We start from the raw sequence: 143,285 nt of genomic DNA on the forward strand, positions 1-143,285 counted from the left end.
CTTTACGATAATCGGTACAGAACCGAGTGCTTCCATTTTTTTTAACCTCCAAAAGACAAGGGGAGCTCCATGGACTAATATTTGGAATGGCTAAACCATGCTGCAAGAGGTACTCCACCTCTTTTCTCATCAGGTTTCTCTTTACCGGGATTATGCGATACGCGTTCTGTTTAATAGGAGAAGCAGTAGTTAGAACAATGTCGTGGATGGTGGTCCGGTCTACACGGTCAAAGCACTACTTGCTTCCAGACAAGTGGGCCGGGGCATACAATACCCTGTCGACTGGGAGGGTTACGGACTTGTGGATCGTCAATTGGTCCCAGACCGACACATCCTCGACCAGGAGCTTGTCGTGCGTTTCCATCGGGACCATCCTGGACAACCTCGTCGTCCGCCTGGTAGCCAGACTTAGGGGGAGGGTTTATGTCATAAAATGTCTGATTAGTCTGGCAGGCTGTGGCTCCTCCTGGAGGCCTCCTCCTCTCCTGAAGTCTCCTGTGAGAGTCACAGCTGCATTCAATCTTCATTAGGTTCCTATTTAAGGTCTGGCTTTTCTGTGCTCTGTGCCTGAGCGTCTTTGTACCAGTCCTGGTTTTTGGTTTGTCCTCTCGTGGCATTTAAACCTTGGCTAAATTGTCAATTCGTGTTGTGTCCTCTGTTCCTGGGTTTCTCCCCTGGTCATTCCGTCACAATGGGTAGGTAAATTCTGTCAACTGTGTTAGATATCAGTTTGTAAATTTTGGAAGTAAGCTTTGGATTCTTAAGGTCAAAGAAATGTGTTACTGTAGGAGGAAGTTCAAGGTCTTTTTGGGTCAAGCAGGTTTTAGTGCTTATAATTGATTTGAGTTGCTGGTAATCTAGAAATTTATTTTTACTAATCCCATAATGAGGATAATGTAGGGAGGGGCATAAATGTTCTATTATGAACTAGAAGGAGCTGCATTTCCAGAAGAAAATGCAGGGTTGAATGCTGTATTGCTGAAAGAAAGCTTAATTTGCTGAAGAAATGGCTGAACTGTGCTTGAAAATCTTGAAAAGTTAAAGGATCAAAAAGTCATAGAAGGAATAAGCTGAAAAAGTTGAACATTGTAATTGTAGAATGGCTAAAATAGGTCAAAATTTTTAGAAGAAGTTAAGCATGAAAGGTTAAGTTGATGAAAAAATGGCTGAACTGTTGAAAATTTGAAGATGTTGCTAAAATGGCTAAAAGTGCTAGCATTGGAATCAGTATCATCAACTGACTCCAAAAAACACATTGTTTGAGAGTATCATATCGGTAAAAGCTACATGTTCTAAGTTGATAAAAAAAAAAAATCCACTTTTTCAAAATGGCGGCTTTTCTACTGATTTTATCTCCATAGCAACCATTTTATGTTTGGGTCGCCTGGGGATGACGAACAAATCAACGTCAGTTTCAGACAAATCGATAAAAGTATACCTTTGGACGTCCTTAGCAACGAAGTTTGTTTGCTAACCACGCCCACATTCCTTATATGTCCAGATCCAGGGAATTTCAATATGTTCAGTTCCAGCCATCGAGGAAGTTTATTGCAATCTTTGCTTCAGATATTGTCATAAAATGGCCACCAAACAGTAGGTTGTGTCGACATCCCATAATGATTTTAATCTTATTTTATAGTCCAAAGCCTTGTGATCATTTTAATCTTTGAACGGTGTCTCTAGCTACAAGTATGTTGAAGTTACAATGGTCGAAAGAAACAAAGGTTTGCAAGGATTTTCAATGTATTTTAATGGAGCAGAAATCTTGGAAAATCCTGGAATATCTTGAAAGGTTCAAGGATTTGAAAGACCAAAAGTAATAGCTGAAAGGATTAAGCTGAAAGATCTTAACATTGCAACAGTAAAATGGTTAAAATAGGTAAAAACTGAAAATTAAAATCGCCTCACATTTAGGCACAAAATGGCCGCAAAACCGTAGTTGGTGTTGCCATCCCATAATAATTTCAAAACTTATATTGGAATACAAAGTCTTCTGAGCAGTTTAATGTTTGAATGGTGTTTCTAGCTAAAGGCATGTTGAAGTTACAATGGTTGAAAGAAACAAAGGTTCCAAGGATTCTCCATGTATTTTAATGGAGCAAAAATCTTGGAATATCTTTAAAAGTTAAAGGATTTCAAGGGCCAAAAGTCATAGATGGAATAAGTTGAAAGAGTTGAAAATTTTAATAGTTGAATGGATGAAAATTTTTTGAAGTGTCCGAACCGGGTCTCGAACCGGCAACCTCTTGTACCATAACTTCCCTATGTATTTTAATAGGGCAAAAATTCCCGGAAAACCTGGAATATCTTAAAAAGTCATCATGTAATTGGTTGAATGCTTTACAGCATTTAACCAATTATATGATGAGATCTCGATGGTATTTAGATCCAGAGAAATCCCTTTAGACGTGAGAAATGATACCACTTGGTATTTAAGAGTCTCACCCTCGTTCCCAGGTGCTGAAGAAATGCTGGCAATGCTAGCGTAATTAGGACTAGTAATGCCAGCTCCAGCTGCAGTTACTTTTGCCCGAGGTTTGATTTGTAATCCAGTGAGAATGTCATTATTCATCCTTGCTTGTTGTTCCACATCCTCCATTCTTTTCTCCAGAATGTTGACCCGGTTATCTCGTTACTCGTTTTGAGCCCGAAATCTTCGGAACTCTTCCACTAGCTCCATGGCAGAAGTTGGCTAAGCCTGGATGTCATTCACTTGCTCCATGAAAGGATACAACAAAGCTTGGATGTCGTCGAAGATTTTTTTTATGTCATCGTTGTCACTTGTTGCTTGGTTTTTCTCCGGGCCCATGGTCAGCTCTCTTTTTCGGAGAGTATCAACTTTTAAGTCGCTTGAAGATCGTTGTGAGAGCAGCAGACCGGCTCATGCATCTGCTCATTAACCTGGAACCGTACTTTAATGTGATATACCTACATTAGACTAGTTTTTGTAGCAGAGTCTGATGAACCCCATGGAATCCCATGAATTACAGGTAACCCTTTATCAAGTGGAAGAACTTGCACAATTGATTGCTGACTAAATACTTTTTTGCCCCACTGTATGTCTCTCTGCTCCAGGAATGTAGCAAACTAACGGTGTAAATTGAGTCCCATTATCACTAATTACGTCTGTAGGGTTTCCAAATTTGGAGAACACTGTAGACAGGAAGGTAGTGATGGCAGAGGTCGCGATTGAAGAAGTGAACGCGACCTCTGGCCGCTTGGTGTAACAGTCAAAAAATTACCAAGTTTTTTGTAATTTTCCTGATGGATTATCTTGAAATTTCCTGTTATTTTAAACCTGCTTTTCCTTAATTTTGATCTTTATCAATTTCCCAGGGAAAAATAAAATCCAAATTAAACTAATATGAACAATAGTTGTCAAATAAATTGAAAAAAGTAAGAAATGGTTATGGGTTTGTGAATTAGTTTGGAGTGGATTTAACAGTTAGAAAATCAGCTGTTTTTCAGCAAACAGAGAACGCAATTAAAACATGTGGATTAAAACCATTTAAACAACACTACAAGTGGAAATTAATCAATTTATTTTTCTTTGGCTGAAAGTTAATTTTTATAGACTTTAAGCTAGCTAAGCGTCACCATGAGGAACAGTGGTTGCATTTATTTTCACCAAAACAACTGCGGTATCTACATATACTTGAAGAGTTTATTTGGACATTTACTTATGTACTGTGCCGAGCAACCATACTGCCACATAAAGGTTTATTCTTCACGCCTTTCGAAACCAAAGATTTTGATGTATAAGTGCCACCTACTGTACATGTGTTATATCTTTACAATAAAACAGCAACAATTGCGTAAACAGAGCATACAGTTACTTTATGAAAGAAAATTTGACCACACTTTGAACTTTGAACTGATTGATCAACTCTTCTTGTTGGAACCAATCAAAGTCCTCATTTTAAGTAGAAAGAGAGATTAGAATCCTGATTCCTGATCCTCTCCAGTAGATGGCAGTAATGCACCTTTCCGTTGTTTTCTGCAGCTGCTGGAATAACATGGATTTAACCCTTGTGCTATCTTAGATGACCCCACCCTTCCATTGACGTGTTCTCGCTACTAAGACAAAGGTGGATAAAAGCAGGAAAGATTTCATGTAATCCATGGACACCAGTGAGGTTCACAAGAAAAAAGGCTCAGCACACTTTCTAGTGGGTCTAAATGACCCAACTCCCAATGTTAAAGTGAGGATAGCACAAGGGTTAAAGCCCACAGCCTGAAAACAGGACTCTCTGAAAAGAGGATCAGAATGATCAGAATCTAAAAACTGCTTTTGGCCTGTTCTGCTTGGAGCAAATTTTCAGGAAAACTTCTCATTTGACTGCACAAAGTCAAAAAAGTCAAAAGGACACAGACTGGCTGACTGACAAAGATGTTTCTACTGTAAACATGAACTCGGCACCCTTGCAGCTTCCTTCAGTTCACATGACAACAAAACAAAAACAGGAACAAAACATTTGTGAGAAATTTTATTTTAAACAGTCAAATCCCAAAGTTCAAAAAAGGAAGAAAACAGATTTTCCTCCAAACATTTTTTGATTCATGTCAAAAAATGTCTCAAATCCACATTCTAGAGATTTTCCGTTTCTCTTTATTTCTGACTACAAACATTACTCCACAGAATATTAACAGTTAAAATGTTTAGTTCAAAATGATCTAAAGCAGAGAAATCACTAAAAATAAACATTCATAAACTTCAGGAACTATTTGAGTTTATAGAACTCTGCTGTGGTTCCAACAACAAAACCCAACCTCAGTCCAGCATGGAGCGGCTGAGTGAATGTGGTCTGGACTCTGTGGAGGAGAGTCATGCTTTCAGAGACGCTGTAGAAGGACAGAACACCTGCTCTGTGATCCAGGTACACTCCTACTCTGGAGGAAACAGGAGCTGAGATGGAGGTTTTTATGCTGTTGTGGTGAAATGATAAATTGTGTGTTGAACAATCTAATGACCAAGATTTATCATTACAACCGAATCCACTTTCATCTCTAGATCTGCTGATGTTTTTGTATGCGACTGCTATATAAACGTGTTTTCCTCTCCTCTCCACCTCCCAGTAACAACGTCCAGTCAGACTCTCTCTACTCAGAACCTGAAGATAATCAGTAAACCTGTCTGAATAATCAGAATCAGACTGAGGTTTTTCCATGAATGTTATCTTTCGGTTTTCCTCTGACAGTAACAGTCGTCTGTGTGCTGTGTTTGGATCCAGTGTGATTTGACGTGAATATTTCAAGAAGTCAGCTCTGCTCTTTGGTTCTGGTTCTGGCAGTAAAACATCCACATGAGTGACTGTCAGTGAGATGTTTGTCCATTCCTCTCTCAGAATGTCCTGCAGTTTGTCTCTGAGCTCTGACACAGCTGCTGTCACATCCTCAAAGTATCTCAGAGGACGGAAATTGATGCTGGATGAGTGTGTGGACTCACTGAGTGGTGGCAGTGAGGGGTAGTTGAGCAGAAACTGGCTGTGATCCTCTGTGAGTGAGAGCTGCTTCAGCTCAGCGTCTCTCCTCTTCAGCTCAGTGATCTCCTGCTCCAGCTCCTCCTGGAGATCTTTGATTCGACTCACTTCAGTTTGCTGCTGGGATCTGATCTGCTGCTTCACATCACAGCTTCTTTTCTGGATGAGACGGATCACCTCAGTGAAGATCTTCTCACTGTCCTTCACTGTTTGATCAGCAGAGTGATTGATGGCCTCCACCTCCTGTTGAAGCAGCTTCATCTCCTTCTCTCTGTCCTGGATTCTCTGCTGGATTTGTTGTTGACTCTCCTCCAGCTCTCTCTGCCTCTCAGTCCTTTCTGCTGCAGCTGAGACTGTGTCGTGGCCTTTATGTTCTTCCACGGAGCAGAGATAACAGATACACTTCTGATCAGTGCGACAGAACATCTTCATCACCTCATCATGACGGGAGCAGATGTTCTCCTGCAGGTTCTTGGAGGGTTCCACCAGTTTGTGTTTCTTGAATGCAGCTGCATCCAAATGAGGCTGAAGGTGTTTCTCACAGTAAGAGGCCAGACAGATCAAACAGGACTTGATGGCTTTCAGTTTTCTTCCAGTGCAGACATCACAGACCACATCTTCAGGTCCAGCATAGCAGAGATCAGCAGGAGCAGCTTGGAGTCCAGTCTTCTTCAGCTGATCCACTAAATCTGCTAACATGTTGTTTTTCACCAGAACAGGCCTCGGTATGAAGATCTTCCTGCACTAAGGACAGCTGGGGATTTTCTCCTCTTCATCCCAGAATCCTTGAATACACTTCATGCAGTAGCTGTGTCCACAGGGAATAGTCACCGGATCCTTCAGCAGATCCAGACAGATGGAACAGCAGAAGGTTTATTTATCCAGATGAATTCCTTTCTGCGCCATTTCTCCTCTCAGACACAAAGACTATGAGACTTTCACTTCCTCAGAAACCAGTTTGACTCTGATCCGTTGATCAGGTGTTTTGTACTTTGAGTTCAGCCAATCAGCCTCTTTTTTTCTTTTCCTTTTGGTCACGCCCATCATGACAGAGGAGGAGCTCCAGATCAGGAAGAGGAGAACTTTAGAGAAAGTGGCTATTTAACTTTAAAAAAAATAAATAAAACAAGACATCAAAATTGTTCTTTTTCAGCAGATCTACTAATAAAACTCAAACATTTTGGGGTTTTACTGTCACTCAAAAATCATTAAAGAGACAAAGTACAAAGTTCGTCATTGTTATCAACAAATGTTGTGTTTACTAATTTGGAAATAGAAATAATTTATCTTCTAGTAAGATTTCATTTTAAATGACGCTGACACTTTATTAACATATTATGAAGTTTATTTTTTACTTTTGTTTTTTGATGCAGTTTATTTAAACAGTTTATATCTTATGGTTTAAATGGTCAAAAACATCATTTAATGAAGGTAAAGATTACAGATGAAGCAGAAACGCCAAAGAGTAACAGACATGTTATGAGATCCCCATCTTTATAAGATATTCAAATTTGTTGATCTTTTTATTCAACCAGTTACGGTTTGTTATATTACAGTTTAATGGAAAACTTGATCTCACTGTCGTCTTGTTTCTGTCCAAACAGATGAAAACATTCTATATTTTAGTTGGATCATTTAGATGAAAAGACAATTAGCGAAAAACTAACAAAACACTGTTTTAACAAAAGTCAGAAATATTTGATCAATTTAAAATAAATCAAATGTATCTTTAAAGCGTTTTTTCTGTCACGGTACCTCCAGGAGTCTTCTCCTCCCACTTCCCCTTTCTGCTATCTTCACAGATTGGACCCAGCTGTCGGCACTTACCTCATTTCCTGCTCCTGTATTTACGGTGGCCGCAGTCCAGTATTCATCGCCAGTTCGTTGCTCTCTATGGTGCAGTACATGGTCAAATGTTCTCTCAAGCCAAGAAAGTTTTGCATTTGTCTCATTCACGGTTTCACTCTGTCTATAGAACTTCATCTCCACAAGTGTCGATCTGGGTTCAGTCTCACGCTCCTCATCTTAAAGTCCACCTACCTGCTCAAGCCATCTGCCAAGCCTCGACACCAGCCTCCTCAACTCTATAAGCTCCACTTCAGCCTCATACTACGCCAAACCACGCTCACTCCAGCACCAAGCTCCACTACATTCCGCCTCATCAATATCTCCACTCAATATTACCACAGAAGAAAAATTTACCTTCATCTCGACGTCTTGCAGATCTTTCCTCCGGTGACGATTCCGCTGATTCCTCGCCCCTGGGTCTGCCGAGCATGACATTTTCTTTTGTTTAATGTGAACCACTTTAATGTGTAGGAAATCTGACAGCTATTCTTCAGTTGGAGATGAAGAGTTGGACGCCATCGTGCTGGAAATTCAGTGTTTTCATCCAAATGTTGGCTGCAGGATCATGATGGAACATCAACCATCCAGAAGCTACACATTCAAAGGAAGGCTGGACCTCCAGACAAAATAACATCATGGTAGAAAAACAGCAATGGCAGGACAGAGAAAAAAAGAAACTTAAGATTGGTCCTTGAGGACTGGGGTTAGAGACCTCAGTCCCCCATTCAGATTGCAAGACGCCATAAGTACAGTGAACCAGCACCCAATCACCTCTGACGTATTGATGGGAGTCAGAGATATTGAGTCAATTTTCTCTTTGACTTTGACAGAATTTCTTTTTTTAAATATATTTGGATTTATGTGAAAGTTTTAAATGATAAAAACAGGTTTATTCTTGACTAGTCTTTAAAACAGCTAAAGTTATTTTTTTGTTTTTTCCCTCTTAAAACACAAAATAAACTTTTCAATAAAAGATTAAAGGTACTCTGCTAGTCTACAGAGTTCTTCTGGGAAGCATTCTTCTTCTTTCTCCTCATCCTCACCAGTTCTCTAGCAGGCCCTAAAATCTTTTAATGGATAAACTGCAAACAACAGAGCAGCAAAGATAGTTTTGTTCAACTTATTGTCCAGTTTTTCTGCGGTTTAAATTTTGTTTTTATTCTTCTCTCACTGGACTAATACCCGACATGCACGCTCCACCATGAATCAATGAAAGACCAAACGTTCTTCCTTTATTAGAAAATAGAAAAATAATTTAGAAAAAGCTGAAAATAGTAAAAACAGATCACAAAAGCATCTTTATTTACAGTATACGCAGTTGGTCTGGGGGGTATTCCAGGAAGCATGTTTAAACTAGCCTGTCTTTAACCCTGAACTCTGGCTGAAATCCGCCTGAACTTGATTACTCTGGGTAAGTCTGTTCCAAAAGACCGATTATGAGTTGGCGTAATTACGCCCAACTTGGTAACCCTGGGTTAATGCACGTGCACGTACATAAGGACATTCTCAATGGATCGCCGATTTACAGAGTCATCATGGCAACGCGTGGAGAAAAGAAGAAAGCGCTATACTTCAGTGAGACGGAGTCTGAGATTTTAATGACGCCGTATGAAGATTATACGACCATCAAAAAAGTAACACGGCTGCATCAGCAAAAGAAAGAGTTTCTGCTTGTAGAAAAAGAACAGACAAAGTAAACGCACGAGTTTCTGATCTTATTTCCATTTTCCTTGTGTCGCATATATACATATATATATATATATATATATATATATTTATGTATATATATATATATATGCGTCACATTATGTATATATATATATATATATATATATATATATAACTTATCCAATTTTGCCAACTCAAAATTACTTCTATTGGTAACAAATAATTGAGTTAAATTTATTCAACCTAATTTCTTACGTCTATAAAACTCAATAATTGTTTATACAACTCAAATTTATGTATTTATCTAACTGTCATATTAATCCAATTCAATTAATATTTTTTCCATCTTAATTAATTATATTTCTTGATCTCTCATATGCTCTAAGTATGAGCCGGCAGATATGCTCATTTTTACAACAATAAAAAAGACGGGGAAAAAATAAACGTTCCGCTTAGATTCATTAAAGAATTTTCCTTTATTGTAATAACAGGAATTCATGGTAGGGGGGCTATATAAACTCATCATCCCCTCCTTCACTCTCACTCATGGTGCAGAGACATAATCACAAAAGGACAAAATAACTCGGTAAAACATGGCAAAACACAGTAAAACAGCTAAACAACTAAACACATTTGGTCAAAAACCCACACTTAAACCAAAATCCGTCCAGATAGGCAAAGGAAATGGTATCCCACAATCCCTTGCGGTGCAGATCTAACAGCAGCACCAAAGTTACACTTACTTAATTGAATTAATTTGAATGAAAGTAAAATAATTGTCTGAAACTACGTGTTATTTTTAAGGTGATTTAACAAAAAATGATTTATCTTAACTGAAGCAAATAATTAAGTTAGATCAAAGTAAAAAAGGTTTATCTTTCCAACATCCATATGTGGTCTTATCACCCTCTCATGGTGGAAAAAGTATTATCTGAGCTTCTTCATCCACTAAATCATCTTCAAATGGACACGCCATGCTGCTTCACCTCTCTGTAAACAAACTAAGCTTCAACTAAACCTTCTCCGGACCAGGTTATGTTCAGAGCATGAGTTGCCATGGCAACTTGACATACCCTGAAACATACCTCCATTTCTGGAACCGAAAACTGAGGTTATCAACTTCCTTAGCCTCAAACTTATCATGGGAGCTAGCATAACATGCTTCCTGGAATACCCCCCTGGGGCCTGTTTCAGAAAGGAAGTTAAGTGTAAACTCTGAGTGCGTTAACCCTGAAATCAGGGAAACCCTGGGTTTTCCGTTTCAGAATGGGAGGTTTGTTAAATCAGAGAAAGCAGAGTAAGTCAAACCGTTTCTGAAAGAGAGGTAACTTATACTCGGAGTCAGTGTCCATGGTTACTTACGCTGTGAACCTAACCTGGTCGGGAGCAGGGGCCTGTTTCACAAAGGAGGTTAAGTGTAAACTCTGAGTTCATAAACCCGGAAATCAGGGAAACCCTGGGTTTTCTGTTTCAGAATGGGAGGTTTGTTTAACCAGAGTAAACAGAGTAAGTCAAACCCGTTTCTGAAAGAGAGGTAACTTATACTCTGAGTCAGTGTCCATGGTTACTTATGCTGTGAACCTAACCTGGTCGGGAGCAGGTTTTATTCTCCAAACTCGAAGTTTCTGCCGGTCCCCTCCCCTTTTTAAAGACGAAGCACTATATTTCGCTTCAACCTTCATTGCCCACATTTCCGTCACACAGAGACAAGTGACAAGAATGGCTTGTCCTTTTTTGGAGGACCCAATAGACGAGGAGGCTGCATTAATTCGTAGAGAATTACATTTACGTCGTGCGAGAATTTTGAGACCTAGACTCGATTTTTTGTCATTTCCCATATGTTTTTGTTTGAGCGTTACCGTTTTTCGTTGCAGTCAATTACATATATACAATGAAAACAACATTAGATATGTATTGCTATGTAGATGTTTCTTATGTCAAATATTGTCAACAAAGCCTACATCCATGACATGCTCACATTTGACCTGATTGAATTATGTTTTTATACTTCATTTTTAGCTGCTGCCATGTTCTTTTAATTCCTGCAGGATTGCATCTACATGAAAATGAAATCAGGGACATCGAATTAGATTAATGTAACAATTACTTTTAGGAAACACAATTTGCTAGCACTGCTTACTTTCTTAATCCCATATAAACCTATACCACTTGATCAATACAAGGGTAGACAAAAGTTCACTTTTAAAAACACAATTGCATGTATTAATATTAAACTGACCAACGTTTGCAAGAGGGGAAGGCTAACAAAAAAGTCCTCTAAACATTACCGACGTCAAATGCATTCCCCCCCCCCCCCCCCCCCCCCCCGATTGGTTCTGTACACTATGCAGCATTTCATGCAATTACACCAGGAATGACACTTCAAAAGTACACCTAAATATCGCCATTTTTTATTTCACACCTTACGCTATTTAAAAAGATATTACAGCCAATATTTTATAACAATGATTTAAATGCAAACTTGCGCATTAACTTGAGCAGCTATGTTTTCCCACGCTAACTGTCTCTGTTTTGCAGATGCAGCGGTGTTGCTTTTCTTCTGGAATATGTGCTCATATTCACTGTAACTCTGCAGCAGCACGTCAAGTTCAGCTGGCGAAAAATACGCAGACCTCTTTTTTTCCACGGTTGCCATGGTGACTCGTAATATCTGCGCTCCATTGATAATGGCTTCTTATAGTTGCGGTGCTCACGCTCACCTCCGAATCAGTCCACTCAGAATTGATTGACCTAACTCCGATCAGCTTCTCTGAAACAGAAAACTCAGAGTTGTTAATCTCTCGATTGACCAACTCAGAGTTCAAGTTTAACCTCAGAGTTGGTTGTACCTCCTTTCTGAGACAGGCCCCCTGCTGGATCTCATCAACAATCATTCTAAACAATCATTTTAAATGGATGAATTTCCCACCTGGAAAAATAAGTGTCCATCTCTCAGTTATTCTGTTCAGGTGGAAGAACGTGACACCAATACTGTTGTCACCTGTCACAGTTTAAAAAATTCAAATTGGATATAGATTTTTTAACGTTGTTTTCCTCATTTTTGTTTTTGTTTAAACAATTATTGAATAATAAATTCATGTTGTTTTTGTGGATCTTACCCACCATCAGAAACATGTGGTTCTCTAACAAGGTTTGGGAAGTGGGAGGAGTCAAATGTTCTGTTCACCATCAAACAGTCTTGTAACATCTGTGTTTCCTAAACAGAGAAAAGCTGAATTACCATGAAAGGAAAATCTTTAATTCAAATTTTTCACTTTAACTCATTGATCTGTTACATCACTGATACTGAAAACAAGAATTTACATTTTGTAATGGTTGCAGCAGGTTTGTGATGTCATTGATGGTACTTTGCTACCACTATGTGGACAAAGATTGAATTACTGCTCCTGTTAAACAGGTGTGTTTGGATTGATCATTTGAATGTCAGAGTTTGATAAAAATTAATGAAGTAGATGGAAAATATCAAAGTATTGTTACTACTGAATCAGCACTCTGTGTCACTCAGGCAGACTGCAAAAAAAAAAAGGTTAAAGAAAAGAAAGGATGTTCTTTTAACCCTTGTGCTATCTTAGGCACTTTAACATTGGGAGTTGGGTCATCTAGACCCACTAGACAGTGCGCTGAACCTTTTTTCTTCAATGATTTGTGAACCTAACTGGTGTCCATGGATTACATGAAATCCTCTCCACCTTTATCCACCTTTGTCATGGTAGGGAGAACACGTCAATATAAGGGTGGGGTCATAGGATAGTGCAAGGGTTACGAAAACAGAAGATGGGAAATGGTAAAGGAGAAATAACTCAAAGCCTAACTGATAATTTAACTAAAAGATAGCTTAATCCATTAAACTAATATCACTTTGAACATTGTGCAATTTTACCACAAGTAGTAACCAAACTAAACAATAGCATTTAAATTGACTTTCAATATATTTAAAAGCATAATGTAAATAATTTAAAGCATGATAAGTGTGCTGTAAAAGAGTCCCTTTATTGCATGCTTTGTGTCGCGTTTGAGGAGCAAAGACAGGCAGATGATACTGACAAACCCAAAATTGAGGAGGGAGCAGGCAGAGCTGAATGTTGTGGTAAGTAAAAAGTTTGACTAAAATTATTTTTAGGACGGTTGAAGTTCATTGTTTTGGAAAATTTACATAACAAAAATTCTGTTTGTGTCATTCAACCACAGGTGAGTTTAATGATTCATTTAAGAGGTGTCCAGCACACAGGTGACTATAAAAGGGGATTTCGTGATGAAGAAAATGCCTTCCCATTTCATGTTGTCAGCAGTTTAAACTGCAAGCTATCAGCTACAAAGAGAAACATGGGAGCAGCTGCGAGAGAATTCCAGATGAATGAATCCATGGTTCAAAAGTTTATTAATTTATTAAATTTATTAATATGTCTAATTATCCTAAGTTTGATTAGTTACTGTATGAATGTATAACTGATGTTTATATTGCTGTTGTGTATTATTTCTACTGAATTGCTTGAAATAAACCATTTCAAACCAAAAAAATTACTGGCTTTCCGGTTCCGGGTTACACGGCAGGACGCGTGGCGTGCCTCTCTGCGAATACAACTATCTTCAAATTACTTAAAAGGTTGATTTTCAAAAAAGACAGCTGACCATGCCCCCGAAGAAACCCCAAGAATATGAAGACCTCAAAAAGACTCTTGACATTATTCAAGAAACGCTGAAAAGTTTTATGGAACAAGTGTCGGCTAAGCCTAATGTAGCATAATTTTGCACATGTTTTTAACTTTTGATACTTGATGAAATTTTGCTATGAAAATTCCTGAAACAGTGTTGTCTGCTTTACTGATATAGTATTATGTTTTATTCATATGAATGGCTTTTATAAGTAACATAATCTGCATATAGTTCAGATGACTGATCTGCATTTGCCATGTTGATTTCTAAAATAGTTATTTTTGACGTAATACTTAAGTAATTCATCTTTGTCATGTGCTTTTTCGATATTTTATGATTTTTATTCTGTCTGATAAAAACTGGGAACCGGATATTGATAAATCATGTAATAAAATGGTTATAGTATAATCGGGGTGGGATTATATAAGTTCGCTTCCTCCCACTCCCTTTCAAGCAATATTTATTAATATGTCTAATTATCCTAAGTTTGATTAGTTACTGTATGAATGTATAACTGATGTTTATATTGCTGTTGTGTATTATTTCTACTGAATTGCTTGAAATAAACCATTTCAAACCAAAAAGTGGAGGAAGCTGGAAAACGAACTCCAACAAGTCAAGAAGATGCAGCTGAGTTTCCGTGGAAGAAAGGCGACTCAAGTGATGCACACACGATCAGCGATCGGCTTGGAGAAGCTTCTCTGCAGTCACCATTCGACTGAGGGCAGTAACACTTACAGAGGAAGCTTTTTACTTCTGTTTATGGTGCTGCAGCGACTTTCAGCAGATTATAATGAAAAGCTGTTCATCTTCTGCTCATACTGCAGTAAAGAGACAGCCAAATGCTTAATAATTAAGTGACAAAATGAGCGGTGTTGAAGAAGAAAAAGAAAAAATGGTTTGGCGGATTGCTTTTTCTTTTTCATTTTGCGTCAACAAATTCAGCATCATCTTAATGAATTACATTTATCTGGGATTTATCTGCTCAACGCACTGACATTGTGTCCATTCTTCCTTCACTACTCATTCAGATTAAGTGACGGTAAGCTGCTGTTGTAGCCACAGCTGCCCTGGGGCAGACTGACAGAGGCGTGGCTGTCCCTCTGACCATCATACACATTTACACACCGGTGGAGCTGCACTGGAGGCAGGGAGGGTGGGGTGTCTTCCCCAAGGACACAACGACAGTTGGCTGGAGGGGATCGTACCGCCGACCCATCATTCTTTTTCTAGACTTTTATGAAGCATTTGATTCTTTAGAACACAATATTATTATTGCCGCTTTAAACAAATTTGGCTTTGGTCAATTCTTCTGCAATGCTGTTCAAACTTTACAATTCAATAGTAATAGTTCTATAAAACTCTGGCGGAACTTCTTCTAGATTTTTTTAAAACATGGGGTAAGGCAGGGATGCCCCTTATCGGTGTATCTGTTTCTTCTTTCGGTAAAACTCCTCATCTTACTTATCAAACTCAGTCCATTAAAGAGCGCCCCGCCCTAGCCACAATCCTTTTCCCAAGATCTGCAGAGCAAATTATGGACTTGCAGTTAATTGGCTTCAAATTAACAAAATATATATTTTCAGGTGGGGGTCCTTGAGAGAGGTTTCTTTTCAGGCAATATTGAAAAGGATCATCTGGCCAATGCCAGATAGTGAGGATGAGGATGATTACAGCAGCATGGAGGAGGCATGTCTTGTCACAGGCTAACTGAGAGAGTACATAGAAAATGCTCAGCTTGTAAATATTCAGATGTTCAGATCTGAACAATGTATAGTTCAGAACTGTTATTCACATGGACTCCATATTTATGTTAACACTTTCAAAAGATTGCTTTATTTCACTTGGACATCTTGTTTTTGACAATAGCTTCTCACCCGGCTCAACTGCTGGTTGGCTTGGAGAAAAGACAGAAGAACAGCATGGCTTTCAAAACTTTTATATTTTCAAGAGCGAGCAGTAAAAACAATGGTAACTTTATTTTAAACGTACATACATTTATGATGCAAAATCTGTTTACTAAGAAAAACAGCTACAAAAACAAGAATCAATATTGTGTTTCATTATGAGAGACATAGAGTGCATGTAGAGAGCCAATGCTGAATGAAGCATTGGTTTCACAAACAAGGAAATACTGTTAGTCTGCCCCAGGGCAGCTGTGGCAACAACAGTAGTTACCATCAACAGTACTATGAATGAGGAAATGAATGAATAATGGACACACTGCAACCGCTTTGAGCTTCTGGAAAAGCGCAGATAAATCCAATCCATTATTACTATTACTAAATCTTTTAGTCAGTCAACATCAGAACATTGAAAAAAATTTGCAGGTCACTGAAGAAGATTCTTGTCCCACTAGGACTGATTTTCCGGCGGCAGTAAAGTGAGGCCCAACTTCACTCTGGTACATTGATTCCTGAGATAAACTAAAGCCTTATGGCATCACTATTACTGGGTGCATCGATGGATTTAGTCGGCATGTAATGGGGATGGAGGTTTACACAACCAACTTCATATTTGACTGCAGGTTTTGAAAAAAGCACCGCTTTTTCCTTGTAAAAGTACAATTTTTTTCTTATTCGTGTACATGTTTTCTCATATATGTACAACTTTGGCTGTCAGAGTTCCCTCCCTAACCCTTAACTACTGAAAAACTATATAGTGCGACACCATCTAGTGCCCTGAATTTGAAAAGCTATTCAGACACCACGCTCACTACTTTTTTTAAAGGCAAATATGACATGACAGATTTCACGAAATAAAAACCAAACCAATACAAGAATTTTACAAAGACTATTTATGAATCCACTGAGTTCTGATGATGAAAACTTGGAGGGATTATAAAAAAACAAACAATTTTAGGTCATTTTCCACATAGATTACAAAGCAAAAGGCCCCTCCTCTTTGTGAATCCTCATGTGGTCCTTTAAAGATTTATTATGTTTGTAACATTTTCCACAGCTTTTACAGGTGAAAGGCTTCTCACCTGAGTGAGATCTCACATGTTCAGTTAATTTAGACAACGGTGTGAACGATTTTCCACAAATATCACAAGGGAAAGAATTCTTCCCCGTGTGAATCCTCACATGGTTCTTTAAAGTTTGAACATGCTTGTAACATTTTCCACAGGTTTTGCAGATAAAAGGCTTCTCACCTGTGTGAAGCCTCATGTGCACGTTTAGAGTGTGAGCGTGTTTGTAACGTTTTCCACACGTTTCACAAATAAAAGGCTTGTCGTCTGTGTGGGATCTCATATGATCAGATAAATTAGCCCTCCATGTGAAACATTTTCCACATTTGTCACAAGGGAAAATGTTCTCACCTGTGTGAATCCTCATGTGGTGCTTTAGATTTTTACTATGTTTGTAATATTTTCCACAGGTTTTACAGCTAAAAGTCTTCTCACCTGTGTGAGATCTCATATGATCAACTAAGTTGGCCCTCCAGGTGAAACATTTTCCACATGTGTCACAAGTGAAAGTCTTCTCGCCTGTGTGAATCCTCATGTGGTTCTTTAAAGTTTGAGCAAGTGTAAAAATTTTTCCACAGATTTTACAAGTATAAGGCTTCTCACCTGTGTGCGTTCTCACGTGATCAGCTAAATAAGTCCTGTGTGTGAAGCCTCTTCCACATATGTCACAGGTAAATGGCTTCTCACCTTTGTGAGATCTCATATGATCAGATAAATTAGCCCCCCATGTGAAACATTTTCCACATGTACCACAAATGAAAGGCTTCTCACCTGTGTGAATCCTCATGTGCCGCTTTAAAGAAGAATTTGGTTTTAAATTTTTTCCACATATTTTACAAGAATGTTGCCTCCTGGCTTCACAAATCTTTTTCTGTTTGGTCAAACTGTGAGTCTTGCTACAAGCTTTTTCAGATGGGAGTATTTTGACGTGATTTTCCAAGCTACTGTGTTTTTTGAAAACCTGGACAGTCCCAGAATAACTTTGATTTAATCTGGTTCTGCAGGATTCACAAAGGCCTAGTGTCACACCAGATTGGATTACACCCTGATGCTGCATTTGGGACAGATTCCCAAATGAACGACTGAAGGTTTTCCCACAAACACAACATTTGATCAAGATTTCATCTGTAAGACTGTGGTTTTCTAATGTGGGAGAGTGGTCTATATTCTCAGTGTGACTGCTGGTTCTGATATAACTGTTCACTTCCAGAACTTTGGTCTCACTTAGTTCTGCTTTGGTGTCAGTGATCATAAAAGCATCGTTCTCCTGCTTCAGTTCCAGCTGCTCTCCTTCCTCACTGATGCAGAGCTCCTTCTGCTCCTCCTTGATCTGTGGAGGCTCAGATTCCCTCCTGTTTCTGGTTGCAGCTCCTCTTCTCATCCCTCTTAAAGATGGGCAGCTGTGAAACATCTGTGAGGAAAAAGAAAGATTCTTATTGGACTAAAATTGACTTTTTTTTCTGTAACATTTAGGAAAAACTTTGTCAGGAAGTTCAAGTTCAAATACCTATTCTATGTAAGTTGATCACAGGAACCCTGATGATGTTCTGCAGGCTGCACTCATGGTCGGCCTCCTCCTTGATCTCAAACGTGGGATCTTCACAGACTATGGATGTTTTTTCACACTCAGACTCAAACTCCACCTTCATCTCCGTCTCCTGATTCTGAACAAGCTGCTCTCCCTCCTGATGAACACATGGTTCCTCCTGTTCCTCTTTGATCTGTGAAGGTTCTGGTTCCTCTTGGTCCAGACTGGAGTTCTTCTCCTGGTTACTGAACTGCCATTTAACCTCCATCCAGACAGACTGCTGTGGAACATCTGGGGTCTTAGAAACAAAAGAGGATAAAGAAAAACATGCAAACTGACTGTTCAGGCTGAAGAATCAACCGTTGAGCTTCTCATTTTTCTGAACAACTAAATCCTTTCTTTCACAAGAGCAACCAACTGGAGCTGCTCTTTGCAGCAAACCTTCACCAGAGGCTCCTGAGCAATGATGGTCAGAGACTCTGTTATCAGAAGCTTATCTCTGATGTCACTGTACAGAAAGGAGGGGATTTATTCACAATGACTTGTTCACTGCCCTGCGATGGATTGGCATACTGTCCAGGGTGTACCCCGCCTTTGCCCAACAGTGCTGAGGAGGTTCAAGCATCCCTGTGACCCCAAAGAATGGATGGAGTAGCACACAAAACAACAGACAGCCACTGCTTAATTGTATTAAGAAACAAAGACAATGGCAGATCCTCTACCTGGACTATCATTACAGCTGTTTCAATCCATCCATGCTAATGTTGAATAAAGTGGAGTACTTTAGCTCTTTTTTAGTTTGCTTTAAAATCCCTAAGTGCTTTAGAGTTAAACATCATAAACCAGTTTTATTAAAAAGTAACTTTTTAGTAAACAGATTTATGATGCAGTTATAAAACTATTTTCCCTGTTAATAAAAAAATACTATGAAAAATCAAATGGACAGAATAGATGCTGTAACTATACTCTTACTTTCACTTCTCCCATAATCTGGGTGAAGACTGATTCTGATTGGCTGCAGACTGTTAATAAAAAGTGATCATGTACATCTAAAAAGAAAAGGAAGCTCTGGCCACTTAACCTGAATGAATATGTGTTAATAAATTATTATGTTAATTCATGAAAGAAATTTTTTATTTGTCGCAATTAATGATTGCAACAAAAACAATCAAGGAGACTCCTTGTTTCTTTGAAACAAACTTTAGCTTTATAATCAGGAAAAAAAACAAGGTCAAATTTCTCTATGAAATGATGCTTTAAATCACTTAACACAACGTGCAGCATATATATATATATATATATATATATATATATATATATATATATATATATATATATATATATATATATATATATATATATATATATATATATATATATATATGCATACCTCTTTCCTATGCAGCAGCTGAGCTCTGCAACAGTTACCATGACAACGCGCCACACCGCCTATCACGTAGTCCGCTTCTTGTCAAAAACGATTTAAACGTTGATATATTTGATTTAATAGTTATTTATTTCGAAAGCGAGCATAGCATAAGAAGGATGATGCCCGAAGAAGCGTCTATTTTTTGGAATTTATGGACTTCGCAGAAGAGACCGTCCTCCGTTTCCCGATGGACGGACGGTTCAATTTACGTGTCCTCTATTAATTTCTGATACTGTATAGTATCAGAAATACTCGTATATTCGTTGTACATCATCACAAACATAAACTAAAGTATACCTTACACATAAAATACTAGAGAACTTACTTTACATTCGGCGTTTATCCTGCCAGACTGAATTCGGGGCGAGATGGGCCTGTCAGACAGCGTTCAGGAATAAAAATCGATTTTGCAGGTTAAAAGATGGTCCAAATAAGGCATTTCCATTACCTTCCCCTGCAGCTTCACTTCATATGTTACCAGGATTTTCTAAAGAATACCGAGCCGCTGACAACAGAGAACATACAGCAACAATGCAGTCGCGATGATCTCTGCTTGTCTTCAGATTGCACCTGAGGTGCTCATATAAAACCACCGTTATAGGAACATGCCACACACAATAGTTCCCGGTCTGATTGTTTCATATCAGTGCAGCTTACAATTCATTCCTTTTGCGTTCCCAAATGAATGCAAAATGTTCCCAATAAATCACATAAAATACTTTACTTAAAGTGGACGTCAATTAAATGTATTTGGTTTACTTTAGCTGATTAAATGTCTGAACTTCAACTGCTTTAGCCTAATCAATTACATTGTGTTCACCAGATTCATTATTATTCTTTACTGATGTGTGAAATCAAGCGGTGTTCTATGGAGTGATATTTATACCACCAAGTTCCACACAAAACTTTCTAAGTTGCAAAAGAAAACATTACATATTTTCTTCCAGATACTTCTTCTTTGCTTTCAATTTTTTTTCTTTTTTATCTTTCAAAAACCTTTTTTTCAATTTAAATTTAAATTTTCAATTAATTTTTAGCTTACTAATTTATTGTTTTTTGTTGCTTTAGAAAAATATTTTTGCGTTTGCAACACAAATGTTTTCGCATGCGTTGTTAGCTCCTTAGTCGGGTGGTTGTCTATGGAGTTATTTCAGTCTCAATAATCAGAAATGCACACAACCTGTTTTACAAATACACACGTCAGACAGCTCTTCATTAAGTTTCTATTTCGAAATGGGTACAGCACAAGCAAATTGGCGCAGCCAGCTCTTTTATTCAGCAAGGCGAGAACGTTCACCCAACGCATACACACACAGGTCAACCCTCCATTCCACCAGTCACCAGCCCACCACTGAATGACGTACACTGTGGACCAGCAACTGGCAGAAAGAGTGGCACGCAGGCCGCCTGCAGTTCTATTGTAACACACAGGTTGCCGGACCCACAACATTGCACACCAGGAATGCGTAAAGGAAAATATATTTACAAGAACATGCAAATAGTAAAAAGAAACCATAAGACTTGAACATCAGTCATCTTTAATTAACCCCTTTTTTTGGGGACGGATTGGGTAGACCACCAGACCTTACCGTGGGACCAGGGCGCAGTCTTGCCCTCTAAAACAGGTGGTCCCACCAATAACCACTTTCACTGCCAAACGGGAGCAACAAAGTCTCTGAATTGGCTCAGAACTTCCCTCTTTCGCAGTAGCCTACCCAGTTGAGGTGACAGGGTTAAAGGGGGTTGGTGTTGCTGTCGCTGAAAGGGGAGGCAGAGAAACAGGAGGGGCAGCAAGGGGAAGTGGTGCAGAAACCGGTGAGGAGGGGCCAGCTGATGCCATCTGTGTGGGCGCCGCAGTGGTCCCCCGATAGGGAGCCAGTCTGTCTCTATGGAGAGTCACCTTTCTCCCCTTGCACTGCACCCTGTAAACAATTCTCCTAGCCTCTCTAGGACCCTGCTAGGGTCAATCCACTGGCTGTCGAGCTTTGGACATCGTCCCTTGGCTGTAAACCCCTTACTGGCTCTCCTGCTACAAAATGTCTTCCTTGTGTTTTCACATCATAATGACGCTTTTGTCTCCAACCTGCACTCCGCTGTTGTTCTCGAGCAAAGGTATGTGGAGAGTCCAGAGGTTTCCAGGCACACTCGGTGCCTAGGCTCGTGTCTTCAGAATCAGGCCATGAGCACCAGGGGAAGGTGATCATCCCAGGTGATCATCCCAGTCCTATTGATGCTTTGCAGTTGCTGCCCCTAAGTGGGGTGAAATCTTTCCACCAACCACCACTCTACAGTTTCAGGGGGGTAGTGCGAGTCTTGCGTCGGCCAAGACGATGAGGGATAACACCCGGGACTCAAAGTTTCTGCCCTGGTCGGTGTTTATGGTCTCCAGAACACCAAAATGGCTAATCATGCCTTCCAGGAGGGTGTCCACAACCTTTCTTGCCTCTTGGTCAGGCAATGAGTATGCCTCTGGCTATTGAATAAAGTAATCTATGGCAGAGAGAACATACCGGTTACCTTAAGCAGAGCGTGGCAACGGGCCCATGATGTCCACTGCCACCCTCTCCATCGGCCCTCCCACCTGAAATTGTTGGAGAGAAGCATGTGACTGGCCTGAGGGACCCTTGTGGGCTAAGAAGGGGTCGCACTGACGACAAAAGTCCTCCATGCCCAAGCCCCGTGACCCCAAAAGGGACTAAACAGAATAGAAAATGAATGAATGAATGGCCCTTATCCCCTCCTGTAGTTCTCTTTCTCTAGCCTCCCTCTTCTCACAAAACCAACAATCATCTGCTGCACATGATCGGCGTGAGAGGGCATTCGCAATAGCATGCCGTGCCCCAGCCCTATGCTCCACCTTAAAGTTGAAAGCTTGGAGCTCTTCAGTCCACCTGGTTACCTGCCCTATGGGCTCTTTGAACATCTTGAGCCACTGCAGGGCAGAGTGATCAGTCCTCACTGTGAATCTCAATCCAAACAGGTGATATTTGAAATGTCTGATTAACAGCACCACTGCTAACAGTTCTCTACCGCCTGTCATCCATGTTAAACCCCTGGCTGAAATAAGCGACCTCCTGCTCACCGTCTGGCCCTGCCTGGGACAACAACCGCCCACCCCAATACCGCTAGCATCTGTGTCTACGATGAAGGGTAACGAGGGATCAGCCGGAGCCAACACTGGAGCTTCATTCAGAGCACGCTGCAGGCAACTGAAAGCCTCCTGGCATGCCTCAGTCCATACATAGTCTCTGTCATTTTGCATTAGCTGAAACAAGAGCGTGGCTGTGCAGGCAAAACCCTGTACAAACCTATGGTAGTATGACCCCAGGCCTGAAAAACTCTTAAGTTGTTTCTGAGTGGTTGGAGTGGGCCAGTCAGTAACAGCCTGCACCTTCTGCTTCCTTGTACCAATCCCTTCTCCTCCCACCTTATGTACCAGAAAGTACACCTCTCGCTGCATGAAGTGGCATTTGTCTGGATGCAACTTCAGACCAGCTGTCCTGATTCTTGACAGCACCAGCTGCAAGGAACCCAAAGCTGCTTCTAAGGAGCTGCCATTTAAAAGGATGTCATTCAGAAAAACTAGACATTGTTGGCTGGGTACACCGGCCAGAACCTTAGTCCATCAGTCTGGCAAAAGTGGCCTGAGCATTACAGAGTCCAAAGCAAAGGACCTTGAACTGCCACAAACCTCACATAAGTTCTGGCCTCAGGGGCAAGAGGCACCTGGTAATACCCACTGCGGAGGTCTAAGGATGAAAACCAGGAGGACCCTAAAACAATGTCCAGCAACTCATCAATGCGCAGAAGTGGGTGTGAGTCCTTCTTTGTCACAGAGTTCAGCAGCCTGTAGTCGGAGCAGAGCCGCCAACCTGACACCTTCTTTGGGACCATGACCACAGCTGCCGCCCATGGACTTTCTGAAGGTTCAATTAGGTCTGCCTGCAGCATTTAGGTCACAGCCTCATCACATGACTGCTGTCGAGCTAGCGGGAGTTGATGCGGGCGGCACTTATTAGGCCGTGCGACCCCTGTGTCAATCTCATGCTGCACAAGCTCAGTCCTCCCCACCTCTTCATCATTCATGGCAAAACAGTCCTGAAACTCCATCAGCAGTTCCCACAACCAATCTTTTTGTTGTGGCTCAAGACCCTTAGAGTTTTTTTTCCATATCTCTCTTATCACACTCACCACTACATACCTCTCTCCCCCTTGAGGTCTAGCAGGAGAGGTTGATGCGCAAATATGTCTGATTGGAGTGGCAGAAGCGCTGCCACTAATAGGATATGACTCTTGAGAGGAGAGTGACAGGAAGGGGGTGACAGCAACTGTGTCCGCGGCCATACCTGCTAGCCGGTCTGGGGGCCTAGGGTGTCTAGATGAATTTATCTGACATTCCTACTTTTCTTCATGAGATTTCACACAAACCCCGGGATGAAGACAAAAAAAACTGGATGTTTTTATTGTCAAATGATCAGACAAAACTTTTCTCTGAAGAGAATAAAAAAAAAGAAAGAAAAGAAATTAAGACCAAAATATTCAATCGGAAATCATCAAAATGTTAATGTTCAGTTCAAATGACAACACAAAAACATGAACAAAACATTTGTGTGAAATTTGAATTCAAACAGTCAAATCCCAAAGTTCAAAGAAACAACAAGAAAACAGATTTTACTCCAAAAACTTTGAGATTCTTGTTCAAAAATGTCTCAAATCCACATTCTAGAGATTTTTCATTTCTCTCTTTATTTCTGACTACAAACATTACTCCACAGAATTATAACAGTTAAAACGTTTAGTTCAAAATGATCCAAAGCAGAGAAATCACTAAAAACAAACATTTCACTTCTTCCAGGAACTATTTGAGTTTACAAAACTCTGCTGTGTCTCCATCATTACCAAACAGCCACAGTCCAGCATGGAGCGTCTGAGTGAATGTGGTCTGGACTCTGTGGAGGAGAGTCATGCTTTCAGAGACGCTGTAGAAGGACAGAACACCTGCTCTGTGATCCAGGTACACTCCTACTCTGGAGGAAACACGAGCTGAGATGGAAGTTTCTATGCCGTTGTGGTAAAATGAGAATCTGTTTGGAGAACAAGATAATGCCCAAGATTTATCATTAAAACCAAATAAACTTTCATCTCCAGATCTGCTGATGTTCTTGTATGCGACTGCTACATCAACAAAGTTTCCTCTCCTCTCCACCTCCCAGTAACAACGTCCAGTCAGACTCTCTCTACTCAGAACCTGAAATCGATCAGTGAATCTGTCTGAATGATCAGAATCAGACTGAGGTTTTTCCATCACTGTCACCTTACTGTTCTCCTCTGACAATAACAGTTCTCTGTGTGCTGTGTTTGGATCCGGTGTGATTTGACGTGAATATTTGAAGAAGTCAGCTCTGCTCTTTGGTTCTGGTTCTGGCAGTAAAACATCCACATGAGTGACTGTCAGTGAGATGTTTGTCCATTCCTCTCTCAGAATGTCCTGCAGTTTGTCTCTGAGCTCTGACACAGCTGCTGTCACATCCTCAAAGTATCTCAGAGGACGGACATTGATGTTGGATGAGTGTGTGGACTCACTGAGTGGTGGCAGTGAGGGGTAGTTGAGCAGAAACTGGCTGTGATCCACTGTGAGTGAGAGCTGCTTCAGCTCAGCGTCTCTCCTCTTCAGCTCAGTGATCTCCTGCTCCAGCTCCTCCTGAAGATCTTTGACTCGACTCACTTCAGTTTGCTGCTGGGATCTGATCTGCTGCTTCACATCACAGCTTCTTTTCTGGATGAGACGGATCATCTGAGTGAAGATCTTCTCACTGTCCTTCACTGTTTGATCAGCAGAGTGATTGATGGCCTCCACCTCCTGTTGAAGCAGCTTCACCTCCTTCTCTCTGTCCTGGATTCTCTGCTGGATTTGTTGTTGACTCTCCTCCAGCTCTCTCTGCCTCTCAGTCCTTTCTGCTGCAGCTGAGACTGTGTCGTGGCCTCTATGTTCATCCACAGAGCAGAGATAACAGATACACTTCTGATCAGTGCGACAGAACATCTTCATCACCTCATCATGATGGGAGCAGATGTTCTCCTGCAGGTTCTTGGAGGGTTCCACCAGCTTGTGTTTCTTGAATGCAGCTGCATCCAAATGAGGCTGAAGGTGTTTCTCACAGTAAGAGGCCAGACAGATCAAACAGGACTTGATGGCTTTCAGTTTTCTTCCAGTGCAGACATCACAGACCACATCTTCAGGTCCAGCATAGCAGAGATCAGCAGGAGCAGCTTGGAGTCCAGTGACAGTCTTCTTCAGTTGATCCACTAAAGCTGCTAACATGGTGTTTTTTACCAGATCAGGCCTCGGTATGAAGGTCTTCCTGCACTGAGGACAGCTGGGGATTTTCTCTGCTTCATCCCAGAATCCTTGGATACACTTCATGCAGTAACTGTGTCCACAGGGAATAGTCACCGGATCCTTCAGCAGATCCAGACAGATGGAACAGCAGAAGGTTTCTTGATCCAGATCGACTCCTTTGTGCGCCATTTCTCCTCTCAGACTCAAAGACTGTGTGAGTTTCACTTCCTCACAAACCAGTTTGACTCTGATCCTCCAATCATGTTTTCATTGTGAATTCAACCAATCAGCTTCTTTCTTTCTGTTGTTTACGCCCATGATGACACAGCAGATCTAAAGAAAATATTGGCAAAGAGAATACCTGGAGATTTGAATAACAAGAGAAGGTGAAAGAAAAGAAAAGAAAATCTAAAGTAAATACAGGATTTCATCAAATGTCACAACTCTCTTCATTTAAAACAACAAGCATGTTTATTCATTTTTTACCTTTTATTCCTAGTTGGAGCCAATTTTATATACTTTAAAAGTTCTATCATTATGTTAAATGACTGTTCAAAAGTGACCTTTTTCCTGCAACCAATTTGTTAAGAATACAATAAAATTGACTTAAACCTTTATTGACTTCTTGCTAAATAAGATGTAATCCGTCTTCTTTTTGATAGCACTAAATGCATACTAGGGCTTTATCGATTAATCAATAAATTGATTCATCCAACCAGATTAATTTATTTGATGCTAGTTGTTAATTGAGTCAAATCTTACAATAGCATTATAAAATCATATCAAAATTAAATAAAGCGATTTCAATCGATATTGGCAAACACCATTTGGATTGAGACATGGTAGATTTATTTTGCTGTAACATAAAAATGACCAAGTGCATCACAGCAGACAACACACATGTGAGAGCAACAAAAATATGATCATCATTTGATCTTCCATTATTACAGTCCAATGTGTGGAAACACTTTATTTAGTAAAGACAAGTGACCACAGTGAGGTGTGTGTGTGTGTGAACTGAAAAGAGGACTCAGAGCGTCCAAGGCATCTTTCAAGAGGAAAATTGAGGACCATGTCCATGACAAGGATAAGCGGCAGATGTGGCAGGGAGTACAGCAATTTACCCACTACAAGTCCAGCAACATCACAGTGGCAGAGGGCGACGTTACGCAGAGGAGTTGAACCATCTCTTTGCACGCTTCAAGAAGGAAGTAGGGCCCAAGGCAGCCACAGCTCAAGCACTGGACTGTGTCAACTCCGATTTTAAGGTGCAAGAGCACGAGGTGAAGAGCCAGCGAAGGCAGTGAACCCCAGAAAGGCTGCCGGACCAGATGGAGTGACCGGAAGGGTTCTTAGGGAGTGTGCAGACCAGCTGGCAGTGGTCTTTACCAAGATCCTCAACACATCACTGTCCCAGTGCTTCATCCCACCATGGCTGAAGTCAGCCACAATCATCCCGCTGCCCAAAAATACCTCAAACAGCAGCCTCAATGATTACTGGCCAGTCGCTCTGACTCCTGTTATTATGAAGTGCTTTAAGAAACTGGTTCAACGATATTGTCTTGCCTCCCACCGGCATTTGACCCATTTCAGTTTGCATACAGACAGACGACGCCATTGTTACAGCCCTCCACGCCACCATCTCCAACCTTGAACACCAGGGGAATTACGCTAGACTGCTCTTCATTGACTTTAGCTCTGCTTTTAATACTATACTCCCAGACAGACTGACAAAAAACTGCTGGACATTGCTGTTGGATCAGAAACTTCCTCTCTGACTGTGTCCAGAGAGTCAGAGGGAGTCCCCATCTCTCCACAGCTCTCACCATCAACATTGGCTCACCTCAAGGCTGTCTGCTTAGCCCCCTTCTGGTGGCCAATCAAGCTGTGTCGGAGCAGAGCGAAGCAGAGCTTGTGTCTTTTCATCACAGATAAGCAGAATATTAAAACATTAACGAAACAATAACGTAAAGTGGAGTTTGGATTTAAACAACGGATTTGTGCTGGAAAACTAGATACATTCCAAGGGGAAACTAAGGCACCCAGGAGGATAAGGTTTTCTTTTGACTACCAACGACATGTCCAGAAGAGGAAGAAAAACAAAATCCTTCTGTGAACGCTGTCAGATCTATCAACAAGAAATAAAGAAACTACAAGCACGAGTATTTGCCTCAGAAACTGAAAATGAGCTTCACAAGACCCTTCCGGTGGTAAAAAGCCTACAATTACTATAAATGAGACAACTAACAGTGACATAGACTGTAATGATGATGTGTCCTTTCTTAAACTTTGAGCGGAGGAACTACGGGTTAAACCAAAGCGGAAAGACGAAATAACTGTCATGGTCAGAACACGAGATGAACCCAGATGCTGTAACAGGCATGTAGGTGGAAAGGTAAGTAATGAGTTTTATTTTGAAAGGCCAGCGGATCTTGATGGGTGGTGAGTCTTGGAGTTGTGATGCAGCCAAGACTGTGACGAAGATGAGGTTTTCAGAGTTCGTGGTGAGGACTTGGTTGAATCGAGACGTAGGACCAAGATTCGGGGCGTGACAGGAGCGTATAGTCAGCAGCGTGGCAGGATTTACTTGGCTAAGACGAGGCTGGCGTTCCTGGCTGCGGCGAGGCAGGAGTTCTTGGCTGTGGCGTGGCTGGAGCGTTTGGCTGTGGCATGGCCGGAGTTCTTGAGGAGCGCTTGGATTTTCAGCTTCTGCTCGAGGTGGTGGAAGACTCTGGTGACTCTCGTGGGATGAATGACCTGAGGCATAGCAAAACAAGGTAAGCATGGAGTAACAAGACAAGGGGCCAGACGTAGAGCTAACGAGACTAAGCACCATCAGGGTTAACAAACTAGCGAAGAATGCTGGAGCTGGGTCTCCTTAAGAAGAGCAGGATCATGATGAGTTGAGCAGTCACAGCTGTGAGTCAGAAGCAGAGCTGGGAGGGGGAGGAGCGCTGACAGGGCACCATGACAATAACATCTGTATTAAAGATTACAAACAGATTTGTACCTCTATTACAGTGTGAATTTAAAGAACAAAGAGAAATTGGATCAATTTCGCCGAATAGGAATCATAATGTTGACAACAAATCACAGGCAGAAAGAAAATCTTTGCCAGACGTCAGGGTCAGAGATACACTGAAGAATGCAAACTTTTTGCTGCCTGAGTTCTACTGTTCCAGTGATTACAGGACTCTTATCTCAAGTCTTGTACCAAGGACTTAAACGATAAATTATCCATGTAGGTGCTGCTGATATCAGAAAAAAACAATCTGAACAGTTGAAAAAAGACTTCATATAGTTATTTGAAGAGATTGACAAAGTAGAGGTTGAAGCATTCAACCTCTTCTTTTCCTAACATTGATGGGATGTCACTTAATTCTAGCCGGCTGTTTCAGCTGAACACATGGCTGTCCAGAGAGTGTGCTTCTGGAGGACTCCATTACATCACAACCAAATTTTATGCAGAACAAGGGAAAGGTACTTTTCTGAAATCATTAAAAGTTGCAGCAGCAACTCTCGTGTCTTATTCGCAACAGTAAACAAATTAACAAACCCTCCAGCACAGCTGCCATTAGAACTGGTTTGTAGATCTAAATCTAATGAGTTTGCTGTATTTTTGAATAACAAGGTTCAAGGCATTAAAAAAGCCATAAACTCCACAACACAAGTAACTACCCAACATGGGTGGCTGTTGGGTAGTTACTTGTGTCACTCTAAGCTGACTCACTTTATACCTGTAACTGACAAAACTGTCCAAGAGATCATCACCTGTCTTAGTTCGTCTAAATGCTGCCTCGATGTGTTACCCACCAGATTTCTAAAGCCTGTACTGAACAGCACCAATTACTGAAATAGTTAACATGTCACTTCAATCTGGAACATTTCCTGAGGCCTTAAAAACTGCAGTCATTAAACCTCTCCTGAAGAAGAGCAGTCTTGATGTCACAGTATTGAACAATAACAGACCCATCTAAAACTTGCCATTTTTAGGGAAAGTCCTTGAAAAAGTTGTTTACAGACAGCTCACTGATTTTCTCTAAATAAATAATTCATTTGATGTTTTCCAGTCAGGTTTTAGACCCCATCATAGCACAGAAACCGCTCTTATCAAGGTAACTAACGACATCCGCCTAAACACTGACACTGGCAAAGTCACTGTCTTAACCCTTGTGCTATCTTAGATGACCCCACCCAAACATTGACGTGTGCACCCTACCATGACAAAGGTGAAAAGATTTCATGTAACCCATGGAAACCAGTGCAGATCACAAAGCATTGAAGAAAAAAAGGTTCAGCGCACTGTCTAGTGGGTCTAGATGACCCAACTCCCATTGTTAAAGTGCCTAGGATAGCACAAGGGTTAATCCTGCTAGACCTGGGCGCTGCTTTTGATACTGTTGATCATAAGATCCTTTTACACAGAATTCAAGACTGGGTTGGAGTTTCTGTCTCTGCCCTTAGTTATTTCAAATCCTATCTAGAAGACAGGAAATATTTTGTTGAAATTGGGGGGTGTCTCAGACTGCATGGCCTTAAACTGTGGTGTGCTCCAGGGATCAATCCTGGGACCCCTTTTGTTCAACCTCTACATGCTGCAACTAGGTCAGTTAATTCGCAGTAATAACATATCTTATCACAACTTTGAAGATGATACTCCGATCTATGTATCACGGACAGCAGGAGAATATGGGCCAGTGGATTCACTTAGTTGTTGCATCCAACAGATCAGTGCTTGGATGCAAAACAACTTTCTCCAGCTAAACTCAGACAAGACTGAAGTCATCATCTTTGGTCCACAGAAACAAAGAGTTAGCAGTTACCTTCCCTCTCTGTCTCTAAAAGCTTCAAATCAAGTCAGAAACCTAAGGGTAATCATGGACTCTGACCTGAACTTTAACAGCCATATCAAGTCAGTAACATCACCAGCATTTTACCATCGAAAAAACATTGCCAACATCAAAAACATTGTGTCAAAGCCAGACCTGGAGATACTTATTAATGCGTTTGTCTCCAGTAGGTTAGATTACTGTAACGGCCTGCTCCCTGGCCTTCCCAAACGAGCTGTAAAACAGCTTCAGTATATCCAGAACGCTGCTGTTTGAGTCCTGACTTGAAACAGGAAGTACCAGCACATCAGTCCTGTGCTCAGGTCTCTAGAATGGCTTCCTGTAGCTTAAATAATACAGTAGACTTTAAAGCACCTCTGCTTGTTAACAAGTCTCTCCATGGCCTTGCACCAATGTATATCTGTGAGATGTTAGTGCCATATGAACCATCTTGGAAACTGAGGACCCCAGGGACCAGCCTCCTACAGGTGCCCAGAGTCAGGACTAAACAAGGGGAATCAGCAATTCAATCTTATGCAGCTAAAAGCTGGAAAAGTCTCACTGAGGTTGTGAGACAGGCCTCTACTGTGTTATGGTTTAAATCTAGACTCAGACATTCCGGTTTAGCCGTGTTTATAACTGAAGGGTCCTTTTTGACACCGTTTTCATTTTCTTTTCTATCTTCTTTCTTGTAACCCTTGTGCTATCCTAGGCACTTTGACATTGGGAGTTGGGTCATCTAGACCCACTAGACAGTGCGCTGAACCTTTTTTCTTCAATGATTTGTGATCTGCACTGGTGTCCATGGATTACATGAAATCTTTCCACCTTTATCCACCTTTGTCATGGTAGGGACAACACATCAATGCAAGGGTGGGGTCATCTAAGATAGCACAAGGGTTAAGGGTTTTTTTCGACAGCTCCATTGAGTTTCCTATGAAGGCTCTTAGAGTTCTGTTGATGTTATACAGCTCCAAGCATTCAGTGATCCACGTGTGTGGCATTGAGTCATAGGCCTTCTTGTAATCAATCCAGGCTGTGCACAGGTTGGTGTGTTGTGACCTACACTCTTGAGCGACTGTTCTGTCAACCAGGAGTTGGTGTTTGGCTCCTCTGGAGTCTCTACCAATGCCCTTCTGTGTGTTGCTCATGTATTGATCCATGTGCCTATTTATCTTGGTTGCAATGATGCCTGACAGGAGCTTCCATGTTGTGGACAGTAGTTGGATGGGACTGCACTCTTTGAGGGATCCTTCTGGATTAGGATCGTTCGCCCTTCCGTTAACCATTCGGGTGAATCCCATCTCTTAGCAGCTGGTTCATTTGTGCTGCCAGGCTCTCGTGGAGTGCGGTGAGTTTCTTTAGCCAGTAGGCATGTATCATGTCAGGGTCTGGTGCTGTCCAGTTTTTCATACCTGGGACTCTTTCTTGGATGTCTGCCACTGTGATGGATACTGGATTCTGTTCAGAGAGGTTGCTATGTTCTTTTCTCAGAGAGACCAGCCACTGGGCATTGCTGTTATGTGCTGCCTCTTTCTCCCATATGCTTTTCCAGTACTGTTCAGTTTCCAGCCTTGGTGGGTCTGCTCGGCTGTTTTGACCCTGCCACTGAGCGTACACTTTCGCAGGCTGAGTTGGGAAGAGCCTGTTTATCCGTCTGGCTTCATTGTCTCTTGTGTACCTCTTTAGGCGGCTGCCCAAGGCTAGGAGCCTTTGTTTGGCAGTTTCCAGTGCTTTAGGTATGGGCATCTGGCTGTATCTCTTAGGTACTTGGTTTCTCATTGTACCTCTTTGAGCCTCTATCAGCTTACTCACATCCCTCCGAGTTGCTTTAATTTTGGCCTCTAACCGTTGCTTCCATGGTGGGTATTGTTTTCTTCCATGGTTGCTCTTATAGCCAAGCATCTCAAGGATCGCTGCTGCTGAAGTGTAAACCAGTTCATTGGTTTCTGTGTTGTGTTGTTGTGGTAGGAATTGCCCTCAATGCTTCATTCAAAGTTTCCAGAAGACTTTCAGGCGGTACATTACTCAACCGTTGTAGTTGGTGTCGGGATTGCCTAGTGGTCATTCTAGACATGATCTTGTCTTTCAGGTCATTTGCTGCCTTGCTCAGCATATCTGTAGTTGTTGGGGCTAAGTACCCAAGCTCAGAGTGGGAGTGTGGTATAACAGTGGTCCCCAACCTTTTTCATGCCGCGGACCAGTATGACCTCACATAAACTTTCACGGACCGGTCTTTCAAATATAGGCAGATGATTATTGTAGCAATACTAGATTGATGGAGGATCAAATACGTGACAAGACGAACCCTGTGCTTTTATTTTGACACGCTTAACAACTGACATCGCACAGGTGTCATCATCCTCTCCCTTCCCTTTGTATATTATTCCAGCCACTTGATTGTGGCGCTCCATGTATGCTTTCCCTGCCAGCATCTTACACCCTGCAGTTATGTGCTGGATTGTTTCAGGGGCCTCTTTGCACAGCCTACACCTTGGGTCTTGTCTGGTGTGGTAGATCTGAGCCTCTATTGCTCTGGTGCTCAGGGCTTGTTCCTGGGCTGCCAGGATGAGCGCTTCGGTGCTGTCCTGTAGGCCAGCCCTTTCTAGCCATTGGTAGGACTTCTTGATATCAGCCACTTCAGTTATGGTCCGGTGGTACATCCCATGCAGGGGTTTGTCCTCCCATGAGGATCTGTCCACCAGCACTGTATCCTCTGCTCTCCATTGCCTGAGACATTCACTGAGCACACTGTCAGTTGGGGCCTTGAGCTTGATGTACTCATGGATCTTGGATGTTTCATCCTGGATAGTGGCTTCTACGCTCACTAGTCCTCGGCCTCCTTCTTTGCGGCTAGCATACAGTCTCAGGGTGCTGGATTTGGGATGGAACCCTCCATGCATGGTGAGGAGCTTTCGTGTTTTAACATCTGTGGTCTGTATCTCTTCTTTTGGCCATCTTATTATTCCTGCAGGGTATCTGATAACTGGCAGTGCGTAGCTGTTAATTGCCCGGGTCTTATTTTTGCCATTGAGCTGGCTTCTCAGGACTTGCCTTACTCGTTGGAGGTATTTAGCTGTTGCAGCTTTCCTTGTTGCCTGCTCCAGGTTGCCATTTGCCTGTGGAATTCCAAGGTACTTGTAACTGTCCTCGATGTCTGCTATTGTTCCTTCTGGGAGTGAGACCCCCCCTGTGTGGACTACCTTGCCTCTCTTTGTCACCATCCGGCTGCATTTCTCGAGCCCGAATGACATCCCAATGTCAGTACTGTAGATCCTGGTGGTGTGGATCAGGGAGTCAATGTCACGCTCGCTCTTAGCATATAGCTTGATGTCATCCATGTAGAGGAGGTGACTGATGTTGGCCCCATTTCTGAGTCGGTATCCATAGCCAGTTTTGTTGATTATTTGACTGAGGGGGTTGAGACCTATGCAGAACAGCAGTGGGGACAGAGCATCACCTTGGTATATCCCACATTTGATGGACACTTGTGCAAGTGGCTTCCCATTGGCTTCAAGGGTGGTTTTCCACAGCTTCATTGAGTTTCCTATGAAGGCTCTTAGAGTCCTGTTGATGTTGTACAGCTCCAAGCATTCAGTGATCCATGTGTGTGGCATCGAGTCATAGGCCTTCTTGTAATCAATCCAGGCTGTGCACAGGTTGGTGTGTCGTGACTTGCAGTCTTGAGCGACTGTTCTGTCGTCCAGGAGTTGGTGTTTGGCTCCTCTGGAGTCTCTACCAATGCCCTTCTGTGTGTTACTCATGAATTGATCCATGTGCCTATTTATCTTGGTTGCAATGATGCCTGACATGAGCTTCCATGTTGTGGACAGACAGGTTATTGGCCGGTAGTTGGATGGGACTGCACCCTTTGAGGGATCCTTCTGGATCAGGATCGTACCCCCTTCCGTTAGCCATTCGGGGTGAGTCCCATCTCTTAGCAGCTGGTTCATTTGTGCTGCCAGGCGCTCGTGGAGTGCGGTAAGCTTCTTTAGCCAGTAGGCATGTATCATGTCAGGGCCCGGTGCTGTCCAGTTCTTCATACCTGAGACTCTTTCTTGGATGTCTGCCACTGTGATGGTTACTGGATTCTGTTCAGGGAGGTTGCTATGTTCTTTTCTTAGAGAGACCAGCCACTGGGCATTGCTGTTATGTGCTGTCTGTTTCTCCCATATACTTTTCCAGTACTGTTCAGTTTCTAGCCTTGGTGGGTCTGCTCGGATGTTTTGACCCTGCCACTGAGCGTACACTTTTGCAGGTTGAGTTGCGAAGAGCCTGTTTATTCGTCTGGCTTCATTGTCTCTTGTGTACCTCTTTAGGCGGCTGCTCAAGGCTAGGAGCCTTTGTTTGGCAGTTTCCAGTGCTTCAGGTATGGGCATCTGCCTGTATCTCTTAGGTACTTGCTTTCTCATTGTACCTCTTTGAGCCTCTGTCAGCCTACTCACATCCTTCCGAGTTGCCTTGATTTTGGCCTCTAACCGTTGCTTCCATGGTGGGTACTGTTTTCTTCCATGGTTGCTCTTGTAGCCAAGCATCTCAAGGATCGCTGCTGCTGAAGTGTAAACCAGTTCATTGGTTTCTGTGTTGTGTTGTTGTGGTAGGAATTGCCCTCAATGCTTCATTCACAGTTTCCAGTAGACTTTCAGGTACGTCACTTAACCGTTGTAGTTGGTGTCGGGGTTGCCTAGTGTTCATTGTAGACATGATCTTGTCTTTCAGGTCAGTTGCTGCCTTGCTCAGTGTAATTGTGGTTGTTGGGGCTGTGTACCCAATCTCAGGGTGGGAGTGTGGCATAATCTCCTCCCTGACCTGTTTTTCTGGCTCTCCCGTGGCATTGTATTGTATCGCTTCAATTTCAAGTTGTGATAGGAGTTGCCGTTTGTGGATGTTAGAGCACTGAGCTACCAGTTGTTTGGCAGTTAGCTTGATTGTGTGTTTTGAAGCATCCATTCATTCCACATTCTCTGCATATAACCCCTCTGGGTGGGATTACTTGAGTAGTAGCATTCTAACAGAACCTTGTTCTCACATCTAGTCCATTTCCGTCTTGTTCCAGTAGCCCACTTTCCATCAGGGTGCTCTGGTTCCTCAGCACCTGACGCAGACCTTGTTTGGCCGGGCGACGTCTGAGCCGGCATGACATGTGGTTCATTGTCTCTCATGTTGTGAGGTAGGCATTAACGTTAAGGGTCTTGCCCAAGGACCCTCACTGGGTGATGTAATCGCCCGTCTTTGTTATGGTAATTGCCCCATTTCCATTGTTATGGTTATTGTTATGGTAAATATATATATATATATATATATATATATATATATATAGCAGTGATCTTCTCCCAGGGACTTGACGTGCCGTTGTCAGAAATGCGACTTTCTGATGACAGACAGAATTTGCGCTCAGTGTATTTAAACACGCATGTGCAGTGACCTATGTATTAGAAGATGTCCGATTGGCCATTCTGCATGTCAATCAAGTCCCGTACTTCTCGGTAGGATTTTGATTGTCTGGTGGATTTTTTAAAATTACTTTTTTTTTTTTTTATTTATCTTTGCTGGCCTGCGATCTACCCTCATGTCTTGAAGATCGACCGGTTGATCGCGATCGACATAATGAGCACCCCGGAATAGACGGATGTGACAGAAAATTGGGCAATTTTTCAAACTAAAACATTTTTCAGATTCTGAAATAACTAAAACGGAAACAATGCAAGTTATTTCTTCTTTCTGTGTGGCCTGGTACCAAATTGGTTTCAAGCATCCATTCATTCCACATTCTCTGCATGTAACCCCTCTGGGTGGGATTACTTGAGTAGTAGCACTCCAACAGATCCTTGTTCTCACATCTAGTCCATTTCCGTCTTGTTCCAGTAGCCCACTTTCCATCAGAGTGCTCTGGTCCCCCAGCACCTGACGCAGACCTTGTTTGGCCGGGCGACGTCTGAGCCGGCATGACATGTGGTTTATTATCTCTCATGTTGTGAGGTAGGCAGTAGCGTTAAGGGTCTTGCCCAAGGACCCTCACTGGGTGATGTAAATTGCTCGCCATTGTTATGGTAATTGCCCCATTTGTCCTGACATTAAGGAATTAAAATCTATCTCGTTCCCACAGATTAATATCTCATTCCCACAAATTAATTTCTAGTTCCCACAGATTAATATTTTGTTCCCACAAATTAATATCTTGTTCGCATAAAATAATATTCCGTTCCCACAGGATATTATTCCGTTACCTTGAAATACTATTTCGTTTCCTCGAAATGATTTATTCGTGCGAACGCAATAATTATTCACGTCATAAGTCATTCATTAACACGATATCGCTCTCCGTCCGAACATTCATTCGATCAAGAAAGGAAAAAGAAAAACAAGAATTATCAATTTATTATTGTCTCAATGAATATAAGAAAAATATCATAACATTTATGATACGTAGGCTTGCTGCTTTGCTATACGATTCACCGGACTTAGCTCCGCCGCGGAGCTCTTTTGCGTGTAATGCCGGCATTCGGGCAGCTGGCTGGCCGGTAGACAGACAGCCAGCTGATATTGTAGTTTAGGGTCGAATAGGAATAATAATATTCAGGACTTGTCTTTTATTAACATACTCTTTAGCAGTCGCTTTACATCCGAAGGCTAGATTACATGCTAACTACTAGCCGATCATTTATGCTGTTATTCATGTCATAGATTTACAGAAGATACCTTCACATTTCTGTCTGTGTGTCTCATTACATGGCATTGAAGACACGGTGGATGTTTAGAGATCAGATTTTTTTATTTTAAAAAGCACAAAAGCATTGGTAATAAGATTCATATCCTGGTACGCTCTCCGTCCATCTTGCTGCAAAAGCCGCTTTCTGCCGCTACTTCCGTGTCTCTGTGAACATTCAATAGGGGTAAAAATAAAAGCAAGAATGATCGATCTATTATTGTCTCGATGAAAATCAGAAAAATATGATAAGATTAGGCTGGCTGCTTCACCTAGCAGACTTTGCTCTTGGCTCCTAGCAATACAAACATGGCTGTGAGCAATATCACGTCATGCATCACGCGTACCCAAGATCCATTTCGACCAATCACCGTGTCCCTGTGACTGAAGTGTAACAAGACCAACGATTATTATTTTGGTTATTTATCTTTGCATCTACTCTCATGTCCTTCAAGATCGACCGCTCGAAGGCGATCAACGTAATGAGCACCCCTGGCTTAGACTGTTGACATGAAGACAATGAATGAACTTAAAGCAAAGAAATTTAGAGGCAAACCCATGTGACATTTCTCCAGTAGACCTTTTGAGAAAATCTGGCTTGACGCAAACCAGCTTTACAGCCTCTTTGCCCCAATTCTAGATCTGTCATGGTTTGGGTTTCTTTTTATTGGTTTTTGCTTTCTATCTTGTTCTGCCATGTTTGAGTTCTATTTCCTGTTTTATTTTAAAAGGTTTCCTGTTTAATCATGTTCTTGAGTTTTACTTCCTTGGTTCCCAATCTGCCCTGATCATGTTCACCTGTGTCATGTCTGTCTTGTCTGTATATAAGTCTTGTCTCTGCCTTCCTCTTGTGCTGGTCCATTAATGTCTCATGTAATGTCCCTAATGTAATGTCTCCACCGTCTCTTCCCTGACTCCCTTCTGCCATGTTCATGTTCATGTTTTACCACAGTGAGTTTTAGTTTTTGTTTCCCTGCTCTGCAGCGCTTTTGGTTAAGATTAAATCCCCCTGCCCTGCAACCGTGTGCTTCCGTCTCTGCTTTCTGGCTCCTTCACGCTCACCAGCCCCCCCAACCTGACAAGATCAGTGTTTTTCAACCTTTTTTGAGGCAAGGCACACTTTAACCTTGACAAAAATCCTGCGGCACACAAGCATTCAAAATTTGAAAAGGAGAAACTCATGGTATGTATTGATCTACAGCCCCTCTGCAATCTCACGTGCATTTTTGTGATAATTGTGGCAGAAAAAGCTGGAAGCTGCAAATGTTTTTCCTAAAAGATGTAATAAAGGTTAAGTTAGTTTTCAGCAATAATTTTTTATGAAATTATTTGAAATTTTACCCTGGTATATGTTTTATCCTCCAGTTTACTGACATGCAATTTTATGTAACCTCACAAAAAAACAAATATATGCTTTCTAAATTTTTAGATTTATTTTTCAAATGTTGGTGCAAAGGCAACTGTAATTTTTAACAATATGATCACAATATGTTTGAATATTACACAAAAAAATCATATTTGTTTTCTGTAGCTACACAAAAAGTGAAACATGTTGAAGTTTTATTAATTTTTCTCATCTTAATTAAAGATGAAGTCTTTGAAAACTTTAACAAAAATGTTTTATTTCTTTTTAGATGATTAAATTGTTTCAATTTAGTTTAATTGTGTCTGTTGGCCACTTCACCTTAATCCTGTTTCTAAAATGTTATTACTTCTTCTTAAGTTAAACATATAAAATAATCCAACGTTCTTAGAAAAGTGTTTCAGTTAGAAAGATAACTTGGACCAAACTCTGGGATGTTTGGCTGTTAAGAAACACAAACCTTGAACTGTTGACCTCTGATTTCATCCAGAAGATTTAAAAACTGTTTGTGTGTTCGTTGTGGTTTCAAGACGTTTAACAACGAAGACTCATTATGCGCTGAGACGCTGTCACTTTAACCCAATGCATCAATAGCCGCCGAACTCAGACAGACTCTCTTCTCTGAGCTTCATTGTTTTGTTCACTTGTTCCACGGTCTGATACCGGATTCTGTGGAAAGCTACACCGCTAAAGACGAGCTTTAGCTGGTATTTTTGTTGGAACTGAGAGACTTTAAGAGCAGAATCAGAACAAGGAAGTGAAGACTTTAACCCCTTCTGATTGGTCAGACTGATGCCGCGTGATTAAGCCTCCAAAAATGATTGGTGGAGATAGTCAAAAGGGGCGGGACTTTTCCAAAAACAGCAGGACCTGCGGCTAAATCGCGGTACCGTCATTCTTATCAAAATGTCTTTAATAGATTCAAATAAACACAAAGAAAAAAGTATTTTACGATCTTTCATATTCCTAACTTCTCAGTGTTTTATCAGGGTTTGTTTGGATGAACAAAGAGTTGATATCCTGGAGATGATAAATGTTTTTAGATCAGTTAATGAGAGTAATTTCCCACGGTTGAAAAACACTGTTTTAGACTCTGTCTTAGAGATGATGATTTGCCGTCTCATCCGCCAGATGAAGAACAGTGTTTTATTGGCTTTTAAACTAAACAGTGTGTTTTCAGCAGACACAACAAAGTCCTTACAGGCACCGCAAATACTTCATCTTATAAAAAAATGTATAAGTAGTCATTTACAGGAGAAATTTTATGCTTTGCTGGATCTCCTGATGTGAAAGCTTTTCTTGTAAAGAAAAACAAGCTTTGAATCAAAGGACAAGACGAACTGGAAAGTTAGACAAAGGCTAAATGTCAAAGCCAGAAGAGAGGACCCATCTGATCGCATTATAAAATGACACTCAACAGTTTGGAAAAGGTTTTTATGTGCTCAGTTTTCTTCAGTCACGTGGTCCACGCGACATGAAAACATGACTATAGGTTTTTTTTCTCCCACTTGTGGTTAAAAATTGTCCTAAAAGGAGATTTAAAAAAAAGTATGTTTGCAGAATTTACTGCGATCAGTCACTTCTCTTGAATATCATGTTGCTTAAATCTGTCTACCCAACCAGTTAACAGCAACTCAGTGCTTTCATGCTTTAGCAGAGATTCAAGTTTGAAAACTTTTTTACATCATCTTATGGCGATATCAAATTAGCTGCGGATGCGTTATAATTTTATCGTAACAAGATTCAATTCAATTTACCATAAATGATGATGATGAGATTCATTCTAATTAGATATAAACTAGAACAGAAACAACAAAAGGAGGATTTAAAAAACTCCAAATCGGCTAAGAAGACGTTCAGATTCAGACCTGTACATAACAGTGATTGTTCAAAGTAACAAACCTTAATTTTTTCACTAAGGCGGGAAAATGTGTGTCATGATTTCAGGGTCTACTTCAAAGGACATTTTCCAATTTTCCAAAGCAACCACTCTTTACTAAATACTATAAATGTATTCAGCTTTAGATAAACTTTCATTCTGTGCAGCAAGAGCCAGCCATTTTTATTTTCTGCAAATGTTCTTAAATATTTATCTAACACGAATTGACAAACGTTTAACTGAAATGTAAGCTGTACTGAAGCACTCGACCACAAGAGGGCGTCCTTCACAAAGGTACCTTGCTCTAGCATTTTTTACGTCTTCGTGTGACAAAAGTTTTTATCAGTTTCTATGATTAACAATGACAGAAAAATCTCTCTGTTTCACAGATCTGAACTAGGCAGACTCACAATACTGTCACGGATCTTATTAAAAAGTTTGATGCAGACATTAGCCACGTCCTGCTTTTGATTCGAATTTTTTGAACTTTCTGACTTTTTTACTGTCCAAGAAAAAATGAATAATAATATCAGCAAGTACAGTAGATAAAATTCATAAACTCCAAAGCTTTATAAGATGTTTTTGAGTAAATAAAGTTAGATCACAGCATAATTCCCATGTTCTGCTTTTCTGATTGCATCTAATATATGGTGTAGATCCTGAAAATGCATATACCAGTATCATAATTAGATGCTGAATCAATTATCCAAGGTTTAACACAGAACATAGAGTTTTTCTCTGCAAAAAAAAAAAAGTTTTGAACATTTTATCTTAACATTGGAGACACAAAAAGTAAATATTTTTGTTTTTTCCGAAAGAAATTACAACTTTAACATGTTATCAGCATACAGGATTATGCTGACTACGTGACTGGATATATCAGCACTTGTGTGGAGAACATTGTGCCCACCATCCAAGTCAGGAAGTTTCCTAATCAGAAGCCCTGCGGATAAACAGCCATGTACGTCACATGCTGCGTGCTCGCTCCACTGCATTTACATCTGGCAATGAGTCCGAGTACAAAGCTGCGAAGTACGGCCTGAGGAAGGCCATCACAGCAGCAAAGAGGCAGTACAGAGAGAAGCTGGATGGCTTCTATTCTACTGCTGACTCTGGCCGCATGTGGAGGGGCCTACAGCACATCACGGACTACAGAAGCAGCACCAGCAACATCAGTGCTGCAGACAGCCTGCCCGACGAGCTCAATGCATTCTACACCCGCTTTGAGACGCCCACCCCCCACACGGAGGGACCATTATACTCTTGGACAATTACATACAATACATCCCATCATCTGTGACTGGCTCCTGGACTTTTTGACTGGCAGGCCTCAGTCTGTCAGAATAGGGAACAGGACTTCAGCCAGCATCATCTCTAACATTGGCACACCACAGGGCTGTGTTCTCAGCCCAATCCTCTACACCCTGTTCACCCATGACTGTGTGGCCTCTCACAAGGACAACATCATCCTGAAGTTCGCCGACGACACCGCTGTGATAGGACGCATCACTGGCGGGGACGAAGCAGCCTACAGGAGGGAGGTGGCCAGTCTGGTGACATGGTGTGAGGACAACAACCTCACCCTCAACACAGACAAGACAAAGGAGATGATAGTGGACATGAGGAAGGAGAAGAGGAACCCTCATCAGCCGCTTCTTATCCGAGGTCTGGAAGTGGAGAGGGTGAGCAGCTTCAGATATCTGGGGGTCCACCTCAGCCAGGACCTCACCTGGACACTAAACACGTCACAGCTGGTGAAGAAAGCTCATCAGCGGCTGTACTTTCTGAGGAGGCTGAGGAGGTTCGGCATGTCCCCGAAGATCCTCAGCAACTTCTACAGCTGCATGGTTGAGTCCATCCTGACCAGCTGCATCACAGTGTGGTACGGCAGCTCTACCGCCATGGACCGCAAACGCCTGCAGAGAGTGGTAAAGACTGCGTCCAAGATCACCAGGACTCCTCTTCCCTCGCTGCAGAGCATATACAAACGCAGGGTCTGCAGGAGAGCTGCCTCCATCATCAAGGACCCCACCCACCCGCAACGAGGACTGTTCACTCTCCTCCCCTCAGGACGGAGGTACAGGAGTGTGAAGTGCAGGACCACCAGATTTAGGAACTCTTTCTTTCCCTCTGCCATCAGACTCCTTAACAGCTGACTGGAGTCTGGAAAAACAAACTGCACCTTTGCTTATCCTAATTGTTGCTATTGTCACTGTCACTTTTGCACATTTGCACTTTTACAACAGCCACTCGACATCTTGTGTTTTTGTGTGTATGATGTGAGTGAATTGTTTTTGTTTCCTCTATACTTTTGGGCATTCGGAGCAGACAGCAAAGAAATAATTTCATTGTGCAGGGAAACCCGTTTCTTTACTGTGCATATGATAATAAACCCTTTGAATCTTGAATCTTATCTGGCGAAATCTGAACTGAAAACCTTGAAGGCTTTAAGAAATATTATTTGTGACACTGTTGGTCCTAGATTATGAAAAAAACACCTTCAAAGTTTTCCTTTTTAATTGTGATCATTTGTTAATTTGGATTAATTTAAAAAATATAATAATAATAATAAAACTCCACAATAAAGTGTCATTGATGTATTTTTCATAAAATGTGTTTAAAAAAAAAGAAAAAAGTTACATTTTATCTCATAAAGCGAAAAACATTAAGATGCATTTCGATTTTTTTTATTGCAATTTTCAATATTTCCTTTAGCATAAGATCTAATAGATTTCTTTTTGGTTGTTGTGTTTTTCAGACGTGAGTAGAGTCTTATTCTGTGTGGTTTTAAACGCTCTACGTGGATTGGTTGGCCTTGAGTACCTGTGATCAGACGTCTCAGCCTACAAACACACTACATCTGTGAAACCAGTCCTCTGAAGTTTTCTTTTTATAAACCAGATAATATAAAGACAATGGATTTTCTAACAAGTGTGACCATGTTGCCCCCATTACTCCTGCATGTCCTCTGTGACCCCCTTCCCCTGCATTTTCATGTCAATGGCGTCTGAGGAGTTTGGAGAAGAATCCAGAGGATGCTGGCTTTTCAGACTCCATCTGTGTTTCCCCTGTGGACTTTAGTTTCTCCTCTCCCAGCCCCAGCTCCCCTTCCAGTTGCTCTAACTCTGACTGGTCCAACAACTCAAAGTCCTCCACCTCGCTGTCGGACTCCTCCATCAACTCCAGCAGCCGCTCTGACTGTGGGAGTCTGGATGGTTCAGGGTCTCCGGTGAAGGCACAGACGGCAGCTTCTATTCTCTCCTGGATGGCAGCTGTGACTGCAGCTGTCAGAACATCTTCTGCCATCTGGTTGACCAACTCCAGGGTTTTGTCTGCGTGTTGATCCATGCCAGAAAAAAGTGCACGCTTTGACGGCTGTTGAGGTGGAGCACATGGAAGGCTGAGGCTGAGGTCATCGTCGTCTCCATTTGTGGTGGTGCCATTATCGAGTGAGGGGAAATCAGCGAGGCCGCCGGTGAAGGCTTCTTCTTTGTCCAGATCTGCGGTTTGAAAGAGCATCAAGGTGAGGCGCAAACAAAAAGCTTTCAGAAAGGTGGTAAAAACCAAACGCACCCTCTGAGTTCTCCGTCTGCGGCGTGTGTCCCTCTGACAAGGTAAAGGTACCGTTGTCCGTCCACGTCACGTCGGACACCTCCGTGTCTGAGACGCACATTTCCTTACAAACTGTGGAGTCGAGCTGCCGCGAAAATATGAGGAGAAAACAAAAAGAATCTCATTTGTTTGATCAGGATTTCTGTCATTTTGAGTTGAGCATAGAAAATTCTGGTCCACCAAAGTTATCTGTTGTGTTTCAGCTTCATAATCAGGATCTCATACGTGAGTGATATCATTGAGTTATAAACTAGCAGGACGGAGTGTAAACTGACAGCTCTCAGGTAAGGGTGATGGGAAGGATGGTGGGGTTGCTTGCACCAACAGTCCCGCTCAGAACTCAGTGTCAAACTTCTAATAAACTACCGCCGCTCTGCAAAAACTAGAAAAACGACAAAGGTTTTCTGGCTAAAATCGACATAATCATAATTAAAAAAGCACTGGGAATGCTTTTACAATAGATCAAAAGATGGTTGGAGTTCGGCTTTAAAACCCTTCTAACTGTGATACAACACTCTAGATGGCGCTCTCCAGGTTGGTGGGATGTCATTTCAATAGTGAAATTATTTCTGTTTTCTAACATAAGCAAAAAAAACGACCACATTTTGTGACTGTACATGTGTTCATTTTTGTCCCTCCATTGACAGACATTAAGTTTCCATAGTGACACGTCGTGAGATGTGGGTCAGATTTGTTTCTCATCATCCTTCCGAGCGAAAGTAATTCTATTTGGATAACCTATAAATGGAGGAAGGAAACGGTGATGAAGGCTTGGACGTTTTAAGCTGAAGTCTGGGCATTAGGATGAGAGCCATTAGCTGTGACCCTGTGAGTCAACAGAAACAGTATTAGATTAAAGGACATGAATTTCAAACCTTGGGGAACATGAGGGAGAGGTCCGACTCAACGCCGTCTTTCTCAGTCTGAGCCTGAATGAGTCTCTTCACTGGATGGAGGCAAACAAGAAAAAACAAACTAATTCAGTTTTCTGGTGGAACATTCAATAAGTCGTGGAGAAATTGTAGCTCATGAACAACACAAATCCAAACTTGCATTTGGTACTAATTGTAATTTTTTAAAAGTTACTTTCCAGTAGAGGGCAGTCTTTGAGTTTTTTTAATAAAAGTTTAGCAGGATTCACTGTGTGATCCGTATTTGAAATGCTCCAAGAAGCGCCCAAAAACCTCAAAGCTGTCTCTCAGATTCTACAAGCCCCGGTTAGCTTGACACATCAAACACAGATGAGAAAAATATTGTCTTGAAAAAGGCTAGGCAGACATTTGAACTCTAGTATACAAATAGCATGCACAGGAATAAAAAACAAAAACATTGTTTTACTCCGATCTTCCTTGATTTTTTGGAAAATGTCTCCAATGCCGAAGTCCAGCTTCTGCAGAACTGGCTCCAGCCACAAACTGACATCATGAGACGAAACCAGGGGCCACAGGAAGACACCCAGCACTTCACAGACACAACAACACAGAGGAGGGACACGTTAATTCACACAGCAGCTGCTGAAAGTCCCATGCTTTCACACTGCAGAAGGGTATCTGCATCTAATGTGTAACATGTAACTCCAGACACAACAAACTGGTGAACGTGATCGTCTACCTGCAGGATCTCTGCGGACTCACCTAGAATGTACGAGATAACAATCCCTGGAATGTAGCGTCCTAAGACAGCAAAGAAGGTGCACAGACTGCAAACCAGCAAACAGAACTGCAAGGGGAGGAAAAGCAAACAGGAGTGAGACAAGTCTCCTCTGATAGATCAATGCTGGTTATCCCAAAACAGCTGTTCACGGAGCACAAATCCAGCCCAGGTAAAAGTGGATGATGAAGATGCAGAGCAGAAATATAAACTGTCTTTTGCTTTGATCTTCTTAAAAGGTTAAATCCTTTAAAGGAAACAAAATTAATGAGGCCAGGTAGAATGTAGGTAGAAGGTAGAATTAAAAGTGAGGTACTGTTTGTCCATTTTTATGTTTAGATTTTTTTTTAAAAAGTCCGTAATGTATTTAAATGGATCCAATTTAGTGATCTGCAAAATCTGCTTTTCAACGACAAAAAAATCTAATAGAAATAGAAATAGTTTCTAAAAAACACAGAAACCATTAAATAGTATTTTTTCTTTTGGTGTTGGATTTTTCAATTACTATGTTGATCAAATAAATCTTTGTGTTGGAAAACTGAAACGTTCACACTTGATCCATCTGTTGTTAAACGTGAGCGACATAATGCTTCACTTAGGCCTTCTAACTCTCCCTGGTCCTGAATCTGACACAATCAGCTGGAAAATCTCCCAGGAAGCCCTGGACTGGAGCCTCCCGTCTGTACGTTTCCTCCTCACCTTTCCTGGGTTTTGCTGCTTAAAGGCCGACGTTTCCTGGAGGAAGATCTTCAGGGAGTCGCTGAACTGCAGTCCGCTCGCAGTTCGACTGTCCTCGCCCGGGTCGATGATCTCCCAACTGAAGACAAAACAGAGATGCAGAAAATGACCCAAATGACATGACAACAACCTTTTTTGTTGCAAAGATGAATGCTTTAAATCCATACAGCTGTTTCCAGTGGTGCCAAACACATCAGTGAAAGCTACTAAAGGATCAGCTGGGATTTAACTTTTTGCTTGCTCCTTGAACTGTCTTATTGTGGATTCACTTTGTTCTTTCCTGTCAAAAGAAAGTCAAATAAGTATTTCAAAGCAATAACAAGATTTTTTCGGTTTTGTAAAGGACATATCTGAAAAAGAAAATGCATGTGAAACTACAGCAAACTACCCCTGCTGAAGTGCAGACTATTGTCTTCTTTCTGTTTGGGTTTGGTAAAAACTCTTGTGCAGGATCCGTCCTCTATTGCTGATCCAGAATGCTGCGTGGGTCACACCAATGTTTCCATCTCTGCTTCCTGCTGCAGCACATTTTCACCTTGGGACTCTTTCTTACACAGCAGTCCAACAGTTCCTGATCAGCTAAAGGTGCCAACAACCAAAGAGGTCCACAATTGTCCTGTTTGTGTAGCTGTTGTTGAAATGTTTAACACAATCTTAACAGATCTTTCCAGCTACATTCACACCGCCCTCAGCAATGCGCTTTCAAGCAACCACTTCCAATAAAGTCTATGTATTCGTACATAAATGTGCATTTTGGGCGTCCGCATTCAAAACTCGTGTGTAGCTATGCATTGCACTGTAAATATTTTTTTTAAATGCATTCAAATTTGCACGAATAATTCTGCATAACTGCAAGACTGCAAAAGGCAAAGTGTGTTATAGTTGGGGACCACTGTAAACCGCATGAAACCAGGTGGGATTTGGATTTAGGTTCTGCTACCTTCCCTCTTTTTTTAAAAAAAAAGGGAAATTCTAATGACAAATTGAATTAAGATTGTGGGTTGAGACTCTGGTTCCTTTTTCTCTCATCAATTAGATGGGATTTATTTCTTTTCTGTTCTTTAGGTCAGCATATAGATGACCCTTTGCCAAAGACAGAGGCTCTCCTATAAGTTCTGACTTCTGAGGGTTTTCTAATAATAAAACCAAGAGAGAAAAAAGGTAAATTAAGATTTTAACATGGATTTCTACCAGCAATAGTGTTGAGCTCATCTGTATGACAAAAGGCAGAGTAAACACATCCAATAATGCATTTGGGAAGAGAACAACCCTATTGGGTCTCTCAGGACTCATTGGAAACAGTTTTTGAGTTGTTGCATGAATAAAGAAAAAAAAATGTTATTTTTTTTTCATAAATGTGGTGTCACAGACTTTTCTTTCCCATGAAACACCTGTTTATCTCAACTACATGATTCCCACTATGTTTTTTACAAATGTATTGGAATATTACAAAATAACTATAGACTAATGTCACAAACATTTGAGCTTTTGTCACATCACAGCGAAACAACGTGGAAACTCATCAACTTTATTGTTTTAAATAAATGATGGTTAAAAACGTGAATCCTCGGAGATTGCAAACAAAAACAAATATGTCATCAAAAATATTCCTCTTAAAATTAACAATCACTTGTGGAATCATTAAATGGCTAAAATACTAAATGAATAGTTAATCAATGGTGGAAAAACTGTAGAACAAGTGATCTGTGGACAAATCTAAGGAAAAAAATCCAGATTCATTATATTTGTTTATCCCTCTGGCTGGCAGCTCTTAAGGAAAACTCAGGCCTTAACTAGGCGACTGCAAATTAACATTTGTTGGCAGCTGCTGAGAATAGAAACCTGCAGCATGGTTGCTAATCCAGGTCACACGAACAGCTGTTTAACTTCACATGAACATTTTTATTCCAAAAAAAACTGAAACTGCATGAAAAAAAAGCAAAACTTGAGTCCTGAAAATAATATAGATATAAGGCCCAGGGTTTAATTAATTTCAAGTGTTTATTGGTTTCTTTTTACATAAATTGGGGTTCCAGCTCTTGTTGCTGTTAACTCTTCAGTATATCCCATCAGGGGTCGCCACAGCAAATCCGCTTCACTGATTCACACAAGTTTGGCAGGGAGTTTTAAGCTGGATGTCCTTCTTACACGACTTAGTATTTTCTCCGGGCTAGGGACCGGCACAGGGAGATCCAGACTTGGGGCCCCCCTGTGCCTACACAGTTAGGCAGGAGCGTGAAAGGTCTTGCCTAAGGACCCACAGTGGATTAAGCTCATTGCACCATGGGAAGCAAACCCTGGTTTCCTGCGAGCCAGGGCTACATCCAACCAGCCAAGCCACAAAAGTATAATTTTTTTAAAGGAATTATGGAAATGAACACACATTTCACATTTCACAAAATCAGATGACTCAAACACAGCTAAATTCAACATGATGGATGTAAAAAGTAGGAGACGAGAAGGGATGAGAGCACAGAGGATCAACTATAGAACCAAAAATGTGGATTTAAGACACTACAGGTGATAAACATCTGGGATGACTGGTCACTTTAACTTGGAGGGACTTTAACTGGAAACAAAGAGCTGGACTAATTAAAATGAACACAAGATGAACTTAACACAGAACCTTAACTAAGAAATCAACAAAAAAAACTAAATTTTTAAAAACATTTGTGAGGAATCTGCATAAAACCCTGCTAGAATGTGGGTGGTGTATGCACTCCAAACAGAAGGTGGCAGTATGCTCTAAAAACCTTTTTTTATTTTTTTACTGGTTTACCATCTATGAATGGGTGACAAATGTCTTACAGGTCACTAAAAATTGACTTGAGTTGAAGTCTAATCTATATTTTTCACTATGGTTTGTCTTATTTAGCTCAATCTTTGCCATTTCCAATGTCTTTTTAATGCCGAATCATTTTGAGCAACTGTCATGTGACGGGGGGAGTCACTAGCTGACTTCATAGCTTTGAAGAATCGTGGTATGAATCCATTAAACCGTGTTTCTGTTTCAATTCTGCAAACAAACCCACTTGATTTCTACTAACAGCAGTCAAGCACAGGGCGGAAAATCAGTCAAGCATGGTGGGGGTACAACGTTCTCAGGTACAATACTTGGTGTGAATGCGCTACACGTTATGTTTAAAGGGCTTATATCATGCTTCTCTTAAGCTTTTTATACTAAACAGCATCCATGTATATGATGATATATTACCTTTGGAACACAAAATAAGACTTTTTTAAAATTAAATATTAGTTATTTTCATGAATTTCTTTCCTACCCGTAATTAAGACGACTGAATCTCTGAGGCTCCGCCTTTCCCTCCACGTGGGTGCCACCCATTTCATGACGTCAACCTAGAGCCGGCCTTAGCAGCGTGTCTGCGTCTCGCCCATGAAAACAAACAACATCCAAACTTTTTGAGAGGTGGATGTGCATATTGTGCAAAATGTAAGCGGTTCAGCCAAATACCACTAGCTCCATTGAGAAAGTGGGTGTGTCTGTTAACCTGGGGGCGGTGCTAGCAGCTAAGACTCTTCCTGGAAGGGGCTGTTCTCACTGGTCTACATCACAATGTGAGAATCCGCTCGTTTTTGTGGATTGGAAGGGGCTGGTATCAGAGCACAGGTTTTTAGAGGAATACTCAGAAATGTGTGAACGAATCAAAATACCACTTTGGGGTTTCTTTTCGTGAGGAATGAACATTATGAAACACTTAAAAGCACAAGAAATTGATTTTGCGTGATATAGTCCCTTTAAATTATCAAGTTGCAGTTTATCGTTTGGCTTTGGACTTTTTCAAATTGTTTTTCACTTTATTCTTATGGTAAATCTGGTCAAAGACTGAAGAAATTACTGACAGTAGCTTGTTTTTTAGCTTTCTAATATAAAAACTTTTCCCGAAAGGAAAATAAGGGGACCATGAAACACAGGTTACATTGTGCTGACTTTGCAACATGGTTAGGAAAAAAAAGACGGTGCTACTCCTTCAAACGGATGAGAGATCCTCAATCTGACAAGATTCCCAAAGAAAATGTTTGTATGTTTGTGCTTTGATCTTTGGGATTCATTCCTGACTGCTGAAGATGGTAGACAGATAGGACCAAATGAAACGGATGCAACAGTTGTGGGACTCAATTCTCTAGCCAACTTTCATAAGGAAAGACTGAATAAATCAAAAGGTTTTATTGTTAAAACCCACAAATGTTGCATATCTTAAGAAGAGGTTCTCTTAGTTTACATGAGTCACATGCTGTGTGTGCTCCATGAATACTTTGGATACTGAGAAGTGACTAGATCCTGTTTCATTACGCCACAGTGTCAAACAACACCATCGGTAACAACTTCCGCTAACTCTTCCCACTGGAAAAACTCGTCAGTCTAAGTGGGGAGGGCGTCAAAGGGCCAGCAGGAGCAGCTGTCGGGCAGACTTCACTTTTTACCCAATCAGTAATCTCAGAGACAACACTGGGGGCGGCATGTCTGAACCTCTAACAAGCCCGCTCATGTAAACATGGAGCAGACAGACAATGCCAGGAATGGCGCCAAAAACATCCTGCTTGCTTTAGATGGCGAGGCCGGCTCATGGAACGATGTTTACACACCTGTTCTAGTGGGCATTCACCAAAGCTAACCTGATTTGAATGCTAACAATGACCTGTTTGTGTAACGCACGCAGACTAAATCAGTCCCCGCTGATCAGAGCCAGCATGGATGCGTTTGAGCAACATGTGAAACTGAATGCTGAAAGGACCACAAGGTGATGAGGAAAGCTATGCTGCTTCAGTCATGTGATGATGCTCTCCAAAGTCAACAGATTTGTAAATTTGGATTTTTTAATGTGAAGAATGAACAAAACGTGGGATGAAAACTTGTGAACCAGATATGGTGGACAGAATTTACTTTCCAAACATAACCCTTAGCAAAACAGTAGTGCAAAGGTTTATTTTAGCATGTATACTACTGTAGATCATGTACGTGTGGTGTAGGAAAGACGCTAACTAAATACTTCTTCAGACTAAATTTTAAGTTTACAATTTATAGGTGGTAGATAAAAAAGTATACTGCTTAAATTATAGCCCAGAGTAAGCACATCTGTATATTTAACTTGACCACTGTTGGCTAAGGGAAGCTAAACTCTGACTACTTTAAAAGGAACTAAGAGGTTTTTGAAAGCTACGTTTACACAGCCTTCCGTTCAAGCGGCCACTTCCCGATAAAAAGTCTATGCAAATGTGCGTTAATGTAGTCTTTTGCATTAAAAACTCTCACATTCACGAGAAGCTACACAAGCTTCTTCTACCATTTTCAGGCTCCATGTGCAAATTGTGCGGCCAATGAAGACACATTGCAAGTTAAACTAGGTTAAACTTGACCAATCAGTGACTGGGATTTGGTAGTGATGTATGAATGGTATCTCTTTTAATTCACAGAAGTGCCAACCCTTTGAAAAGTGATTGTAAAGGAGAAATTAATAATTTTGGTTTGTGCCAGGCGGGAATTTTATAACACAAAGACTTTCATATGTTGAAATACAGCTGTAAAAGAAAAAGCCTGGAGCAAGGTTCACGAGATTTGCAGCGCTTTGACATTTCACCAAGCCCCTTCCAACTGTAGGTGGCAGACATGTGCTAGTAAACAGTAGGAAAATAAAGAGAGGAAGAAGCCCCTCCCTGCCTGTCTAGTGTGAACACCATGGACCATGTTATTGAAAGTGTGTTAAATGCCCAGTGTGTAAGTAGCTTTAGAAGTCAAAGTCTTGAAGTCCATAGAATAACAACTGTCGATGAAATCTAGGAGTGGTTAAATAGGATTTCTAATGGCATCATTCTAAACAGACTTCAATCTACCAAGGGATTGACAACTATTCAACGGTTCATCATAGAAACTTTCTATATTTTTTTGTAAAGATATCTCCACCATGGTCTTCTTTGGCTATTATATTCCATCTCAGCTTAGATAAAAAAAAAACATTGTGAAGCACGGAGATGGAGGGTTGATAATTAGGGTTTTTTGACAACCTGGATCAGGAGTACCCAGCCAATTAGAACATGCCAGAACAGGTTATGTTGAAGAACAAGTGCCTGCCCCTGATTTAGAAAGATCTTTTTTCAGTCATAACAACAAGATCTTTAAAAAAATTCTGTGTTTAAAGCTTCACAACATTTGTCATCCACCCACTGAGATCAGGTCACAAATATTACAGACAGAAAATTTCCAAAAATCTTTTAAATTTTTCCAAAAAGAGAAGAGATACTTAAAGACTTAAAGAGATTGTTGGCTTTTTATGAAGACACACATTCGTACCTGAGACCAGTCCCACAATCTTCTCGAGACATCTCCAAAACCTTGATGTACTTCCAAACACCTGATGGCAAAACTAAAAGCAGCCAAGAAGTTTATGACAAGTAAAAATTGAATGACAGAAAGCAAAAATGCTTTGAACAGGTTTCTTCCAGCAGTGAAACAAAGCTATATCAGGGCTTAAGAAGCTCCACGGCTTGACAGCAGCTTCTGTTTATACTCAATGAAGCCCCGGTTGGAGTATTTCAAGAGGCTCCATCTAAAAATAAACTGGGTCACACTACATTCCAGCCATCAGCCATCAGAGCACAGAGGAATGGGGTTGAGCGTGAGGTGGGGGCTGAAGCAGTCGCCACCACCAACCCAACATCTTTCCAAACACAACTCCTCGTGTTTCTGAGTCATATGACACAGATGGAAAATGAGATGTCACTCATTCAGAGACTTAGTTGGAGACTCGGAAACAATGTTTGTGTTCAAAACAAAGACGGATATTATCAGTAGTTTAATGATGAACCCTTTGGGGAAAATGTTACTATCATACCCATTCAATGCAAACATGTAGAGACAGTTCCACTTGATTTTGGCATTACAAAACCCCCATGACAAGGTTTTACAGCTTTTTTTGCAGAGAATGTACAAAGTCCTGGAACTCATTCGGTCATTCTACGATGTTCGACTAATCCTGACATTCATGAAACATAAAGACTGGACAGTAAATAGAGTAAAATGACCAGTTGAAGACTTTTGATGTTTTAAAGTTACCAAGTTTCTTCCTAATCTACCAAGCTTTCACTCAGTGAGCCCAACGGTGGTGGTTTACTTCCAAATGGACTTCTACTGGATGTCTCTTACATAGGTAATAGGTGAGTTTATAACCAACAATAATACTGAAAAATAAGCAAAATTCTAAAATGTTGGCATGAAATAAAGAGTTTTCTAGAGATTTTGTCATCATAACCTCCCTCTCTGCCAATAGAAAATGTTTAACTTCCAGGCCAACCAATTCTGTCACCACTTTTTTGCATTACGGACGCCGCCATGTTGGAACCACAAATCGTCAGTGAGCAGTGATTGGTCCAAGTCAGTCTGAGTCAACATTTCCATGACAACCACTCACCAATCAGGAGTGAGCTTGTTGGATGTCCACATCCCTATCGCTTGAAAACGGGCTTGGGAGAAACTGTCAATCAAACGCTTCAAATGTTTGATGGGAGATCACCTACTTTTATTGAGGCATCTGAGTGGTCAGTATATAACTTGAATAGTTTACATTTGAAACGATCATGAGAAAAAAACACAGTATTATCAAGAAGAATGGTTATTCTGACAAACACAGTGACTGAGTAATAGCTGTTTATTTAACAATAGAAGTCAATTGGATTTTGGCTTTTTGGATCCAGTGGGTACTTCCTATTTGGAACACGAGGAGGGAGGGGTCACTCAGTCTAGTTCTCATAAACAACATATGATCAAAACACTAAGGTTTGGTAAAAACTCTTGATGTTCCTTTGACAAAACTAACATCCAATCAGAGAGCTCATCCAGAAGCACACCCCTTTAGTGTAAAGTGATCTGATAGGCTCCATCTCCAAGAGTCTGAATCCGAGGGAAAAACAGCCAACTCACACACAAACACACACACACATGTGCCATAATCACACACAGCTCAGGTTTCACAACTCTTAAGACAGCCTGTGCTTGTTATTGAAACATGGCATTGCACTCTCTCCTCAAAAATAAATACACAAATGGAAAAAGGTCAGATGACATTTGTCTGCTGTTAGTCTACCATCAAAACAAACACACAAATGTCCTCTGAGCAGAAAAACTGACTGTCTGTCAACAGAATCATGGAAAAGAATTGACAAAGCTTGTAGACCTCATGTAAACACAGCCCCACCCACCACAGGTGAAAGGGTCGCCTGAGTTGGTTTGAAACACCTCAACGTGTTTGTCTGAAGCTGTGTGACTGTAAGCCTGATGGGCGGGAAAAGTACTGCTTCTGTTTTCATTTCTTGTCTGATGATGAGTTTGTTCAACATACTGACCAAAACTGTTGAAATGGCGGGGGTGGGGGGTGGGGTTTAAAAACTGATAAAATAATAACCTTTAAATTCAGCTTTTTTTTTTACACAGGTTGGCTTACATAAAAGTACCTCAGCATATATACCTCTGATATAATTGGATTGACCTATATTCAAGTATTGCCCTGCGACGGAGTGGTGACTTTTCATCCCTGCCTTCACTCCACAGTAGCTGAGATAGGCTCCAGCAACGCAGTGACCCCAAAAGCAGTTCAGAAAATGGATGGATGGATGGATGGATTTGATTTATGTGTATCAGGCTAGAACTAATGTGCAATGAGATAACATTTTCCTTGAAACCACCTTCACCTTTACACACCGGGACGAATATTCGCCAGGCGTTATTCGCCAGCGTTTTTCGCCACATTTTTTGTCTTCACACCCAGGCGATTTTCGCTGACGATGAGCCGAGTGGACATGAAATTTCATTCCCTGACATTAGATGGCGCTTAATGTAAAACAGAAATACTCCTGTACACAAGGTGGCGCTGCGCAACTTTACGCTTCTTAAAGTCGCTTTTCACTCAGAAGAAGAGAGCAAGTATTTACGCGCTTGTCAGAATAATACAAAGAAAACATGAATATTTCAAGCACCAGTTGCTCCAACTGGTGCTTGGTTCGGGGATATTTTAGAATGTCCGTCATTATTTCTTCGCGGCTGTGTAGACGCTACTTGGCGTCTATCTTCTTCGCTGGTATGTGTGCTCAAAAAGGCAGTTTTGTGTTTGAGCGCCCCCAAGTTGTGTTTTACTGTAACTTCAGAAGCTCCAGACATGTGTGTAAAAGCGCCATTCTCATTGGTCGAATAGATTTCGATGCGACGCTTCAAAAAAAAAAAACGAACACGAGGCGTTTTTTTTTTTGACGCTTTGACGCGTGGCGTTTTTTCGCGTCGGTGTGCACACTCTCATTGGTGCCCTTTGTTTAGTCACGAGGCGTTAAACATCGGCGAAAATCGCGCGCGAAATTCGTCCCGGTGTGTACGGGCATTTAGGCTGGGCGATAAAATGAGAACGATATACGTGGTGACAGAACTTTTTCTCAAAAGAAAAATGAGTCTATAGCAAAAGACTTTCATGTTGAAGGGTCAGATCTTAACACGTGCCACTCACGAGCATTTTCTCCTCTCTGGCGAGTAAACGTTTGCGTAAGCGTAGTCATGTTCATTTTCCCTCCTTTTTGTGAATTTCTTTTGTCCTCTCCTCCTCCTCTGCACGTGAGTGAAACAAGCGCACGCCACACAAGACACCCCTGAGGTTACTTCACAGGTTTTGAGTGATAAAACAGCAGAACATGTAGCAATTTTTAACAGTATCCAGTCAGAACTGGAGGATAAAGGTGCTTCAAATACAGCAGCAACAAACAGAGGGAGTGGTGTTGTTGAACGCTAATGCGATGATGCTATGCTAACGAGCTGCTCCATGTGTCACCTAAATATAAACACGGACCGGTTTCATTCATAAAAAACTGTATTTTCTAAATATAATAACAGAATTGAATCCACCGTGTTGTAGCAGTGTCTTTGTAGCATTACAGAGCTGGTATTACAGCAAAAACTATGATCTGTCAGATATGCTGAATCCTCCCGCCCCCCCTCCCTCATGAGAGCTGCAGCTTTAATGGCAATGATATTTAAGTAAAAAACATACCAAACTTTATACTCTTTTCAGGCTGTATTTGTCATGATATCATGTAAAATGTAATCACCTGGAGGCAGAATTAGGAAATCTATCATAAATCTGTCCTTGTTTTCTCAGCATGTTTGAATTTAGATGACAATAAAGACATGTTTATATCATTATAAAAATAATTTTATGCGATTTCATTTCCTTAAAAAAATTGTAGAAGGCATTTCTGTGTAAAATAGTATTATAATTTGGCTGGTAAAAAATATGTTTTAGCCAGTGATTAAAAAAAAGCATTTCAACCCCTGTGTAAGGTATTTGAGTTATTTAAAATCCGACAAAAAACTGAGTAACTAGTCATGTTCCTTCTAAAACTGGAAACACCATCAACCTTTTTGATCACCTGAAGCAGAGTCACCAAGCATGTTTAATCTCAGACTGAAATGAAAAATGATTCTCCAGCAAAAACAACAAAGGTAGGACCTGCACAGCAGCAACAGTCTAAACTACCAGAAGAAATTCAGGGAATTTGCTCTCAATTTTTAGCTCATTCACAGGATGTGGACAAAAATGTTTGTCAAGTTGTTCAGTAAAAATGTAAAACATTAACATTCATTCGTAGAATTTGCGTTTTTATCTGGAAATGATCATATAGTTCAGTGGTCTGCTTTATTTATGTTCTCTTCTGAAACTTGAGAACTTTTGCTTTAATTTTCAGTTTAGTTTGTAATATAAGTGCCTTTTCTTATTTGACAAAAAAACTGTTGCATCATGGTCCTTTGGTGCATCTGTTATGTTTAAAGTAAGATAGAAAAGAAATATCTAAATCTAAACAACCTGCTTATCATTACATATTTCTCTTATGAGTTCAATTTTACAAGTTACAAATGTTCATGTTAACAGAAACCACGATTATTTCACACTCCAACTTTAATTTTTTTTTAATTAAAAGAAATGTCTATTTTTGTTATTTTTGTAAATTCAGGACAATATATTAGCCCTCATATCTTCCTAACACAAACCTTTTTGATTTGAAGTTATTCAAACTTTTTTAAATTGTGACTGAAGCATTTATATAATGATGTTATCATTGGCAACATTTTATCTCTGTACATATTTTGACTCCCAGTTTCCTAAGTGAGCCAGTTTTGTTGCTGCCACCTAGTGGCTCTGCTCAGTAATACAGTTTAACCAGACTGCAGGTGTGCTGAAAACAAAGCCATTAAACAGCAGCGTTAAAACTAAATCTAGTGTTGTGTGATTTCTTTTTTACTGCATACAACCAACAAACACGCACAAACACAATTCGGCTCAGCCCAAATTCTGTCAGCCGGCATTTTTGAGTCAGCCGCTAATCTGCTGCAGTGCCCAGACCTTTGAGCCCGGCGGAGAATTACCAACAACTGACAGACCACAGCAGGTGGCCCCCACACAATTCCATGCTGCTGGCCAAATGTCAGAGTGACATGCAGTGTTTGACACAAATACAGGCAACGCTGACTGATCCAGACTCACTCCGCCCCACCAGAGAAGTTCAAGCAATAAATCAAAAAATAAAAACTTTCAGACCTGACTTCCCTCTGTTATGGTCAGATTTCAATATTAAACAGTCTTGTGGACGAAAATTAATTAATGGGAGAAGTTTACTAGAAAAACACAGCAGACCCAAAAAAAACTCAATTTGGATTATTTCCTAAAACATTTTAAGTAAAACTGTAATGAGACAGATGGGAAACTATCTAAGTGTGTTTGTGTGCTGTTACTTCTGGAATCAAACTAAAGGTATTTCAGAAGAACATCAGAGCAGCAATCAGGCATGGAGGTGGAAGTGGGATGGTTTGGGACTGCTTTTTGGCTTTTTTGATGAAAACAGGAATTTAGTTCTCTACAAAAAAAAAACAAACAAGGAAAATCCTGAAGGAGAAAGTCCTCTATCAGATCAGGAGCTCCAGCTACAGAACTCTTCATCTGATAGGATGAAAAAGAAATCTCAATCTGATCATCTCATCTCACCATCTGTTCTGATTAAGATGCTTTTTTGTGAACTTGAAGTCCCACTCTGGTCATCTTTTGATGTATTGAAAAAGCATTCCCAGTGGACTTTCAATGATGAGCATGTCTTTTAAACCAAAATCAAAAACCCTGTGTCATCATCTTCTAGGACATCATTTCTACAGAGCAGCAGAAGGTCATCAGAAATTCATCTCTGAGTTGTGAGTGGGAATAAGCCTGCTCCCACTTCCTGCCACCCATCTGTTTACCCTTTCTCCCTCTAGCTTACAGCCTCTCACACCCCCGACCTAACATTACAGGTGCAGCAAAAACGGCGAGCAATATTGGCGTTGTCCCGGCGAACAGTTTTGATCCAGATTCCAGCTCAGACGAGGAACACAAAGACGTAAACTGATCTATTTGTCTACAAGTGAATGCATCAGAATGAAGCGGAGCAAGGAGATTGTGGCCCCGCCCACAGTACCTTTGACATCACAAATACTTTTTTAAAAACTGCATCTTTTCATCTGTTCCTGATTCACATTGATTTGAATTAAGAAATACTCAGAAATGAAATTTTAAGCTTTTTTTTACATTATTAAATTGAATTATTCTTCATAATTGCACATAAGTGAATAAACAAAGCATCAGAGGGGAAAAAATACTTTTTGACAACATCAAACACATCACAACTTGCACAGTGTTATTACCATCTAAACTTTTCAAAAGCACAAAAAATGTTCCGTTAAAGAAACCTTTGTAGCATTTGATCATCTGCAGATGTTCGCTAACGAAACTAATTGAAGTGTTTTCTCGCTGCTAATTAGCAAACTAACCAAGTTTTCCTCCCAGCAGCGAGAGTCTGGGATCTGCAGCCGCAGGCTTCAATGAAGAGAGGTCACCTGCCGGGGCCTCAGCTTTATTACTGTCATCAGATCAGACAGTCAGATGGAATCAATCAGGTCTGCAGGGCAGACTCATCCTGATGCATCACAGAAGACATGGGTTGTCGTCAGGCTTTCCCATTGAAATGCTCACATCTAGAGCATCTGACGTTTAAGTATGAAAAACCCTAATGTTTCCTGCTGCCCCTTCAAAATACAATCATTAAGGCTGCAGATTGATGAAAACCAGGATTTTGCATTTGCAGCCAAAGATCTTATGTGATGGAAGAGGCTTCACTCTGACACAATTCTGCACACAATATAACAAAAACCAACCAGATTTTTAGAAAAGTTCAATATTTTCTCATTTTTTCTTTGTTGCATTTATGCAAATGTGACTTTCACATGTTTGCATCAACATTATTGAAGTGTGCAGCATCCTACCTTGCTGTCATGCTGCGCTGAGAGTGAAACCCTGTGGAACAAACAGAGCATTGATACTCATCACAGTGAACCAGATGACTCTGCAGAACAGGAAACAACAAACGTCATCTGTTTTAGTTTGGTTTTAAAGCAGGATAATATATTTTATTGCACATTATTAACTGCTTGAAGAACAAAAAGGCCTCTAAATCACTCTATGTCTTATTTTATTAAAATAATAAATACTAAACATTTCCTTTTTATTTGGAATATTTTTTAATTAAAAAAAAGGTATACAACAAATTTTATTATGAACTTTAATTAGCACAACTAGTTGTGAAAATTACAAATTTTTATTTCAGTTTTCAGTTTTTGAAGTGCCAGAGAGGTCAGTGAAGCCAGCACCACAAGTCTTTTTTTCTGGGTTATTTTAACACTAAATTGGGTTCAAACGGGACCACTATCGGCCCCAAAATAGTATTGTTCCAAAAATTAACCCCAAAATATATCCCAATATGAATGACGCAATAATTGGGTTCAAATAACCAAAGTGTTGTAAGAATGTGATTGAACCGGGGTGCTTACCGAAGAATCTACACTGAACGGCATCTCTGGCTGTTACCGTGACGACCGGCAAAGCCAGCAGGATGGCCATAAGGCTAAAGGTTCTAAAAGAGCTGAAGGCCACGAACCTGCGAAGAAAAAAAACATCATTCACACAACCTAAGTAGTATTTATGAATTCATTTTACTTTAAACCCCATCAATAATCGGTAAATACACAATTATAACATTATTTTTTTCTTTTGTATTTTGTAATTTAAAAGATGTATTTTTTTCTCCTCTGAAAATGACAATAATAACACAGTATTAATGTTTTTATAACTGTTTGATTTAAGGACTTTTTGATTACTTCTATAATAATAATAAGAAGAAAACAATTTAGTAAATAAATCAATAAAAGTAACTAATATAACAAAATCATAAAATAGATTAAATGCAGATAGATTAGCACACAAGTGTCAGTGACAGTTTGTTAAAAAAATGTTTATTTTTATAACGACTTTAGAATTTGTTTTGTTTTTTATAGTGACCACAAATGAGCTGTGATTAAGTTACATGTTTAAAAAAAGAAGTAAACAGCATTTTTTTAAATAATCTAACAAAATAACTTGCAATTTTAAATATCAATTATTATTATTTTATTAATTGAAAAAAAAAGCCTCGTCATTGTTTCTTTTGGATCTCCCTGCGTCATGCTGCTCACCAGACCGCCGCGTTGGCTGCAGTAAACGCGGCTGAAGTCCTGCACGGACTCTGCCTCCAGCTCACCAGGCCGGACACACTCCACCCTGCGCGGCCAGGATGCGTGTCCTCCCTTCTGGGAAGCCGGTTCACAGGTTCCGGATGCCCGGCAGCAGCCTCCGTCCCGCCGTCGATGCCTGCTTCCTTGGTCCTCAGCATCTTGAAGCCCCGGGGTCCAATGCTCTGCCGCTCCCTGCCTTCAACAGTTTATTATGCGCGTCAAGTTTCCGGAATTCTATATGGAGACTTCCAATATGGAGACTTCCGGTGTGCGGATTTAAAAAAATAAAAGAAAAGTATGTTCGGATTTTTTTTCTTAGAAGGCAAATAAATAAATACACCCATGATCGTTTTTTAAATATAGTAAGAAATATTTAGAAGGGTTATTCAGTTAGACCATGCTATTTTTTAGCCTTATATGGTATCCCACGGTCATGTATATATTACCTTTGGTACACAAAAGAACTTTTTCTTTTAATTAAGTATTAGCAATCTTCCTGCCCCGGCTTGAACTGTGACTGGGGACTTCACCCCATGCTGGGGCGAGGAAGCATGTGAGTGGGCGGCCTGACAGTGGATTTTAAGGTGTGGGTTGCAGCTGTGCAGGATCAGGGCATATTGAGCTTGGACTTTTTGAGAGCAGCCCGGTGTGTGTTGGACATGGGGAGGAACACGTTGGAGTGTGTTGGTGGTCCCACAGTACAAATGGTCCGACCTACTCAGGCCCAAACCCGGCCTCAAGAGGCATCAGGGGCGGCTGTGGCCCAGGAGTGTAAAAGATTTCTAGAAACTGTCTTACCGTTGAAGTCTTGGTTTTGGCAAAACAACACTGTGTGTAAGTCATATCAAACTGTAAACACATTTGATTGGCAACCTCTGATATCACCCAGAGGACTTTGAAAAATGAAGTCTGAAGTGTTGACTGGAAGACATCTTTGAGCAGAGATGTAGGCAGCACGTCGAGAGAGCAAGAGGATGACTTCATTGTACCAACTAATCTGACTAGCTCAGGGAGAGAAACGGGTGAGAATGTGTCTAAAATCACAGGCCAAGGTGGACTAAGATTAGAACCAGAACCAGGACCAGAACCAGCTTTGTGACACAGAAAGCTTCTCACCGATCTGACTTTTTCAATAAAAAATGATAAAAACTATTTGCAATCATCATTTGAATAGATGGGAATATACATAAATACAGAGCTATCTATCTATTCTATACATATATATATAAGTTAAAATTGTTGTTATTTTGTTGGCTGAAACAAACTCTTCACTGCATCTGGCCTTACTGGTAAACAGTGTTAGTTCTGCTGCCACCTAGCGGCCGTGATGACTATCGCATAATGTTCATAGAAGCACTTATTTTGAATTTATTTATAAATATTTTGACAGAAATAAACGAAAATGTTGTTTCGTTTATTATTTATTATATTGTTTCTTTCATTTTTCTACTATGAGTTTTAAAAAGAAATAGTTTAATATTACTATTGTGTTTTTATTATCCTTGCTTTTTTGTTTCTTTGGTTAAAGATGTGCTTTATTATTGGAATATTAATGCACTAAACTGAAATGAGTAACTTCAAAGGTTGCCAGTGAATCTAAACCTGTTGGGGAGAGTTAAATATATCTTGTTTTCTGTCAATGGAATTGTTTGTCTCTTTTTAATCAGTTTTTACTGAGTTTATTATTTTCTCTTCTGCTTTTGTTTAAATCAAAGTTTGCCTCGTTAGTTGGTGTTTAATAGTTGTTAGTATTGTGATCTCTTGCAGTGGTTAATTTAAGACATCTGGGGGTAAAGGTGCAGACCGTAGGCGTATATATACAGACAAAGAGGGGGTGGGTGGTTGAGGGATGAACACACTGATGAGTCTTTTTTCTATTGTGGAGTGGAGGAGGTTCCCACTTGAACACCGGTGATCTACACTCTTTCACCCACCATGCTTGTAAGTTACCTCAGATAATTATAAAACTCACTTTATTTGTCTGGGGGGAATTTTGGGTTTTTGAGGATTTTTTGAGGTTTCCTTATGGGTCTGACTATTATTCAAGCTTCTGCTGGGGTTTGCAAAATTCACTTGTGTATCCTCTAATAAAGAAATTTGCTTTAACATTATGAGAAAAATGACAATAATATGCTAAACACTATTTTACATCTAATTGTAGAAAATATCAATAGGTTAATTCTCAGATGTTTTTTCCTTTTAAAGAAGAGTTTGGCTGAATCAGCAGGTTAATGCTGAATATCACTGTATTTGACCCTTTCTAATTTTTTTGTTGTTTGCATATTTCTTACGTGTCAATGACCCGCATCATCAAAACCCTAATGTTTAGCAGATACCAAATAAGAAAACATGCAAAACAGTAATGTAGCTTGTAATGTAAAGTAAATAAAAGTTACAATTAAAAGTAATGTTTAGCTCGTGCTGATTTGCGGCGCCTTCCATCCGTGAAACCCGGGTTCGACTCCAGGCTGCTCCCTGTTCCCTTCTCTACCTTTGCCGGTTTCAAGCCCGGTTAGAGAAGGTTGCGTCAGGAAGGGCATCCGGCGTAAAACATTGCCAAATTTACCATGCGACTTGTTCGCTGTGGCGACCCCTGATGGGAGAAGCCGAAAGTGGAAGAAGAAATCTAATTATTGGGGCGATTTATTTTAATCTGGTAGACCAGAGAACATTTTCATCAGGTTAGTTCACTAAATGACCACTAGGTGTCGTGATAGTTAACTTCACAACTGAGAAAAACATGCTTACAACGTCAATTATTTGTTCATTGGAATTTACACTGATGTATTTTTATTAATTTATATTTATATTCTATATTTGCGCAGATTGTGTGGCATTTTAAAACTTTGGTGCTTCATTAACTGGTACAACAGAGAGTTAGGGCTAAAGAAAAAAATGAAAAAGAAACTATGAGAATTAAGCCGCAAAATAATGAGAAAAAAGTCAAAATTTTATGAAAAATTTCAATTGTTATAAAAAAGTCAATATTTTATGGGAATGAAATCGTAAATTTATGATTCAAAAACTCATGATGTTACAAGGAAAGAGCCATGCATTTGTGAAAATAAAATTATAATTTTAACAAAACAAAGTTGTACACTGACAAAAAATGTAAAGCCGACTCTTGTCCATCTGATTTCTCTGAACCGTCTCCAAAATAAATTAAAAAGGTAACATTCATTAATCTTTATTGAAACATTTTGAAATCTAAATGTAACTTTTTGTTTCTGGCAAAATTACAACTCCTTGAAGCATGAATTTATCACTTTATTCTAGTAAAAGTTTTACTTTTACTCATAATTTTACGACTATATTTTGATAAATATATATTTTATTCTTTTATGGTGGCCCTAATATGCTGTCGTAGTTTGACTAGTTTTTCTGCATTTTTTTGGAATGGTTTTAGTTTGGGGAAACAATATTTGGGTAACATTTAGTGACAAAGAAAAAATTAAAAAAAAGTATTTCATTGTTCGCATAATTTTTGAGTCATCAACTTTTATTTCATCACTTGCTGTAACAGTTCTATCCCAGAGTAAACAAGCATTTAACTGAAGGAATCCTTTATGGAAAAACATTACAGAAGTTGTTAAATAGCCTTTTGTTGTTGTTCCAGTCTTTACAGCAGTTGTCTTTCAGATCATGATGGAGCCTGTGTGAATGTCTAGATTGCATTGAGTGTCTGTTAGTGTTTAAGGTGAAAAGAAAACCTAAAGACTCAAACTGGATCTAAGATGGGACCGGCTCAGCAGTCGGACTCGGCCATTCTCTCCAGCCGCGCTGATTGACAGGTGGTGGGTGGGGAGAAGACGTTGGGGTCGCTGATGCCCAGCTCCAGGTTGATGAAGCGGGTGGAGGTGGTGACCGTGCTGTTCTTGATGTAGGTCTCCTGCACCGGGTAGCAGTCCATGAGGGTGTAGACGCCCACCCAAGTCTCATCTGAAAAAAGGAATTGGATTGAAATGGAAAGTCAGAGCATCCTTCTATAGCCTTTTGAGTTAGTGAGCGGGTAATTTCTTCCTTCAGTCTTTGAGGGAGAAATGTTTTAACCCTTTTAAGTCCCACTCCAGTCATATTTTGATGTATTGTAAAAGCAATCCCTGTGGTATTTTATTTATAATTATGCCGTTTTTAGCCAAAATCCAAAAAAACTGTTCTTTTTCTAGGACAAAGTTTCTGCAGTGAGCCCGTCCCCATTTCCCATCATCCCTTTGTTTACATTTCTCCCATTAGCTTACACCCCTGACAACCTGAACCTAACACTACCGGTGCAACATGATATGACCATTGTTCTATTTGTGTATGTTTTTTTGTTGTTGTTTAGTATATTGAGTGTTTGTACATGGGGTGAAAGTTCTTTTTGTATGTGTGTAGCTTCTTTGTTTCGTTTCAGATGACCTTGTTTGCTGGACTAGATTTGAGGATGAGAGAGACTGATGCTGGCTCAGGATTGGACGGAGGAAGATTGGTGGCTGAATGTGATTGGAGGATGGGACTTTAAATATCTGGCATCTCCACTGCCCCATGGGGGAAGAAGTTTTTGGCTTTAGCTTCTATCTCTCCTCCCCCCCATTGACAACACCAGCGTGTTTGTGAGGCGTTTGGCTGGGAAAACTTTTTGGTGAGCTTTTGTGAACAACTGTCAGACTTTGTGTAACTTTCATAGTGAAAACTTTAGTTGTGAAGCGGTAGGGGTGAACTGCCTTTCTGTTTGTGACCGTTCTCTCCCATTTTGGTTAAAGACAGGCCAGACTCTGTCAGTTATTTTCTTATGCCCCGCAGCCGCAGACATAAGGTGCATAACAAACAAACAAACACGGCGAGCAACATTGTAGCTATCCAGTCGTACAGTTTTGATCCACATTCCAGTTTTGATGCAGATTCCAGCTCAGATGAGGAAAACAAAGACGTTTGTGAATCTAATTGTCTGCAAGTGGATGGATCAGAATGGAGCAGAGCAGAAAGCTTGTGTATCTGATTCCCGTTGATGGACAGTTGAAGCGTTACAATATGTCAAAGAGTGTGTTCTTTGGGTGTTAAAGGGTTGACGTTTTTGCAGTGAGATAGATACCAAGATATACGATTTTTATTCAACTCATTGCAGAAGTTTATTAGGTATTATTTATGATGAGGAGTCATCAAAGTGAGACTGAAAGGAATGTAACTGCAGAAGGTTTCATTTTCAGTACAGATGGTCGTCCTTACACCACTGGAAAAGCTGAGGTCTCTACTTTCAGTGACACTCGGATCCTTTGGCCATTCCTTAGCAGGTTAAGACGTTCTTGTCAGTCCTCGTTAAAGTTCAACTAAGTTTTGCTTTACATATTTTTGACTGATGAGTGTCTAAAGTCCATCGTTTCTTTTTATCAGTGGTATCAGAAGCTCCTATTAGGAAAGCTTGGGTCGCGTATGAAAACAGCAAACTGCTTCACTGAGCAGGTCAATCGTTTGGACTTTGAACATCTGTCAGAACATCGGCAGAGTCTCATCCAGATCAATGAATCAAATAGTGTTCATTTTTAGCTTCTCTAGCAGTTTCATCAGACCTAACCTGTAGGGGTCAACCACTGACTGTATTTGAGAAGTGGACTGAGTGACTCCTCCCCTTTGGCATTCCAAATAGGAAGTACCCGCTAGACGCCAAAAATCCCATAGACTTCTATTGAGAAATAAAGAGCTATTACTCAGTCATTATATTCATTAGAATAACCATCCTTGCTCTGATACCTTTGTTTAAACATTTTTTTACAAATCCTGTTTTTGTTTTCATTATGTTTCTTTGTTATTGCAACATATATAAACTAACCAATCAGAGAGCCCTAACAAAAATATGTGGTGCCTTCTGGCCCCCTCGCCGAATATTCAAAACATTTGACAGATTTCATGTTTCCCGCTTTCTTTTTTTTTTTTTTTTTTTTTTTTTTAGGTTTATAGGTGTTTATTTTAATAAACTCTTTAACCTGTTGAGGTTTTTTTCAGACAATAATCAGGGATCTGAAAATGAGAAATCCATGGCAGATGTCAGAGTATCGGAGAGCTTTGTGGCAATTTTGTCGGCTCTTTTTTGCTTTTTTTTCCTCTTCTTGTTGGCAGCCAGCATTGCATGGCCTTGTTGTAAAGGATCTATATCAAAAATGTCCTCTAAACTCGGAGTCCGGGGAGCTGCTTCACTCACGGGTAAACGGTTCACCTTCTGTGATTTGAACTCCACTGTCATTGGTCCAAATTCTGGATCTTGATCATCTTCCATAAACTCAGTTTTATCTTCTGCTGTTGGCTCTGCCCCGGAGCCTCCTTCAATCTGTAGACCAAAGTGTGGCTCCTCGTGATCACCTTGTGTCATTCCAATGGACTCCATACAAAAGCCCATTTGGACATCAGGGCAAGACGACTCTGCAAGAACCTCCTGATTTCCCTTTTCCAGCTCATCCCAGTTGAAAGCTTTTCCCATCTCTGTTACAATCTCAGCACTGACATGAGTGGGGAGAGTGTGCGTCTCTGGAGGGTGTGTGAAATAAGTGATGCGTCCCCCTGTCCAGTCCATCAACACACTCTTGGCTGCTTTGTCTGTGTCTGGCAGACCTCCTTTTCTTAATTTGCCTTGACGCCTGGCGAGCATTGCCAAGAACTCTGCAGCTGTCTGAAAGTCGGGAACGCCGTAATGCTCCATGATCTGGACTTTGTTGCATCGCCGTAGGATGGCCTCAACAGGCGGCAGAGGATCTACCAGCTGTTCAATCTTCACACAGTTGCGGAGAATCATCACCGCGTCACTTGTTGAGGTTGCCATGACGATACCGGGGCAGTCGAGAAGTTTAATGTGTTTGTCCAAATGTACCTCTTGAAGGCACTTTGTTACACCCGGGGTGGCGCCGACGTGACATGCTCGTGCTCGTTTCAGGCTGTTGATTAAACTGCTCTTTCCCACATTTGGAAAACCCACAACACCAACAGTGATGGCTGTCTTGATGTCCTGGTTGCGACAATAATTACCAAGTAACCTCATCAGGCAGTCCGCTCCAATACAGGCACTGGTGCTGAGAAGCTCTGCGGTGGCCTGGGTCACCGACACATTACTGCGTTTCAGGTTCTTTGCTTGTTGCTGCGTGGATGCTTTAAAAGCCACAGTAGGAAACTCATTCCGAAGATACTTAATCCATTTCTCCACAATTTCCTTTGACACCAAATCTATTTTATTAAGCACCAATACTATCTTCTTGTTGGTTCCACTCTGGATGACTGCCTGTTCCACCTGAGGACATCTGCAGCCCAGAGGGTCACGAGCATCCAGCACCTCCAAAATCACATCAGATGCTTCCACAACCTTTTTAAACTCTCTGTAATATGCTTTTCTTGAATTTTCATTTTCAAAATTTACATGCTTCTCCAAACTCCTCATCTCCGTCTCCTTCTGTTCAAACTCTCTTTGCCTCAGCAGGATGTCCTCCTGAAAGCTCTGTAAGTTTCTTCTCTTCATCATCTCACGTTCTCTTGACAGCTTCTGCTTTTCCTGCAGATTCTGAAGTCTTTGTTTCCTGACTTCCTCTGGCTTTCTGGAGTCTTTTGTTTGCTGAACAGCTGAGGTCCTTGTCCCCCCTAGACCATGGCCCTTCTGTGCATCTTTCGTCTTATTTCCGAGGAAACCTAGACGTTTGGCACGTTTTTGTTTTGCTTTAGACATGATTCTAGCTCACGTGTTTTGAGAACAAGGTCATAACGCGCATGCGTTAGTGTGAATCATGTTTCCCGCTTTCAAGTGGAAGGGGTTTGGATTTCCAACAAGCTCACTCCTGATTGGCGAGAGTGGTTGCCATAGAAACATTGGCTCAAACTGATTCTGACCAATTATTGACGTCGTCTGGCTCCAACATGGCGGTGTGTGTGTGGTGAAAAAATGGTTTGAATGGACTTCACTTGGTAAGAGCCAGAAGTAAGGCATTTTATATGGATGACATCAGACTTGCTCAGTCCAGCTCTCTTATACAGTCAATGGAGGCAGCTGACCAATTTGAAAGGGTGATTTCTGGTCATTTCAAGAAACTCTGACTTCCCATTTCAACAGATTTTTAAAAGGTGGGCTTCAAACTATGAAGTAGTTTTATTTGTAAGCAGAAAGTGTGGAATCCGCTGCTATCCTCTAGGGGGAAAAGATCATGTCTGCATCTTTATGTCATAAGTGTTCATTGCCTTGTGAGGACCAAAAGTGATTTGTGCCTCTGTCTTATTTTGAAACATACTTTTTGGAACAATAGTACAAAAAACTGTGAAGCCATGTTCACACCGCCCTCGGCAGCACGCGTTCAAGCAGCCACTTCCAAGAAACGTCAATGTAAACACGTGTAAACGTCCATTTTGACCTTCCGTGTTCCAAACTCTCACGTTCAAGCAAGTTTCCATGACCGTTCCGGGCTCTAACTGCAAAACGTGCGGCCATTGAAAGTTAAACCAGGTTGAACTTTGACCAATCAGGGACTTGGTTTTCAAAGTGACGTATCAATGACGTTCCCTTTGTTTAGTGGAAAACCCAACCGTTTGATTATGAAGGAGAAATGAATGATTGCGGTTGTTGCCCGGCTGGAATTATTTGACACCTACTTTTTCATATATCGGAATAGAGCTGTGAAAAAAAAGCCTGGAGTAAAATTCACGACATTTGCACCATTTCAACCTTTCATAACAAGACTCTTTTAACTGTAGGTGAGGGATATGCTGTGGTAACCAGAGGAAAGGAAAAACAAGAAGAAGCCCCTCCTCGCTCAGGGGCGTACTTGAACGTCCATCACACGCCTGATGTGAACATAGCCCGACACATTTAATATGAAAAGTTGCATGAAGAAAGTTGTTGGCAAACTTCATTTATTTCTATTACTTAAAATGTTTACTAAACATTTCAAGATTTTCAGAATAAAATATAATAAATGTTCCTACCATACTTGAATTTTGTTTTTGTTTTTTGTGTGTTTTTTTAGGGTGTTAACAAAGTATGACAAAACGACACAAAAAAAGCCTGGTAAAGTCAGATGAGTGAAGCTGTGCTGGAAAAAAAAAGGACAATAAGGCAAGATTTTTAATGTGAAAGTATGAAGTTAAACTCCAAAACTCTGGACTCCTGTAGACTTTTCCAGATTTACCAGAAAGAGAAAAGAAAGATAAAAACTCACGCTTGCGCGCCGGCTTCCTGTCCGACCACTCCTGCACCTCCACGTTGTCTCCGGGCCCCCCGATGAAGTACTGGTCCTCGAAGGTGGAGTTGTCTGGGATGTTGAAGGGATCCCAGACCTCCGTCAGAGCAATCTTGGAGCATTCTTTGGTCTTCTGGTCAATCTGGAACATCACCATGCTCTTGTACAAGTAGATGTACTCAAAAAACCTGCAGCAGAGGAGCCCAGCAGAAGGTCATCCCATCCCAGATCCTTTTTTTTGTTAATCAAAGTCAACCTTGCTTGTTGGGAAACTCAGGGGTGGACTCCGGTCCTGATACAACCTGATTGTTGCATAAATTTGGTTCAGGTGCTTAGCTGCTGTTTGTTCCACAAACAAATGTTGAGAAATGCTTTTGCTGATAAACAAAAGGTTCAGACTGGAGTCCATACAGAAGTCCCTGCTAATCTAATCTGACGGATTATTGTGCTCCTTTACAAAAACACAAACAAGTATTTGTTAAACAACAAGGTCAGTAACTTTCTTAACAATAATTACTGATCAAGGTTTAATGAATGATCATTAAGAAAAAACAGCTTATAATCCACAAAACTGTTTCCGTTGCAAATGAATTTGTTTATGGCAGAAAAACCTTTCATTGTATTTCATTTGACTCGTTTTACTGACTGTCATTAGGTAATAATTATCCTTGTTACCCTTAAGCTTTTGGCCAAAGACAAACTTCAATGACTTCTATTGTAGAGGACCTCTCATCAACGATAATGATAAACCATAATAAATCGATTTGTTTCTTTATTTTATATTACAAAATCTTCACAGATAAAGAATGTGATCATGAATAACTAATTATATTACTACATTTAAGATGAAAGGCATTAAGAATCTGGTTTAAAATGTATTTCAAAAGTTTATTTTTATTTAGATGAGCATTATATCTTTATCTTAATTACTTTTTCCAGACTTTACCTGTCATTTGTTAATAGTTTGTTATATTTCAAACTGATGCTTTTTGTTTTGTTTAATTTCTTTTATTTTAAAGCATTTCTAAAACAAACTTGTATTTTATTCCTAATTAAAGATATATAACGACAGTGTAATGCTTAGTTTGTCAGCGCGCGCGCATGCAGCCGCTCACCTCTGGCACGGAGTGTGCTTCTTGTGCTGCTGCAGGACTCGGACCCGCTGGTTCAGGCCGTCGTAGGAGACGGCGGCGCGGCTGTTGCGGCCGGTGCCGTGGTCGTACACCACCCACCTGCCCTCCCACTGCAGCGGGGCTGCGCAGGGTCCGGCGGGCGGGGAGGCCTTCAGCTGCGGGAGCCCGAGCACGGAGGTCCCGGCGGCGGCCAGAAACACGAGGAAGAGCCGGTGCAGCATCGCGGGTTCCGGATGAGCTCCGTTAACGGGCCCGGTGCTTTTGTTGACGAGCGACGTCACGGCGGAGGAAAGTGGACAACAAGGGGAGGGGGCGAGGGGGCTTCCGGCTAAACGTTTCAAAATAAAAGCATACCTGGAACAGTGAAACAAATAGACAACACTAAAAAAAAATACATAAACTAAAAAGAAAACAAAACCTGAATTATTAGCACATTTATGTAGAAAAACAGATGTACAGTAACCTGGGGGGTATTCCAGAAAGCATGTTTAAACTACCCTGACTTTAATCCTGAACTCTGGCTGAAATCCGCCTGAACTTGCTTACTCTGGGTATGTCGGTTCCAAAACACCTGATATGAGTTGGCGTAATTACGCTCGACTTGGTAACCCTGGGTTAATGCACGTGCACGTCAAGTACATAAAGGCATTCTCAATGTATCACACGACGCAAACGTAAAATTGGCAATTAATCTAATTATATTTGGTAAATTTCATATTCATATATCAAAGTTTTCTACATCACGACTTTTTTTCCCTTTAATAATTAAAGAATTAGAATCTTATTTACATACTATTTCTAATAGTTTAAACAAAAAGGCCATACATATTTATGAAAACTGTCTGTCTCTGAATATTTTCAATGCATAGCATCTGTAATCTTTTTGTAATACATGTACCATCCCCTGACATTGTTGTTGTTATGACTTTTGTTCCTGTCATACATATTTGTTCTATTTGTGTTGAATAATAAAGTTTATTTTAAAAAAAAGTATCACACGACGCTGAAGTTAGCTTCCGATTCCCAGCTTCCGATTCGCGAAGGCACTAAAGCAGGGGTCGGGAACCTTTTTGGCCAAGAGAGCCATAAACGCCACATATTTTTAAATGTAATTTCGAAAGAGCCATACATTAATGTAGTGTCCTTTTCCCACACTGAGACTTAACCTCTTTTAAGGTTCTTTATTCTGGTTAATGCAGGCTGTAACAAATGCCGTAAATTAATTCAGCAGCTCCTGAATCTCTCCCGCCGAGACGAGAGCGCTTCTCCCAACTTTATATTCCCCCCTCCCGCTCCAGCCCTCCCATTTCCCTTATTCGGCCCATAGCTGAACCCCATTGGTCCAAACTACCTAACAACAGGCTGAGCGACAGAACTAAGAGCCAATCAGATCTCTGCTTGATGCGTTCAAGGAACTCCAGAACTTTTAACGCGGCCCAACAGCCAAGTTAAACTCAGTCCGCGACAATATGTTTAAAACTAAATATACAAGTGAATGTGTGCATTTGATATAATTTCAACACTTTTAAAGGACAATAAGTCTGTGGATTATTTTTAATAACATTGTTATGCTGTTGCTAATAAATGATGAGTATTTCTCGTGGTAGTTTTGCTGATGGTCTAGTCTGGTTGATACGTGGTGAGTTTCTGCTTCATGCAGGCGTTGATACTTTAAACGTGATCTTAGGTCTGAATGTTCTGTAAATGTGAGACAGACTGATCACATGCAGACACGGAGACAAACACACACTCACTCGCTGCAGTGAGTGACGGGCAGCAGGTTTTATGTTTTTACAATCCCTGCGCGGTTCACCTTACTGACCGAGCCCACAACCCCACCCTCACCCTCTGCTTTCTCCCTCTCAGTCACATCCCGTCCCCGCTACTGCGCGCTCTTTCTCAGAGACGGGGGCGCGCAGTTTTAGGCACGGCAATTCACAGGTTTCCGGCTGGTACAAACTCTGTGAAATTATAGATAATAGTAAAGTGATAATGCTGGCGCAGATCCTTCTCTCCAAGCACCGCTACTACTGTGCGCCTCTGGCATCGCATCGCGCCCGAGAAGGACTGGTCTAATGAAAAAGAAAAAATTAAAAATGTGTCTGCGAGCCACATGTGACCATCAAAAGAGCCATATATGGCTCGCGAGCCATAGGTTCCCGACCCCTGCACTAAAGGAACATTCCGCTGCATTTTTCGCATTAAGATCACCTAAAACCGGGTCCTGTTCAAAAACCGCAGGACCTGGACTGCTCAAACCTGGATTAAATTATAATTTAGATAGTAAAGAACACATTTAACCCAGTTTCTGATTTGTGAAACCTTCCTCTGATTTGTGAAAATGTCAAAATAGGTTGATTTTTATCGCATTTTACGCACTTAGTCCACCTTAGACCAGGTCCAGTTTAAAAACCGCAGGACCTGGACTAAATTATAATTTAGATAGTAAAGAACACATTTAACACAGTTTCTGATGTAAAACCTTGCTGTGATTTGTGAAAATGTGAAATAGGTTGATTTTTTTTATCGTATTTTACGCCCTGAGTCCACTTCAGACCGGCCCGGGTCCTGTTCAAACACCGCTGTGGGAAATAGTATCATTTTATCGAATTTTATGCAATTTAAGGATAATAGGGACAAGGGAAGGACAACTTTAAGGAAAACACCATAACAGGAACTTTAAAGTAAATCAGAAAACAAACCAAGAAATATTGAACAAAAAAACAAAACTTAAGTCAGGGGTACATGCTAACCGTGACCATAACTATGTGTAGCCAGGTGGAGAAGGTGTAGGTACAGGGTTGTGCCACTAGATGGCGCTTCCTGGGTTTTCGGTGAACAGTTCAGTGAGGAGGTGGTGTGTTCTGGGGACCGTTATTTGACAGTTGTTTGACGGTTGTTTTGATCTGCGGATTCAAGGCGGTTGAAACCTGGCGTGAAGAGTCGTTAAGAGGGTAAACAAACATAAATACGTAAAAAAAGAAGTTGTGTTTACTGTAATTGTTGTAAAAGTATTCTGTTTTAAGAAATTTGATGAAATTAGTAATTTTATTTGTACAATTGTCGCTGCATTTTACGTGTGTTTTACAGCAGTGCTCGACGAAGCCAATGTTGTGACTGGTGATCAACTTTGCCGTCATTCCTGTTACAGTTCGGGCCACAGAGCACCTGCTGTAGTTATTCTTGTGTACTCTTTTTCTTAAATTTGATCTTTTTCTCTCTTTTTGTTTCGTTTACACTTGTTTTCTTTCGTGATTTTGGAAGATCGGAAAGTGACTGGCTAAAAGAAGCATCTAGATGGCATAATAGATCCACATTTTGTTTTTGTTTTTTTTTATCTTCCTGATTACCATTTTTTTTAAATCTGAAATCCTGAGTTACATTTTTGTTTTGGAATAAAGAACCCAAAGACAGTTTTGTGTCCTGTGCAGGCTTGAATTCGCCAGGCTACATATGTGTCCAATCTGACACCTGACAAGTTTCTTTTGTATGTTGAGATTTTGATGTCGCCTCGTCTAGCCTTCTTGGATTCCTGTAGTGCATCGTAAAAGTGCCAACTTTTGTCTGGGCAGAAGTCTGTGGATTGCAACAAAGTGATTTTGGTCACCCAGGTGATATGTTAGGGCCACCGGCTCGTACCTGTGTGAACAAATACAATAGTACAATGCAGTATAAAAAATAAAAGTGTTAAGGAATAAAAAAAATACATTTCCACCCAAATTTCATGAACAGGACCTGGTCTGAGAAAAAGCGATAAAAATTAACTTATTTCACAAGTCAGAGGAAGGTTTCACAAATCAGAAACTGTATTTAATGTGTTCTTTAGTATCTAATGCATAATTTAATCCAGGTTTGAGCAGTCCAGATCCAGCGGTTTTTGAACAGGACCTGGTCTGAAGTGGACTCAGTGCATAAAATGCGATAAAATCAACCTATTTCACATTTTCACAAATCAGAGGAAGGTTTCAAAAATCAGAAACTGTATTTAATGTGTTCTTTACTATCTTAATTATTATTTAATCCAGGTTTGAGCAGTCCAGATCCAGAGGTTTTTGAACAGGACCCGGTTTTAGGGTGATCTTAGTGCGAAAAATGCAGCGGAATGTTCCTTTAGTGCCCTCGCGAATCGGAAGCCGTGAATTGGAAGCTAACTTCAGCGTCGTGGTGTGTTGCCTAAATGTTTATCCTTTGCCATATCCCATCAGGGATCATCACAATGTATGAACTTTCTCGGATCTGCACATTTGGTTCAACTACCCCTGGCTGCAGCCTGCAGAACTGCACAACATAGTGGAATGCTGAAACGCTGAGGAATGTGAACATGCTGTGGAATGTTAACCCCGCCCATGCTGAGCCCATCTTCTTCTTTGGTTTCACAAGTTTCCATGTGCAATACTGCCACCTACCATTTTTTAAGGAGTTTTTCCTAACCGTGAAGGGGGGGTCTGAGGGCAGGAATATCAGTTTAGTTTAGTCTGTTTTGTTAAAGTTTAGTATTAATCCTAATGCATTCTTTGTGTTCATGATCCCTTTTTCATTGTATGTTTACCTTACAATTACCGGTATGAAGCCCATTGAGACGTCTGTAATTCGAATTGGTGCTAAATAAAAAAAAATATTTAATTGAATTAGTGAATTTATACAGTGATTGCTGTCTTCTTATGCCTTTTACAAGTTTCCATGTGCATGTATTGGGGAGTTAATACATTTTGTCTGGCCTCACGGACTCAAAAAATAACTAATTGGATGAACTCAATTTAATTGTGGGCAGGATTTCCATCCAATAAATATGAGTAACCCCACCTCAAAGAAAATTCTTCCATGTAACGAAATATAATTGAGTAATCGAACTTAACTTTATCTAGAAAGGCAAGGGGAAAAAAACATGCAAAACAGTCTGAAGCCAGCCTCGAACTCAGAACCTCTGGATGTCAAACCCAATAACTAATCCACTAAGCTAACATTTTTGCAATGTGATAATGCAGCGGGTATTAACAAATAGATTCATTATTTTTATAAATGAGGCTCGTCGTGTATCGTCTTATTGGGAGAAGCCGAGTTGAAACGATTTCATGCCACAGTACGTTTTTTACGTGGAAAAAACGAACGAAAGTTTTCACTTTTGAAAAGTCGAAGGATTTGAAGGACCAAAAGTCAAACCAGGCATTAGACGAAGGAGTTGAACATTTTAATAGTTGAATGGTTAAAATATGTGAAAAATTGTAGCCGTAAGACGGCAAAAAGAATAAATAAAGAGAAACAGGAAAACAGCATTCAACAGCATGTCCCTTACTTGAACTCAATTATTCTGGATTACTGGAGTTGTCGGGGAAACTATTAATACATTTTGTGTTAGGTCAATTAAATGTAGGTACATTCTTTAAAAAAAAATATTTTAAATAATACAAACACAATTTTATTGTGTTACATGAAAGAGGGGCTTGAATCATTTTTTTGAGTGACATTGCACCATTCAAATTTTCCTCCCCTCTGTTCTCTTTCTTCCTCATACAATTACCAATGACACTAAATGTGCTCCACTGATTCTTCCCCTTTCATGCAATCACAACTGCACTGATGAAGGTGAATCAAATGCACGGGCTCAACGTGGGCAGGGTTAACATTCCACAGCGTGTTCACATTCCTCAGCGTTCCAGCATTCCACGACGTTGAGCCATTTGGCAGGCTGCAGCCAGGGCTTACTCATTTGGTTTGGCAGATCTGTGAATAAGAAAATAAGTCACCTTGGCGCCCTCTAGTGGACAACAAAAACTAAAAATTTACAGTGAAGTAAAAACTGGACATCTAACTAATTTTTAGTCAAGTTTGACCAAACAATAACACCATGAAAATGTAGTGTTCCTGTGCAAATACTGGATCAGTTTCAGTGCTACATAAACTCATCATCCTCTCCCTCCCTCTAACGCATGGTGCAGACTTAAGCATAGAGGAACAAAATAACTCAGTAAAACACAGTAAAACATCTAAACACATTTGGTCAAAAACCCACACTCAAACCGAAATCCGTCCAGACAGGCAATGGGAATGGTATCCCACAAACCCTTGCGGTGCCGATCTAACGGCAGCACCAAAGTTATACCTACTTAATTGAATTCATTTGAATGTAAGTAACTAACAAGAGGTTGCTGAAATAAATAATCTTTTATATGATTCACTAGCCGAGAAATTCAACTGGTGTCACTCAGAGATTAATGTCTGGATACTGAACAGTGCAGGTCAAGTTTTCCAGATTTCTTGTACTTCCTGAAAGATAATCAAGTGTAAATTAAATATGTGTACAAACAAACAAACCAATAAACAATTACTAATGACAATAAATTCACATTTTAGCTTCATTAAGTTCTGCCCACTGTTGTTTTTCCACATCAAAGTAATACAAAGGGAACAGTATTACATTCTACCAACTGTATGGTCATGTGTCTTTGCAAAATTCATAGCGTTTCCAAACATTAGACTGGAATGATGGGCTGATCATCTTTGGTTGTCATCACATGTGTGTTGTTCACTGTGATGCAATTGGTCGTTTATACATAACAGTCAAATGACCCAGCCATGTGTCAATCCAAATGCTTATTTCCAATATTGATATAATATATTTTTTTTCCTAGTCTTTCTTTTTAAAATGGTTTTAGAATGGAATGGATTGTTTTGTTTAACAACTTGCCTCAGGCAGATCACTGGTTAAATCATAGGAATATGAATTGATTAATTGAATGGTCAATTAATTAGTTACACCCCAACAAAATGTGATTTCAATTGGGGTATTGACCTGATTGACATGAAGTGTAAAAATATATTTATTAAAATCGGCGATCCATTGAGAATGTCTTTATGTACTTGACGTGCACGTGCATTAACCCATGGTTACCAAGTCGAGCGTAATTACGCCAACTCATATCAGGTGTTTTGGAACCGACATACTCAGAGTAAGCAAGTTCAGGCGGATTTCAGCCAGAGTTCAGGATTAAAGTCAGGGTAGTTTATTTTTTTTATTTTTATTTATTTTTTATTTATAGAACACAATACAAAACAATACCAGGGGCCTGTTTCAGAAAGGAGGTTAAGTGTAAACTCTGAGTGCATTAACCCTGAAATCAGGGAAACCCTGGGTTTTCCGTTTCAGAATGGGAGGTTTGTTAAACCAGAGTAAATAGAGTAAGTCAAACCCGTTTCTGAAAGAGAGGTAACTTCTACTCGGAGTCCGTATCCATGGTTACTTATGCTGTGAACCTAACCTGGTCGGGAGCAGGTTTTATTCTCCAAACTCAAAGTTTATGCCGGTCCCCTCCCCTTTTTAAAGACGAAGCGGTATTTTTCGCTTTAACCTTCATTGCCCACATGTCCGTCACACAGAGACGGTCTAAGTGACAAGAATGGCTTGTTCTTTTTTGGAGGACCCAATAGACGAGGAGGCTGCATTAATTTGTAGAGAATTACATTTACGAGGATTTTGAGAAGACTCGATTTTTTTTTTCACTTTTAGCTGCTGCCATGTTATTTTAATTCCTGCAGGATTGCATCTACATGAAAATGAAATCAGGGACATTGAATTAGATTAATGTAACAATTACTTTTTGGAAACACAATTTGCTAGCACTGCTTACTTTCTTAATCCCATATAAACCTATACCACTTGATCAATACAAGGGTAGTGTTGCAGTGTGTGTGTGTGTGTGTGTGCTGAGCGGGGTGCGAGCCACGAGAGACAAGGGGAGGGGCGAGTGCAGGTACAGATGGGGGGGGGGGGGGTGAGCACGGAGCAGAGGTGTGTGCGTGGAATATATTGTGTGTTCGGAGGACGGAGCACTTAGTTAAATAAAGAGAAGGTGTCATTCCCAGAATAACTGTTTTGGAGTCATTCTTAATCCGCTCTGGAGGTTGAGGGTTTCCAACGGGAAGTGAACCCCGAAGGAGAATTCCCTTCGGCCCTGAAGGAAATCTCCCCTGCGCTTCTGACCACGGTCGGAAAGACGAGAGAAAAGAAAGGAGAGGTCTTCGCGCAGCGAAAGGTTCAACAGTAGACAAAAGTTCACTTTGAAAAACACAATTGCATGTATTAATATTAAACTGACCAATGTTTGCAAGAGGGGAAGGTTAACAAAAAAGTCCTCTAAACATTACCGACGTTAAAGGCATTTTTCCCCAGATTGGTTCTGTACACTATGCAGCATTTCATGCATTTACACCAGGAAAAACACTTCAAAAGTACTCCTAAATATCCCCATTTTTTATTTCACACCGTACGCTATTTAAAAAATTATTACAGTCAATATTTTATAACAATGATTTAAATACAAACTTAGGCATTAACTTGAGCAGCTATGTTTTCTCACGCTAACTGTCTCTGTTTTGCAGATGCAGCGGTGTTGCTTTTCTTCCGGAATATGTGCTCATATTCACTGTAACTCTGCAGCAGCACGTCAAGTTCAGCTGGCGAAAAATACGCAGACCTCTTTTTTTCACGGTTGCCATGGTGACTCGTGATATCTGCGCTCCATTGATAATGGCTTCTTATAGTCGCGGTGCTCACGCTCACCTCCGAATCAGTCCACTCAGAATTGATTGATCTAACTCGGATCAGCTTCTCTGAAACAGAAAACTCAGAGTTGTTAATCTCCCGATTGACCAACTCGGAGTTCAAGTTCAACCTCAGAGTTGGTTGAACCTCCTTTCTGAAACAGGCCCCAGAACATTGACATAAAACTTACAAAATATGGCGAATACAAAAGAGAATACTACAATTTGAAAGGCAAAAAGAAAAAGGAAAATTCTTATCAGTGTGCAAACATAAACCTATTTATATTCATAATCATAGAGAAATTAGGGAAAAGTATAACATAAGAAAACAACAATTTCAGAGTTGGATAGTGTTACAAAATGCAGGGGGATACAAAATATAAATAAACTGTCTTAGACATTGGGAATATCACTCAGGGTGTCATAAATTGTTATGGCTTTAGGTGAGTCGATTAACTTTATGGATTTTAAGTATAAATTGACCTCATTGTTAAAGAAGTTAAAGCTGGGGTGGCATTTCTGTAACCTATTTTTGTGTATAAAAAATGTGGCTAAACATAACACAGTATTGATACATACATTATTTACATTGTTGTGTAGTGACAGGCCAAAGATTATGACTTCTTTGGAAAAGAAGTCCATGATGAATGGAAATTTATGTCTTAACCATTTGTAAACAGCCAACCAAAACACTTGCACAACGTGCTTCCTGGGGCCTGTTTCAGAAAGGAGGTTCAACCAACTCTGAGGTTAAACTTGAACTCTGAGTTGGTCAATCGAGAGATTAACAACTCTGAGTTTTCTGTTTCAGAGAAGCTGATCCGAGTTAGGTCAATCAATTCTGAGTGGACTGATTCAGAGTTAAGCGTCCGCACCGCGACTATAAGAAGCCATTATCAATGGAGCGCAGATATTGCGAGCAACCGTGAAAACAAAGAGGTCTGCATATTTTTCGCCAGCTGAACTTGACGTGCTGCTGCAGAGTTACAGTGAATATGAGCACATATTCCGGAAGAAAAGCAACACCGCTGCATCTGCAAAACAGAGACAGTTAGCGTGGAAAAACATAGCTGCTCAAGTTAATGCGCAAGTTTGCATTTAAATCATTGTTATAAATATTGACTGTAATAACTTTTTAAATAGCGTAAGGTGTGAAATAAAAATGGCAATATTTAGGTGTACTTTTGAAGTGTTATTCCTGGTGTAATTGCATGAAATGCTGCATAGTGTACAGAACCAATGGGGGGGGGGGGGGGGGATGCATTTAACGTCGGTAATGTTTAAAGGACTTTCTTGTTAACCTTCCCCTCTTGCAAACGTTGGTCAGTTTAATATTAATACATGCAATTGTGTTTTTAAAAGTGAACTTTTGTCTACCCTTGTATTGATCAAGTGGTATAGGTTTATATGGGATTAAGAAAGTAAGCAGTGCTAGCAAATTGTGTTTCCTAAAAGTAATTGTTATATTAATCTAATTCGATGTCCCTGATTTCATTTTCATGTAGATGCAATCCTGCAGGAATTAAAAGAACATGGCAGCAGCTAAAAATGAAGTATAAAAACATAATTGAATCAGGTCAAATCTGAGCATGTCATGGATGTAGGCTTTGTTGACAATATTTGACATATGAAACATCTACATAGCAATATCTAATGTTGTTTTCATTGTATATATGTAATTGACTGCAACGAAAAACGATAACGCTCAAACAAAAACGTATGGGGAAATGACAAAAAATCGAGTCTTCTCAAAATCCTCGTACGAGGTAAATATAATTCTCTATGAATTAATGCAGCCTCCTCGTCTATTGGGTCCTCCAAAAAAGAACAAGCCATTCTTGTCACTTAGACCGTCTCTGTGTGACGGACATTTGGGCAATGAAGGTTAAAGCGAAAAATACCGCTTCGTCTTTAAAAAGGGGAGGGGACCGGCAGAAACTTTGAGTTTGGAGAATAAAACCTGCTCCCGACCAGGTTAGGTTCACAGCATAAGTAACCATGGACACTGACTCCGAGTATAAGTTACCTCTCTTTCAGAAACGGGTTTGACTTACTCTGCTTTCTCTGGTTTAACAAACCTCCCATTCTGAAACGGAAAACCTAGGGTTTCCCTGATTTCAGGGTTAACGCACTCAGAGTTTACACTTAACCTCCTTTCTGAAACAGGCCCCTGGAATACCCCCCTGTCTACATCCAATCATGTTTTCATTTTGCTGTAATGGTCGTCTTCGCCACTAGAGGGCTCTCTTGGGCTCGCCTTCATGAAACCTCGCGAGAGGTCGCACGTTGATGACTTCACAACACTGGGCATCATGGTGAAGTCAAAACGTGGAACAACAACAGCCTCATCGAAAAAGAGTGCAGACACAGAAAAAACGAGTGAAACTTTATGCCAGGGCCTGGAGTCGAGTGACGATGATGCACCAGAGGAGGTCACCTTCGGGGACAGCAAGAACGAGGCGCTACGGAGCCTGAAACTCGCACTGGACTCAGCCAAAAGGTGGCTAACAAACACAGCTAGCTTACGCTGCACCGGAATCAATTAACTTGATTTAAACAAACGCCAACGCTGTTCATGATGCGAAATGTGAATGGGACTCAATATTTATTGCACTTCAGACATTTTTGCCTAACGTTTTCTTCAATGACTGTGGTTTAAACTCCGAACCATCATTTAATTTTACGAATAATGTACTCCAGTTGGTCATGCAAATACGCCCACCATTTACCTGCATGTTTTTGATGTCTGCAGGGAGAAAGAGCTCCTAAAGGAGAAGAGGAGGAAGCGACAGGAGTTGTTTCAAGAGCAGAAGGTCTGCGCATGCGTACTGCACTTATATTCTTTTTACACTGATTGCCAGCGGAGCGACCACTAATAAAAGTCTAGATACCACATCAGTAGAGGTATAACGAGCCCTTTTCTCCCCTGGCATGGCAGAAGAGAAAACTCCTCCCGGCTGAAGTGTTGGAAGAAATCGAGTCTGCGTCTTTAAAGTAAGTTTTTTCTTTCTCTTTTTTCGAGCTCCTATCTTTTAAAAGATCCCACTGTTTTGCCTCTTATCTAACACATGTCTGTTTTTTGTTTCACAGGAAGGTTAAAGAATCCTCTGCAGGTGAAGATGCTTCTCATCTGTCTGTTTTTTTTGCCTTTATTTCTCAGTCGGATTGATGGGATTTCTCCTTTTTTTAGCTGAAGAGGATGAGGCAGAGGAGACGAAGAGTTTAATGAAGAGGAGGGAAAAGAAGAGGGCCGAAAAACACACCAGGAAGTACGGATGAAACACACGTTGCATAAGAGAGCAACTCTCAAAGTGAAGAACACAGGGGCCCCAAAGTGCCATTCACTCCACGCAAGAACCTTTAGATCACAATTCAAAAAAGGAAAACAAATTATAGAAATATTACATTTTAGAAATCCAATTCCTAAAAGAAAGGAAATAAATAGTTTCAGAAAACTAAACAAAACAAAAAAGAAACAAAAGACATTATTTGGAATTCTGTTTTGGTTTATGGAATTTGGTTTTGATTAAAATGTGTAGTTTGTTTTTAGTATGTGTTTTACTTTGTAATAGTGGTGATCTTTTATGTTTTTGCATTGACTTATTGCGGGGTAAACTTAAGGGTCACCATAGAAGAGCGACTGTCACGATGTTTCTGATGAAAGGCCTGTTAGATCACCAACACTATAAATCTCTAAAATGCACCAGCTTTCCAAAGCAAAACCATTGTTTTTGTGAAATGCGAGGGCTTTTGTTTTGAAATCCCCTCAGAAATCTTTTTTTTTTTTCTGAAACTATAGATGAGTAGTGTTATTTCTACACAGGAGAGCTGCGTCTGTGTTCATACTATTAGGCAAACAGGACAAAATTTTCTTTTATGGTTTAAAAAAAAAGTGATTGTGATGAATTTTTTCATGTTTTTCAGTCTGGAGGGAAACTACACGGTGACGACGATGAAAGGCGGAGCAGCCGTGTCCTTCCAGCAGAAATCCGCTGAAGATTTTCTCCAGTCCAGACTGTACGGGCCGGGACGCCTCCGGACCACAAGTCAGAAAACCTATCCTCACCTCTCCACCTTCCTTTTTGAATCCTGTTTCTCGTATCAACTTTCTTGTAATTGCTAAAGCGTTGGGGGTCTGAAGTGCGAGCTACACTCTGTGGCGGGAGTCTGTGAAGACCGTGACCCGCCTCAATTTGAGCGTCGCCACAGAAACGCCCCGTCTCTTCCCACAGAGGGGTCTGCTCCTCAGGGCTTCCTCTAAAGAGACGGCGGCGACATGCCTACCTTTCCTCCAAACCTTGGCAGGTCAGGATTCTGCAACTCACGCCGCATGTCTCCTGCTTTCAGATAACCAAATGCTGTCGCTACAAAATAAGAGGGGCAGCCAAAAAAGTGCAGCGGTGCAGTTTGTGAAGAAGGACTGGGGTAAGTTACAGACTCACTCTTATTAAAAGCATGTTTTTAAAATGTTCTTGTGGCATTGTTCTCATTATGGAGAACAAATATAAAGACAATTATGCTCAAGATTTGACTTCTGAATATTTTTTTATTCAAATTGTTGTGAATCAGACAAACAAATGCAGAGAAAGAACGAAAAAGGTTATTTGTAAAGTATAAAATAAAGTGGGTGGGTCTACCAGCCCCCTGCTCTGCTCCATTTTGATGCATCCACCTCCAGACAAATAGATCCACATACGTCTTTGTTTTCCTCGTCTGAGCTGGAATCTGGATCAAAACCGTACGACTGGAGAGCTCAAATATTCCTCGCCATTTTTTTTGCACCAGTACCGTTGGGTTGGGGTTGTGAGGAGCTGTAAGCTAGCAGGAGAGTGTACACAGATGGGTGATGGGAAGTGGGGGCAGGCCTGCTCTATACCAACAGTCCCTCCCTCTTAGGTGAATTTCTAATTAACTACTGCCGTTCTGCAGAAACTGCGTCCTAGAAAACATCACAGGCTTTTAAATGTTGGCTAAAAAACGGCACCAACCCAGGAAACGACCACTAGGAATGATTTTATAATAGACCAAAAGATGATCAGACTGGGAATTTAAGAAAATAAAAATCATTCAGGAACATTTGTTTTTTTATTTAATTAAATTCAGTCTGTAGGAGCCAACGAGTCAAATATGAATTCCCATCTTGTGAAGTCATCAAATGTGTTTGAACTGCTTTTCTAAAGTCTGTGATTGAAGCAAAACACTTCCGTGAATGAAAACGAGACTCAAACTGCCAAAGATAAGCACGAGCTTTAAGCAGAAGCCTAAAATGGCTAAATAAAAAACTGTCTGGAAAGAAATCCCACAATCCTTTGTGTGGCTTTTATTGGACATTTTCTAATAGAAGAGAAGTGACTTGTTCACTTCAAGTGTTCTGAACTGTTTTATCAGCAGGAGGGTTTTCAGTGATGACATCTCCATGGCAGCCATACCATTCTGGTCATGTGAAGCAAGTTTCACAAATTCTTTTCCAAATGTTCTTAACCATGTTGTCACCATGGTAACAAAACTAACCTCAGAAAGTCTGAAAATATTTCTTTGATTTTCATTCTGGAGGTTTTGAGTAATGAAGCAGCTGCTTGTTTGCTCGTTTATTTTGAGTTTAAATGGACTTGGTTAGTTTTAGAAACTGGTTTGTTAGCGGAACAGTTTGATGACTTGACCTGTTCCTGTTTCAGCTCTGCAGCAGAAGGCCAAAGCAGAGAAGCTGAAGAAGCGATGGATCCACAAGCTGCAGGTTCCTTCCTGACCACCGTTTCAGCGTCAAAGCCATGGATGGACATGCAGAAGCTCCTCCTGCTTCTGTCCAGGACCACGACGGACTTCAGTGTGGGGTTCTAGTTACTTCTGTTCCAGGATGGCCACCTTTGACCCCAAACCCAAAAGCTGACCCCCATATTGTGGAAGACACAAAGTCGGATCGGTTTCCTCACTGATCCAAACTGTTGCTAAACTTGAGATCTGAACCATCGTCTGCAGACGCTCAAATCTGTTTACCGTTCATCCTTTCTAGACCTACAACAGCAACAATGTTTGTTTTTAACTATTAAAATGTCTCTGAAGGCCCACGTTTGACGTTAATGTTGGTGTCACATCATGATTGAACTGTAGAAAAGAATGGATCAACACATACGTCCTTCAAAATGTTAAGACTGTTGTATTTAGATTTTCATTTTGAATTCAACTATAAATGGTTTCACTTTCATGTCACAACTGTCCTGAACGATTAAAAGCAAAATTCAGAAAAAGGTTAACTATTAAAGTTAAGGAAAAGCTTCAAAAAACAAAAATGGAAGATTTAATCATTTAGAATTAGAAATTTGTGCAAGAAAGCAAATTGAATCAACACATCTAAAAGAACCAGCTTCACTGTAGGGAAAGATCAAATTCATTTACTGAAAATACAACAAATATTTAGAAAAAACACTGTTCCTGGCTGGTTTAGATTCAAACTTTAAATCCTGAAGATCCGGTCCAGAAAACGGACTCACATTATATTAATGTATATAAAATTAAAATGTTGAAAACTATAAATTCCTTCCTAAAGGCAGAGAAGAATCTGGAAATGCTCAAGGAAAAAATGGATTAGAAGCTAAAAATGTTATTTTGAGAAATTCAAAAAAATATCAGGAAAAGACTGAGGAGCCATTTGTTGAAGGTTTTTGGTTTCATAGCACAAATTGTGTGTGTGTGTGTGGTGGGGGGGGGGGGTAAACTAATCAGTTATATATTTTCTGTAGGATTTAGAATTAAATCAGATTTATTACAATCTAGACTTATTGAAGAATCTGCTTTTGATTTCAAACCACTTTGATAGGACTGAAAGCATGAAATGGTTTTGTGCGCTGAAGTAGAGCTGGGCCATAGATCAGTTATTTCCAAACATTTGAATTTATTTGAGGGAAATTTGGGGTTTAATGTTTCCAGCTCTGCTTTCTTGGGCTTCTGTTGTTCAGAGTCAGGTCAGGCTGTTTCTCACTACACAGCTAGAGTCTTCAGACTTTCAGCGGCAAACCACACGCTGCAAAGACTGACGGTATTCGCCAAAGCAGTGACTCGACTAACTACCAGCCCCTCCCAAAATGCCCGTCGCATCATTTCACATTTTTACGGCTTGTATTTAGTTGCGCTGTGTGTTCAGGCCAACTTCCAAAGGCGATGTTAAAACAAAAGTTTTTGCTAAATTTGTAATTTTTGTTGAAGCAAAAAAAAGTTTGAATTAGATAGGAAAATAAATTTAGATTAGATTTATTTTTGCCATTATCACCCAGCTCTACGCTGAAGGCTGCTTTCAGATGACTGCTGGAAAACTGGAGCAGAAGGTCCCTCCTTAGTCGGGGGCGACGTTCCAGGTCATTTCCGGTCCCGGGGCCCGGACCGCTGGGAAAGCAGCACACAGACTCAGGCAGCATCCACACCAGGGCGATTCTCATTTGTTATTTTAATATAAATCTTTTGACCCTCACACAAATTGCACATTTTTTTTCCTCCAATGGACACACAGTCAGCAGTGGACAAACTTACTGGTTGACATCTTTCCTTAAACACCGTGAACTGGCTTAAAGGAGGCGAACGAAAGAATCAGAGAAGAGACATCTAACTGGATCTTACCACCACTTTTACTATGGCATGCATAGGTTCAGACCGCACTCAGAAAGAGACAACACTGTCTAAGAAGATTTCCAAAGGATGGCGTGACTGCTTGTCATCTGGATAAAAACAAAGTGAAGAACCTAAAAAAATGGAGGAAAGAAAAGAAGAGGAGGAGAGGGGGGGGGGAACAGACAGAGGAGGCCTGAAACACTCAAAGCGCTTGTTGCTCCTCGTGACGGAGAGAAGTGGAGGCTGGTGAAAGTTCTCGCCTGGCCTGGGGAAGGACAGTTTCTAATCCGTCGATTTGCCGACGTCGGCTGATGAGAAAGAAATGGACCTTTGGGAGAAAAATCAGCAGGAAGGTGTTGCTCCGAAGCTCCTGCAGGAGCCACCAGGTTCTTCAACTGTGTCCTCTAACTAAAATCCAATTGGGGGTGGGGGGTTGGGCCAAATAAGGAGGAGTTTCAGTTCCTGAGTTCTCTAGATTTTTGCATCAAACCTGCTGCTTAGGCTGGGTGGGCAAGGGTTACCATGACAACGGAGTACCATTAAAATAAAGAATCTCCAGGTAGCTCTGCAGAACGAAGGGCAAGTTCAGAAAAAAAAAAAAAAAAGGCCGAATCGAAACTTAAGCTACAAAGAGGCCAAACGTAAGGTGGACATGCATGCGGGGCGGGGCGCTGGTGTCGAACTTTAAAGGGTTTTTTCTCTAAATATGCTGTTGATATAGGTTTGTTCTGTAAGAAAGATGCTAGCATGTGCACACGCGCGGGTCAGCGCCGTCTGTGGAATCGGGCCTTTATTAGAATAAGATGGGGGGGGGGGGGGGGACTTGCTCAACAAATATACTATGAATGCAAACAACAATAATATGATGATAATGATGATGATAAGAATTACCATTGTCATGTAAACCTGAACAAACTAAAAACAAAAGAAAAACCAGGACTCTGCCTCCCACCCCCGCCCCTCCCTGAAACACAACAGCTAAACAAAAAAACAAAACAAAAAAAAAAAGGGGGGGGGGGTTAAAAACTGGAACGTCAAATCCAGATCGCAGATCCTCTCTGGCTTCTTACAAGTCCCGAGTCCACCTGCCAAGCTCCGCCCATGTCCTGGAGCTGAGGGAGAGAGACGGGCTGCTGTGACCCTGCTCACCCATTGAGGGGGGATGGGGGGGGGAAGAGTTGGTTCACACGGAAAGCCAAGGTTACAGGAACAAGGGGGCATGATGTTCACTCCGATGATTTTTCTGTCTTCTTTGCCAGGCCACACCCCCCCCCCATTTGAGTGAGGGCTGGGCCCCCGTGAGTTCGGCTCTCAGAGCAGTTTCAAGTTGACTGCAGCGCCCCCTGCTGTCAGCCCGGAGAATGGGAGCAACACAGTGGAGGCAAAGTTCCTTATTTATGATGAAAGGAGGGGGGGGGTTAAATGTATGTGTTGGCATCTCTAAAGGTCTCCCCAGGAGTGACCCCCCCCGCACGCACGCGCACATACCTCTGTGGCGTCTGTGTCAAAGCGGAACAAGGAGCGAGTGAGATGGTTTGTTTCTAGCCGTCGTGCAGAGAGGGGGGGTCCCTCGGATAAGAGGACTACACTTGTGGTGGTGTTGGTTCTGGGAGGGGGGTCATGACCAGACAGGCCTTTAGAGATTGTGTTTGTGTGTGCGCATGTGGCTAGTGCAGATAATCGTCCACAGAGGCGAAGGCGCAGGAGCCGCTGCCTGTTCGAGCCATGATGGCGAGGCACTGGGCGGCCTGACCCACCGCCAGGGCCAGGGGGGGCTGCTTGGGAAGGTTGTGAGTCTCTGGAAGGACAGAAAGAAAAAAAGTGAGGAGGTGCTTGAGGAGTCGCTCCTTCACAATAGGATAGTATTGTAGACTCCAAAGAAGTTCAGACTCTTGGAGAAACAAAAGCAGAAAACCTCCAGAGTTTGGTGAAACGCTTCTGGACATTTTTTTCACCGAAAACCTGGGATCATCCTGAAAAAACAACTCCTTGATCGGGAAGATCCTCAAAGAGCTTTCAAACCTGACGGGGCGGAGCTTCTGCTTCCACGCAGTTCCCCACTTTTCAGCAGTAAACACTGTTTTGGGAGCTTTGATCATCATCAAGAATTCTTTAACAAAAACTACATTTGATTTTACTTGAGAGAAGAAAAAAAAGGAAGACGCCAATCAGGAAATGTGGCCTCTATTAGCGGTCTGGGCCGCTAATATTTATCTCCACAGAATTCTCCATCCTTCAGCTGATCACCAGGTATTTTCCAACAACAGGTTGGTGAAAAATACAAGGACATTTTACAGATTTGGTCACCGTTTTTGTCAAACTGTTAATGTTAGTTGAGAGGGGCTGTAAGCTAGCGGAGGAGCATGTAAACAACGTGATCATGGAAAATGAGGGCAGGATTACTCAACAGCAGTGCTTCTCAAATAGTGGGGCGGGGGCCTGATGCGATACAAGGGGGGGCACGCAGTAGTAGCGGTTTTAGCCACAGGTAATACGGGCAATACGGGGGTCGTGGTGACAGCGGCTCAGAACTTGGAAAAAATTTGCGCCACTGTTGGTTTCCTATTATCTGTTATATGACAGAGTTTATAACAGCCTGAAACTGTGAACTGCCGTCCCTCCAGCTGCTCCTGTCTTTGAGAAGGAAGGGGGAGGGGTAGTGGGCTCAGGCTGCAGGTGGAACGCGGAGAGCTGCCTGGATTGCGCAGCACCAGGATCATCACGGGCCTTTAGATTACTCAGCTCATTCTAATGTCATTCTTTATGAACTATTGTTGACATTTTGATGACATGTCTTTGTTTTCCATCAATGTATTCTTTGTCTGCCTGTCGTTTAGTTGGTGTCAGTATTTGACCGAAAGACAGCAGGTAATGCAAGAAAACAGCTGATCATAAATAAACATGGATGGTGGGGGTTGGGGGCGCGTGAAAATTTGTCTTTTTCCTAAGGGGGGGGGGGTGCAAAAAATAATTGAGAAGCAGTGCTGTACGGCAAAAGTCGCGTCCACAACTGTGAGCTAAATTTCTGATAAAATGCTGCCGCTCTGCAGAAACTATGTTCTAGGAAACTAAACAGGTTTTTTGATTTGAGCTAAAAACGGCATAATCATTATTTAAAAACAACACAGGAAACGCTTTGAAAATACATTAAAGATGAGTGGAGTGAGACTTTAAAATCATCGGGGGAAAAAGGGAAAAATTTCTATTGAAAGTCCTTTCAATAGAAATTGAAAGTCCTTCCACAGCAGGATCTCTGTTACAAATCTGTGATTTCAGCTCCGAATCAAAATGAAAGTGTTTCATTCAGTGAGATGATGAATGAAGTGCAGCCATCAGCTGACCGTCAGTCAGTCCATTCCCCTCCTGATGAGTCACTGCAGATCTGACTCTCACACCCAGGCTGCAGAGTCACTGCAGAACAAAGCCCGACCAGCATCGTGTTGGACTTCCTTCCGCCTGCCAAAGCCGCAGCTGACCCACCTAATATTGCACTGTTGAGAGTGGAGCAGACCGGCTCCCTCTGAATGGCGTCCAGCTGGTAGCCGACCGGGCTGCTCCAGGGGTCCGAGTAGGCCAGCAGGCTGAACGCGTCCTTCAGCGGGAGACAAGGAACCATCAGACATGACCGTTTCTGTCCTCTGCAGCTGCAGGACGTTTCTCTTTTGTCCCGTGACATTTTCATCTTTTTTGTCAGGAAAACAGTGTCAAAGCTTCTGAGCCACATGCAGACTGATGTCATGGAATATGAGCCGTGTGGGTAATCTCTAGAGATTAGAGCTGATCTCATTCAGTGCAGCAAGATTTCTAAGGTGGATTTTTATGAATCCACAGCGGAGGAAAAAACAAACATGGAGTTTTGGAATTTGATAAGTAAAAATATTGTTTTCATTTACACTAAACTTTATTTTAAAGTTTGCACATGAACGACAAAAGTCTCAGAACCAAAACTTTAGGTCAATATTAGGTTCTGAAAATGAGACGTTTGTCAGGGCCGAACTCTGACTTCACCTTCAGCATCTTCTTGTTGGCAGAGTTCTTGCCACACTCGCGGCGGAGGTGTTCACTCATGCTCTGGAGCTCCCTGCCGAAATGGATCATCCTCTCGATGGCGGCCTGGCTCCCCCCGCACAGCTGCCTCTTGACCTGAGCGGACTCCACCTCTGAGGTGGGGAGGAAACAGTCAGTGATCTGATGACACTCAAACTTAACGGCAGGAGAAAAATCCCTGGACTTTGCTGTGTGAAAGCGCGTCCATCACGGGAAAAGCATTGCAGGCCGTTTCAAAAGCTGCTGAAGGCAAAGCAAGCGCCACGCAGGAGGCTCCGCCTCTGCACCCACCCATGTCTGCGTCGCAGTCCTCCGGCTCCGTGGCGTGCTTGGACGTGCCATTGAGGAAACCATTAGAGGATAGTTCTGTCACTCCGTTGGTGAAGTGGTCGACCTCCATGTCCACGTCGTTGCTGTAAAGTGGGGGGGATGCAGGGTCAGCAGGTGCAGACATCTAACCTCAGTCCTAAACTAAGACTGTACCTTGTGATGGGCAGCTGGCTGCGGCTCCCATTCAGACTAACGTCGGTGACTGGGAGGGTGGAGCCAGAGCCAGGGGGGCAGGGCTTGTGACTGTGAGGGGAGGAGCTGTGGCTCTTACTTGATGCCACGCCATTACAGCAGTTGCTGTCGACCCCTGCAAACAAACCAGCAGCAGGGATCAGAGCGGCTGCAGGGTGGGGGCTCATGGCCAAGCGCGGGACTGTACCGGTGAGGTAGGACTGCGAGCTGCCGGCTTTGTGGCCCGGGCTGCTGAAGGAGCGCGGCGAGCCAGGGTAACTGTCCTGAGACTTGGGGCTGCGGCCCCCCAGACACCTCACCTCGCTGTCCGTCCCGTTCACCATCTCGATGAACTGTCTCACCCTGAAAATGAGGGACACAGAGCTCAACCAAAGAAGTAGGAATTAATAATCGCCAAAAATCATCGTTAAAAGACACTCCCACCTGAGTGAAACTCAGGATTTATCTCCTACGATAAACTTTTACCCCTTAAACTAACCTCCTTCAATACCAAACATCTGCCCCCCACACACATGGAAATATAACAGTATTTTTCATAGATCCTAGACTATTGTTTTTTTCCTGGCCTATACTCCATCCATCCATTTTCTGAACCCACCATATCCCAGAATCACTGAACACACAGAGCATAAGCTGGTGTGTCCGGCGTCCACACATACACGAGCACATGCAAACTCCACACAGAAAGGAACCCTTTGATTCAAACCAGGGCCTTCTCACTATGAGGCAAGAGTGCTAACCACTACTCCAACACGACTCGCATATTGACTTTCATATTGTGATTTTACAATCCTTGTATGCTCCTCACACCAAATAGATTATTAGGCAGTTTTAAGATTCTGTGTTTGTGTGCATGTTAGCGCTCTCGTCCCAGCTGGGAGCATTTGTGTGGAGTTTGCTTGTCCTCCTGCATGTGTGGGTTTTCTTCGGCCACTCTGGCTTCCTCTCACAGTCTAAAAACATGCTTCTCTAAACTCCCTCTAGGCGTGCATGCGAGTGTGTGGCTCTGCATCAGAATGGGTGTGCCCCGCCTTGGCCCAGCAGTAGCAGCTTTCCTACGACCCTGAAGGGGATCCAGCGGGTTCTGAAGATTTATGGATGAGGTGTGTTTGTGTGTGTGTGTTCCTACTTGAGCATAAAGAGGAGGTCCGGGTTCCGTTCCAGGAGGTTGGGGTACAGCTGCTGGGTGGTCTCGATGGCTTCACCCATTCTACCCGACAAAACCAACTTCTGGATCTCTGCAGCCAAAAACACGTGAATGTCAGTGCTGCTAAACGTCATATACATTTAACCCCTATACTTTTAACATTTATATGGGGGGGTTAAGGGCGTGCTGGAGGGAAGAAGACTTTTAGGCAGAGCTGTGCTTTAATTTGACCAGCAAGTCTCTGGATACTGCAGTTTTACTTTGCGGCGTTTCGCAGACTCACTCTGTCTGTTTTTGATGGAGGCCAGCTCCTCCTGCACGGCCTGGTCCGTGGACTTTGCGAAGGCTTCGGCTGTGGCGCAGTAGCTGTGGTGCACCAGGTAGGACGCCACCATCCTGACGAGACAAGAAAGGACTGGAACTCAGTGAGGTCCATGAGGCGCAGCAGAAATGAGGTCACAGCAAAGCTAACAGGACAAAGTTGCCCCACCATCGGCAGGATATCATGCGTTTTATATATTTAAAAAAATCTGTAAAGATTAATGAATAACTCAAAAGGAAAAACAATCTGGATTGGTTTAAAAGAGAAAAAAAGGACCTTTGGACCGGCTCTATGTGGATAATCGCACATGCGGCCCCGTCTCACCCCACCCTCACCCTCAATCTGTACCAAACAGATTAAATCCATTCACAGCAAGTAATCACAGCAACAGGCTGCAAATCCCATCCTGGAGAAAGTCCTGCCGGTTTTACTGCTGCGTGGCAGCTCTGGTCCATCTGGACTCCGTCAGCAGCAGCATCCTGCAAACGGACACTTCCTGTTCGGATTTCTTCATCAAATGAAAAAATTTTTTTTTCGATAAATAGAAGAGAAAAATGTGAGAATGCGTCTGCCCTCTTCTTGAAGTTTTTTGTTTCATTGTCACAAGGATTTTTTTAAATTTCTCCAAACTCAGTAAACTCAAGTTAATCCAAAATGCACATTTTATAAATACATTAAAAAAAAGGTATCAAGGCCTCTAGTGAAAAGCAAGAACATGGATAACTTCTGTAAGAAACAGTTGGAAAGTAAAAAAAGTTCTAATGTTTAGGCTGCAGTTACTTTATTCACAGGTAAGGTTTTTTTGTTTTTTAATTAAAAACAACCTAAACATGCTTTAGGTTATGCACGTGTGATATGTATGAAAATCTTGTTCAACATTGGAGCTTCTTTCAGCTCTCGATGGAATTCCAGCTGATTTTGAAGTGGAGAAAAGCAGCTTTGCTCTGGTATGAAACACTTTACAGTTGTGAAGTGTTTATGTTAATCAGCTGATTCTGTCGCACATAAAGGCGCTGTTACTAATGTAAAGGGCTGCATAAGGACGCAGAGCCGATTTGTAAAGCTGCTTTTCTCGTTGATCGTGGAAACGGTTTGAGAGTTACGGTACGTTAAGGAGCGAGTGATTTAGGGATGCCACAATTTTCGGTTTAAGATGCTTATTTGCAAATAAAAAAATAAAGAATTTTCTGAATTTCTGTTGTTGTTTTGTAATACCCAAACCGAAACAAATCCATAACCCAAAAACCGAGGTTTAAAGTGTTGCATCCCGAGTGTAATATGTACCGTAATTTCCGGACTACAAGCTGCTACTTTTTTCCTGCGCTTACAGCCCTGCGGCTTATTCAGTGACGCGGCTAATTTATGGATTTAATTGGCGGCCGCCATGTACGTACTTTCGAACTCAGTGAATAGTTTGAATTCTCTATCTAACACCAAGCACGAGGCATTTTTGTTCAACACACCTCTTAGCAGCCAAACAGCATGGAGTTGACTTCAGGTCTTAGACACTTCAGTCATGGTTCAACAAAACAAAACACGCATGCCCGGCCGCATCCCAGAATCCTTTGGGGCCATTAGACCCAACGTGCACCAGATCGCCGCTACAATATGATGAAGCTTTCAAGTTAAAAGCAATCGTTAAAAGCAGCGTAAAAAAGTCCACCGTCACCAACGGGTTTGGAAAAGCCGGTTTGCTGCGTGACGGAGAGAACAGCGCATGGAGTGAATTTACACTCCATTTACGGTTTCTAAGGAAACCGTAAAAGCGGAAATTTGCTTTGAAAAACTCACAGCCTCCGTGTGAGCTGGAGACATCTTCTCCTGCTGATTGAGCTGCGGGGCCGATGGCAGTCTGATGGCTCCCACACGTAACAACGCATCCGCCCCTCATACACAAAACGTACAGTATTAAGTCCGATTGCTTTGCACAGAAACGATTTGCTCCATCCACCGGCGCAGCGGTGACGAAGTGCTCCTCCTTGAAGCTGCCCTGGCCAGAGCTGTCGGAGTAGATAGGAAGGGGAGACAAGGAGCGCGCGGGGCGGGAGCGGAGCGCAGAGGCGTCCGCGGAGTGCAGAGGCTTCTGAATTCTGACGCACGCGCCGCACTGAGGCGCGCGTATCGCGCTGAGGCGCGCGCTTTTCAGTCGCCGCTGCTGTATTTTACCGTTGTGTTTTCTAACCAGTCCTGTTACTCCCATAACGCTGCTGCGACACAAGCGGAAGGAGAGCTTTTCCCGTTCACCCCTCCATGCACTGCTGCTACTTGCTAATTCTTAAACACGTAAAACAGAATGGCGAGCCGGGCGTTGGCCCCGCCTTTAGCCCCTAAGACTCATGGGAAATGTGGAATCGCGGATGTAAATTTCCTCATTATAACTGAGGGATGTAATGTTGATTATATGGTTACTGTTTGTAATTTTATGTTAGATACCTAGATTGTCAATAAGTAAAAAAAAATGAAATAAAAACACCATAACTGAGGAACTTGTGAACAGAATATAGGTCCATGCTGTTTGGCAGATGTCGATACACTCAAATACGTGACCCAGAGTCAAAACTGGCACCACCCACAATGTGCTAATACATTGCACTCACTCTGGGATGCTGGGCGTGATCTGTCAGGATGACAATATCGGCTAACACATGCGCGGCTTGTACTCTGACGCGGCTTGTGTATGTATAAAAGCAGTCAAACACGTGAATATGGGTGAATATGGGTGGGTGCGGCTTGTAATCGGTGCTTTGTAGTCCGGAATTTACGGTAGGTGTCACTGGGGACAGCTCTGTTGTTAAAGGGTTAATCTGTGTAAATTTGACAAACACACTAAAATAAAAATTGTCTGTCAGATATAGCCCAATACTCTGAACCCATAAGAACCCCAGGTGACATCAGAGATGTGTTCTGTGGGCCACTTGGCCTGTGGTGTGTCCCACATCATTTTCCCTTAAGGGAAAAAAAAAATGGCTCTGGGTTCTTATGGTTTAAACGATAGAAAAAAATAACCCAGACTTTCATTTTCAATCTTTCAAAGCCGCCAACTTTACTGTGAAAAAGAAAAGCTTCTAAATATCTGACTTTAGCAGACAGAATTTAGAAAAATCCAAATAATCACATGTTGATGCTAAACTGGTTGCTATGGTTACACATTTATTTACATCTATAAGTGCCCTGCTCATTATACAGGATAATATGGCCATCTGCTGATCTCGTCACGTTCTGCAGATGGACAATTGCACTTTAGATCCAAAAGGCAAGAACTGTAATTAAAGGCCACAAAAATCCCATCTTAACCTTCTAATGTCAGAACGCCTAACAAACAGAGCTAACACACCTTCTGAGAAGTGCAAAACACAAGAACGTGCATGTAAAAACGGTATTTTGTGTAAACTCCTTTGTCCACAGTGGGGGTGTCTGTTTTCATCAGGTTCAAACATAAATGGTTTCTTACTTCTGGATCATGGACTGCCACTCTCCCTCACGCTCTCCGATGGGGAAGCGGTCAATCTGGGCCTGAATCTTTGTCCTCCACTCCCGCATGTAGTCCTCAATGTCAAACACGAACGGGTGCTGGCCAAAGTTGGCGTCCACCACCTCCCCTGGAGTTTGAAGGCCCACGGTGGGATACAAGTTGGGCTGCAGAGAGACAAAGGCGGAGCTGAGAAGGAGAGGATGGAGGAAACGGAGCTGGGAGCACAATCTTGACACTAAATCCAAACAGGAAGTAATGAGGGGGAAAAAAAACAGGAAACAGGAAAATCCCAGGAAAAAAGCTGTTTGGTACAATTATACAATTATTCCTTAAAATTGGAACCGAATAGAGAAACCACACGAGAAAGGAGATGAAAAAAAAATTGTCTTTTTTTTTAAATCTCCAGGTAAAGTTACACCTTAGGAGATCCTTTGAGTTTGGCACAAACAGACATTTGAAAAGTAATTCTATTAAAAAAAAAAAAGAGGAATTTTTGTTTTAATGAAAAGAATGTTGACTGTTTGACTGCTGAGAGACGCAGGAGTCTGATGAAGCTCTAAAGGAAACCCAGAAGCTAAAATGAATCCTTCAACTTTGAAGTAACTTTCTTGATTTAATGCAGAGCAGAAAAGAGGAAGTAGTCATGCAAGAATTGCTCCAATAACCACGAAAAAGGCATGGACGGCAAAGTAAAAAATATAACCCAATGTATTTTTTAAATATCTTAAATAATAGAAACTAGAAAAAAAAACAGATGTTAGTGTTGTTAAAAATGCTAAATGTTAAAAATGGGATAATCATAACTGAAAGACCACTGGGAACACTTTTACAAAAGATAATTGGAATGGGATTTTAAAACTGACAGTGATGGAAACAAACGGCTTTAAGGTTCATCTTAACGCTTCTAAAATGTAAAAGACTGCAAGGAGAAGAAGAACCGCATCTTTAAATTAGATTTGAGTATCAGAATGAGCGAAACGTTGAAGACGGAGGATCAGGAGCACAAAGCCGTGTGTGTCGCCTCGGTCACGGTCCAGTAAACACAAAGGTCAGCTGCACTGAGGTGACGCACTTCGCTGCACAGCTCTGGAGGAACATGAGCACCAGGCTCCCAGCCAAGTCTGTTCCAATGCTCAATAGACTGTTGTTGTGGTAAAGACTCTGATTTTCTTCTGCCTCAATGGCAGCCAGTCACATTTTCTTTTGGGACTGAGCATGCAGGCGATGGAGGAGGAGGAAAAAAACTGGATGAATCTCACAGGAGTTTACATACATCACAGTGTGGGAGCTGCTCACAGAAACCATCACAGACGACTGATGTGATCCCAGTTAAAAACACTGGATATGATATTCTATTCTATTATTACCTCCATTCACAGACAATGAATCACTGACATCACTAACTGTCTTCTTGTTTTTGTTTTCTTCCTCTTTTTGGTGTAATTATCTGCCATTTGGCTGATTATAGCCTCCAAAAAATAAAAAAGGCTGTTTTTTGCAGATGGAACATGTGACGCAGGCCTTCAAACTGAAAAGAGTGAGGATTTTCTAAAGAGAACCTATTTACTTTGTATGACATCTGTGTCACTGTGACCCCGCCCCAGACAAAAGGAATGAAAATGGGGGGAAAACAAAGATACATAGCTCCTCAAAAAACATCCATTCTAGCTTCTAAATCCATTTAGAAAAAGGTCTTTAATAAACTGAGGTGAAAATGAAACCTTGAGTTCTAAAGATACAACTATTAAACAATTGAACATGAATTTCAACAGATTTAAGTGAAAAAAAAAGAGACTTACTGGGAGGTCTGTGAAGGCGATACCTGCAAAGGAACAGAGGATGTGTGAAACGAGTATTTTATACGTTTCTGGAAAAAGCAACAGTCTTACTGACTAATCATGTTATCTTGAAGACAGGAAGTGGACTTAATCAATTTAAGAAATAGGAATTCCCTTTATCTTGACAGCAGAAAACTGTAAAGATAAAGAGAATTAAATACCAATGAAATCTCTACACAATGACACATTCAATGGAAAAGTGAAGATTCCTTCTATTTGGGTTGCAGTGACTGAAAGCCAAAAAAAATTAAAAAAAATTATCAAACCTCCTTGGATCAATATTTTACAGCATAAGCAGTTAGTTTTTGTCACAAATTCAATGGGAAATTCAAGGGAACCTTAATATTCAATAAGCAGTAGTTTAACTCAATAGTTTCTTCTAAGAAGGCACTAAAATGTGCGCCAAGAATCAACGTGTTTGATCCCATAGTCACACACTACCAAAAAGACACCATCTTCTTACTGTCAGGGTATCAGGATAGTTATTAAAGAGAAATAATCGAATTAGATGCAGCATGCAGAAACCAATACCCTTTATGTCAACATCAATACATAAAAAAAGAGAAAAATTTAAACAGCTTAAAAAAAAGCCTGAAATTCCACTTTAGGATTTACCAAAAACTAAATCAGAACTCAAGACAAGAAGGCTATTTGGTGTCAAGATAACTAAACCTGGTTCCCCTCGAGGCTTAAAGTTCATTTTAGATAAACAAATTATAAATAAATACGAATGTTGTGGACAAATAACTGAAGACAAATTAACCAAAAGAATTGAGCTCAGGACTTGGCTCCTGGTACTTGTAACCCAAATCAACAATAAGTGAACATTTTACTGACACTGAAAAAGAACATCTCGCTCTGGGTTAGGCTTTTATACCATAGTCACAACTGCCCTTATGGGTGGATTCAAGCAGTCTGCGGGCGACAATAACTGTACAGGGCATGGAATAGATCACTTGATGTAGAATGAAAATGTTCATGCACATTTTTGTAAGGGCTGTGGGTGACAGGTTGTAGTGAAAATTGATACAATTAGACGATGAGAGTATGAGCACTTGGTATCACGGGCACACCCCGTGCATGCAGCATTCATGCGGGGGTCAGTAAGGGCCCAGTGCTCGCACTAGACATGGACCGATTTCATTTTTTCAGGCCGATACCGAGAACCGATATTTAAGACCATTTTTTGACTATTGGACATAACCGTAAACATAAACATAAGCTTCTTAATGCCAGGGTTCTATAAGAACAAACATACATTTAAAAAATAAAGTGTATCTGAAAACAGTCAGAAGAACGTCAGTAGATTTTATTGATATCAGACCGATACAGATAAACTGAAATTATGCAAATATCAGCTGATACTCTCACCGATTGATTGCCCATCCCCAGCTTGCACCGTACTAATGAGTAGTGTGCCGTAAGGGCATCGTACAAAGCATCACCAGTACATCATAAGTTTGTGCAACTTCCATTAGCCTTACAAATACTCCACACTACACTTCCCACACACGCACACACGACAATCATACATTCCATTTCCATGATGTACCATCTGGTACATTTGAGCCTCAAGGAAACTGTAAGACACCCCTGCGGTTCTTTTACGATGCAGCCCCTCCTCTCTACGACCCTCCACAGATAACCCAAAACCCTGCAGCACCCATACGGGCGCATGTGACTAAAGCTTCAGTTGTGCTTATTTTACTGCTACAAATGAGCTTTCTGTGTGACAGAAGTGGGAGTTACGATTTGTCACAACACTGCCAACATGCCGGGGTCCGCTGCAGGCGCACTGATGCCTTCATGGTCATCACAGCTGCAGGACTACATCCCTGAAGGTTCTCTGCACAAGTGTTCAAGTATGCAGAATGCAGACATCAGCCAATACAGATGTTATAGACCAGTGGTCTCCAACCTTTTTCGGCCCATGGACTGGATTATGAAAAAGATTTTTCATATATAGTTTTTACATAAATCCTGATTAATTGCATTTTTTTTTTAAACACAAAGGAACATTTTCTGTGCTCAAGTTTTGTAACGGCTGCCTGGTTAATTCTCCCTCGCTGAAGGAAAATTCATGAATGTCCCTTTCACAAGTTTACACAAATCAGAAACTTCATTTGATTGAATCTTCATTCTCTGTAAAGTGTTGGTTTAAACTCTGAGATGAAGATTTTTCCTTAATGTCACAGTGGATCCTAACAACCCGACGCTAACGTCAGCAGCATTCAGCTTTTAAGGTGTGACAGATAAATAGGGTAAAATAAAATTAAACAACCGTCATTAAACTGGTATTTTCTAAAAATCCACAGTGTCTACAACTTCATTATTTCAATGCAGCTTCCGTATTTGGAGGTAACATTCTGTTTTTTTCTGTAAATGGGAGAGTTATTTTTCTTCAATTTCCTTGCTGCCTCTTTTCTACTCAAAGAAACTTTCCAAATGCATTTTATCGTTTGGTTGTTAATAGCCTTGGGCTTTCTTAGCAGTCCGAGTAGCTGCTTAAAATCATGTGACGCGCCACGACAGACAGATGTGGTGAACAGAATCTGGTGGTTTTTCAAAATAAAACTTCCTTTAGTATCCGAATATAAACTAAATGGAAACAATCAAAGTTAGCGGATGTATTTTTCTTTTCTTCCTGCGGCCCGGTACCAAGTGACCCCTGGACTGGTACCGGTCTGCGGCCCGGGGGTTGGGGACCGCTGTTACAGAGCATCCTTATGTCAGAGGCATCCTGAGTAGCACTGGATAAAGTACTTCCAGCAATAATGCACAACTCCTGGACCCCAGGATGAAGCTAAAACTTGCCAAATGTGTTTTCAATCAAATGTACTTTCACCATGAATGCTTTGAGATATACTCTACTGACGCTGAATCTGTGCATCTGGGTGAATTCTGATCAACGTTACTGTTTTTATGGTTCATTCAGTGCAGCTTTGTGTTTCAGTCTTCACGTGTTACATTCATGTTAATGGAGTGACGGCAATCTCCTGAGGTTTCAAACGCTGAACATCAAAGCAACTGCAGGTTCTTACCTAGGCTGTGGCCATTCTTTGTGTAGAAGCAGGTGTTGTTGATGAGGTTAACACAACAGCCAATCACATCTCCTGTTGTAAACGTGGGTCCGTAGGGCTGCCCGGTGCCGGACGAGCAGAAGGAGTGGCCGTCGTCTCCGTGATAACCATAAGAGTGCTTGTCCCAACCTAAGAGAGACCGACACAGATGTGGGTGAAGAGCGCGAATGAACAACTTGAACCTCAAAAAAGAGAAACAAGCAACACGCGTTTTCAAAATGTGTAACAAAGATGAAGAGATGTGGGGGGGGCCCCGACGTGCCTCGAATCTGACTGATTTTTATCTGCAGTTTACTCAACAACAATGCTGCAGGAAAGCTGCCAACACTGGGAACTGCAGCGGAGGCAGACATCTAAATGGAGCTACGGACGCAGCCAAAGCTCCGAGAATTAATCGTCAAGGAAAAGTTGAAATCTTCAGTGGCTGGTCATATGTTTACTGGACTGTAAACAAGGGGGGAAAGGGCAAATTAGCTTAAGATCCTATAAGACTGAAAATGAACTCTGGAGAGCAGTTTAAGAAATGACAACTCTGGAAATAAAAATATGAGTGATGCAGAAAACATAGGGGTCTAAAAATGCAGGAACCTCGGATGTTTTGATTCATGAATTCAAAAGAATATCAATGAAAGGATCGCTGAACTTTATTACAGTTCAACCAGCGTCCTGTTAGTTTATGTCTGCTCAAACCAGAAAGGTTTGAGCAGTTTGCTCTTTGAATGAAGCGGCTGGACCTCCTTCTGGGTGGGTCCAGCTATCAAACCTATGAGGGGTGTTGGGGGGGTCCTGCTTGGCCTGATAACCTCAGTCAAGTACACGGATGACGTTGACATGACTGTGGTAACATTTTTTGGCAAGGAAAAGCGGCAACAGAGACCATCTTTTTGCCACTGGAGCTGATTTTACCATTAAAGACAAAAAATCTGTGACACACAAAAGGATTCAACCCCTCTAAAAATGAAAGAACTGATAAACGGACAGCTGATCACAAAATGTTAGGCATTAAAAAAAAATGTAGTGCACCCACAAGGCCAGACCAATTAAAACTAGAATATAGAAAGGGAGGATCTTCTTACACTTAGGAAGAATGGAGGAACTTTAACAGGAGACCAGGTTTGATTAAAAAAATAAAAAAAATAAAGGTGAAAGTGATTTTTCTTTTCAGAAACACTTTACATAATCCCAGCATGCAACATGGCGTGGCAAGGCAAAGTCAGCTTTTAGATCATCGTAAGAAAAAGTCATCTTACCTGGAAGCCGGTTCATATTTACACCCTGAGCTGAAAGGCCGATGCCCATGTACCTGCAGGACAAACATGGACGTAAACGGATGTGGAAAAAGAAAAAAAAAAAGGCCTCTATTGCAGCTGATCCTAATGACAATAACAACCTTAATTACAATCAAAACATCTAAAACTGCAGTCACAAACAGCATCAGCATCACGATCCAATGCTATCAACCAGAAGACACTATAGGGGCTTCGTAAGAATGGATGATAAGAAACCCATTTCTTTTTGTCTTTCATTAGACTAATATATAAACAAGTTAAAGATGTTTTCATTCATAGATCAAAGTAAAAATATTGTCAAAGTAAATAACAACAACATGGCAAACAGAAGAGTTTCATTTTAATAAAGTATTTGTAGTCTTAAATAAATGTTTTAGCCCAGTCAGTCATTGCTGCTGCTTTTTGAACTCTGAAAAACAGCAGATTTGTCATCTAGAGCAGGGGTCGGGAACCTTTTTGGCCAAGAGAGCCATAAACGCCACATATTTTTAAATGTAATTTCGAAAGAGCCATACAATAATGTAGCGTCCCTTTCCCACACTGAGGCACGGAGACTTAACCTCTTTTAGGGTTCTCTATTCTGGTTACTGAAGACCGCAACAAACGCCGTAAAATTAATTCAGCAACTCCTGAATCTCTCCCGCCGAAACGAGAGAGAGCACTTCTACCAACTTTATATTCCCCCCTCCAGCTCCAGCCCTCCCATTTCCCTTATTCGGCCCATAGCTGAACCCCATTGGTCCAAACTACCTAACAACCACCTGAGCGACAGAACTGAGAGCCAATCAGATCTCTGCTTGATGCGTTTAAGGAACTCCAGAACTTTTAACGCGGCCCAACAGCCACCCAGTCCAACTCAGTCCGCGACAATATGTTTAAAACTAAATATACAAATGAATGTGTGCATTTGATTTAATTTCAACATTTTTAAAGTACAATAAGTCTGTGGATTCTTTTTTAATAAGATTGTTATGCTGTTGCTAATAAATGATGAGTATTTCTTGTGGTGGTTTTGCTGATTGTCTAGTCTGGTTGATACGTGGTGAGTTTCTGCTTCATGCAGGCATTGAGACTTTAAACTTGATCATAGTCTGAATGTTCTGTAGATGTGTGACAGACTGCTCACATGCAGACGTGGAGACAAACACACACTCACACGCTGCAGTGAGTGACGGGAAGCGGGTTTTACGTTTTTACAATCCCTGCGCGATTCACCTGCTGCCTGTCCCCCCAACACCTCAGCCCCCCCCCCCCCCCGACCCCCCCCCCCCCTCTGCTTTCTCCCTCTCACATCCCGTCCCCGCATCTGCGCGCTCTTCCTCAGAGACGGGAGCGCGCAGTTTTAGGCACGGCAATTCACAGGTTTCCAGTTGGTACAAACTCTGTGAAATAATAGATAATAGTAACTGATAGCGCTGGCGCAGATTTTTCTCTCCAAGCACCGCTACTACTGCGCGCCTCTGGCATCGCATCGCGCCCGAGAAGGACTGGTCTAATGAAAAAAAAAACTATAATTAAAGATTTGTCTGCGAGCCACATGTGACCATCAAAAGAGCCATATATGGCTCGCGAGCCATAGGTTCCCGACCCCTGATCTAGAGACTTAAAGGACACCCCCACGTAGAAGTTTGTTGAAGCCGCCAATGCGCTCACGGTCCTCATGCTTGTATTTTCACTAGATCAGCAAAAACCTTCATGCAGTCCTCCAACAGTGCAAATTTTGTGCTCATGATTGCGCATCTCCAGAATTTCTCTTCAGTCCTCTCATATACATTTTTTTGTTCGTCTTTTTGAACACTCTCTTGGAAATGAGACCTCCTTACACGTATAAATAAAATCTACAAACAGAATGAGGAAACGGCTACAAAACTTACTAAAGCTTAAATTGAAGTCAAAATCTGCAGAATAGATCTTATCCATAATACTTTTAAACGCTGTTAAGTTCAGTAAAGCTTAGCGTTTCCCACAAACAAAAAAGGGAGCTTGTCACTTTTTAATCTGCATTTTGTGGACATTTAACAAACAGTGGGCTCATTCAAACTGCAAACATGTTAAACAATGACGTAAACCAGTAGTCCGTAACCCTCTGGCCACGGACCGATCCACAGGACAGTTGGTACTGGGTCGCAGAGAAAAAAAAACATTACACATTTTTTCTGTTTTATTTACAATTTTTTTTAGGGAGGCTTTATTTGGGAAAACTACAGGATTCACCCCACAACATTCAAGTCATTCTTGACCAAGTTACTCAGTCAAGTGTTGAAAATCCATCCACTACTTTCTTAAAGCACTAAATTAAAACTCCCAAGCTTGCAAAGTTAATATAAAACAAACTTAATTGGAATGTTTCTTTTCACTGAGTAGAGTCAATGAGGAAACAGAAGAAGTACCTTCGACTTCAAATACAAGAGAAAGCTCCATTTAACAGACAAAACCAGGGCTCTGTCCGAATTCCCACCCTAACCCCTACATAATGCACTATATAGTGCGTTTGCCATTTTGTAGTGCTGTCCGAATCTACAATTTCAAAATCCAGAGCCCTGGAAATTTCCAAGAAGTCTCTGCGAAAAACCAGTGTGCATCGATGCCCACTAGATTGGCACATATAGACCACAATGCATTGCGTCTAAACATTTTTTACCCAAAAAATGTATTTAAATGTATTTTTTAATAAACCATTAACGTTTTTATCTTCAGATGACAGTGACTCATAAAACGCTCATATCAATTATATTTTCACTTCCTGAAATCAATGACGTCATATTAACCATTTTAAAAAAAAAAGTAGTGAACAAGGTGTCCGAATTGCTTTTTAAATTCAGGGAACTACATAGTGCCGCACTATATCGTTTTTTAGTAGTTAGGGGTTACGGTGGGAATTCAGACACAACACAGAGGAGTTTTTCCTCCAAATATGGATTTACTGCAACAGTTGTTCCAACACACTATAGTAATAATGCAGAAAATTCAGCAACCAGATGTCTGATGTTACGAGGATGCTGCTAATAAAGTTGTTCAAACGGTTGATTTACATTCATCATTTTATTTAGGAAATCCCAGTTAAAGTGACTATTTTTTCTAAAAGTAGTTAATTTTTGCATTTATCCATTGCAACTTAAAAGGCTGAAGTTGGGGTATGATTTTTTTGATTCCCCTTTAACAGCATGAAAATCTATATCACATTTTATTGGTTCCTACACAAAATTTAAACTACACAAAAGTTTAAAGCAGCTGCAGATATTTGGCAGAGAATAAAGATAACCTTTAACCTAAAAAGTTAGGGGAAACTAAACCTAAACAAACAAAAAATGAGACGCCAACTTCCACCTCAAATAGGCTGGTCCAGGAAAATATTTTCTGCCATTAAACCAGTCCGTGGCCTGAAAACGGTTGGGGACCACTGCCTAATGTCACTAAGCTGCTGTGCGGCATCTTTCCCATTAAGATCTCTGTGTGATCCCTTTGGTTACTTCTGTTTGGAACGAACTCCTTCTGTTGGTATTCATCTTCTAAACCCGTTTCATCCCTTTCAGGGTCATGTGGAGCCTATCCTGGCCACTTATGGGCAAGGGCACTGGACATCCTGGACAGGTCGCCAGTCTGTCGCAGGGCCACAAATCACACACCCATGGACACTCACATTCTCACCTATGGACAATTTAGAGTAACCAATTAACCTATGAAGCATGTTTTTGGACGGTGAGAGGCAGCCGGGGTCCCCGGAGAAAACCCACGCATGCACGGGAGAACATCCAAACTCCAGACAGAAAGGTCCCACATCTGTGTTCTGCTTCAGGTCCCCCGGCTGGGACTTGAACCAGGGGCCTTCTTGCTGTGAGGCACCGTCAGGGCTGCACCGCGCCGCAATGCAGCCCTGTCGGTATCAGCTCACTTATTATTGTAAACTTGCAGGTAAAAGGTTGAGCAGGAAATGTGGAGCATGCTCGGAGGGCAATTTGGGTTTAATTCAAGACCAAACATAATTAGTCCCTCTAACAGAACATGTGTGTAGTTTAAAAGATTTTTTCAGACGGATTACAAACTGCAGTAGAGAACTTTTGTTTCAGAGAGTCTTTTGTTTCAACATGCAATATGACTCAAGCATACGAACATAGAAGTACTGATACTAATAAAGGCAAATATGTACATTTACCTTTAAACATCCATGATTAGGAGGAAACAGGAGCAGCATCAGGAAACCACACCCATCACGCACATTTTGTTGAATTTAAGAAAAGAAACAAAAGAACCAGTTCCACAAGAGAACCGGTTTGAATCAGAAATAAAATAGTGTTTCATCTATGCTCACAAACATCCCACAAGTTTCTAAATTAAAACAAACAAAAGCTCTTGATTTGTCAAAATTATAATGTTCTATAGAGTTCTCAAAGCATCCTGGATAATAAAGTTCAAAGATAAAACCCATGTTTGCAAATAAATGACTAGTTATAAAACTACTACTTAGATAGGAGCTTTAGTCGAATGTCTCCGACATTAAATCCTGTTTAACTTCTAATCTCAGTGAAGAGACTGAAGGAAAAACCAAAACAACCAAAAATCACATCAACAAAAGTATTTTCAGGAAAAAATTTAAACCAGTGAAGACCAGGAAGCTTGAGTTTGTTCTCAGGCTCCTGCCTGTGTGACTAACCCCATCATGGGTGCTAGAACTTTTAGTCTTTCGTTCAAAATGTTGGGTTTTGTAATAATGGGAGGAGATCCTGTTTGGCTTTCAACACGAAAAGACAAAAACTGTTAAACTCTAAGGCACATATCAGCCATGTGTGTTAGAGGATTTTCATTGTATTTCATTTATAAATGTGGAATAACTTTAATATGCACATGCATTTCAATTTACTATTTGTTTACATTATCTGGAGCACGGATGAGCATGAGTTTTCTTAAAACACTCACCTGGCTTGAACCACAACAAAACCAAAAACCACATCCGTTAAAATACTAAATTTGGGATTCAAACTCTTCTAAACCGCAGTTTTAAACTGTGGTTGCAGTTGTGTTTGGGAGAGCAAAAAGCCACCGTATACAAGCTCAAAGTGAGATTACTGGCTGATCAAACATTAAAGTTCCAAAATAGTTTAAAGACTTGGGGCCTAAAGTCATATCACGCACAGGTAGTTAGGAGTTAATCTTCATAGGAATAGTGCCATTGAACACATGGCATCATAGGTCATTCCGACCTGCTACTGCTAGACTCTATAACCAGAGCTTCTCCCTAAAAGTGGATGCATTAGAATGAAGTGGAGCAGGGAGCTTGTAGCCAGCCGATTATAGTTTCTACGTCACTGCTACACGTTTTTTAACCTGCATTTGTGTTTGCTACTGCTTCACAGTGACTTAAATACTCAGAAATGCAGCTTCACGGTGGAGCAGTGGTTAGCGATCTTGCTTCAAAGCAAGAAGGTCCTGGCAAGTCCCGGCTGGGGGACCTGAAACAGAGCACCAATGGGGGCCCTTCCTTTACATGTTCTCTCCGTGCAGGCATGGGTTTTCTCCGGGGAATCCGGCTTACTCCCACCGTCCAAAAACATGCTTCATGGGTTAATTGGTTACTCTAAATTGTCCCTAGGTGTGAATGTGAGTGTGAATGGGTGTGTGCTCTGTGGCCCCGCGACAGACTGGCGACCTGTCCAGGATGTCTTCTGTCTTCACCCACAAGTGGCTCCGATAGGCTGCAGCAGCCCCGTGACCCCGAAAGGGATAATACAGAGATGAATGAATAACTCAGAAATGCAGTTGTAATCTTAATTTTCTTTTTAAATGTCCTCCATCATCAGAAAAATCCCATAAGAACATTTTTAATTGGAGTTGGTCTTTAAAATAGGTATGACAAAACAAATGGGCAACAAACTTGTCTTAAATAAAATATTTTCATTTTAAAAAGGGAAAGCAAGAAAGAAACTTGGTTTACATCAGTGACAAGTTATGTCAACATTGCGTGGTGATTTGTGTTCAAACTAACGCCATGTTGTTTCAAAAGCTCTAACAGACAGGAAAATGCTCAGCCCTATGAATAGAAAAGATACAAAACCAAACCTATACCAGGAGGGGGCCTCTTTCTATTAAGCCACTCCCAACTTTAAGCTAAAATAGTAGTAATAATAATAAATGCATGATAATCAATAAGTCTAGTTTGAAGCACTGACTGTAACCCTTAGAAAATGGCTTAATTCTGGCTCCAACAAAATGGAGTCAATTCAGTCGCCATTTTTTCCCAATACATACACAACGATGGTGGAGTCAGATGACATCAGTAAGCAGTAATTGGTCAATATCGGTCGAAGTCAGCATTTTTATGGCAACCATTATTGCAGGTCAGGGGTGACCCCTTTGGAAGTCCACGCCCCCTATCATATGAAAGTAGGCTCAGGAGACTCTGCCAATCAAATATTTTAAATCGTGGATGTGAGACCACATACTTTTATTCAGACATCTGATGGGCCAGTTTGTAACTTGGACTACAGAAAAAAATATCATTAAAAGAATGGGTATTAGCTACAACACGTTAAAGTTACCAGAGTAAGAATGGTTATGCTGTCAAATATAATGACTGAGTAATAGCTTTTGATTTCTCAAGACAAGTCTTTGGGATTTAATAATTTTGGAGCTTTAACTTTTTGTTTGGAATGCGGGGGGGAGGGTCACTCAGTCCGGTTCTAATCCATAGTCGATGGTTTGAAGTGCAGTTCTTCAGAATAAGAGTCTGTCAAGATTTAATCTCATTCAAACATTGCTCTTTTGGCACCAAAGCAAAAATGAAATAATCTTTTCCTTTCTGCTTTTCCCTTCAGGGGTCGCCCCAACGAATCAGCTTCCTACATCTAACCCCGTCTTCTGCATCCTCTACTCAAACACCATCAACATTCATGTCTTTGTTCACTGCCTCCATAAACCTCCGCTTTGGTCTTCCTCTTGACCTCTTGCCTGGTAGCTCTAGACTCAGCACCATTCTAGCATTTTCACTCTGTCCAGAACCTCTGACATGTGCTGTCCTTCTGATGTACTTATTCCTGTTCCTGTCCATCCTGGTCACTCCCAAAGAGAACCTCAGCATCCTCATCTCTGCTACCTCCAGCACTGCTTCCTGTCTTTTTCACAGGTCCACGGTCTCTAAACCCAACAATATGGCTGGTCTCACCACAGTTTTGGACACCTTTTCTTTCATTTGAGCTGAAACTCTTCTATCACACATTACACCTTGCACTTTTCTCCACCCATTTCAACCTGCCTGCACTCGTTTTTTCACTCCTCTTCCACACTCTCCATTATTCTGGTCTGTTGACCCTAGATGCTTAAGATCCACCACCTTCTTTATCTCTTCTCCCTGTAAGCTCAATCTTCGACTTGGGTCCCTCTCATTCACACACATGTACTCCATCTTGCTGCAGTTAATCTCCATTGTCCTCCTTTCCAAAGGTAATATATCATCATATACATAGATATAGTTTACTCTGAAAGGCTTAAAAATAGCATGTTATAGGCCCTTTAAAAGTCATGCAAGATCCTCTGTCAGCTTCCACCAGTTAGTCCTTTTTCTACCTTTGCCATTTCTTTCTTCATCACCAGAGTCATCCGACACACTCACCTACCAATACATTGCAGTTACTGATCTCCTTCAGATTACACAGTCACAAGACGACACAGATTAACTACACAAGATGTAGTTGATCTGTGTGCTTCTGCCTGCATTCTTATAGGTCACCCTAACCTCTTCTCAAAGAACATATTCACTATATCCATTTTAAACTTTATTATAAAATCAACAACCATTTGTACTTCTACATTCCTCCCCTGGATACCAAACCTCCGCATCACCTCCGTTTCCTGCACATTATGTCCATTGAAATCTGCGCCAATGACAAGTCTCTCTCTTCTAGGGATGCTCATCATCACTTCATCAAGGTCCAACCAGGTTTTCTCCTTCTCATCCAGCTCACATTCTATCTGTGGGGCATACCCACTAACAAGATTAAACCTCACTCTGACACTCTTTCTACCTCCACAACACTCATAACAAACTCCTCCTATAAGAAAACACCTACTCCTATTTCACTTCCCATCTCCACCATGATAGAACAACTTGAACCATGCTTTTAAGCTTTCTAGTCTTGCTACCTTTCCACCTTGTCTGCGGGACACAGCATGTCTACCTTCCTCCTCTGCATCATGTCAACTAACTCTTAACCTTTTCTTGTCATCATTCCAACATTCAAAGTCTCTACTCCCAGTCCACCACTCATGACTGTCCTCTTCTCTCTCTTCCTATGAACGCGCCTTCCTCCTCTCCTTCTTCGACCAATAGTAGTCCAATTTCAACCAGCACCCTGTCAGTGAACAGAACCGATGGTGGTCAACGTTATGCCGGGTCTCCATCGATCTGGTATGGATATCAAAGGTCTCATTCGCATATTTAATTTGGTAAAGATTTTATATGGGATGCCCTTCCTCACACAACCCTCTGTATTTATCTGGGGTTGGGACCGGCACAATGAGACCCTGGCTCAGGCCCCCTCATGGCTATATTGTCAAAGCAAAGCAAAGCAAAGCAAATGAAATAAAGCGAAGTAAAATAAAAATAAAAAAAAAAGTAATAATTTGTGAAAAAAGACAGACGTATCTTTCTTTTAGATAATCAAGATCTTTGAGTTAAATGATTTCCCTCTTGAATTGTCAAGTTAATAATACACGTTAAAACATTAAAGCGATCATAAATGTAAAGCTTTTGACTGTTTCACAGCTAAACTTTGGTTTTAGAACACATATGGCTGCCAGCAACCAAATATGTTACTAACATAATTTATTTTTCAAAAGCTTCCATAACTAAATGTGATTAACTGTTTTTTTTTTTGAAGAGTAGCTTTAGTGCTCTTACCCATCTCTGCCTTTACTGATAATCTTCACCTCAAAGTAATAGACCCCGCAGGCAGCAGGAATGGGGTGAGTGGCCCGCACAGATGCTGCATCCTTGGGAGTTTTTCCGTGACCTGTACATAAAAGAGACAAAACCCACTAGTTATGTGTGGTCTAAATAATTACACAAACATAAACTTCCGGTCAGTCACTTCAAATGACAAATCTCCACCTTCCCTCTGATATAAAGTTGCCCATTGTATACAAATTTGGAGGTTTGACCCTAAAAGAAGGACAAACCTGATAAAGGCGATCAACCATTCCAAACAAAACTCAACACACGAAAGAGGTACTCAACCTGATCCCTCTGAAAGAATGTCAAAACAAACAGATGATGATAAAGATACTGTAAAATCACATGTAAAATAATGAGTGGGGCTCCATTTTTTGACAAATTTTATTTTGATTGTAAGAAAAGTCACCTAATAGCGAGTAGTAATAAATTTGCTAAAGAAAATCGAAGGTTTTAAGGTAATACCAATATAGATTAGCATATTTGTAATTGAGTTCATCTATTTGCATAAACTCAGATTATGATTCCAACTGAGAATACACAGAAGTGTCAAATGTGCCTTTACTCAAAGATTTACTTAAATAAAAAAAAATTATTTCAAAATGATGCTATATTTTTAATTTAGTACAAACTACATTCATGTTTTAGTGGAGTTATTAGCACTTTTTTAATGCTGAGCTAAATTTGTGATTTAAAGCCTTAGGATAAAAATGTAAAACCTTTGATTACATGTGTTTTTGCTAAATTACTTCAATTTATTTTTGGATTGAATCACTGTCCGGGTGATAAAAGTGGTTGAAATTAAGTGAAATTAATCGAGTTGTTTGATCATTTTATGTTATAATTACGTAAGGCAAATAATGGAAAACCTCTTTAGCTCAACAGAAAGAAGGAACTTCTTGTGTTCTTTGGGAGGGGAGAGGTTTTTCTTAAAGGTGGCATGACTGACTGCATGTTAAAGTTACACAACATTTTCGACAATGCCTCGTGAGATTCAATATCTTTGGACAACAAAGACAGCACATTCTAGCTCCAACAAGAAAGAGTGAGAAAAGGCCCAGGCAGACCCAGAACTACAAAACACACCCAGGAAGCACAGTGGCACCTTTTTCCTTTTTAACTCTGGCCTTTTCTGGTAGGCCTGCACCAAAAAAACAACCCTTTGCTAAGCAACTAGTCCAACCTGAATGTCAGATAAGACACTTGATATTAAACCCTAGGCGGCAGAGGAGTGACCATATCCGTCCTGTTAGCAGATCCTTCCCTGGAAACCGACTAAGTCCTTTGAGTATATCAGTTAAATCAGGACAATTAGCCGTGTATTTCATGACAATAATTACCCACTAATGCTACATTAGCCTACCAGAGGGTAGATTGTGAGTACAAAAGTGAGACTCTAAACCAGTCCAAACAGATTTGAATTCTCTTTGTTATAATTATTTTTTTGTTTTTTTCTTCTAGAACACAAAAAAACATCAAAAAAATAGCTCGACAGTTGATCCGTTCTGCTAATGACAACAGCTCATGACTGACAAAGTGGGTAACAAGGTAGCACCAAAGCTAACGAGCTAGTAGGTCAAATTTGTGGTAACACCTCGCCAGCTGGTTGGGTTGCAAGATGTCCTCTGCCTTGTTGTTTATGAAGCTACTAGCTTAGCTCACTTTGTTTTTAGCCACAAGGGTGACTGGCTTCGATCCGCTAAATGGAAGGCTAGCACTAGCGAACTTCGTGTTAGCACGGGGTAATAAAAGTACTAAACTTGAGTGTGCCTTCGTGTCATACCTTTATAGTGCACGCGCAGATTGTTCTGAGACAGTCCAATGTAGCTAAACTTGTCTTTGGGGCTCCAGGAGCGGGGGAGCGGTGTTTCGTTTTCATTAACGGCTGGATAGAGCCGTCGGAGTCGCTGGTTGAGCTCTTTTTCCTGCTCGTTCAGAGCCGAGTCTCCGTGGACAACAACAGACATCAGAAACCCACAGCCTGTCGATTGTCCAGACATGGCTTCGGCGCGACTTTTTGGAGATGTGGCTTGTCGGGAACAAGCCGAAACCGCAGGGGTCTGTCAGTGTCAAGTTTTAGTGGGTTGAGAGCAAAGCTAACTAGCTATCAGGCTAGGCTTAAACTGGCTTCTCTGGCCGCGGAGAGGCAACCAGAACAGGTTAGCCGACGGGCTAACCTGGCTAACACGGTTAGCTTGGCCAGCAAAGGCAAAGCGATCTATGAAATGGCTCAGCTTGACATTAGCAGAAAAAAGGCCAGAAAAAACAGTATATAGATGAGGACAATCTGGCTCAGACGATCAGTTGAGAGTAGTTAAAACACAGACGAGGAGGTCTGAATGCGAAGCGAAGTAACCGCAGACGTCAAGCAAGACAGATCGAGAAAAGTATATTAGGCTCCGCTAGCCTCGATCTTTTGTTTGTTGTCGGAGCGCGTTCCGTAAATGTGATTGGCTGAGAGCAGCTCCACTCACTTCCTATGGGAATGTTAGCTGTTCATACACACAAGACAGATGGGGACGTATTCATTCTGCACAAAACAAAGGGGATTTGGTGTGAGATACCAACATTGTTGGGCAAGTTTTTGTCCAAAATGTTAATTAAAAGTAATACAAATTTTCTCTAAATGATGACGCCTTTGATTACTCTTGTAATACTTTTAAAGACGAACTCCAATGAAAATTTTGTTTTTAATAGGGGGTGTAACAATTCGTTTTAGCAACCATTCAATTCACATCATAATTTGTGGTTGACAATATAATTTATAGTCGATAATAGTTCATTTTAAACTATTCTATTTACTGACCTACAGTCAGGTACATAAATATTTGGACAAAAACACATTTTTTCTAATTTATTTTCTGTCCATTACCACAGTGAATTTTAAATAAAACAACTCAAATGCCATTGAAGTGCAGACTTTCAGCTTTTATTCCATGGGTTGAACAAAAAGATTGCATAAAAATGTGAAAAACTAAAGCATGATTATTTCTATTTTAATTATGTCTTATTTCTGTGGAAAATATAAAGGGACTCAGGCTTGGAAATTAACTAGTTAGCATTGACTTTGTTAGATCTACAATAACGTAACATTAAAATCATGGACTCTGAAAAGAACTATTGGTACTTTAAACTTTTACCAGTGAAAGCCTTTATATTTCCAAAAGATTGTAAAAAAAAAAATATATATATATATATATATATATATATATATATATAGATAGATAGATAGATGGATGGATGGATGGATGGATGGATGGATGGATGGATAGATAGATAGATAGATAGATAGATAGATAGATAGATAGATAGATAGATAGATAGATAGATAGATAGATAGATAGATAGATAGATAGATAGATAGATAGATAGATAGATAGATAGATAGATAGATAGATAGATAGATAGATAGATAGATAGATAGATAGATAGATAGATAGATAGATAGATAGATAGATAGATAGATAGATAGATAGATAGATAGATAGATAGATAGATAGATAGATAGATGCCACCTTAACGTGATGGGGGAGTTTGAGAGCTCGAGTGATCCCAGGAGCTATGCTGTTTGGGGCTTAAGCCCCTGGTGGGGTCTCCCATGGCAGGCAGCCCCTGGGTGACGAGCCAGACATAGCGCGGTTCAGTACCCCCTGATGAAAGGAAAGAACAAGGACCCGATTATGTCGCCTGGATTGGCGTCACCAGGGGCCCCCTCTGGAGCCAGGCCCGGGATTGGGGCTCGCAGGCGAGCGCCTGGTGACCAGGGCTGTTCCCACGGGCAGCCCGAAGAAGCGACGTGGGACCACTCTCCCATGGGACCACCACCCGTAGGAGACCTCAAAAGGGCCCGGTGCAATGTGGTTTGGGTGGCAGTCGAGTGCGGGTGCCTCGGCGGCCCAAAACCTGTTCATGGAACTTGGCTTTTGGGGCATGGAACGTCACTCTCTGGGAGGGAAGGAGCCTGAGCTGGTGCGAGAGGTTGAGACATACCGTCTAGATATAGTCAGGCTCACCTCCACACATAACCTGGGCTCTTAAATTCAGTCCTTAGAGAGGGGTCGGACTCAAAGTCAAAGTCAAAGTCAGCTTGATTGTCAAATATGCTGCATCCATAAAACATACAGCACAGATGAAATTGCATTTCTCTCACCCCACAGTGCAAGCAGCATATAAAATAATAAATAAACGACTTAAAAAATAGATAAAAGACAGTAATAGTAAGAAGAATAACAGTAATCTAAACAGTGCAAAAGAACAATGGCATGCTTAAATTGGCAGTTTAAAGTGACAACAGTGCTGAGAACAGTGAGTGGATGAGTCAGTGGTGGCAGTCTTTGGTGAAGATGGTGTACTGAACTGTTGTGAAAGTTTTCAATGTGAGCTTGTAGGATGGAGTGGAGGGGCCCGAGGGGGGAGGGCAGGGAGGGAGTTGAGTGTCCTTATTGCCTGATGGAGGAAACTGTCCTTGAGTCTGCTGGTTCTGGCCTGCAGACTTAGCAGCCTCCTCCCTGATGGAAGCAGGTTGAAGTGTCTTTGGGATGGGTGTGAGGGGTCTCCTGCAATCCTGATGGCTTTGCGGGTGAGGCGGGAGCGGTAAATGTCCGAGAGGCCAGTGACAGGGACACCAGCGATCTTCTCAGCCGTTTTCACAAAGTGCTGCAGAGTCTTCCGGCAGGACACGGTGCAGACTCTCTACCACTCTGGAGTTGCTCAAGGTGAGAGGCGGTGGGCTGGTGTGGGCTTACTCGTGAGCACCCAGCTCAGCCGCCAAGTGTTGGAGTTCACCCCAGTGGTTGAGAGGCTCATGTCCCTCCGCCTCCGGGTGGGGGACAGGTCTCTAACTTTGGTTTTGGCTTACGGGCCGAACAGCAGTTTGGAGTACCAGGCCTTCTTGGTGTCTAGATCTATCTATCTATCTATCTATCTATCTATCTATCTATCTATCTATCTATCTATCTATCTATCTATCTATCTATCTATCTATCTATCTATCTATCTATCTATCTATCTATCTATCTATCTATCTATCTATCTATCTATCTATCTATCTATCTATCTATCTATCTATCTATCTATCTATCTATCTATCTATCTATCTATCTATCTATCTATCTATCTATCTATCTATCTATCTATCTATCTATCTATCTATCTATCTATCTATCTATACTGTATATATATATATAGTGCTGAAGGGATGTGAGTCAGCTAACAGAGGCCCAAAGAAGTGCAATGAAAAAGCAAGTACCTAAGAGATACAGCTAGATGCCCATACCTGAAGCACTGGAAACTGCCAATCAAAGGTTCCTCGCCTTGACCATCCGCCTAAAGAGGTACACAAGAGACAATGAAGGCAGATGGATAAAAAGGCTTTTGCAACTCAACCTGCAAAAGTGTACGCTCAGTGGCAGGGTCAAAACAGCCAAGGAGACCCACCAAGGCTGGAAACTGAACAGTACTGGAAAAGTATATGGGAGAAAAAGACAGCACATTACAGCAATGCCCAATGGCTGGTCCCTCTGAGAAAAGAACATAGAAACCTCTCTGAACAGAATCCAGTAACCATCACAGTTGAAGACATCCAAGAAAAAGTCTCAGGTATGAAGAACTGGACAGCACCGGGCCCTGACATGATACATTCCTACTGATTACTCAATGCCACACACATGGATCACTGATTGCTTAGAGCTGTTCAACATCAGCAGGACACTAAGAGCCTTCATAAGAAACTCGAAGAAGCTGTTGACCACGCTTGAAGCCAATGGCAAGCCACTTGCACAAGAGTCCATCAAATGTGGCATATACCAAGGTAACGCTCTGTCCCCACTGCTGTTCGGCATAGGTTTGAACCCCCTCAGCCAAATAATTAACAAGACTGGCTATGGATACGGACTCAGAAATGGGGCCAACATCAGTCACCTCCTCTAGATGCATGACAAGAGACTAAATGCTAAGAACGAGCGTGACATTGACTCCCTGATCCACACCACCAGGATCTACAGTACTGACATTGGGATGTCATTCGGGCTCAAGAAATGTAGCCGGATGGTGACAAAGAGAGGCACGGTTGTCCACACAGGAGGGGTCTCACTCCCAGAAGGAACAATAGCAGACATTGAGGACAGTTACAAGTACCTTGGAATTCCGCAGGCAAATGGCAACCTGGAGCAGGCAACAAGGAAAGCTGCAACAGCTAAATACCTCCAATGAGTAAGGCAAGTCATGAGAAGCCAGCTCAATGGCTACAACAAGACCAGGGCCATAAATAGCTATGCACTGCCCGTTATCAAATATCCTGCAGGAATAATAAGATGGCCAAAGGAAGAGATACAGACCACGGATGTTAAAACACGAAAGCTCCTCACTATGCATGGAGGGTTCCATCACAAATCCAGCACCCTGAGACTGTATGCTAGACGCAAGGAAGGAGGCCAAGGACTAGTGAGTGTAGAAGCCACTTTCCTGGATGAAACATCCAAGATGCATGATTACATCAAGCTTAAGGCCCCAACTGACAGTGTGCTCAGTGAATGTCCGAGGCAATAGAGAGCACAGGATGCAGTGCTGGAGGACAGATCCTCATGGGAGGACAAACCCCTGCATGGGATGTCCCACCGGACCATAACTGATGTGGCTGATTTCAAGAAGTCCTACCAATGGCTAGAAAGGGCTGGCCTACAGGACAGCACTGAAGCACTCATCCTGGCAGCTCAGGAACAAGCCCTGAGCACCAGAACAATAGAGGCTCAGATCTACCACACCAGACAAGACCCAAGGTGTAGGCTGTGCACAGAGGCGCCTGAAACAATCCAGCACATAACTGCAAGGTGTAAGATGCTGGCAGGTAAAGCATACATGGAGCGCCACAATCAAGTGGCTGGAATAATATACAGGAACATGTGTGCAGAATATGAACTGGAAACCCCAAGGTCAAAATGGGAAACACCTCCGAAGGTGGTAGAGAATGAGATCAAAGATTCTGTGGGACTTCCAGATCCAGACTGATAGGATGGTAATGGCGAACCAACCAGACATTGTAGTGGTGGACAAAGAACAGAGGAAAGCCGTTGTGGTGGATGTGGCAGTGCCAAGCGATGGGAACATCAGGAGGAAGGAACATGAGAAACTGGAGAAATACCAGGGACTCAGAGAAGAACTGGAGAAAGCCTGGAAAGTGAAGGTGACAGTGGTGCCTGTGGTAATTGGAGCACTCGGGGCAGTAACCCCCAAGCTGGAGGAGTGGCTACACAGATACCTGGAAAGACTTCATACCTCTCAGTCCAGAAAAGCGCAGTGCTACCAAAGCTCCATTAAGACAGAAGATAGATGTTAAATAAATACACTTAAAAATTAATAACAACAAAAACATAATTATTACATATATAATACATATAATAGTGTACATAATAACTGACTCATTTACTGATATTTGCTCACATTCTTGCTATATTGTTTGCCGAGTCTAGTCTGATTAAAAAAAAAAATTGATTGATCTTTTCTTTAAAAAAGCATAGGAAAGTTAAAATAAAAAACGGCTTTGATGCATATGTCAGCGGAAGTTTGGAAAGGGTGTGAGATGAAGCAAGTTTTCAAGTCCCACTCCTTTTTTTGTCAGCCTAATTTATCAAGTTCTAAGCAGTTGAGGAAATGTTATGCATAACCTACAACTTGGTACTTACATCCACCCATCTGTTTTTTCCACTCGCTTATGCCTGTTTAGGGTCATGATGAGGATGCTGGAGCCTTTACTGTCAGGTAAAGGTGTGGTACACCCTGGATAGTTCAGCAGTCCATCACAGGGCCACACAAAGACAGACAACAACACAAAACAACCATGCCAGGATTTGAACAAGGGACCTCTCGCTGTGAGGTGTGATAATTTTTTTTTTTATGCTCTTGTTTCCTCTACTTTAAGTCATTTCAAGAATGAACATTATTTAATCATACGTAACAATATTCCAAAGTAAAGTACTCTTACTTGAAAACACCTTATGGCCATTTCATCCACTACTGACAAACAAAAAAAACCTTTGCATTGTCAATTTTAGTTGCTGTTTTTTTAAATTTATTTTAGTTTTTACTTTTAAACCAATGCATTTCAAGTTACAAACATTTAGCAGCAAATGTTGAACGAAACAAAAACACAGTGCAGTATATATGTAAAACTAACAAACCACCAAATTACCCCTGAGTTTGACTCTCTGGCCTTGGGCCTTATGGTTTGGCTCAAAGAAAATCATAGACACAGCATTGTATGCTACAAAAACTCCCTGCCTGACATTAACACACAAATATAACAGGGAGTATCGGATAGACCGGATGGATTTCAAATGTAGCAGTCCTCAAGAATTTCTTTGTTTGGAGAGTTTCGTTTAAAGTGACTAAAAACACAATTTAGTCTTTTTTGAGAGTGAAAATCAGTCTTGTGTTTGCTCCATTTTCAGCAGTGTAGCCTGAGAACGTCGCTCACAGCAGCCTGTGGGAATGCTCATTGCATCACTGATGAGGAATCTGAAGCGATGCTGCTCTCCTTGTAGGGAGGCACGTTCACATCCACGCGCCTGGAAAACAGAGAAGTGGAAGGCCCGGCCTGCTGAGCATCGGCAGCAGGATGCATGCTTTGGAGGCGGAACAGGACAAAATGTTCCTGGGACCTCTCCTCCCTGTTTCTTTCACCCTTCACTAGTCAGGAGCACATAAAATCAGAAAAGAAACACATTTTGATGTCATGTTGCTCTGAACTAAATAAAAATTAAGGATTCAAAAACAATTCCGCTTATTTTAACAATTTCTTCTCCACTTTTTCAGATAATGTTTCTTGTTTGTTTTTGTTTTACTTTTTAAATTGTACTTCTGGGTTTGAAAACAAGACTGACAGTTGGTTTCATTTCTAAGAGAGGACCTTGAATTAGCATAGCAGTCAGAGACCAAACCATACTACAGAAAAATACACTCACCTGAATAAATAACAGCAAACAAAACGCATCAAGTGGGCTGAATGAATTATTACTGAGTCCTCTCCAATTGAAAGAATCCGTGAAAAATGCAGCTAAATATTTTCTCCATGTGTCAAGCTTTTTGTAAGTCTTGGTAAAGTACAAGTCAGTCATCACAACAACAGCTGCTGGTGAGCTGCTGTTGGAGAACAGGAGGGCTGGGTCAGTCTAAGGCTGTTTTCAGTGTTTTCTGACCAGCTGCCTTTCATTGATACACCGATATTGGATGTGTTAAGGTTCAGGTCAAGCAGATTATGGAGAAAACTTTTTTTGAAAATCAGTTACTTATCTCTACAAAGTGTAAAAAATATACTTTTTGGGGATTTTTGACTTTTTGTGAAGATTAAAGGCTTAAAGCTTTAATTTGTGTTGTTGGCTGCTTGTTGTCATTGCATTGTCTATATCATAAAAGTTTTATGCTGGAAATCCGTTTTTTAGGGTATTTGGTAGGGGTGTAACAATTCCTCTTAATGATTCGATTTGATATTTGGGAGTCGATTTTGGTTCATTTTGAAGGATCATATTCATGTTGTGACTCAGAGATAAATAACTGGATACTAAACAGTGAAGGTGAAGTTTTCCAGATCCCTGTATGACCTGGAAGATAATCAAGTAAAAATTAAATATTTTTACATACAAACAAGTAAATAAGAATGAATCCACTCACATTTTAGTTTCCTAAAGTTCAGCCCACTGTTGTTTTTCTACATCAGAATAATACAAAGGGAACATTATTACATTATTCTACCACACTGTGTGGTCACATGTCTTTGCAAAATTCAAAGTGTTTCCAGACGTATTGGAATGACCATTTTTTTTGCTGCCATCACATGTGTGTTGTTTACTGTGATGGACTTGGTTGGTTTACGTTACAGTAAAATGAACCTACTGTGTCTCAATCCAGATTTTCCAATTTTGAATTTATTATTGATTTGAAATAATTTTTTAATAATATAGGTTGATTTGATTTGATTCTGCCTCAGACAGATTGATCTAAATTGATCCCAAAAAACTGGTACACCCCTAGTATTTAGTGTCATTGATGTGGTAAATCTGCTGTTTATTTAATTTAATTTAATTATTTCATTTTTAATAAATGATTAAAGAATTAAAAATAAAAATTTTGAGAGTGCACTACTAAAATAAATCTTCTAGAACTAAGTAAAAAAATTCTTAAAGTTTAAGCAATTTTAATTAAATAAGCAAAACCTCCTTCTTTTTCGAATGTAAACATAAATGCTTGTAGCATATTTGGTTCAAAAAGGCACACTAGAAAGTTACAAAAACCCACTGAAACTTTAGTAAAAAAGAGTTTTATCAGTTAGTTTGAATAATGATATAAAAATAGGCCTACAAAAAAATCTAGAAGAATTTATGGTTTAGCTGCTGAGGTATTGCCGTTTTCCAGCAGTACCTCATGACTCTAACAACAATGTTGGGGTTGCATATGAAGTGGTCTTTAATTCAGTTTAGCCAAACTGTGCTATGATTTTATAATGGCATCAGAGATCAAGCAGGTTCAGAAGATGAATGGGTGGACCATGTTTTTTTTTTTGCAGCTATTGCCCCCCAAAGTTGGCAATTGGAATTGCAATATATGATCAGGTCAGTTGCAGTCTTGGATGAAATTATTCAGAAGCAAGCCCCCACCTCCATAAACCCAAAAGTATGCTATTTCTTTCACTGACTAAATAAAAAAAAAAAACAGATAAAAAACACCAAATTCAGGTGCTAGAATTAAATTTCCTATTGACAACAAAATCTGATTTCACTTCAAAACCAGTCTTCTGATTGGTGTTCCCTTTTTGATTGCATAATATTTTCCATATGTAATAACTCCAGGAGGGGGCACATTTTTGTATAAAATAATAACTGTGCAAATTAAGAGGTACATTTTTTTTAAATTAGCAGTTGGTTCAAACCAGGGCAGCATGATATGAGGAAGGAGGCAAACATCTAACATAAAAGGGGTCCATCTGATTGGTCAAAAGCACAAAGGGATTTATTTGATTTGTTAAATATTTCAAGCTGCCATAAGATTGTTTTAGCACATTTAAGGTAACCATTTATTGCAATTTTGGCTGACTTTTGCGATATGCTTATTACATAGCTTGATATTGCGATAACGATAAATTTGCGATTGATTGTGCAGCCCAGGCCTAGTTCAAACCATTAACTGTTTATGACAGGGGTGTCCAATCGTTTTGCAAAAAGGGCCAGATTTACTGAGGTGAAATTGTGTGGGGGGCCTACCAGTTAGCCTGCATTCCTTGAACAATAATAACATCACATGTAAAAGATCAATTTAATGAAAATGTTATTGCCATGGAATACTTTTCATTTCTTCACATATCTAAATACATTTTTGCAAACATATTCATAAATTTCCAATTTTAAGATGAAAAATAAAAAGAAGAAAAAGTCTGGAAAAAAGTTTTTAACCAACAGTAAATCAGTGTTCATATTACATGTTACACATTATTCATGATTAAATGCTCACTGTGAACTCCTAAACTAAATTCATGTGAACAACAAAATAACAGAAACAGCTGTCTTATCCAGAAGTAGAATCCACTGTGATTTTGATCCCAGAAACAATAAAATCTGTTTTTATGATTTGGCCCTTAAGGGCTCTGAAGATCAAGTAGCCAAAGGCTTTTGCCACAGGTTTACAACAGCTTTTATCATAATTTAGCCAATCACAGCTAGGGAATCGTACACACAGTTCTTAAAAAGTGCGGAGGGCATTATTGATTTAATGACAGGAGCCTGTGGGTGGCTGGAAATTTGAACGCATGCCAGACTTTGGACATACCTGGTTTATGATTATGATATGGTCATGATATTTTTTCTAAAATGCAAGTTAATTAAGTTTTAAAGTGACCAATTGGAATGCTCGGTAAAAGTATGTGGTCTCACGTTGAACGTTCAAAATATGCTTTCAACTGGTCGGGGTGTGGACTTCTAAAAAACTCACTCCTGATTGGCAAAAGTGGTTGCCATAGAAATTATGACTCAGACTAACTCGAACCAGTCACTGCTTACTGTTGCTGTCCGGCTCCAACATGTATCCCGAAAAAATGGTGACTGAACTTAATTCATTTGGTTGGAGCCAAACTAAGTCATTTTTCCACACTAGTGTGACACCACACGGACTCAGTCCAGCCCTCTTATACAGTCAATGTGTAGACCAAATTATCAATTTTTTGGCACTTTCTGGGCAATATCCCTCTCCCACTTCAAACTCCATTTGTTTGTTTGGAGTCCTTTGAGTTTAGGGTTCCAAAGATTATCTGCTTGTGTGTGGTCAAAAGCTTAGCTGTACTTTGATAGTTTTTCTATTAATTTTATCATCATTTAATGATGTTTTTGTTCAAGTGTAATGATTAAAGAAAATTAAATGGTTTAAAACAATAATCTTTAAAAAGTGGGAGACGTCTCTTGAGGCACAAAGTTAGCCCATCACCTTTGTCCCACTAAGAGGCGCTATTGTGCTGTTCATGACATTGGACTGTTCAAGTGGCAAGAACGTTTTCACATTTGCGAAAAATGAGCAGTTTCTCAGGTTGGACAAAAGCAGGTTGGTGTCTCAAATTGAAAAATTTGATTGTCTTACATTATTACTTTATAATTATTAAATTAATTGTAGTCATTTTTTGTGGGGTTGCCTGACACTCTGGTAGTATCAACCTGTTGCTGGAGTTACATACCCATGCCATTGACACTCAAAAACCATTTCACAAATGAAAACAAGTAATTTTTTAAAAACACCTAATTCCTAAAATTCGTCCTAATGTGTATGAGATTAATAAACTTAAATAGGTTCTCTGAAAGTGGCTTAGAAATGGAAACAAAGAGCTAGAGTCTCAGTGACACAAGAGGCATTTTTCTGTCCTTTGAAGTAACTTTTCACATGGTTGTCCTTCTCCCCCCATTACTGAGTTCTGGAGACATACAGTTGAGGAAAATCAAAGTAAATTGTTCCGTGTTCATTGGGTCCCATCATGGGGGCACGCAGTCCCAGAACTCATGGCAGACGCAGTGACAGAAGCCGTAGACAATGATCATGACGAGGCTGGAGGGAACCAAGCTCACTAGCAGCATCCCAGCTGTTGTTCTCTGCAGGATCAGCAGGTAAACCCCCATGGGGAGCGAGCTGAAGTACAGGAGCCCCAGCACCCACACCAGAACCCGGGCTGAGGTCTGACACAGGAGGGCAGCACAGTTCCACAAAGTCCACGGCTGTGTGATGGATGAGATGGAGTCCAGGCTGGGGGAAGGGTGTCCGTGGTCTGACACTGCAGAGGCAGGCGGTGGTTCCATGATAGTGATGACTACAAAGTTAGGTGAATTACGGAGGGTAGAGTATGAGGACGAGGAAGAGGAGGATATAGATGAATGGTAAATCAAGGATGGGCAAGTACCCCTCAGGGAAGTCAGGTGTCTAGGATTGAGGAGAAGCTCTGTTGCTGTGTCGTGGTGGGAGTTCCCCTGATTCCTCATTTGTAGAGCCAGTGTTGATACCAGGTTGCAGTCATCTGGCAGGCTGCTCACAGAGTCTCCCTGCAGTGCGGTGATGCAGCGGCAGAATGGACAAACCAAAGCATTAGGGGGCAACTCTCCCAGGTCCAGGATCTTGATGAGACATTTGGAACAGAGACGGTGGCAGCACTCCAGCACCTTTGGCCTGCGGCTCCCCAAGTTGTACATACAGTAGCAGATCTTACACTCCATCTCTTCTGCACTTTGAATAAAGGCACTGTTGCCATCTTCTGAGGTTTGAAAGTCAAGCATCATTTTCTTGACAAAACTGAATCCATACGTCCAGATCATCAGAGAAATCCATCCAAGATCATGGCCTCAGGCTTTAAACAGAGGGGGGCAGCTGTCTTGTCATGGATGGAGCCTTGGGCTCATCATGTCCGCTCAGGCTCCTTCACTTTCCTGCCTGAGCAGTCGGGGTTGGCCTGCTTCATTTGGGGCAAAAAGCCTTTCAAAGGTCGCACAACAAAAAGAGAGAGAAAGTGAAAGGCTGAGAGAGAGAGGAGGAGATAATTGTTAACACAGCAAACAGGGCCCAGAGGACAACAAAGCAGAGCCTGTAACAAACCCGGGCTGGAATTTTCGAGTCTGATCTTTTGTTGCTCTGGGAAATTCAGACCAATTAGTGGCCAGCAAGCACAGTCTTCTACAGAGATGCACACATAAAGGAAAAAATAAAAATAAAATACAGGTCTTTTACTTTTTCCAAGAAAACATTAACAAGAGTTTATTTGCATTCTTTGGGTGGATTTGTGCATCAATGCACATAGTATGTTAAATTTGTGAATCATCTGTGTTTTTCTTTTTGGGAAAAGTTTGACTCTGGTGTGGAACAAAGTTTTATTGATAACCACCTGGTGTCCGAACTCAACCTTCCCACAAAGCCGTTGGACCATCCGGTCAAGGCGGCTGGTTTGGGGGGCCAGCTCCTCACTCACATCACTCATCGCACCAAGCCTGTTCAACTCATCTCATCCGGTAATCATCACGAATTCATGCAATTCTATGTCACTAAATCCCCCCAATCTCCCGTTATTTTAGGGTTTCCCTGGCTCCGCACCCACAACCTGCAGTTCGATTGGGTCAACCTCTACATCACCAACTGGAGTAACACCTGTATGGCGAACTGCCTCCGTTCAGCCATCCCCTCTGTTCCACCCAGTCACGACCCAGCCCCGGAAGTCATCGATTTGTCTAAGGTACCTCATTGCTATCACGACCTTAAGACCGTCTTCAGCAAAGCCAAGGCAGGGGACTTACCCCCACACAGACCATACGACTGTTCCATCGACCTATTAAAAGGTGCTACACTTCCTAAGGGGAGGCTGTTTAACCTATCCAGTCGTGAGAAGCAGGCCATGGAAAAATACATTCATGAAGCCCTCTTTTCTGGCCACATCCGTCCCTCTTCGTCCCCGGTCGGTGCAGGGTTTTTCTTCGTTCAAAAGAAGGATAAATCCTTACGGCCCTGCATCGACTACCGTGAACTTAATCAAATCACTGTTAAGAACAAATATTCTCTTCCCCTCATTAGCTCCGCATTAGATTCTGTCCAAGAAGCCCGTGTCTTTTCCAAATTAGACCTCCGTAATGCTTATCATTTAGTCCGCATGAGGGAAGGGGACGAATGGAAGACGGCGTTTAACACCCCACTAGGGCACTTTGAGTATTTGGTAATGCCTTTTGGGTTTACCAACGCTCCGGCCGTTTTCCAACACCTCGTGAATGACGTACTCCGTGACTTTTTTAACCGTTTTGTATTCGTCTACCTTGACGACATTCTAATTTACTCTCGGGATCAGGATCAGAATATCCACCATGTCTGACAGGTTATCGCACGTTTACTGGACAACCAATTATATGTCAAAGCGGAGAAATGCGAATTCCATGTGCCCACGATTTACTTTCTCTGTTTCATCATAGAGGCAGGTAACATACGTCAAGACCCAGCCAAAGTCACTGCTGTCACTAACTGGGAACCGCCTGACTCCAGGAAACAACTCCAACGCTTTCTCGGTTTCGCGAACTTCTATCGTCGGTTTATTAGAAATTACAGCAGTATAGCTGCCCCACTTACCCAACTCACTTCTGTAAATAGACCCTTCGTTTGGAACCCAGAGGCTCAGGCAGCTTTTGATAAACTCTAAGACTTGTTTACTTCCGCTCCTATCCTTATTCAGCCAGATCCTCTTCGCCAATTCATTGTCGAGTTTGACGCCTCCAACTCAGGTGTTGGGGCGGTCCTTTCTCAGCGTGAGATCGACACCGGTAAATTAAAACCCTGCGCGTTTTCTCCCGGAAACTCTCCTCGGCAGAGAGAAACTATGACGTGGGCAATCGGGAGCTCCTCGCAATTAAACTTGCCTTAGAAGAGTGGCGCCACTGGCTCGAAGGTGCTGAACTGCCGTTCATTGTATGGACGGATCATAAAAATCTGGCCTACCTCCGTACCGCATAGCGCCTAAATTCTCGCCAAGCCCGCTGGTGCCTTTTCTTTGACCGGTTTTCTTTTACTATCACGTATAGACCCGGAAGCAGGAACACTAAGCCTGATGCCCTCTCACGCCTATCTAGTTCAGTCAGTAGGTTTCCCCTATTATTTCCCCCACCTGTATAGTAGGGAACCTCACTTGGGACATCGAAACCCGTGTCCAACAGGCCCAAGATGAGGAACCCGATCACCCTCCGGCTCCGGCCAACACTTTGTATGTCCCATCCTCACTACGCTCCAAGGTTTTGGTCTGGGGACACACCTCCCGCGTATCCTGTCATGGGGGCATCCAAAGGACCCTAAAACTTATCCAACGCAGATTCTTTTGGCCCTCTATGGAGCGGGATGTCAGAGAGTTCATATCTGCCTGTGACATCTGCGCTCGATCCAAGTCTTCTAACTCTCTACCTGCCGGTCTGCTCCACCCGCTAACGGTTCCTAACCGCCCCTGGTCCCACCTGGCCATGGACTTCGTCACTGGTTTGCCTCCCTCACATGGTAATACCGTCATCCTCACCATCGTTGACCGCTTCTCGAAATCTGCCCAGTTCATTCCTCTCCCCAAGCTACCCACAGCCACGGAAATGGCCGACATTATGGTGCAGAAGGTGTTTGTCACCACGGCATCCCCAGTGACATTGTGTCCGATCGTGGCCCTCAATTTGTGTCACAGGTTTGGAGGGCCTTCTGCCGTCGCCGGGGCCGTGGATTTCAGTTCTTGGTGGACTGGGAGGGTTACGGTCCAGAGGAGCGCTCATGGATCTCCCGCTCCCTTATTCTGGACCGCACCCTCATCCAGGACTTCTATCGGGCTCACCTGGATCGCCGCCCTGGACCGCCTGGAGGGGGCGTTGAGGGGGGGGTACTGTCACGGTGCCTCTGTCTGCCTACCTCCCCCCTCCCTGCTCTGCTGATTGGAACCAGCTGCCCTTCATCTTCTCATCACCTGCAGACCTTCATAAGGAGATCCACCCAAGTATTCAACGCCAGTCTGTTACACTCTCCGGTGCTTATGCCTGGTCACCAAGCTAAGTTGAGTATCTCAAGTCAAGCTTCGTACTTACCTATCCTTGTCTACGCCTCAGGTCCTCGCCTCCACGGGTGCCGCTGGTTCCTCTTCGAGAGCTCCTCGCCTCTTTCTGCTCAGGCCACACAGTCCTCCTCGTCACGCTCATTGTGGTTCCTCAAGACCCTTCCACACTCGCCTTCATCCTCCACGCTATCTTCAAGACGCTGATCCAGTCGTCTACTGTGATCCACGCTCTCTACTCTCCTTCGCCACACAACCTAATTTACTTACTTCTCTTTGACGTTTAAAAAAATATAATAAATCCGTTCCAAGATTCTCTGCTCTGAGTTTACTTCCGGGTTCCAGCAACTGGGTCTGCCACGTCATCAACGTCATGACACATTCATGGTAAAACCCTAGTTGAGACGTTTTTGTACCCTGCCACTCCTTTCTGGGTTTTATGTCGGAATTAAGAAGTCAAAGGATCTTTCAGTTTTTGGAGTTGAAATGTTGGCAATATCATATAGTTTACACTGGTTAGGACAGAATAGAATGGGAAATGGTATAATTTGTTCAAACTCATTGTCAGCTTTGATGTCTCTGAAGTCTTATTCTTCTGATAGCAGATCAGATGTATCGTATAAAATTTATTAGAGTTTGTACAGGATGGGAAAATTGAAAATAAACAACAGATTTATGTGGGTACCAGCAGGGGGGTGGAGGCAAATAAAATGGCTCATTTTCTGGCAAAAAGGGCGTTGAAACGAGGTATAAAGGCCCGTACACACCCGGACGAATTTCGCGCGCGATTTTCGCCGACGTTTAACGCCTCGTGACTAAACAATCGAAATCTACTCGACCAATGAGAATGGCGCTTTTGCACACGTGTCTGGAGCTTCTGAAGTTACAGTAAAACACAACTTGGGGACGCTCAAACACAAAGCTGTCTTGCTGAGCACAAATACCAGTGAAGAAGATAGACGCCAAGTAGCGTCTACACTGCCGCGAAGAAATAATGATGGACATTCTAAAATATCCCCGAACCAAGCACCAGTTGGAGCTACTGGTGCTTGAAATATTCATGTTTTCTTTGTTTGATTCTGACAATCGCGTAAATACTTGCTCTCTTCTTCTGAGTGAAAAGAGACTTTAAGAAGCGTAAAGTTGCGCAGCGCCACCTTGTGTACAGGAGTATTTCTGTTTACATTAAGCGCCATGTAACGTCAGGGAATGAAATTGCATGTTCGCTCGGCTCATCGTCAGCGAAAATCGCCTGGGTGTGAACACAAAAACGTGGCGAAAAACGCTGGCGAATAACGCCTGGCGAATATTCGTCCCGGTGTGTACGGGCCTTTAAGATGAAAATTTCATTAGGTAGCACAGAAATGAGGACAATTATTAGGAGGCATATTATGGAAGAATGGCAGACACAATGGGAAAGGGAGAGGAAAGCTCGTCATTTATTTAGTATTCAAGACAAAGTAGGGAGAGGTAGGAATGTCAGAAATATAATATCAAGGTTGAGAATGGGACACACTTGTTAAAATAATACATTGCATCTGATGGGGAAACACCCAACTGGTTTGTGTGAGTGCGGAAAGGGGAAGAGTCAGTGGAGCATGTTCTATGTCATTGTGACCTGTATGGGGAAGAAAGACGGCAGCTGAAAAGTAGAGTTTGGTTGATAGAGGGTAAACAGCTGAGTTTAAAGAGGGGAAGAGAATTTAAGTGGGGTGATTATAGGTTTTTTGAGCAGGACCAGATTATTGAGGAGAATCTAGGGGTGTTTTCTTTTATTTATTTTTTGTTTTGGTTTTTCTTATGTAGGCCCCACGCTGACCCACACTCCAACGTAGTAGGTGGCGGTAATGCACCTTCACGTTGGTGCCTCCCGCCAATAAAACTGCAAGAAGAAAATGGTTTACAGAGGGTCTATGTTTTAGAAGTTTTCTTGAAGTCCCTGTTAAAAATAAAATCACAAGCATTTTCATTCACAAAAACCTCTGCAGTGGTGTTTTGTATGTTCCTTGGACCTGTCGGTGGCACTCCGGACCGGAGCGTGACAGCCACCTACTGTATCAGAGTGTTATATCTTTAAAATAAAACAACAAATAATTGCGTAAACAGATCAGAGTTTATTAACGGAAAATCATTTGACTGCTCCTTTGAACTTTAAACTGATCGACCTTTCATGCTGGAATCAATCAGAGAAGCAACAAGATTTCCTTAGTTTTAGTAGAAAAGAGAGATTAGAATCCTGGTTCCTGATCCTCTCCAGTAGATGGCAGTAATGCAGCATTCCTTTGTTTTCTGCAGCTGCTGGAATCTCATGAATTTAAAGACCCACAGCCTGAAAATAGGACTTTCTGAAAAGAGGATCAGATTGATGAGAATTTAAAGATTGTCTTTCAGCTTGAGTCCAGTTCAGTGTTCCGTCTGAGCAGCTGATTCCACTGAAAACCAGACCTTTGCTGTTCAGCTTTTGAATCATTGAAGCAGAAAAACCTTTTGATCAAATCTTGAGGAAAACTTCTCATTTGACCGGAATGAAGCTGTTTTACTGCAGAAAGTCAAAAGGACACAGACTGACTGACAGAGATGTTTCTGCTGTAAACATGAACTCATTTCTGGAGTTCCAGGAAAACTGCCTCAGTTCTTCCCTCATATTATTCCCACTTTTCTTCATCAGATTTCACACAAACTCTGGAATGAAGACAAAAGAATCAGGATGTTTTTATTGTCAAGTGATCAGAAACAACTTTTCTCTGAAGAACAAAGAAATGAAAACACAAATCTTCAATCCAAAGTTGTCAAATGAAGCAAAAAGAAAGAAAACAAAGTTTTAAATGTTCTTCTTTCTACAAACACAATCTTCTCCCTCAGTTTCTTCTCTTGTCGTTTCTGTGTGAAACAAACAGATAAAGTCTTTGATTGTGACGTCACTGACTCCATTTGTGTTGCAGCTTCCTTCAGTTCACATGACAACAACACAAAAACATGAACAGAACATTTTTGTGAAATTTGAATTCAAACAGTCAAATCCCACAGTTCAAAGAAACAAGAAAACAGATTTTACTCCAAAAAGTTTGAGATTTATGTTCAAAAATGTCTCAAATCCACATTATAGGGATTTTTCATTTCTCTCTTTATTTCTGACTACAAACATTACTCCACAGAATATTAACAGTTAAAATGTTTAGTTCAAAATGATCCAAAGCAGATAAATCACTACAAACAAAACATTTCACTTCTTCCAGGAACTATTTGAGTTTCCGAAACTCTGCTGTGTTTCCTAAATAATCCAACCACAGTCCAGCATGGAGCGGCTGAGTGAATGTGGTCTGGACTCTGTGGAGGAGAGTCATGCTTTCAGAGACGCTGTAGAAGGACAGAACACCTGCTCTGTGATCCAGGTACACTCCTACTCTGGAGGAAACAGGAGCTGAGATGGAGGTTTGTATTCTGTTATGGTAAAATGATAATCTGTTTAGAGAACAATCTAATGACCAAGATTTGTCATTAAAACCAAAATTACTTTCATCTCCAGATCTACTGATGTTCTTGTATGCGACTGCTATACAAACATCTGTCCCTCTCCACTCCACCTCCCAGTAACAACGTCCAGTCAGACTCTCTCTACTCAGAACCTGAAACCAATCAGTAAATCTGTCTGGATGATCAGAATCAGACTGAGGTTTTTTCATCACTGTCACCTTTCTGTTCTCCTCTGACAGTAACAGTCGTCTATGTGCTGTGTTTGGATCCAGTGTGAATTTTTTTTTTCTTTTAAACTTGTCATGTCCAACAGCTGGGCAGACAGATGAGAGCCGAAGGCCTCTTGTGTTGGACATATTTTACTTTTACAACAGGCATTATGAATCTTCTGACAAACCAGAGGTATGTCTGAATTTTTTGTAATCGAGGCCAGACTTTATTCATTTTAATCATTTTTGAAATTCTTTTGTGTTGGACCGGACGGAAAAGGAAAGAAGGGGAGAAGAGAGAGGGATGCTAGAAAGAGGGGGACAGGAGGGTGATCACAGGAGGGGGGGAGGGGGGTAAAACCATGAAGCATCATAAAGCAACAAGCTACTGGATGTTTATCATTACGGTAAGGTACAGATAGAATACAAATCTCAAATGGGTGGGGCCTGTCCACACACACACTAAAATGTCATAAACACACCTGTTAGCTGCAAAAATGTCCCCATGTCAACATGTTCACAATACAGATAGTGTTCACACATGCACACTTATGCCTACAAGCCAACTAGTGTGAGATATTTCATTCATTCACGCAATTTGTTAGTGCAAAGGTGAGCTAACACCTGTGCTCAGTTGAGTGTTTATGTTCTTCTAAAATGGATGATGGAATGTGGAAAGCAGGAGGGGGAGCAACCAGCCACCCCCACACCCAGACCCCCGCCGCAGCAGCCGCAGCAGCCAGAAGCCCCCAATGCCACACGGCAGCAAGCAGGCAGAGAACAACCGCCCCCGGGCGCCCATGCCTGCCACCCAGGCCAGGGCCAGCAGGACCGCCGCGAGGCCCCCAGAGCCAGAGAGCTGGGAGGCATGGGGGGAAGAGAGCGCCGCCCCAGCCCAACCAGGAGAGCAGCCCCCCCGCCGCGCCGGAAGAGCCCAACGCAGGGCCCCACCCGAGAAGGGCACCCACAGCCCAGACGATCACCCCATCACCACCCAGGAGTTCTGGGCATCCCCCCGCCCCAACCCCAGGTACGAGCCAGGACCCCCCCAAGGGAGACCCGCTCCGCGCTCCAGGCAGCCACCCACCAGGGCAACAGATGGTCCAGAAAGGTGCAAGACAGGGGCCAGCCGCCCCCGCCCAGGAGAGGGGCACCCCAGAGAGAAGGGGGGCCCACAAGGGGTGTTGGAAATTTGGCAGGGCCCAGCGCTCAGGGGCAAGGACCAGAACCCACCCCCCAGGGACACGAACACCCCCGGCTCAGGTGTAATGTGAACCCCCTCCCCGCGCGGAGAGAGACCCACCAGGCCCAGTAAGCCGGCACCCAGGGGACACGGCCGCCGTCGCCAAGGGGCCCGCACCCCCACCAGGGAAGGGGCAGGGGACAGATGGACGCAGGTCCCACCTTCCTTGCAAAATGTGTGTGCGTGTATGTGAGGGTGTGTGTGTGCATGTGTGTGTGTTTATGTTGGAATGTATATATTGAGGGGGAGGGGTGTGTGTACTAAGGGGGGTGCAGTTTAAATTGGCGAGTAGGGCACTAAGGGGACATCTCCTGATTACTCACAATGATTAACCCTCACCCTCCCCACCAAGGGGCCCTAAATGTCTAAGGTGCAGTTAAAATTGGCGGGTAGGGTGCTAGGAGGACATCTGCTGCTTGCTGGCAATGATGTCCAAGCACCCCCACTACCAAGGGCCCTACATGTCTAAGGTGCATATAAAACCGAAAGAGGTGGAGCCCACTCCATACGGCAACCATGGGAGGGGGGCCACTGCCAAGTACATCCCCCCCCAAGGCGCATCGCAGGCTAAACCCACCACCCCTTCACCCTAATATAAGGTTATATGAGGAAGGGGGTAAGTTGGGGACAGCTGGTAGACTGTCCCCCGGTGGTCAAACAGCTGTCCCCCCCCCCCCCCCCCCCCAGCACAGGGGCCAGGTCCACAAAGCCCAGGGGCTCCATCCCCGGAGGCGCAGACACCCCAGGCCCAGCACCACCCACCCCACAGAGAGAGAGAGGAGCCAGAAAGCGTCGATGCCCCTGGAGCAAGTCCAGGCCCCAACCCCAAACGCCGGCCCTAGAAGAGCTCTGGTCAGGCCTAGACGGGACCGAGGCAGCCAAACCTCCAGGGCAACCGCAGTTTGCCTCAGCGGAGACCCCGACCCATCAACCCCCCATGTCCCGTACCAATAGTGGGCTCCCCCTCCCCCAGAACGCCCCCCCACAGGACAGGGCCGACAAGCCCCCCACCCCACCCCAGAGCCCGCAGCCGAAGCGGATGACACCCAGAGCGACCGGGGGTCCCAAGAGGGTTGTCCCGTCCCGTCCCAGAGCCATCTACACCATCTACACCTGGGGCTGGGATCAGCAATACATATTGAGTGGTAATAAAACAGACTTATTCCAATAAATGGAATAGTCTGATATGGAGGAGAACTCATTAATGATTGTTGCTGTTTCATTTACAGAATGTAAATTACTTAAAAACAGTAATATGTCATCTGCATAGAGACTAATTTTATGATGGCTGTGTTTGGTTTTAATTCCTTTAATGCTCTCATTCTGTCTTATTGCTGCAGCTAGAGGCTCAATAAATATAGCAATTGATGAATAATTCTCCAAAACCGAACTTATGGAGGGCAGCAATAAGGAACTTCCAGTTTACTCTGTCAAAAGCTTTTTCAGCAACAAGCGATAGTATGGTCATTTCCTGGTTTTTAATGGTGGCAAAGTCTATTATTTTAACAAGTCTTCGGAGATTGTCATCAGAGTGTCTGCCTTTGATGAATCCAGTTTGGTCGAAGTGAATTATGTGAGGAGTGATTTTTTCTATTTTCTGTGCTAGTGCTAGTGGTTTCGGCTTACGGGCTGAACAGCAGTTTGGAGTTCCTGACCCTCTTTGTGTCTCTCGAAGGGATACTGCACAGTACCCCAAATAAGGGACTCCATGGTCCTCCTGGGGGACTTCAATGCCAGCATGGGCAATGACAGTCGCACCTAGAGGGGCTTGATTGGTAGAAATGGCCTCCCTGATCTGAACCCGTTCGGTGTTTTGTTGTTGCACTTTGGTGCTCATCATAGTTTTCCATAACGAATACCATGTTTAGGTACAAGGGTGTCCATCAATGCACGTACCATCAGGACACCCTAGGCAGGAGGTCAATAATAGACTTTGTAGTTGTTTCAGGTGACATTCGACCTTGATTCTTGGTCACTCGGTAAAAAGAGGGGTGGTGAGTTTTATTCGCTGGTGGGAAAGAAGCTGGAAAGACTTGTGAGACCCATATGCACTTTGAGCGTCTGCTGGGAACATCTGGCTAAGCCATCCGTCAGGGAAGGTTTTAACTCCCACATCCGGAAAAGCTTTAAACAGGTACAGAGGGAGGCTGGGGACATCGAGTCTGAGTGGAACATGTTTTTTCGTCTTTTCTTGTCTCTGCTGCTGCCCGGAGCTTTGGTAGCAAGGTCTCTGATGCTTGTCGAGGCGGTAATCCCCAAACTCGGTGGTAGACACGGGAAGTAAAGGATGCTGTCAGGCTGAAGAAAGAGTTCTACCAGGCCAAGCTGGCTTGTGGGACTTTAGAGGCAACTGGCATATACCGGCAGTCAAAGTGATCTAAAGCCTGGACTGTTGTGAAGGCAAAAACTTGGTCCTAGGAGGAGTTTGGTGGGACCATGGAGAAGGACAATTGGTTAGCCTAAAAAGGATTTCGGCAAATCTGCCAACGCCCCAGAAGGTCATTCATTGCAGGTGATGTAGCTCAAGGATCTCCTCAATCCCATCCTTCTTCTGAGGAAGCAGAGAATAAGGACTTTGAGGTGAGGCTGTCCATCACCCGGGCTGAAGTCATTGAGGTAGTCAATGAGCTCCTCGGTGGCAAAGCTCCGGTAATGGTCAAAGTCTGCCCTGAGTACCTCAAGTCTCTGGATGCTGTGGGAGTGTCTTTGCTGACACGTCTCTGCAGCATTGTGTGGCAGTCAGGAATTTTACCACTGGACTGGCAGACAGGGGTGGTGGTTCCCTTTTTTACGAAGGGGGACAGGAGGTTGTGTTCCAACTACTGGAGAATCACACTTTTCCGCCTCCATGGGAAAGTCTATCCCAGGGTACTGGAGAGGGGAGTTCGTCCGATAGTTGAACCTCAGATCCAGGAACAACAGTGCAATTTCCGTCCTGGTCGTGGTACAGTGGACCATCTCTACACCCTCTTTAGGGTGTCGGAGGGTTCATGGGAGTTTCATATGTGTTTCATGGGTTTGGAGAAGGCATTCGACCCGGGTGGTATCCTGTGCAGGGTGTTCTGGGAGTATGGGGTCCGGGGAGCAGTACTGAGGGCTGTCCGGTCTCTGTATGACCAGAGTAGGAGCTTGGTTTACATAGTCGGTAGTAGCTCAGACCTGTTACCGGTTCATGCTGGACTCCGGCAGGGCTGCCTTTGTCACTGATTCTGGCTTTCAGGCACCCACTGGATATCAGCTGGACCATAACCCTCCCAGTCTACTAGATATTGGACTCTCCGAACAGACCGTGTAGACCAGGGGTGGGAAAACTACGGCCCGCAGCCTGGATCCGGCGCGCCTCCATCTTCGGTCCGGCCCATTGAACAATATCAAAACCCATGTTTTTCTTTTTTTTATCTGGCCACACCATCAAGATGTGACATTTTATGTCCCCCTTCTGCACTACAATGACCAAAAATATAAACGCAACACTTTTGTTATTGCTCCCATTTTGTATGGTATGAACTCAAAGATGTGAAACATTTTCCACATACACAAAATAACCAGTTCTCTGAAATATTGTTCACAAATCTGTCTAAATCTGTGATAGTGAGCACTTCTCCTTTGCCAAGACAATCCATCCCACCTCACAGGTGTGCCATAATCAAGATGCTGATTAGACAGTATGATTATTGCACAGGTGTGCTTTGGACTGGCCACAAGAAAAGGCCACTCTGAAATCTTCAGTTGTATCACACAGCACAATGCCACATATGTAGCAAGTTTTCAGGGAGCATGCAATTGGCATGCTGATAGCAGGAATGTCCACCAGAGTTGTTGCTGGGGAATTGAATGTCCATTTCTCAACCATAAGCCCTCTCCAAAGGCGATTCCGAGAATTTGGCAGCACATCAAACCGGCCTCACAACCGCAGACCATGTGTAACCACACCAGCCCAAGACCTCCACATCCAGCATGTCCACCTCCAAGATCGTCTGAGACCAGCCACTCGGACAGCTGCTGAAACAATCGGTTTGCATAACCACAGAATTTCTGCACAAACTGTCAGAAACGTCTCAGGGAACTCATCTGCATGCTCGTCGTCCTCATCGAGGTCTCGACCTCACTCCAGTTCGTTGTCGTAACCGACTTGAGTGGGCAAATGCTGACATATTCGGGGTGAGTCCCGAATACCAACCGGGTCAAAAGGTGTGGCTGTCTTCCCGCAACATCCCTCTTCAGGCTTCGTCCCGCAAACTGTCCCCCAAGTTTAAGTAAAGCATTCTGCTCCACCCTGGGGGCCACGGTCAGTTTAACATCTGGTTACCACCCTCAGGCTAACGCTCAAGCGGAGCGGGCTAACCAAGAACTGGAGGGCGCACTCAGATGCTTGGCAGCCCAGAATCACTCAGACTGGTCCAAGTATCTGATTTGGGCAGAATATGCCCATAATACCCACACCTCTACAGCCACGGGCAAGTCACCTTTTGAAGGATCTCTGGGTTACTCACCCCCACTGTTTCCTTTCCAGGAATTGGATCTGGTGGTGCCCTCGGTCCAGCTCCATCTGCAACGTTGTAAGGACATCTGGCTGCAGACCAGGGCCGCTCTCGTCCGCACCGCAGAGAGCAACCGCCAGAAAGCCAACCACCACAGGGGGGGTGAGTCCCGTATACCAACCGGGTCAAAAGGTGTGGCTGTCTTCCCGCAACATCCCTCTTCAGGCTTCGTCCCGCAAACAGTCCTCCAAGTTTATGGGGCCCTATACTATTTACCGGGTCATTAACCCGACGTGTGTCCGACTTCGTCTGCCAGCGGCTCTACAGATTCATCCCACGTTTCACGTGTCCCAGATCAAGCCTGTTTCCGAGAGCCCTTTGTGCCCGCCGGCCACTTCCCCGCAACCCGCCCATACCATCGATGGGGCCTCCGCCTTCAACAAAATTCTGGACGTTCGGCGTCGTGGGGTCCAGTTCCTGGTGGATTGGGAGGGGTATGGTCCAGAGGAACGTTCGTGGATCTCTCGTTCGCTTATCCTGGACCATACCCTCATCGACGATTTCTACGCTGCTCATCCGGATCGTCGCCTGGGACCGCCTGGTGGCGGTCGTTGTGGGGGGGGTTCTGTCATGTCCTGGCAGCTACTCCCTCCTCCCCCCTTCTTCCTGTTTTGGACGTGACCAGCTGGATCCACTTACCTCATCTTCTCTGCCTTCTTAAACTCCCCCTGGATCTTCAGCCGGTGCCAGTTCGTTGTTCCTCCTATGGTGCATAGTCTGGTCAACTCATGTTCATGACTCTGGTCTCGTTACGCATTGCTCATTGTGTCTCTGGCTCTGCTTCAGGAAAGAAAACCTGTTGGAAACTGGGGCGTCCGTGGTCGCAGTCCACGGACGCCAAGGACGCCAATTCCAGTGGATTTCCCTCCTCTGGAAATCCGCTTTAAAATCCCTCCAGCCAGCCGCCGCCCCTCGCCTAGGCAGAATCCCGTCAACTCTGGTCTTCCATTAAAACTCGCAAAACTTACTGTTGTGTCCAAGCCTTATTCCGGGTTCCAGCGTTTGGGTCATTCTGAACTCTCGCCTCAATCATGATATCCATGGCCCTAATCTTCTTCCGTAAGAGTAAGATCGGACTTAAAAACACAAGTTTTATTGTAAAATTTGATTTAAAAGGTCTGAATTCTAAACAACTCACAGTGAATAACAGGAAATGTCAGTCACTCTTACAAAGTGTTTATGTGTTTCTCAGGTCAAATCCAGACCTGTGTTTTCCTCTGTCATGGTGGGTGTAACTAACTTCTGAGAAAGCAAAAATCTGAATGGTTGAATTCAGTGACCAACACAGCAGAAACCGGTCAAACTGGTTTATTTCTGAGGAAGTGAAACTCTTACAGTCTTTTTTTCTCTGCCCTTCCATTGCTGTTTTTCTACTTTGATGTTATTTTGTCTGGAGGTCCAGCCTTTCTTTGAATGTGTAGCTTCTGGATGGTAGATGTTCCATCATGATCCTGCAGCCAGCATTTGGATGACAACGCTGAATCTCCAGCCCGATTGCATCTACCTCTTCATGTCCAACTGAAGAATAGCAGTCAGTTTTCCTTCACATGAAATGGATTCACATTCAACTAAAGAAAAAAGCTTTAAAAAAAGCCATTTGATTTATTTTAATGATGAAACTAAAACGTAGAAAGTTTTCATCTGTTTAGACAGAAAGAAGAGCAGAGTTTCCATTAAACTGTGAGAGAACAATCTGACTGGTTCAAGAAAATTATCAACAAATTTAAATTTCTTCATAACTTTTGTTATTTTGTGGCGTTTCTGCTTCATCTGTGATCTTTACCTTCATTAAAATATGTTTTTGACCATTTAAACCAGAAGATATAAACTGTTAGAATAAACTGCATCAAAAACAAAAGTAAAAACTAAACATCATAATATGTTAATAAAGTGTCAGCCTCATTTAAAATGAAATCTCACTAGAAGATAAATGATTTCTATTTCCAAATTAGTAAACACAACATTTGTTAATAACAATGAAAAACTTTTTACTTTGTTTCTTTCAGGATCTTTGACTGACAGTAAAACCAATTAAATGTTTATGAGTTGCAATAAAGTCTTCTGGGAAAGCACAGACAGTTTTCGGCATACAATATGATCCTGAAATCCCTCCTCCTGATGTTAAGACATTTGAAAATTCAAAGATATATAGGGAAACGAGCTGTGAGGAAACCTTCACTGCAGAAAGAACTGCAGCTCCTCCTCTGTCGTGATGGGTGTAACCAACAGGAAGAGAAGAAAGAAGCTGATTGGCTGAACTCACAGTGAAAACACCTGATCAACGGATCAGAGTCAAACTGGTTTCTGAGGAAGTGAAACTCTCACAGTCTTTGTGTCTGAGAGGAGAAATGGCGCAGAAAGGAGTTGATCTGGATCAAGAAACCTTCTGCTGTTCCATCTGTCTGGATCTGCTGAAGCATCCAGTGACTATTCCCTGTGGACACAGCTACTGCATGAAGTGTATTCAAGGATTCTGGGATGAAGAGGAGAAACTCCCCAGCTGTCCTCAGTGCAGGAGGACCTTCATACCGAGGCCTGTTCTGTTGAAAAACACCATGTTAGCAGATATAATAGAGAAGCTGAAGAAGACTGGACTCCAAGCTGCTCCTGCTGATCTCTGCTATGCTGGACCTGAAGATGTGGTCTGTGATGTCTGCACTGGAAGAAAACTGAAAGCCATCAAGTCCTGTTTGATCTGTCTGGCCTCTTACTGTGAGAAACACCTTCAGCCTCATTTGGATGCAGCTGCATTCAAGAAACACAAGCTGGTGGAACCCTCCAAGAACCTGCAGGAGAACATCTGCTCCCGTCATGATGAGGTGATGAAGATGTTCTGTCGCACTGATCAGAAGTGTATCTGTTATCTCTGCTCTGTGGATGAACATAGAGGCCACGACACAGTCTCAGCTGCAGCAGAAAGGACTGAGAGGCAGAGAGAGCTGGAGGAGAGTCAACAACAAATCCAGCAGAGAATCCAGGACAGAGAGAAGGAGGTGAAGCTGCTTCAACAGGAGGTGGAGGCCATCAATCACTCTGCTGATCAAACAGTGAAGGACAGTGAGAAGATCTTCACTCAGATGATCCGTCTCATCCAGAAAAGAAGCTGTGATGTGAAGCAGCAGATCAGATCCCAGCAGCAAACTGAAGTGAGTCGAGTCAAAGATCTTCAGGAGGAACTGGAGCAGGAGATCACTGAGCTGAAGAGGAGAGACGCTGAGCTGAAGCAGCTCTCACTCACAGAGGATCACAGCCAGTTTCTGCTCAACTACCCCTCACTGCCACCACTCAGTGAGTCCACACACTCATCCAGCATCAATGTCCGTCCTCTGAGATACTTTGAGGATGTGACAGCAGCTGTGTCAGAGCTCAGAGACAAACTGCAGGACATTCTGAGAGAGGAATGGACAAACATCTCACTGACAGTCACTCATGTGGATTTTTTACTGCCAGAACCAGAACCAAAGAGCAGAGCTGACGTCTTCAAATATTCACGTCAAATCACACTGGATCCAAACACAGCACACAGACGACTGTTATTGTCTGAGAAAAATAGTAAGGTGACAGTGTTGAAAAAACCTCAGTCTTATTCTGATCATCCAGACAGATTTACTGATTGGTTTCAGGTTCTGAGTAGAGAGAATCTGACTGAACGTTGTTACTGGGAGGTGGAGTGGAGAGGAAATTTTGTTTATATAGCAGTCGCATACAAGAACATCAGCAGATCTGGAGATGAAAGTTTATTTGGTTTTAATGACAAATCTTGGGCATTAGTTTGTTCTCCAAACAGTTTTTCATTTTACCACAACAGAATCCAAACCTCCATCTCAGCTCCTGTTTCCTCCAGAGTAGGAGTGTACCTGGATCACAGAGCAGGTGTTCTGTCCTTCTACAGCGTCTCTGAAAGCATGACTCTCCTCCACAGAGTCCAGACCACATTCACTCACCATCTCCATGCTGGACTGAGGTTGGATTATGTTGTCAGAAACACTGCAAAGGTCTGTAAAGTCAAATAGTTCCTGAAAGAATAGAAACGTTTGTTTTTAGTCATGTATCTGCTTTAGATAATTTTGAGCTAAATATAGGTAAAAATTAGCAATCCAGTAACTATATTATTATTTGTTTATTTTAGGACAAAAACAAACAACAAACATCAAGATTTTATTAGTGGAATTCTGTTCATGTCTTTTCTTCTAAAACTATTTTCTAAAGTTGTTATTTATAAATGAGCTTAATGTTTCAGTGCTGCCCTCTGTTGGTCAAACATTTAAAGCTGATCTACAAGTCAGCTGTGGTCAAAGATGGAAGCTTTTTTAG

General features: G+C 41.8%; 9 protein-coding genes and 1 pseudogene across 11 annotated transcripts in view; 2 read left to right on the forward strand and 8 right to left on the reverse strand.

Moving 5' to 3' along the window:
* Positions 1-4,508: 4,508 nt before the first annotated feature.
* On the reverse strand, positions 4,509-6,386 carry LOC111946308 (annotated as a pseudogene).
* A 9,207-nt stretch (positions 6,387-15,593) lies between these two features.
* LOC105356133 (zinc finger protein OZF-like) lies at positions 15,594-20,183 on the reverse strand. 2 transcript variants are annotated; one of them, XM_020711305.1, is made up of 4 exons: positions 20,123-20,183; positions 19,924-19,972; positions 18,149-18,467; positions 15,594-18,052 (listed from the first exon to the last, which is right to left on the reverse strand). In XM_020711305.1, exon 4 carries the CDS (start codon positions 18,050-18,052, stop codon positions 16,550-16,552), a length of 1,503 nt encoding a protein of 500 aa, XP_020566964.1. In that variant the 5' UTR covers positions 18,149-18,467; positions 19,924-19,972; positions 20,123-20,183; the 3' UTR covers positions 15,594-16,549. The 2 variants fall into 2 exon arrangements, with proteins under 2 accessions (XP_020566964.1, XP_020566963.1); XM_020711304.2 differs by having other exon boundaries at positions 20,047-20,176.
* Positions 20,184-24,140: 3,957 nt separating this feature from the next.
* Positions 24,141-26,148, reverse strand: LOC111949099 (E3 ubiquitin/ISG15 ligase TRIM25-like). Its single transcript, XM_023965463.1, has one exon. The coding sequence runs from the start codon at positions 26,125-26,127 to the stop codon at positions 24,457-24,459; it is 1,671 nt and encodes a 556-aa protein (XP_023821231.1). The 5' UTR covers positions 26,128-26,148; the 3' UTR covers positions 24,141-24,456.
* A 17,238-nt stretch (positions 26,149-43,386) lies between these two features.
* Positions 43,387-61,541, reverse strand: retreg1 (reticulophagy regulator 1). Its single transcript, XM_011486275.3, has 9 exons — positions 61,297-61,541; positions 60,616-60,722; positions 60,052-60,082; positions 46,677-46,794; positions 45,962-46,046; positions 45,666-45,788; positions 45,203-45,273; positions 44,289-44,412; positions 43,387-44,215 (listed from the first exon to the last, which is right to left on the reverse strand). Exons 1-9 carry the CDS (start codon positions 61,491-61,493, stop codon positions 43,713-43,715), a joined length of 1,359 nt encoding a protein of 452 aa, XP_011484577.1. The 5' UTR covers positions 61,494-61,541; the 3' UTR covers positions 43,387-43,712.
* Positions 61,542-64,807: 3,266 nt separating this feature from the next.
* epdr1 (ependymin related 1) lies at positions 64,808-72,163 on the reverse strand. The gene is made up of 4 exons (XM_004078749.4): positions 72,114-72,163; positions 71,633-72,004; positions 70,497-70,705; positions 64,808-65,274 (listed from the first exon to the last, which is right to left on the reverse strand). The coding sequence occupies exons 1-4, from the start codon at positions 72,134-72,136 to the stop codon at positions 65,081-65,083; spliced, it is 798 nt and encodes a 265-aa protein (XP_004078797.2). The 5' UTR covers positions 72,137-72,163; the 3' UTR covers positions 64,808-65,080.
* LOC105356132 (guanine nucleotide-binding protein-like 3-like protein) lies at positions 67,034-70,241 on the reverse strand. The gene has a single exon (XM_011486185.3). It carries the CDS (start codon positions 69,014-69,016, stop codon positions 67,322-67,324), a length of 1,695 nt encoding a protein of 564 aa, XP_011484487.1. The 5' UTR covers positions 69,017-70,241; the 3' UTR covers positions 67,034-67,321.
* A 10,303-nt stretch (positions 72,164-82,466) lies between the features above and the next one.
* On the forward strand, positions 82,467-86,262 carry nol7 (nucleolar protein 7). The gene is made up of 8 exons (XM_004078750.4): positions 82,467-82,688; positions 82,941-83,001; positions 83,127-83,182; positions 83,279-83,301; positions 83,379-83,457; positions 84,113-84,234; positions 84,536-84,613; positions 85,864-86,262. The coding sequence occupies exons 1-8, from the start codon at positions 82,501-82,503 to the stop codon at positions 85,932-85,934; spliced, it is 678 nt and encodes a 225-aa protein (XP_004078798.4). The 5' UTR covers positions 82,467-82,500; the 3' UTR covers positions 85,935-86,262.
* Positions 86,263-87,606: 1,344 nt separating this feature from the next.
* ranbp9 (RAN binding protein 9) lies at positions 87,607-114,897 on the reverse strand. 2 transcript variants are annotated; one of them, NM_001201502.1, is given in 14 exon segments: positions 89,455-89,585; positions 91,268-91,379; positions 91,796-91,947; positions 92,126-92,247; positions 92,318-92,471; positions 92,544-92,698; positions 93,486-93,594; positions 93,787-93,899; positions 97,277-97,461; positions 99,097-99,119; positions 102,177-102,344; positions 103,466-103,518; positions 112,395-112,506; positions 114,229-114,445. In NM_001201502.1, coding segments are annotated over 14 exon segments (1,806 nt in total).
* Positions 114,898-123,570: 8,673 nt separating this feature from the next.
* Positions 123,571-126,481, reverse strand: rnf182 (ring finger protein 182). The gene has a single exon (XM_011486184.3). The coding sequence runs from the start codon at positions 126,272-126,274 to the stop codon at positions 125,444-125,446; it is 831 nt and encodes a 276-aa protein (XP_011484486.1). The 5' UTR covers positions 126,275-126,481; the 3' UTR covers positions 123,571-125,443.
* Positions 126,482-141,258: 14,777 nt separating this feature from the next.
* LOC101159612 (tripartite motif-containing protein 16-like) overlaps positions 141,259-143,285 on the forward strand; it is a 2,308-nt gene continuing 281 nt past the window's right edge. The window contains exon 1 of the mRNA XM_023965435.1: positions 141,259-143,285. This exon is cut by the window's right edge and continues 281 nt beyond it. Within this exon, the coding sequence (XP_023821203.1) occupies positions 141,320-142,984 (1,665 nt within the window). The 5' untranslated portion in view covers positions 141,259-141,319 and the 3' untranslated portion in view covers positions 142,985-143,285.

This window comes from Oryzias latipes, chromosome 17 (assembly GCF_002234675.1).
Source record: "Oryzias latipes chromosome 17, ASM223467v1".
Taxonomy (NCBI): domain Eukaryota; kingdom Metazoa; phylum Chordata; class Actinopteri; order Beloniformes; family Adrianichthyidae; genus Oryzias; species Oryzias latipes.

What these genes read in the sequence shown, in the direction of transcription:
- ranbp9 (XM_023964754.1), bottom strand. Translation starts at nt 114,445, where the DNA reads ATGTCTGGACAATCGACAGGCTGTGGGTTTCTGATGTCTGTTGTTGTC. An exon ending in AAATATGAACCGGCTTCCAG is followed by an intron (nt 102,345 to 103,465) that starts GTAAGATGACTT and finishes GGTCTCTCTTAG; the next exon opens with GTTGGGACAAGCACTCTTAT. An exon ending in TCTCAACAGTGCAATATTAG is followed by an intron (nt 89,586 to 91,267) that starts GTGGGTCAGCTG and finishes CTGTCCTTCCAG; the next exon opens with AGACTCACAACCTTCCCAAG.
- LOC105356133 (XM_020711305.1), bottom strand. Translation starts at nt 18,052, where the DNA reads ATGTTTCACAGCTGCCCATCTTTAAGAGGGATGAGAAGAGGAGCTGCA.
- epdr1 (XM_004078749.4), bottom strand. Translation starts at nt 72,136, where the DNA reads ATGCTTTCTGGAATACCCCCCAG. An exon ending in CTTTCTGGAATACCCCCCAG is followed by an intron (nt 72,005 to 72,113) that starts GTTACTGTACAT and finishes TCACTGTTCCAG; the next exon opens with GTATGCTTTTATTTTGAAAC. An exon ending in AAGCACACTCCGTGCCAGAG is followed by an intron (nt 70,706 to 71,632) that starts GTGAGCGGCTGC and finishes CCTCTGCTGCAG; the next exon opens with GTTTTTTGAGTACATCTACT.
- LOC111949099 (XM_023965463.1), bottom strand. Translation starts at nt 26,127, where the DNA reads ATGGCGCACAAAGGAGTCGATCTGGATCAAGAAACCTTCTGCTGTTCC.
- rnf182 (XM_011486184.3), bottom strand. Translation starts at nt 126,274, where the DNA reads ATGATCTGGACGTATGGATTCAGTTTTGTCAAGAAAATGATGCTTGAC.
- LOC105356132 (XM_011486185.3), bottom strand. Translation starts at nt 69,016, where the DNA reads ATGTCTAAAGCAAAACAAAAACGTGCCAAACGTCTAGGTTTCCTCGGA.
- retreg1 (XM_011486275.3), bottom strand. Translation starts at nt 61,493, where the DNA reads ATGCTGAGGACCAAGGAAGCAGGCATCGACGGCGGGACGGAGGCTGCT. An exon ending in CAGCGCAGCATGACAGCAAG is followed by an intron (nt 46,795 to 60,051) that starts GTAGGATGCTGC and finishes TTTTGTCTTCAG; the next exon opens with TTGGGAGATCATCGACCCGG. An exon ending in TCTCCCTCATGTTCCCCAAG is followed by an intron (nt 44,413 to 45,202) that starts GTTTGAAATTCA and finishes TTTTCGCGGCAG; the next exon opens with CTCGACTCCACAGTTTGTAA.
- nol7 (XM_004078750.4), top strand. Translation starts at nt 82,501, where the DNA reads ATGGTGAAGTCAAAACGTGGAACAACAACAGCCTCATCGAAAAAGAGT. An exon ending in GCACTGGACTCAGCCAAAAG is followed by an intron (nt 82,689 to 82,940) that starts GTGGCTAACAAA and finishes TGATGTCTGCAG; the next exon opens with GGAGAAAGAGCTCCTAAAGG. An exon ending in GGGACGCCTCCGGACCACAA is followed by an intron (nt 84,235 to 84,535) that starts GTCAGAAAACCT and finishes TCCTGCTTTCAG; the next exon opens with ATAACCAAATGCTGTCGCTA.